The 103,743-nt window shown below is 32.8% G+C and overlaps 18 protein-coding genes and 1 non-coding gene across 22 annotated transcripts; 11 read left to right on the top strand and 8 right to left on the bottom strand.

Moving 5' to 3' along the window:
• Positions 1 to 3,209: 3,209 nt before the first annotated feature.
• Positions 3,210 to 8,626, bottom strand: LOC123195524 (thioredoxin M-type, chloroplastic-like). Of its 2 annotated transcripts, XM_044609286.1 has the most exons (3): positions 8,306 to 8,447; positions 8,149 to 8,197; positions 3,210 to 3,704 (listed from the first exon to the last, which is right to left on the bottom strand). In XM_044609286.1, exon 3 carries the CDS (start codon positions 3,604 to 3,606, stop codon positions 3,391 to 3,393), a length of 216 nt encoding a protein of 71 aa, XP_044465221.1. In that variant the 5' UTR covers positions 3,607 to 3,704; positions 8,149 to 8,197; positions 8,306 to 8,447; the 3' UTR covers positions 3,210 to 3,390. The 2 variants fall into 2 exon arrangements, with proteins under 2 accessions (XP_044465221.1, XP_044465220.1); XM_044609285.1 differs by lacking the exon at positions 8,149 to 8,197 and having other exon boundaries at positions 8,306 to 8,626.
• Positions 8,627 to 9,875: 1,249 nt separating this feature from the next.
• On the top strand, positions 9,876 to 12,360 carry LOC123196479. The gene is made up of 7 exons (XM_044610531.1): positions 9,876 to 10,315; positions 10,620 to 10,760; positions 10,932 to 11,024; positions 11,101 to 11,227; positions 11,494 to 11,600; positions 12,061 to 12,141; positions 12,274 to 12,360. The coding sequence occupies exons 1-7, from the start codon at positions 9,983 to 9,985 to the stop codon at positions 12,358 to 12,360; spliced, it is 969 nt and encodes a 322-aa protein (XP_044466466.1). The 5' UTR covers positions 9,876 to 9,982.
• Positions 12,361 to 13,366: 1,006 nt separating this feature from the next.
• Positions 13,367 to 14,967, top strand: LOC123196480 (GPI-anchored protein LLG1-like). Its single transcript, XM_044610532.1, has 3 exons — positions 13,367 to 13,509; positions 13,599 to 13,655; positions 14,438 to 14,967. Exons 1-3 carry the CDS (start codon positions 13,428 to 13,430, stop codon positions 14,791 to 14,793), a joined length of 495 nt encoding a protein of 164 aa, XP_044466467.1. The 5' UTR covers positions 13,367 to 13,427; the 3' UTR covers positions 14,794 to 14,967.
• A 1,481-nt stretch (positions 14,968 to 16,448) lies between these two features.
• Positions 16,449 to 17,662, bottom strand: LOC123196481. Its single transcript, XM_044610533.1, has 2 exons — positions 17,464 to 17,662; positions 16,449 to 16,861 (listed from the first exon to the last, which is right to left on the bottom strand). The coding sequence occupies exons 1-2, from the start codon at positions 17,578 to 17,580 to the stop codon at positions 16,739 to 16,741; spliced, it is 240 nt and encodes a 79-aa protein (XP_044466468.1). The 5' UTR covers positions 17,581 to 17,662; the 3' UTR covers positions 16,449 to 16,738.
• Positions 17,663 to 24,657: 6,995 nt separating this feature from the next.
• LOC123196478 (riboflavin synthase-like) lies at positions 24,658 to 25,720 on the bottom strand. The gene has a single exon (XM_044610530.1). It carries the CDS (start codon positions 25,623 to 25,625, stop codon positions 24,789 to 24,791), a length of 837 nt encoding a protein of 278 aa, XP_044466465.1. The 5' UTR covers positions 25,626 to 25,720; the 3' UTR covers positions 24,658 to 24,788.
• A 2,794-nt stretch (positions 25,721 to 28,514) lies between these two features.
• Positions 28,515 to 29,925, top strand: LOC123196477 (CASP-like protein 1C1). The gene is made up of 3 exons (XM_044610529.1): positions 28,515 to 28,847; positions 28,932 to 29,034; positions 29,563 to 29,925. The coding sequence occupies exons 1-3, from the start codon at positions 28,693 to 28,695 to the stop codon at positions 29,794 to 29,796; spliced, it is 492 nt and encodes a 163-aa protein (XP_044466464.1). The 5' UTR covers positions 28,515 to 28,692; the 3' UTR covers positions 29,797 to 29,925.
• A 2,153-nt stretch (positions 29,926 to 32,078) lies between these two features.
• On the top strand, positions 32,079 to 35,455 carry LOC123196476 (putative uncharacterized protein DDB_G0294196). Its single transcript, XM_044610528.1, has 3 exons — positions 32,079 to 32,405; positions 33,002 to 33,289; positions 34,211 to 35,455. Exons 1-3 carry the CDS (start codon positions 32,253 to 32,255, stop codon positions 35,390 to 35,392), a joined length of 1,623 nt encoding a protein of 540 aa, XP_044466463.1. The 5' UTR covers positions 32,079 to 32,252; the 3' UTR covers positions 35,393 to 35,455.
• A 7,252-nt stretch (positions 35,456 to 42,707) lies between these two features.
• On the top strand, positions 42,708 to 49,860 carry LOC123195620 (callose synthase 12). Its single transcript, XM_044609433.1, has 2 exons — positions 42,708 to 48,362; positions 49,571 to 49,860. The coding sequence occupies exon 1, from the start codon at positions 43,056 to 43,058 to the stop codon at positions 48,354 to 48,356; it is 5,301 nt and encodes a 1,766-aa protein (XP_044465368.1). The 5' UTR covers positions 42,708 to 43,055; the 3' UTR covers positions 48,357 to 48,362; positions 49,571 to 49,860.
• LOC123197096 lies at positions 45,997 to 46,077 on the top strand. Its single transcript, XR_006497797.1, has one exon. It is a non-coding gene; the product is annotated as a small nucleolar RNA J33 (small nucleolar RNA).
• A 552-nt stretch (positions 49,861 to 50,412) lies between the features above and the next one.
• LOC123196390 (two pore calcium channel protein 1) lies at positions 50,413 to 66,708 on the top strand. Of its 3 annotated transcripts, none has more exons than XM_044610402.1 (24): positions 50,413 to 50,663; positions 50,810 to 50,959; positions 51,082 to 51,192; positions 52,234 to 52,329; positions 52,663 to 52,793; positions 53,169 to 53,229; positions 53,372 to 53,538; positions 54,096 to 54,201; positions 54,905 to 54,982; positions 55,997 to 56,058; positions 57,053 to 57,125; positions 57,396 to 57,461; positions 57,543 to 57,686; positions 58,954 to 59,011; positions 59,384 to 59,491; positions 60,995 to 61,058; positions 61,395 to 61,563; positions 62,333 to 62,397; positions 62,647 to 62,737; positions 63,401 to 63,487; positions 63,732 to 63,809; positions 64,029 to 64,066; positions 64,322 to 64,425; positions 66,690 to 66,708. In XM_044610402.1, the coding sequence occupies exons 1-23, from the start codon at positions 50,514 to 50,516 to the stop codon at positions 64,401 to 64,403; spliced, it is 2,235 nt and encodes a 744-aa protein (XP_044466337.1). In that variant the 5' UTR covers positions 50,413 to 50,513; the 3' UTR covers positions 64,404 to 64,425; positions 66,690 to 66,708. The 3 variants fall into 3 exon arrangements, with proteins under 3 accessions (XP_044466337.1, XP_044466338.1, XP_044466336.1); XM_044610403.1 differs by lacking the exon at positions 66,690 to 66,708 and adding an exon at positions 64,556 to 64,690; XM_044610401.1 differs by lacking the exon at positions 66,690 to 66,708 and having other exon boundaries at positions 64,322 to 64,532.
• A 34-nt stretch (positions 66,709 to 66,742) lies between these two features.
• LOC123196391 lies at positions 66,743 to 67,629 on the top strand. Its single transcript, XM_044610404.1, has 2 exons — positions 66,743 to 67,054; positions 67,139 to 67,629. Exons 1-2 carry the CDS (start codon positions 66,883 to 66,885, stop codon positions 67,426 to 67,428), a joined length of 462 nt encoding a protein of 153 aa, XP_044466339.1. The 5' UTR covers positions 66,743 to 66,882; the 3' UTR covers positions 67,429 to 67,629.
• Positions 67,630 to 68,534: 905 nt separating this feature from the next.
• LOC123196372 (putative ubiquitin-conjugating enzyme E2 38) lies at positions 68,535 to 72,503 on the bottom strand. The gene is made up of 8 exons (XM_044610373.1): positions 72,251 to 72,503; positions 72,057 to 72,116; positions 71,203 to 71,337; positions 70,568 to 71,134; positions 70,409 to 70,472; positions 70,004 to 70,143; positions 69,615 to 69,926; positions 68,535 to 69,125 (listed from the first exon to the last, which is right to left on the bottom strand). The coding sequence occupies exons 2-8, from the start codon at positions 72,108 to 72,110 to the stop codon at positions 68,865 to 68,867; spliced, it is 1,533 nt and encodes a 510-aa protein (XP_044466308.1). The 5' UTR covers positions 72,111 to 72,116; positions 72,251 to 72,503; the 3' UTR covers positions 68,535 to 68,864.
• Positions 72,504 to 74,507: 2,004 nt separating this feature from the next.
• Positions 74,508 to 75,364, top strand: LOC123196370. Its single transcript, XM_044610371.1, has one exon. The coding sequence runs from the start codon at positions 74,632 to 74,634 to the stop codon at positions 75,178 to 75,180; it is 549 nt and encodes a 182-aa protein (XP_044466306.1). The 5' UTR covers positions 74,508 to 74,631; the 3' UTR covers positions 75,181 to 75,364.
• Positions 75,365 to 79,952: 4,588 nt separating this feature from the next.
• LOC123196371 lies at positions 79,953 to 80,733 on the top strand. Its single transcript, XM_044610372.1, has 2 exons — positions 79,953 to 80,154; positions 80,239 to 80,733. Exons 1-2 carry the CDS (start codon positions 79,983 to 79,985, stop codon positions 80,520 to 80,522), a joined length of 456 nt encoding a protein of 151 aa, XP_044466307.1. The 5' UTR covers positions 79,953 to 79,982; the 3' UTR covers positions 80,523 to 80,733.
• An 887-nt stretch (positions 80,734 to 81,620) lies between these two features.
• LOC123196367 (putative ubiquitin-conjugating enzyme E2 38) lies at positions 81,621 to 85,570 on the bottom strand. The gene is made up of 8 exons (XM_044610368.1): positions 85,333 to 85,570; positions 85,141 to 85,200; positions 84,290 to 84,424; positions 83,655 to 84,221; positions 83,496 to 83,559; positions 83,089 to 83,228; positions 82,700 to 83,011; positions 81,621 to 82,211 (listed from the first exon to the last, which is right to left on the bottom strand). The coding sequence occupies exons 2-8, from the start codon at positions 85,192 to 85,194 to the stop codon at positions 81,948 to 81,950; spliced, it is 1,536 nt and encodes a 511-aa protein (XP_044466303.1). The 5' UTR covers positions 85,195 to 85,200; positions 85,333 to 85,570; the 3' UTR covers positions 81,621 to 81,947.
• A 990-nt stretch (positions 85,571 to 86,560) lies between these two features.
• Positions 86,561 to 87,619, top strand: LOC123196369. The gene has a single exon (XM_044610370.1). The coding sequence runs from the start codon at positions 86,892 to 86,894 to the stop codon at positions 87,438 to 87,440; it is 549 nt and encodes a 182-aa protein (XP_044466305.1). The 5' UTR covers positions 86,561 to 86,891; the 3' UTR covers positions 87,441 to 87,619.
• Positions 87,583 to 93,480, bottom strand: LOC123196368 (mannan endo-1,4-beta-mannosidase 2-like). The gene is given in 6 exon segments (XM_044610369.1): positions 87,583 to 87,921; positions 87,924 to 88,168; positions 88,416 to 88,627; positions 89,106 to 89,228; positions 91,355 to 91,552; positions 92,487 to 93,480. Coding segments are annotated over 6 exon segments (1,293 nt in total). The 5' UTR covers positions 92,841 to 93,480; the 3' UTR covers positions 87,583 to 87,760.
• A 3,401-nt stretch (positions 93,481 to 96,881) lies between these two features.
• Positions 96,882 to 97,876, bottom strand: LOC123195917. Its single transcript, XM_044609779.1, has one exon. The coding sequence runs from the start codon at positions 97,625 to 97,627 to the stop codon at positions 97,052 to 97,054; it is 576 nt and encodes a 191-aa protein (XP_044465714.1). The 5' UTR covers positions 97,628 to 97,876; the 3' UTR covers positions 96,882 to 97,051.
• A 736-nt stretch (positions 97,877 to 98,612) lies between these two features.
• LOC123196861 lies at positions 98,613 to 99,746 on the bottom strand. The gene has a single exon (XM_044611003.1). It carries the CDS (start codon positions 99,371 to 99,373, stop codon positions 98,939 to 98,941), a length of 435 nt encoding a protein of 144 aa, XP_044466938.1. The 5' UTR covers positions 99,374 to 99,746; the 3' UTR covers positions 98,613 to 98,938.
• Positions 99,747 to 103,743: the final 3,997 nt, after the last annotated feature.

Below are 103,743 nucleotides of genomic sequence, written 5' to 3'. Positions count from 1 at the left end.
CTTGGGTGAAAATTAGTCGTCTGGCCTTCTCATAATTATCATTGCCACCCACACCTTGGCCACATCACTTTCCTAATTCGTTGACGAAGATGAAAAAAATAATAATATTGATTTTGATGGGCAATTCACAATAATGTCATCGCAAAGACAGCCCCACCACCATGCATACAGCCAGCCACATCTTATTCGTAATTTCATTCTCTTTTTTCTCACTTGAAAAAGGGAAATTTGTGGAGATAAGTGAGGATGGAATCTTATCTCTAAATTGAATAATAATGGACATCTAAAATCAGATTAGAAAATTGTAGCTAGCTAGCTATGTTCTTTGTATTTTATATCATCCATAATTGCATTCGATTACAAAGCATTATAATAGTTTTTATAAGGCCAAAAGACTTAGTCCCACCCAAGGTTTGTTGAATTCCCCAATGGGTGTCTACTAAGTATTGAAAATTCAGACTTTCTCCCCTTTCTTTGGAGTTGTCGTCTTTAACAAAGATGATCCATCTTCGTCAAAGAAGAAGACATCATCGACAAAACATCTTCATCAGAGATGATGATTTCAGATATGGGAGAGAAGGTTGCTAAAGGGAGAGAGGGCTAGAGGAAATTCATCGGAAAATAGAATCCTAATGGAGGGGAATGTGAATTTTCAAAGTTTAATCATAAACTATGAGACAAATTGATAAAGTTGTATTATTTTTAATATATTACTAATTAAATGACGATTTTACTAACTTATTCTATTAATTTTAACCACTCACAGGTGAATGTACGAGTTTTCAATGAATTTAGGGATTTAACAAACCTTGGGTGAGAATAAGTCTTTTGGACTTTTTATAATAAGTAATACAATTTACTTAAATAATATAAATTTGTGTATAAATAATTATATTTCACTCCTAAGAAATAATTTAAATGATTAAAAAAAAAGTTTCATTTATGAGAAATACTGTTTTAAATTTTCTCTCTTGATATATCAAAATCAAAATCACTTGATACACGTAATTTTATTATTTTATAATAGATGAACATCATAATCCATATAATACAATATTTCTAAGACTCCAATTCCAAATTAAATATAAATATTTTCTTTTTTTTAATATATAATCTTTAGGATTATTATAAAATACTTAAATTAACGGATTAAATTCACGCGATTTTAATTAAAATGATCATTTTTTAAAGATTTATACAAAAATAATAAAAATTGTCAACACTAGATCAATCTAACCAACTAACTTAATAAATACAAATTTGCCTTCAATCCCTAGCCCCCCACATGAACCCTAACTAAACTTTTAATCATGTTAATTTTTACTTCTCGTTATTTTAAAATATCACATTTTCTTTTTAGACATCTCGTTATTCAGTCTCAAATTAATCAATTTAAGTATTTTCATATGAGAGAGAAATTATATTAATCGAACCTTAAATTTTCACGAAAGGTCTTTTCACTTAACCACTCAAACTGACTATTAGTATCATCACATTTTTTGTTCTTACTCTACACATTATCAATATCTTCCATCCTACTTTTTTTTTATCATCATGATACAAACTTTAGAAAAATTACACCTTAAAAATTAGTTATTAAAATTGAAGAGTTTAAGACCATATAAACTCTCCAATAGAAGCTCATACTTTTCAATATGAGATCTAAGTCACATACCTTACACTTAGGATTCTAATATATCACCACTCTTTGCAACTTCGACGTTCATGTGGATTAGTTGTATACTAGTTCCTTATTAGCTCACAGTAAACACTATAATATTGGCGGTACCATCTGTACCACACGATTACAATTAGGAGACGTGGTAATGGTTTTGACACACACCATCACATTTTCTAACACAAAATCCTTTTTTTTTTTTTTATTGAGTTTGTAACAATCTTCAATATTTGACAGGCATACCAAAACAATTTTACTTAGAAATTAATTAATTTTATGTGCAACCAGTACGGTTCAGATAAACCAAAAAAAAAACTGAATAAAATAAGCTAAATAGAATTGTGTATAAAATTGTATATATTATTTATATACAAATTGGAATCATAAACCGTTAGACAATTTAAACATTTTTCCGCGTTTGAATAAAAAATAAGTTAATCTCATGTCAAAATATTTTAATTTCTTTAATCTCAACAACAATTACAATTTAATCACCACAAAAACAATCAATTCCATCCAATTCAGTTTGGTAAGCTTTCCAATAAACTTAATTTATTGTATTAATACAATATTTATTATAAACAATAAAATTATATGTATTTATTTTAAATATATAAATATATATATATATTTAATATATATTATTATATAATTAAATAATATTAAATTAAAAATAAAATAATTATCAATTATATAATAATAAATATAATTATATATTTATTTATATATTTAAAATAAATACTTGCATACATAACAGTTGAAGGACAAGGCAAGAGGGGCAGTGGAAATCGACAAGTTCTTGTGAATTAAACGTGGCAGCAAAGCAAACGTTTGGATCTCAACATGAAATTGCCACCTCATCATCGCATTGAACCTTGGATCCAATAAGAGTTAATTGCATGTCAGAGCCTAATAGAACAGAGTTGTGGGTGAAGTGCCACCTCTAAATAAATTATCTGCACTAAAATGGACCACCAGTGTTGATCTATGGTAGAAAAGAAGACGAATTTGCCCACATTAAGAAATAAATATGGCCTCCAAGTGCCATGCTGCTGCCTGCCACTTTTTGTGTCAACTGTCAAATGCGTAATGGAAGGGTTACTGTTATTTGTGTCCATTAATTTTTTTAACAAGCGTTTCCACCACTTAAATGTGCAACTAGGGTTTACCAGCTCTAAAAAAAATATTTTGATTTTTCAAAGTTTAGATAAAAATAAAATATGATATTTTTAAATAAAAAAAATAAAAGTAATAAAATTTTAATTTTTTTATTAAATAATAATTTTATTCTTAATCCTAATTAAGATTTTTAATAGATGAGTAAAATTTTTGATTTTTCAGACCTTACGCATATGAGTTTGACCACGCGTAGACTTGAATGGGAAACAGTCCTTTGGCCAATCAGATAGGGAGAAAATAAAAAATAAAAACAGCCCAGAACAGAAGTCTGGTCCTTGCTAAAATTCTAGTGCTTAACCCAATTTTCAATCCACGCTTTGACAAAACTTCAGCCTAGCTGTATGGCATGTTATTAAAGATGTTAAAATCTGTGATGTATTAATTAATAAATGAAGAGCATACGTCATCAAAACAAGACTTTGGACAAATCAAGAGTCTGATGTTATACAGAAAGGCCAACTTTTCTTCCTGTTGACAGTTGTGAGGATACAAAAGAGCAAAAACATATGGCGATGACGTTATACTTTTCTTACCTACAAGAATTTCTCAATGCCTGCAGTTAAGGTGGATTTGGGCACGGCACCAATAACAGCGTCTTTCCTTTCACCATTAATGAAGGTTATGATGGTTGGGATGCTCCGGATTCCATATTGGGTAGCAACGGAAGGACTTTCATCAGTGTTCAACTTAAAGCACTTGAGCTTTCCAGCATACTGTTGTGCTAGTTCGCCAATAACTGGATGGATCATACGGCACGGTCCACACCATGGGGCCCAAAATTCAACTAGCACTGGTCCATCGGCCTTCAAAACTAGCGACTCCCATGTTGTATCATTCACTGTTGGAACTGCAATTTTGAAAGCCAATGAAAGAGGTTAATTGAACTGTCAAATAAAGAATGACAGGGGTTGTATCTGAAGTATTACCAGCTGGTGCAAACATTAACTCTTTCAAACAACACAAATTCTCAACCAGAAGTTGTCAGCATTCGGTAAGCGGGAATATTGAAATTTACTGATAGCACAAATCAAATTTTCAATTCATTGACAAGCTACAAGGCCTTAATGTATGTTTTCAGAGAGAGACAAATGAGCACAAGCCCAGAAAAAGAGAAATAACAAATTTGAGAGAAACTGTGATGTCCAGCTGATTATTTCTCCCGGCGAGACCTTGAGAGTTGCCAATGCTGTTAAACTTACACAAGAAATAGGAAAAAGTACTCAACCCACATAATTGCTAGAAAGTATTTCAAAAACCAACATACTCGTATTGCAAGTTTGCAAATGGCAGCTGCAACTAGGCTTTTTAAACTGATTGTTAAGCTGCTCTATGGTGGCCCAGGCTCTATAAAAGCATTTTCATGCTTGTTCATCAAGACAGCAAGCCAAGCTTTTAAACTCATTTGCTAGAAAGAACAATTTAGGCAAACAAACCGGATTTGATTTCTCTTGAGGATAATTGGTGCGCACTCTCTAAAAATCATCAACAAGTAACACCAATATGAATTAACCAAAGAGAAAGCTACATACACACACATAAGGCTAATAAGGAGGGATAAAACTTGAAATGACACTGCAGTTTTTTCATTTCATTTCTTCTCTTTTATAAAACATATACCCTAATATATACTTATACACCCTCAATTACAAATATAGCCTTACACATAATCTCTAACATCCCCGTTCAAACTAGAGCATACACACACACACACATCATGCTCAACTTGTTACAAATATAAAGTTACCTTTTTACCCACCAGGGGTTTATTAAAAATATCAGCTAATTGCTCTCTTGTTCTAACATGATTAGTAGTAATTGGTTTTTGTTCAAGTTACTCTCACACAAGATGAAATCCACTTTTATATGTTTTGTCCGCTCCTGAAATATTGGATTTTTAGCTATATGTATGGCTGCTTGGTTGTCACACCACATTTCCATAGTCCCTGGATCACCAACTCCAATTTCTTTAAGAAGATGTCTTGTCCATATAAGTTCACAAGTTGCTTGTGTCATAACTCAATACTTAGATTCTACACTTAATCTAGCTACAACGTTTTGTTTCTCACTCTTCTATGAAATAACGTTTCCTCCAACAAAAATATAAAATCTAGTCACAAAACGTGTAGACACAAATGATCCTACCCAAGCAACATCTAAGAATCCTTTTAGGCTTCTACTTTATTGTGACCATAATTACTGTAAAGAATCCCACGTCTAGGGCTCCTTTCAAGATATAAAAGGTAGAATCCCAATGAGATATCCAATGAGATGACATAAATTGACTCACTACACTCACCAAAAAAGTAATATCTAGGCAGGTTATTGCAAAAACTTCCCAACTCAACTATCCATCTATATTGCTTTATGTCAGCAAACATCTTTCCATCTTCAACATTCAATTTCACATTGGGAACCATAAGGGTGTCACAAGACTTGCCTCCAACTAAGTATGTTTCCGTGAACAAGTCTAACAAATATTTGTGTTGAGACAAGAAGATACCTTTCCTACTTTGAGAAATTGCAACTCTCAAAAAATACTTCAAATTGCCAAAATCTTTTGTGATGGAAGTCAAAAAGGTTTTCAAACTTTGAATGCCAACACTATCACTATCAGTGATTATAATATCATCAACATAGACAACTAGAAGGATGATGCTAAAACCAAATTGCTTATAAAAGACGAAATAATAATAAGCATTTCTATGTAAATCCAATTCAGTCACCACTTTACTAAACCTCTTAAACAAAGCACGAGGAGATTGTTTTAAAGCAGATAAAGATTTCCTAAACTTGCATACCTTTCCTGATCCCCTGAACAACAAACCTAGGAAGTTGCTCTATGTAAACTTTCTCAAGGGGTTTATCATATATAAAGACATTATTGACATCAAATTGGTGAAGAAGCCAACCTAATGTAGGTAGTGAGAGAAATAAACAATTGAACAAATATCACTTTAGCAACTAGAGAAAATGTCTCAGAGTAATCAACACCATAAGTTTGGGCATAACCCTTTGCAACTAAATAGACTTTCAAACAAGCCACAAACCCATCAAGATTCACTTTCACTACGAAAACACATTTTGCAACAAATGGCCTTTTTGTCACCAAGTAAATCAACTAGATCTAATGTATTGTTATGCTCGAAAGCTAACATCTTTTCTTCCATAGCCTTTTGCCACCCATCATGCATTAATGCTTTAGACAGAGAGTTGGGACTAGACATAGATTCTAGATTGGCAATCAAACACTTTGAAGCTGAAGACAAACAAAAATAAGAAACAAATGAGAAAATAGCATAAGACAAGAAATCTTACCTTTCCAAAGAGCAATTAAACGATATAGGTCAGAGATGAGGAAGCATGAGGATTTGGGTCCAAGGATAGGGTAGCTAGAAGAGGGAATGGATTAGGTACCACAGGCTATTGTTGAATCTGACAAGAGTATACTTGAGTAATAGGGAGGCAGAATGATGGAGAATAAGAAAATCATTTGTATATGTTTTAATAGAAGAAGATGGGATGAAAGAATTAACATGAAGTGGTTTCAAAGAATGACAAGTCAATAGAGACAAGATATTTACCCAGGTCAGAAGAAAAACAACAATAACCCTTTTGATATTGTGTATAACCCGAAAATATACATTTGAGGGATCTAAGGTCTAATTTATAAATATGATGCCTAACATCTTGAACAAAACAAGTACACCCATACACTTTTAGAGGAAAAGGAAATAGAGGTTGAGAAAGAAAAAGAATAGAATAAGGAATTTGACCACACAAAACAGAAGAAGGCATACGATTAATTAAATGACATGCAATAGAATTAGCATTTACCCAAAAATCTTTAGACACTTTCATCTGGAAGAAGGGTGTATCAATGATTTCTAACAAATGAAGATTTTTTCATTCAGCAACCCTATCTTGTTGAGTTGTATATCCTCATGATAACTGATAAATAATACACTAGATGGACAGAAAAAAGAATAAATGCACAGAAAAGTATTCTTTAACATTATCATTCCATACAATTTTAATAGAAAAAAGGTAAATTGATGATGTATTTCAACATAAAAAGTAAAAAACTTAAAGACTAACTCAAAACAATTTTTCATAAAATATAGCCAAGTTACACATGAAAAGTCATCAACAAAAGTACAAAATATCGATAACTAGATTAGATACAATAGGGCAAGGACATTAAACATCAGAATGTACTAAATCAACAGGAGCAGTAGCTTTTTTATTTATCCTAGGAAATAAGGCCCTTGATGGCGTTTTCCAAACTAACATCCCTCACATTTTAAGTGTGACTTAGACCCTAGACTAGGCCACAATTTCTTCAAAACAGGAAGAGGAGGATGCCCAAAGCAGCAATGCAACAAAGGAAAGGGGGTCAAGGCTGAATAAAAATAAAATATTATGGGGTCAATGAGAAAGTAATAAAAATCTAAGAGAGTTCAATATAAAATGTTAAAGGTTATATTAACATTTTACATATATTAATCTAAAAATTTTTCAAAGTCAAGGGGGGTCAACTGATCCACCCTTACCCTTCCTTGGTCCGCCACTACACACCCATAATTACATATATACCCTTACAGACACTCTCTAGCAAAACTTGAAATTACTTTTCATAAGTTGTTTACATTGATAAAGATAATTATTATTGCTATTATATTCACATAATTTGTGAATAACATATGTATTTTGGGTGACATGATAGACATTTTTGACAAAACAGACCATAAATGTTGAACCTAAACAAACTCAGCTGACAAGTTGACCTTTGCAAGCCCAAGTCCAGCTTGAGCACAGAAAATCGCTGGCCAAGATGTGGCTAGACTTAACTATGCTTAGATGCACCACCATTGTTACAACCTACTGATTACCCATATAAACAAGAAGAGTTATGAAGCAAGATGCTCAATTAATGAATCAACTCGACTAATTATGATTAGGGGAACAAGAAATTGTATAAACTTTCGGGTGAAAAAAATGAACTGCATTTTCAACAACCACGTGAAATTTCACAGTTAAATTTGTATCTTCTATATAACCCTCTTAACTTAAATTTCAAGTTTACTGAAAGCAGGAAGTATGCCATCGAAACAGGGCCAAAACAGAAATGACTGTCATAAGAAAACATGGTTACGAATAGTTGCAAATATGCAATTTGAAACATATGCATTTGAGATACTAGTTTGGTGTTTGAATTCAGGGAATATACACGCGACAAACCAATGACACCATAAAACAACATTTGAGTAAAAAGAAACAAATGCTTAAGCTACCTTATAATTGACCATGGGATGTCCACCTCTATCAATCTTTTCCAAGTGTCTGATAAATAACCACAGTTGTAAAGTAAACTAAATCCGGGAACTAAATGAAGCATGAAAGGTTAAACATTAAGAAAAGGACAATTTTTGAGAGAGACAAAGAACTAACTTTCAAGTGCACTATCTTGAGCTTCACAAACTATGCTTGTCTTATGTGGAGAAACCCTAGGAACCTTCGAACACAACGAAGCTGGCGGTGATTTCAAAGGCGCCTGCATCTTCAACCCTGTGAAACCCGGCAAAGATTTCAAGCGCTGGCCACTGGACAACGAAATTCCGGGCAGTGAATCAGTCATAGAAGGAGGGAACAAACTGGAGGGGGGAGAAGAAGCAGAGAGAACCATAGATTCAAGAAGAGCAGCCATTGTTGGAGTAAATGTGAGAAAATGGGGCTGTCTTAAACTTGTTAAAAGGCAAAGGTCAGATAAATGTTAAATTAAATTTTTAACTAAAATTATATAATAAAAAAATAATAATTATAAATTAAAAAAAAACAGTTAAAACAATTAACTTCTTGTTTAATAAAAAAAAAAGGTTAATTTTTTAACTCCAAATATGAAAACTCGTTTTGATATTGTTTGTGAGAGATGGCCGTTCTTGTTGATATTTATTCTCCTGATAGGCAAGCATGCACTAGTAACATACTTTAAAACAAATAGTATTCATCAAAGAATGATGGTCAAAATGTTTATTTCCACCCAAAGGTTGGGCTATTATGAAACTTTTATCTGTTAAGATTTAAAAATTTAAATATTTATCTGTTACGTGTTAAAATTAACAAAATTTATTAATTTTAAAGGTATAATTGTTATTTAATTAATAATATTTAAAAATAAAATAATATTTTATTTTATTTCCTTATCTAGAATTTTAATTTTTTTTTCTTTTAGAGTTTTCTTTTTTCCCTTCATTTATACTAATGATCAAAATCTAGTTGATAACTTAAATTTTTTATCTCTATCGATGATATCTCTCTTTGTCGTTTGAATTAAAATGAATAATCAAAGATTTGTTGTTTTTGTAAAATGAAAAAATCAAAGATTTTTTGTTTTTGATTTGATCTATAGTCTCTCTTTGTTGAACAAACCCGTCTTTATTTCATTTCGATTTGTTTGAAGACAAAAAGCTTCTCTAATGCTTGTTTAATTTCAGGAGAGAAAACATTGTTTCATATTGGATGACAAAGCTGATCTTCACTCAAGGGAGACACCAATCTGAAGGAAGATAGAGAGCTGGAGAGGGAGAAAGAGTGTTAGGAAGGAGAGAGAGCATCAGAGAAAATGAACGATGAAGATGTCAATAGAGAAAGTCACTAACAAAGAAGAAGGAAAAATAAAAGTCTAGGGGGAAAAGATAAGTTTACAAAACTTTGGATAGAAAAAATTATTAATTTTTTAAAATAAGATAGAAAAAAAGAGATAAAATTGTAGTTTTTTTAAATATTATCAATTAATTAATAATTACATTATTAAAACAACAAATTTGTTAACTCTAACAGTTGAAGATGAGTATTTAAATTTTTAAAATTTAATATGTGAGAATTTAATAATAGATCCAATTTTGAGAAGGGTATTTAAATTTTTAAAACTTAACAGACGAGAGGAACGATTAACTAAATTTGGGGGCCAGGAATGATTTAGGTGGCATCTGGTTTTAAGTGCCAAGTAAAAAGACGCAAAGGAACCCACAGCCAACTGCTTTGGTTTGGTTGGACCTCAGGACACCAGTTCATAGAATTGCAGACCAAATTAAAACACAGGCTGCAAACAAAAACCGATCAAAAACCATGCACCCATCTTCAACTATTACCATTAGTAGGGCTGTCAGTTTCATCTTCAAGTTCTCCCTCTCAATTCCATCTCTTTTACACTTTTCTACCAGAAACCTCATGAACTCTCCACCCAGAAGCCTTGTGGTGAGTGCTGCTTCTCGTTCTCCGCTACGAGAAACGTTTGTCCAGGACACTGGTGATAGCTTCATCACATTGCAGGAATGGCAGGGCTGGGGGACTGTGTCTCCAATTCCAGCTATGGTAAGCCAAATTATTGATGATTTGAAGTCTTTGGAGAAAAATATCAATGCCCAGATGAGCTTTGGTGGCAATGGTGGCAAACTCCAGGTATTTCATCCCTTTAAACTATCTTCTTCTTATTTGTTCATCAATTTAGTTGCTGAAGTGAATAACTGGAAGAAAGCAATTTGCATCTGTTTATTTTTCCGCTTATTTGGAGCTGAAACGATATAAATGATCGAGCAGTTTTTGTTCCATGTCACCACTTTTCTTGTCAGTCAATTGGTACATAAAGGGAATGACGGTGATATAACTGGAAAATTTCTCGTTACTTTCTTTTCTATTGACCTGAATTTTATCTCTACTTATACATGTTTACATTTTTATACTTATATTCTTTTGTAAATGTCAGGGAGAATTTAAGGTTCAAGAGGATAAGAAACACAGAGCAACATATCAGGCTTTAGGTGATTCTGAAAAGAAGCTTCAGTTTTTTGCATCTCGACTAATAGCATGCCGTCTACTTGGAAGTAGGGGTTACCTTTGCCAGAAGGTATATGTCTGTTTTTCTGAGAATTTTCAGTCTCACAGGTTATCATGTGCAGTTCCTGTTTCATTGAATGCTGGGCACTTTTGTCACAGTAACGGTCGCTACAATGAGCATGCCTTTATTATATTTACAATCTTTATTTTCCTGCTTATTATTCACTTTTTCAACTGGCAGTGCTGTCTTGCTATGGAAGATTGCATGTGTTCAAAAGTGAAGCCTTGCAATCTAAGGGATGGTATGCGATTTTGGGTGTATATGCATCCAAAGGTTGGTATTTTTTTTTTTTTGTCTGCCATTTTGCTTTTATGTTCACCTGGGTAATGAAACAATCAGTGTATGACAGGACTTTCTACGGCAGAACAATACCGGAAAGCTATTGTGGCAAGTATTTGGAGTTCAAGCAGCAACTTTGTGCCTCTTTGGCATTGCTGAAGACGAGGAAATCATGTGGAATGCATTTGAGTGTGCAGGTTTATCGATGTCTTTCTTTTAACAGTTGAAAGTTTCCAAAGACTGGTGGCACAAAAAATGTGTAATTAGGAACCATTTATGTAGATTCAATTCTCATTTGAGAGCATGTGAAACTACTTGCTTATATTCAGTTCTCCTAAGGGTCCTATTATGCTTATATTCAATCTTGGTATTCATAATTGAAACTTTTTCTGTAATTCTTAATGCTTCGGTAAGTGTACTTGCAAAACCACTACCCTTTGATTTTGTATTTCATCAATTTCAGGAAAAGACAAGGTTTGGTGTCTTTATCCTAACAAAAATGCAGTGACAGAGTCAGTGCAGGAGGCCTTTGGTCATAGATCTCCATTGAATATAGATTGCACACCCATGGTATCAGTCTTTACAAAGAAATACATTCTAATATCTCTTCTGTAAGTTATTATTAAAATTGTTAAATCACATGCGCATATTAGCCAAAACACCTTCCTCGTTTTCTTTTTCTTACACATAATAATTCGGTTCTTATGCATATCCCATCAAATAGATACATAACACGATGTTTATCGACTCTTTTTATTATCAACTGTTGTATAACGTTTAACTGCATACATGCTGTATATGACAATATAGATTTGGTTTGATAAACATCAGTTTGATGTTTTCCTGTGAGGTTATGTACCATTTTCTCACAAACACTGTTGCTCGAACCATGTCTATACTACCTCCATTATGGATCTTACATCTTTCCACTTCGGTTTGAACTTAATTTACATTGTTCTTGGTGCCTAATTAATGTCTTATTCTGTTTCCTTAATTAGGTTGTAATTCTCATTTTGGTTTGACCGTACAGACTGCTAGAGATAGAACTTTGAATTTTGCTTTGATTGATGGTACATGGAGCAACTCTGCTGCAATGTTCAGTCGTTTAAAGGTCATCCATAGTAACTATACACTCAAATTCTTGTGGATATCTGCTCATCAGTTTCTAAAAGAAAATGATATCATGTCAAAATTGTGGGTAGTTGTTTCATAAATTGATTGCAATAAGCATGTTTATATGCAGGAGCAAGCCAAGTCAGTGTGGGGGGAGGAAAGTTTTCCATGCATAACTCTAACCATGGGCGCATTTGCAATGCACAAACTTCGGTAAGATGTGAAGCATGTTTGTCAAGTCTTATGCTGTGACTCATATTGATAGCTTTGTTTTGTTTGCAATCGGACTCAGTTCCCCATTCTGTTAAGTACTAACAATTATCTATAACATTATGAGTGGAGGCCTCAACCTTCCCGGGATCGTACCTGTACTGCAGCAGCAGCCATAGGCCTTCTTTCTGAGCTGAAACTCCTCCCTGAGTTCAGTTCACATGGGTTGGATGAACAGGCCGATGCACTGGAGGATGCATTGGTGGTTTTGTTAGAGGCGCTGACAACTCGAAGGCTTCAAATGGGCAGGTTGATCACTCGTAAACTAAGACATAACAGGAACATCTTCTAGCCAGCAAACCGGTGATACTAAATTCCCCAAGTGACAATAAAAAAAGCACAAACCAAACCCCACGCACAGCCATTAATCTCATGTGTAACGCATGTTAGACTAACAATGTTTTCAAAGTTTTAATCTAATCAGTTGATGACTCAAGAAAGAGATGTCATCTCTTTTGTTGTATCAAATATTTTATTGATGAAAGGTTAATGGTTGAGTTGCTGGTGGGTTGCATTCAGAAATCCATTTGTCATCCCAATAAATCTTTTTTCTCTACATATTCTAACATATGTATTAAAAAATGAAAAAAGAAGATTTTAGGTAAACAAGTAGTGTGAATAGCACTTCCCATTAAATCCTATTTAATTATTGCGGTCGAAATGGCAGTCATGAAACAGTTGACAAGAATCCAATATCACCAAAGTTGACCAAATAAAATTAAAAAAAGAAAGATGATTAGAATAATATACTGAATGCAAAATCAAATTAATTTGTTATATTTTCAGGTATAACAAAGTTGATGAAATGGACGGTAGCGCCTTGTCTGTTGCCTACATTCCTGCAATATTTTCCTCGCCGCGACACAATCACTTCTAAAGTAAGTAAATGAGGCTACAATAGAGGAAAATCCCATAGCAAGCTCGTAATATTTTGATATAATTAAAAAAACAAAGAGGGAGGGTGAAACTGGGGATCATTATATTCACTATTGATCTCCCAAAAAGATAAACAAAATGAGGTTTAATCTTTGCGCACATTTCCTTCTCTTCTTTCTTTTTGCTCAATCTTATGCTTCTTCTTCTTCTTTCATTGCAGGTAACTATTTTTTTTTTCCTTTTTTTGGAATTGAAACCCATTTTTCTACAATTAGTTGATGAGTTATTTGGTAATAATGGTTGATGCAGACAATGTCTTTCTATCTCAGAGAAATACTGGCCGTGCCCTTCTTCAAGCTAAAGCAAGTATGCTATTTTATTCAACTTTTATTAATAGAATGTAAAAGGGTCATGCTATGTATACAAACTATTCATATCTTACAACTTGACATAACAACATTGTATGTTTCACAAGTCCATTTTAATTTAATTATCTTTAATTCAAACTCAAATAATCATCTTAAATAAAGTTTGTGTTACAAGTATGTACATGAAATATTACTCAATGTAAAATTTGCTCCAAAATGCATTATTAATTTAAAAATTGTCGAGTAGAAATATTGGAACATAACTGTGATCTTACCCAAATGTTACTTTCTTGTTACAAAATCTTTTTTTTTTTTTCTCACAATTGAATGTTTTTGTTGTTTGCCAAGGATAGTTGAGTCTGCTTTGTGTTCTTTTGGATCATAAAGAAGAGGGTAGAGTCTTTGTAGAATATGCAGAGAAAGTGCTGTCTAACCTTTATCATGGCTTTGAAATTGAGCAATACTATGCGTACATATTTTTTATTTTACAAATGGGTATATAAATGATATGTAATCATGTGATTGTAAATTACTTTACCCTTAATTTAAAATCATTTAATTGTATAATAACATATTATCTGTTTATTTATTTGTGTGCTTAAAAGCGTATATATCTAGTTTTATTATTTGAAATTATCTGGAGTGATGATGGGTTTGGTGGAATTCATAGGTATAGGTTTGAAATTATATTGAACACAAATTTCTGAAAATCTTGTTAAATGATTGATTTTGTTGTGATAGAATGGTATGATGATGTGTTGTTCTGTTGATGATCCGTAGCATGTCCTGTAAATTTTGAGGAAAAGAACTACACCATCCTTACAAGCAAGTGCAAAGGACCAGACTACCCAGCTGAGACATGTTGCGATGCTCTTAAGGAGTTTTGTTGCCCTTTTGCTGATAAAATTAATGACATGAAAACTGATTGCGCTGCAACCATGTTCAGCTACATAAATCTCAAGGGAAAATTCCCACCGGGTCTTTTCTCCAGCAAATGTCGTGAAGGGAAATACGGTCTCACCTGCACAACTCCGCCACCTCCTCCGAAAACATCAGCAAGTCATGCAGCAGCTACTCACTCCAAATTTTTCATGGTCACATCTGCCTTCCTGGGGTTGTTTCTCTTGATGCACTGAATGATGAAAGGTGAAAAACCACTACACAAACAAATTCCTTTTCATTTATTGATTTTTCTCTGCTCCTCAAATATGACTTCCTCAGGAACACATTTTCAAATCATGTGTTCACCAAATTGTACCAATTGGATAATTCATGCTACTGAATAATACCATATGACAAATGTATTTATCTATTTTTTTGTGCTTAGTTACATCCATTCCTGTAGCAGCTATAGAAATTATAAAAAAAATTTCCCCACAGCTCCCTTGTATAAATTTTGTCAACTTTGGCATGCCTTTTGGTTCATGTGATTGTCCATATGTGAGATCATATCCTTGAATAATTCTTGGATGTGTATGGCAAATTGAGTAAATATCTCTGAAGATATTCTAGTGGATAATATTTTTCTGCATTGTCAAACTGCATGAAAACATGGGAATCCAATTCCTATTCTTTGCAAACTTCTCGATGGCTGCGAGCCAGAGGATAGGTGACAAGACGCTTTATTTTATAAATTTATAGACTGCTTTTCCAGGCTTAAAGCTTGAAAAAGGAATAGAAAAAAGAAAAGCATTACTGGTTTTTTCTGTAATGAGCCGTCTGCTTATCTATCAATGTCTTTCTTAAATACATTTCATCAGTTGGCCTGTCATGTTATATATTAAGCTTTGAAACCATATGCTCCAACATCATCTCTCAGAAATAACAGGGCACCTAATTGTTGATCAATTATATCGTTTGTTAAAGATTTGTACACTAAATTATTTCTCTACATTACCATAGGAAGGACCACTGACGACACTGACAAATTTCAAAGAAATAGACCTTCTGGGCACATAAAATAAGTAGAAAAAAATACTTAAAAAATTTCCATAAAAGTGCTTCCACTATGATTCACTGTCACCAAATAATCATCCATGATTAGAATTAATCAAGTAGACTATGGTGCATATGAGCAAGACCGGGGCCAGCATTTTCCTCTGAGTACTCTGTTTTCTTATCGTGCAAAAAAGGCATGCTTTGTATAAAAGTGACTAAGAAATGTTAGCAAGAGAACTAGGAAGTTCCATTACTGATGTGATAATATCAACATCACAATCAACTATAAAGACAACAACGATAAAGGCTCAGTCAAGTCAGACTGTCAACAATTATAGAAACAATAATAAATTCTTACATCCTTTTCTTTTCTCGTAGCATCACAAGTTGAGGTAAGTTGGGAATCTTTAACTGCAAATGGGAAGAAAGAATGCTCACTGAATCAGCTGCTGATGCATACCTACATGCACATCCACTGACCGGTCAGCAAAGTGATTATGCTGAAAGGCTTATTCTTCACCATCCAGACCCTGATTTGTTTAAAGTTAGTTCAGCAGCAATGTAAATTTGCAGCTATACTGTTGATAAACAATCTAAAGCCAGTCAATATTTCTGAGGCAGTGGCAATTCCAGGGTATGTACCACTACATATTGTCGGATTTGATTTGAAATCCACTGTGTTTTTCTAGTTCAAGAACAGAATATCTATGAAGCAGGAGTCGTCTTTGACTCAACTGGGCGATATAATATAAACATTTCATTAATAGGCAAACATGATTTGCACCCCAAATTTGACATCCCATTTACAAGAAATCAAAATTTGTGAAGTGGACTAGTTCCAACTACAAACTCATTGATTCAACTTGGATACTATTAAATAAGATTATGATGTTCTCATTGAGATCAAAATTATAAATCAGTTATACACATCATAACTCTAAAAAGCCAAAAAAAAAATTATACACAAGTAGAAGATAGACCTGAACAAGTAAAAGGGAACTGCCCAAGAGGGCAATATGGGGTAAAACTACTATTACAGAACCTGCAGAGTTACAGTTCTTTTTTTTCTCATTAGGAATCCTTGGGGTAAAAGGAATCCTTTGTTCTCATTAAAAACTAGAAGAACAAATCAGGAATCCTTGTTTATCTGTGAGCGGTGACCAGAGTTTCAATGAACCTCAAGCCATCAAATCTTGGAGCAAATTTTTCAGTTGATGGTGACCTTTTCATCGATGAATTCTCATGATCTTTCTTTGATGAAACATCCTGTCAATAGAATTAATCAAGATTAAAACACACATCAAACCAAGTCTAACACAAATTAAGAAGTTCAGATAAATTAGTAATACCCAAAGGATTAATTTGAAATTTCAAGAACTAGCACGCAAGAAGACACTTGGCGCAAGATTTGACAACCCATTTAATTTTTCAGGAGACAAACCAGGGTAAAAAATCATGTGGCTGCGAAGAGAAGAAAGGAAAAGAAAGCAAAGGGGTATTATAACATTAACAACGACCGCTTTTCCCAGAAAAACAACAACTTTCAAGCAAAACCTCAATTTTATGGAAACAACTTTCAAGGCAATCAATTAGTGAAAATGAAATAATACACTTGGCAGAAAATTAAAACGTGATAGATTTTCCGATTGGATGCAAGCAATTATAAGACGAAAAGAAACAACACCGTGATTCTAGACTATTATAACAACCAAACAGTCAATTCTCAAATAGTCTCTAACGATTTTTCTAGGTAACCAAACAGTTTTTTCTTTTTTTCGGCGAAAGAAGAAGAAAACAGAGAAAAGAATAAAGGGGGGAAAATTCAGACACAAAGAATAGAGGAAGCAAAGAGAGGATTGCAGATTCACCTCATAAGAAGCTTGAAAATTGGAATTGCAAACGAAGTTTGTGGAAGAAGCAGAGATAGCTGAAGCAGAAGCAGAAGCTGCGGCGACTGAGGCAGCGAAGAGACCAGATTTCTTCATGGTGGGGATGAGAAGTTAATTTCAGAAAATCTGGGGTGGGCGTTTTTCTTGGAAAAGATAGACAAAGTATGGGAAAATGAGATGTTTGACGGCAAATTTATAGGGCTGGCTTGCGTTAGTTAGAGGTAATTTCGAACACTTAACGCGGCAACCACCACGCCTTTGTTCCACTATTGAATTTACATTTTTACCATGATAATTTTATTTTCCAAATTTCCTTTTCCTTTTTTAAGGGTAATTTCGTAATATGATAATTAGAAAGTCAGTTTTCTGGGCACATTGATGTTGATATATTCGAGATGAGTTGCTGAGAAGGGCTCGTTGATAGGCTGATTTTTTCTATTGGTAGTCAATTATTGGTGTACACGTGTATGGTTGAGATGAATCCACGCATGCGTAACATAATTCACAAGTTCTTAGATATTCAGAATGGGGCGAACGGAGTGGGTAATCCAAAAAACAATTCATCAATTATCCTGCACATTCTCAATTAGCCCCTATTTGTCTAAGAATTACAAGACAGTCCTTCCCATTCAGATTAGGCCCATATTATAAAAAAATCCGTAATTAAAGTTTAATTAAATCGATATTAAAACCTTTTTATCAATCGTCAGCAATGAAGTGGATGATTTTGATTGATGGAAAACGAAACAAATGGGGACAACGATTGTTTCAAGTAAGATATAAAAATGAAGAAGACGGCAACAGAAGACACCGTTTTGACTGAAACATGGTGTCCTTAATGAAATTACCAATAAAAGAGGGGGCACAATCGTCTATTTATTCTTGTGTTTTGTGATTGCGACTATCATTAACCGACACAAACTGAAAATGCACTATACGGATCGCGACACGTGTGATACCAAGCGTTCTTGCCCACACATATTTTTGGTTAGGTGGTTGGTCACGGCTCAACTCAAAAACGCATGGAGCTGGGTAATTACATAGAGAAGACGCCAATTTTTTTAAAGGTGAAAGACGTGAAGAATTTGTCATTGCTGTTACTTATAATTTTCTTTCTTTTAATGGGCATTATGGGCAATATTTTATTATAAAAATTAAAAAATTATTTTAAAGATAAATTATTTAAAATATTATTAAATATAAATAATTATAATATTTAATAAAATTTTATAAATATAAATAATTATTATGTTTGATTAAAAATAACTAAAAAATATTAATAAATTATTTTTTAAAAATATATTAAGTATAATTAATTTAAAATATTTTTATATTACTTATTGTATTAATAAAAAATTAGGTTATTTGTATTTGAAAAAATTAATAAATAAAAATATAATTCTTTAATAATATTTTAATATTTAAAATGAAGATGACAATCGAATTATCATTTATATTATCTATTACATCACCATTAATAATAGAATATTATCATAATTTTTAATTATTGATAGACCAAAGAAATTAATATAAGTAATAAAATATATATTATTAAAAGAATTTTTATTGACTAGCAACCAAACGGCTCCTACGGTAATTTAATTATCACATCCACCTTAAGTATTAAAAAATTATCAAAGTAATCTTGATTTCAGTATAATTATATATTTATTTATTATTTTTTTGTGACAAAAATAACCTTATTTTTAATTAATATAAAAAATAAAAATATTTTAGAATAATTATATACAAAGGTATTTAAATAAAATAATATACTAGTGTCGAATTGTATTCGTGTCTCATTAATTTAGGTTTTAGATCAGAAATTTTCAACTCTAATTCGATTTGAATTAAAATTATATCAATTTTTTTAACTTTAATCAAACTCTTTAATGTTTGAGTTGCTCCAACACAACCTAAATTGATAAAAAATTGTTATTGTTTTTATTTTTTTAAGTATTTTAATTTCTTTACAAAATTATCCTACTAAAAATATATATTTAAATATTTAGATTAATTTAAATTACTTTTATGTTGATATTAATATTATCTAATTTAATTTTAAATTTTATCAAAATAAAGCAAAATAAATTTCCCATAGAAAACTTAACCTCAACTTTTTCTTTTTTAATTTAATTTTTAAGTGTCCACATTAGTCGAAAGAAAAAAAAAAGGATGTTGTAATACCGTGCACGGTCTGACTTTGTCAATCAGCAAACGTGCGGCAATTTCAAGTCCATATAAATCATCAGATTACAAATTAATATTTTTTTATGATAGACATAAAAAACATTTTAAATTGCTTACGAATGCAATAAGGAAAAGCATCGACGGCCGACAAACGCACATGATAATGTGAAATTTGGCGGTGGGCATATGACGTTGGCTGAAAGAGATCTCCTAGGACTAAACTGACATATTATCAAGGCCAAACAAAAACACATATTCCCACCAAAGGTTTACGGTAAGCATCAATTTATATCAATTAATTTTTAAAAATTTAAATATTTATTTATCGAATAAATTTTATTATTATTATTATTGATAAAATTATTATTTTAAAATTTTTCTTTATTATTTAGCCATTTACAGTTCATCCCCATAAATTTTTTTCTCACAATTGTCACCCCATATTTTTGTAACTTCCACATTTGCCTCTTCTCCATGCCTACTCTCTTTGGCGGTGGTCACACACATTCTCTTCTCTAGGTATTTTCAGTCGACTTCAGTCCAATTCTCATCTCTAGCAGTCTAGTTCATGTCTAGCAAAATCGTATGTGTCTTCACCTCTAGTTCTCCTCATCATTATGCATCTCTTCTCCTTTGGTTATTCTCGTCATTGCGTGTGTCTTCCTGTCTTACCCTCTAGTTCTCCCTGTCGTCTTCAGTCATTGTGTCTCTCGGTTGCTTGCAAAGGAGAACTCTTCATCTTCTTTTTCTTCGTTCTTTGTCTGAAAATCATTAGACAAAGAATGAAGAAGAAGAAGTTGAAGAGTTCTTAGATAGAGAAGAAGAAGAAGAAGAAGGCTAAGACCAAGACCGATCTGCTAGTGTGTGTCATCGGGAATGAAGAGAGTGTCAAAGAAAGAAGGTCGTCTGTGGAGGTAGAGAAAGGACGTCGACTGTTGGCTAGAAAGAGTACCAGAGAAAAGGAAAAAAAAAATATAAACCTTATAATTTTCAAAACTTTGGATAGAGAAAAATTATTAGTTTTTAAATTAAAAGAAGAAAATGAGATAAAATTTTAATTTTTTATATTTTTTTAAATAATAATTTTACTTTTAATTTTAACTAAAATTTTTAATAAAAATATAAATATTTGAATTTTAAAAAATTAATGGGTGAAACAGAGTTTAGACCAAACCTTGGGTGGGACTAAATCTTTTGGCCCTGTAATCAACCAATTCAGCAGACAAGGTTAATGGTACGTGGCTAATTTAGCGGGTTGCAACTGGCGTTACACATGTGATGTCAGCTGTACTTGGTGCCTTCGACAATTTTACGTGGAGGAGAAGAGTAAGTTTGACTGGCGTGTGCTGCGCCAATAAATTCTTGGGAGTGTAAGGTGAGGGTGCGTTTTCTTAAAGCAAAATAAAGTGATTTTGTTACAACTACTCTTCTGTAAGATTTGGGTACGATTCCTACAAATCGAACTGTCTGTTGTCAAAAGAATCTCTAGTTTGTTACAGTAAGAGTTCTTTGTAGTTCTGTGCCATAAATCCAGAATCCATAGTTGACGAGTAAGTTTAGCTTTTGGTCTCACCTATTGATGTGAGACACCAATCAGGCTCCTCAATTCAAGAACAAAACCAGGTTCATCTTGCCTACCTTTGTTTTTTTTTAAACCAAAAGGAATCTACCCATATCGGATAAACCTGAAATATAATAATCGAACCTACAACTAAATCATTTTGCCTATGTTCCTAGTAGAGTTAGATTATTAATCGTGATGTGAATTATTTAGATTCCCACATCTACCTTATTTATTATTAAGATAATTTTGATTTTATTTTTTAATAATAAATATATATTTATTTTCAATTGATATAACCAATAACATAAAGAATATTTTAAAATAATTATACAACAAACATTTGAGTATTCAACTAAATAAAATAATTATTTATACTTTTTTTTATTAAATATATCCAATAATCTTTTAAATGTTGTATCTTTTATCCAAATCAAATACACCGTTTAAGGCTTATCTAGAACAATCAAGGATCCAATAAAATGAAATGATTTTCTAACAAATATCATAAAAGAACACAAGGATCAAGCAATATATATATACATATATATGCACTTGTAATGGTGAAAGGGCTCAAATAAAAGAAGGATATATTTATAAAAAATGCGTATATCGGTATGTGGGATAATGGGCTAAGTGCTGTTTGAGTTGGAACATTAAGGAGAATTTTGACATATTATATGCCTAGAGCCTGGCCAAGCAAACGTTGTATCAGACATTTGTGATCAAAGTGTGACTGGCAAGTCACTCACATTTACTGAGAAAGTTTAGTAAATGGTAAACCTTATCGTCTCAAAAAGAAAAGGAAATGTACATATCTTGTTCAGAAAAGTGTTTGAGTCAGCTCCAAATGAAAAAGGGTTTAAATGTTGAATCTGATGTAAATGAAAACACTACATCAAATGGGCACCACAAGATAGCTAGCATCCACATCAAAGAGAAAGAGTTAATCAAGTTTGTAATAACAATTAAAAAAATTATCAATCTCCAAACCAGATACTACACATAAAACAACTCCAAACTCAGTATCTATATGTGTAACTACATGTAACCAGTTTCCATGCAGTACCTTTCAGTCTCAATGCTTTGGAACATGACATGTTAGGAGTATGTTTGTTCTTATGGCTGTGACCTATAACTCTTGTGGAACAACGGGAAGCTATGGTGGAAAAAAGTAGAGTAGTTGCAGTTTTGTAAAATGCAAATAGCAATTTATTGAAATAAGCTTTTGGATGTCTTTATTCGGATAACCAGAGCCTAAATATATAAGCATACAACCATGAAAAGGTTAGCAACTATCTTCTATTAACTGGGTTCTAACGGGAATATTATTACCAAAGAAATAGATAATTCTATGACCAGTTTCCTCAGCAAATCTGTTGGCCTTGACATGGACTCCATATTGTAACTTGACAATTAAACTGTTGTTAAAAAATTGTAAGAAGAATACAATAAGAGAAAAATTCCAACAAAATTTCTGAATCATTACTCAGTATGATTTCTTTTTGAAAAAGAAAACTGAAACTTCATGCACTCAATAGATTCACTCCAAAACCACAGCATCAAATTTTACACAAGCACATTTTCTGTCAGAATTCAGATGTTGCAGCAATTGGTCAAAATCCTAATCATTCTAAATCTAGTCCAGTTTTCACCAAAAAGACATCTACCAAACACGGTCCTCATGCTGATACAAGAAAATTGCAACCACAATCTCTTATGTGTTTTATTATATTCACAGGGCACATTTTTCTAAATCAGATATCCAACAACCAATCTCCAAACTTAAGGTTACTCAGAATTTCCAGTACATTCATGTTCTGCCCCGCTGCTATAAAGAATGATCTTTACCAAAGTGACTTTAGGACTCAATTTGGTTTTTCCCACATCATGTTAAGAGCCATGTTTGTTAGAATCAGAAATTATAATACAACATTCGATCCTTAATGAACAGGATAAAGATACTGGTAAAAGAAGGGCAACCATGATTGCTTGCCTTCATAATGATTATAGCTATCACACAAAATATAACAATGAAAAGAAATTGATGATTAATATGTGAAACAAGGAGTAATGACATAAGCCAAACTGCTTTTGAAGAGAACAGTTCTAACGAGAACAGTTTACTACTCACTGATATAAACTGAACTTTTACAGTTTCTCCTGCTAGACATGTAACACACATTTCTAGTTTTAAAAAAGGAATTAAAATTTAGGCGTTCTTCTCATGCATCTCATTTAATAAGAGACAAAAATGTAATCTTCATAGCCTCATCCTAAAGCTATTCTACTTGCTAAGAGAAAAAGCAGAGAACCAAAGTACCGCAAAGCTTGAGAAAGTTGGAACTTATCTTTGAAGAGCACAATTTATCAGGTTCAATGAACACAACAAGGAAAAGAGATCTTGAGAAAACATAAGCAATCATGCAATTAATTGACAGTAACAAGCATTTTCATCATAGTTCTGTTTTCCTATTAGATCATTTCCCCTAGTTATGTGTTAAAGCATGCTAAAGTATGCTCCTACTGAACCTGTCAAAGTCTTGCCCAAAAGCCGACTCAACAAAGGTTTGATACTTTTAAGTTATGACTCAGGATCTAGTACACAAATCTTGTTTCAACATATATTATGACCCGCAATCAAATTCATGAATGTTGTCTCATCATATATTATGACTCAGGATCAAGCACTTGAAATCTTGTTTCATCATATATCACGTATTAGGATCAAGTACTTGTTATCTTGTTTCATCATTTATTACAAAAACATATACTTCATAATGTACACACATACCCAGACATAACATACGCAGAAGATCTTTATGTATAAAATTTAGCAACCATCAAATAAGTGGCTTTATTGAATCACTAAATCTTCCAAATGCCACCCGATTTCAACTAGGAACTTAAACACAATTATGTTTCTCGTTTAAAAAAAAAAACAAAAAACAAGACCAGCCTAGTTAATGACCAGTGAGCATGATACGAACCTTAGGAGAACCACACCTCAAAAGCTAACTATTGAGATGGGAGAGCCCAAAGCCATATAAACCCCACACTAGTTACCTATACTTTCCAATGTGGGATCCAAGTCTCATACCTTACACTTGGGATCTTAACATACCACCACGCTCTGCAGCCCTAACGCCCACGCGGGCTGGCTATGCACTAGCTCCTTGCTAGCCCCGGGCGAACACTGCAATACCGGCGTAACCACCCGCGCCGCACGATTGCAACTGAGAGACATGGTGATGGCTCTGATGCCAAATGATACAAACCTTAGGAGAACCACACCTCAAAAGCTAGCTATTGAGATGGGAGAGCCTAAGACCATATAAACCCCACACTAGTTGCCCATACTTTCCAATGTGGGATCCAAGTCTCATACCTTGCACTTGGGATCTTAACAGAGCACTAGCAAATTGGAATAACAACATTCAATGACCATTTTCTTATTCAAAGTTCGCAATCACCAAAATTAAACATATAACTATTTTTGAAAAGGCAAACAACAATGGAGAAACATAAACCACAATTAAGAACCTTTTAATTATCATGAACCCTTGACAGAGTCCACAAACCCACTACTGAGCAGCCTCTCAACATACTTACCCAATATATCCACCTCCAAGTTCACTTTTTGCCCAACTTTCTTCAAAGAAATAACCACTTTCTGCTGAGTATATTCCACAAGCATAAAATTAAAACAATCTTCATCATCAAACACGTCCACAACGGTCAAACTAGTACCATCCACAGCTATAAATCCTTTGGGCACAACATACCTTAACAAACTTTTAGCTGTCTTCACCTTAATCCACAAAGAGTCTCCCTCTGGCTTCATTTCCACGATCTCCCCGGTACCATCCACGTGTCCCTGCACGAAATGACCGCCCATTCTGGTAGTGGGCTGTAGAGCCCGCTCCAAATTCACCAACGAGCCGGGTTGTAATTCAATCAAAGAAGTCTTTCTCAAAGTCTCCGGGGACAATCCAACAGTGAAGTCTTCCAATTGGGTATCGAATTCTGTCACCGTTAGACAGGTGCCGTTAACGGCAATGCTGTCACCGAGATGAACGTCTTGTAGAACGGTTTTCGCGTGTATTTTCATATCGAAGCCGCCGTCATCGGAAACGCCCAGGTGCTTGACCTCGCCCATTTCTTCAACGATGCCGGTGAAAAGGAAGCGAATAGTTGAGGTTCTGGGCTTGGCATTGGGATGGGACTTAGGAAACGAGGTGGAGAAAGAAAGAGAATTGGGTTTCAAAATTGGTGTGAATTTGAGGAAAGCTTTTGATGGGGTCGTTAAGAGGTTGAAGATTTTTATGGTAGGAGTAGCGGAGGGTTTTGGGATTTTGGAGACTGAATTGAGAGAGAAGGTGATTGCCATTTTTTTTTTCTTGGTTTCAAATTTCGGACAAAAACCCAAATCTCCCGAAGGCAATTTGAAGAACAGGCTTAAATACTAGAGCGGAACAACGTTGTACAGTACTCCAAGCATCATTGACTTGCGCTGGTTATTGTGAAAAAATAAAATATAAAAAATATTTTTTTTAATAAAAGATAAATTCAGAGAAAAGATAAATTATATAAAAAAATATATAATAATCTTGTTTATAAAAATAATTGATATGTTATTATATAATTAAATATTATTTTATTTTTAATTTAAAATTATTTAATAACATAATAATTTATTATCTATATATCTAAATTATATATAAAAATATATATAAACAATGTATTTGTAATACGTAAATTGAAGTAAATTAGGTGGATGGTTAGATTTTATCTTCTTAAATCTTAAATAAGATTTTTGAAATTAGGTTTTACAAAAGTCCAAAATATATGTTTCAACAACCATAAAATTATATATATAAAAATAATATATTATCTCTAATTTATCATGTGATAAATGTTATCTTATCTCTAATTTAAAACTATTTAATCATATAATAATATATTATTTTTTGTATATAAAATTATATATTATTTATATATATGATATTATTTTTTTACATTTTTTATAAATTTTAAAAGTAATTGTTTGTAATTAAAAAAAAAATTTAATGTTTGAACTCGACTACCATAGCACAAGCTCAAGTTAACCGAGGGAGAAAGTGATTGCCAATTTTTTAAATTTTTGAAAGGCCGAAATGACTATTTTCCATCCAAGATTTGGTGCAAATCTAACTTCCAACTTATTAATTATTAAAAATTTAAATATTCAATCATATATTAAATTTTACTATTATTGTCAGAGGTAAAATTATTATTTAACAAAAATATTTAAAAAATAAAAATTGATCCATTTCCACCCTCAAGTTTAAAAATTAAAAAATTTCCCCACCAAAAGTTTGGAAAACTTCATTCCCCCTTAGGCTTTTTTTAGCACACTGTTAGCAACTGGAGAAGGCGGTGACAACGGTGTTCTCCTTCTCTTCTAGCTTCTCTCTTAGTCACGCTCCATTTTCGACCTTTGTCGATCGATAAAAACAAATCGTTCATCTCGCAACGAAGACATTATTCGTTTTTTTCAAAGATAAAGTCGATGCATAGTCGTCATCTCTCAAATGATGACAACACATCATTTTCATCTTCGATGAAGAGGTTTAATCTTCATCGACTGCTTTTCTAAGTCGGTGATGGTCGAGAATAAAACGGGAGAGAGAGAGAGAATGAGGTCATTGTAGCCATCGAACATTGGCAATGGTGGCTAGAAAAACCTTAGGGAGAATATTCATTTTTCAAATTTTGGATAGAGTTATTATTAGATTTTTAAACCTAGAGAGGAAATATGATAAATTTTTTATTTTTAAATATTTTTGTTAAATAATAATTTTATCTTTGAGTGTAACAGTGAAATTTAATAGAGAAATAAATATTTAAATTTTTGATAATTAAAAATAAAAAGTTAAATTTACACCCGACCTTAGCTCGGAAATAATCCTTTTGCCTTTCTAAAAACTCATGTCATTCCTTGTAAATAAGCAGTCAACCTAATACAAAATTCAGCCATTTACCTTACTACTATAAGTATTATCTTTTTCTTTCATATTATGTTTCAATTTCATTCTACATTTTATTTTATTAAAAAATAGAAATTTTAAAAATATAATTTTTTGTAATTAAAAAATATTTTTTTTAATTTAGTTATGAGTTCAAAAAAATTTTAAAACCACGACTACTCATTTTGAAATCGATCGAACCAAACTCATAATTAAACCCGGCTTATCCAACTTGAGTGCAGTCTTATCTAATTTCACTCTTTGATAGGTTGCAGTGAAACTTATAATTTGTTCGGTTTTTAAAGAGTACGTTAGGTTTGATTTTGGTCACCCGCCAAATGTTTGAGAAAATACCCCCGTGTGGATGTTGTCACTGTTTTTTGTGGAATTTGGAGTTGCATTTGTTTGAAGAAAAAGGTTGGGCTGTCCGTCTGTGAAACCATTCAAGAGACGGTGGCGATGGAGGTAAAGATAGATGCAATGTCAAGCACAACAACTTTAGTCAGTATATTGAATTACAAATGCACCAAATCAACCATTAGGAAAATTTACAGTACTAGGATCATCACAGCAACTTTCAGGCGTAGAATAAATGGTTTTTGTAGTGACAAAATGGTTGTGGACGCCTGAAGATTGGTAAGAGAAGAAGATGGTGGAAAGACTAATGAGTAGTCAAAACGAAGATGGTTACCCAAGAAAGAGAAAAAAAAATCTTAAAAAGAAAATGATAACTTCTCAAACTTTTGATTGAAAAAAATTATTAATTTTTTAAATTAAGGAGAAAATGTAAAAAAATTTTAATTTTCTTTTAATATTTATTATTAAATAATATTTTATTTCTTATAATTAGTAACAAATTATAACAGAAGTCATATTACATATTGATATTTAGGCTTTAGTTGCTTGGCCTTAAATTAATTATGCTCTGACAGTTTGTTAATGTTTTGGTAGCTAACAATAAGTATTCTAATGCCATTAGCGCAAAATTTTCTGAATTTTTTAAAAATCTCCTATGCCTTTTTCGCCACCCTCAAAAAGCACATTCTATTAGGCACTCAAAATTGCTTACCCTCTATCTTCACAAGTGCTTCACAGCTCACACTTGCCATTTCCAATGTCTTAGTCTTTATATATATGCTTTGCTCAATGTGCTTAAGATTAAAACCTCTAACTGGAAAACCCACCAAGGCTGTTTAAAATTTTCTGTCTTGTGTAAGAGAACCAATGAAAGTGGGTAGCTTAGCACAAGTCTCTACAGCTGCCAAAATTGAAAACTTGTGCAGGACGGTTGCGAGACAGCTGAGAAATTCAACTACCTTTGCCACTATCAAGAACAAATACCAGTGACCTTCCTTCATCTGTCTTCCTAATTTCTAAGCAACGTTTGCTGCAACAATCCCATGTTCCAAAATCACACAACTTTGACTCAATTTTTTGCTTCATCAAAACATGGCAAAAACTAGGAGGATTTTCACTCTTCTGCTCAGGTTGATAGCCTTTGCAGCAACACTTTCTGCTACAATTGTAATGGCTTCAAGCCATGATACAACTACCTTCTTGGCAGTCAAATTTGAAGTCAAGTACAGTGACACACCGGCCTTCAAGTGAGTTTTTCAGCTATTATTTCTCTTGCTGTTAATTCTGTGATTGCCCTTGAATTCATTTTCATTACTTAATATCCTTTGTAGGTACTTCGTGATTGCAAATTCAATTGTCAGCGTCTATAGCTTTTTGGTTCTCTTTCTTCCTTCGGAGAGCTTACTCTGGCATTTAGTTTTTGCCTTGGATATGGTATGGATTTGTGGCCTTTAAGCTTAAGATGTCTTAAGTTTAGAAAGCTAAGATTTATTTTACATGAACTAAATAAAATTGATACAATCTTAATAGCACATAATCTAGGCCTAAGATTTAACATACTGAATCTTTAGGTTATAGGAATAATTGAAAGACCATTATGTAATCTAAATTCGTGAAACTCTCTAAATTACTTGTATTGAAGACGTTGATCTTTCGCTCTTGAAAACCAATGGGTAAAACTACACTACATGGATTTTTGAGGAATCTAACTAACATATAGTATATAATAAACTCCATCAAATGTCCAATAATTTTCAAAAGTCACATTAATACTATCTATTCAAATCATAAACTTTTAAGTATATTGAATTTATTTTTATCGATTATTTAAATTTATCTAGAAATTATTATTTAGCTATTCAATTATTTGGTTTTATTTAAACCGAAATCATAATTAATGTTAACTAATATTACGAAGTTTTCTAACATAGAGTTTATGCCATATATTTTCTTCATTGTTAGGTTTTCACATTGTTACTGAGTTCAAGCATTTCGGCTGCATTGGCAATTGCTCAAGTAGGGAAGAAGGGGAACTTCTCCGCAGGTTGGCTACCAGTTTGCGGCCAAGTTCCCAAGTACTGTCATCAAGTAACAGGAGCTTTAGTTGCTGGCTTCATTGGACTCATTTTCTATCTGCTGCTGCTTCTCTGCTCCATCCATTCCCTGTTGAATCCTCTTCTTCTTCAAAAGACTTAGATTTCTTTGTCTTTTTTTACTGATCTTGGAGTTCATTCTTGTATTTTCTCTTTCAATTATTGTGTCTCATTTGTAGCCTTTGCAGAATCCTTATTAGAGCTTCTCTATTTTAGAAGACTGTTTCGACTCTATTGTCTTCGTTGAAGCCTGCCTCAAAATTAAAACTGAAGTAGTGGGTATAAAAGACAACTCCTTGCCTATCATAACAACATTTGATAGTAAAATTTGAAAAGGGTCCAAGAGGTTTACACCCATAGATATTACTATCTTACAATATACGATACATATCTTAGGATACAATACAATAAATGTGTAAAATAATATATATTATGATTTATATCGAATTAATACGATATAATAAACGTATTATATAATACGATACATATTACTGATACGGATAAATATATTTTTTAGAGAAACTAATGGTGTAATAGAGATATATATAAAAAAAATTTAATTTTTAAAAATATTTGTGATATTTTCTAAATGGCCAAAGAACTTCTTCCCACCTAAGTTTTAATCCATTTCCAAACTCACATAATTCATCTTGACAACTCAAGATGAAACAATTCGTCTGTTGGATTCCAGATGCACTTTTGTCATCCCAGCATGGGTGCTTCCATTGTCAAGTAGTCGTCCTGCCTGCTTTCATCGCCCCCATAGATTTCAAATTTTGAAACCCTAGGGTTTGGGTTCAGGGGAAAAAGTGAATATTTCAAAGTTTAACCTTAGAAAAAAATTGTTAGTTTTTCAAATTAAGAAGAGAATTATATAAATTTTTAGAGTTTAGTAATAAAATAATGATTTTACTCTTACCTTTAACAAAAAAATTTAACAAAAGTTAGACTATAGACAAGTTTTTAAAACTTCATGAATATATATTTGTATTTATATTAAAATTTGGATAAAAAATAATCTTTTAATCTTTTTAAATCAGTGGTATATTAATTATATTATTTTATTTTTAAAAAACTATATTATATAATATAATATAAAAAATTAATTTTTTAACGTGATATAAAGTCAACCACCACGTTCACACTTAAAGTACCAATGACAGTTGGGTGGAAATAAAATATTGCTGAGACATGTAGGCCTTAGCCCAATTTGAAAGTGTATAGATCTCCATGTGATGGAAATCTAATAATTTGGCTTTCCCTCATCACGCGGGCCTCGCCACACCTTTTTATGACTTCTGAGGCTACGTAGAAAACCGACCACGCCTCATGTAGACTTGGGGAAATCGAACTCTCCCCTTTGAATATTATTTTATTAACCATGCCCATTATTGATTAGGTAATTAATTAAAATAATTATTTTTAAGAGGTTATAAAAATAATTCTCGATTTTTATAACACCCAAGAAAAATGGTTATTTTATTTAGTTATCTTTATTCGTATATGATATGATAAATTATTTATACAATAAAGTTATTAACAATTATAATGGTAAATTAGATACTAATAATATTAGTTAATTTTAAATTAAAGATAAAATAATATTTAATTATATAAAAGATTTTATATATTGTTAGGTTAAAATCAAGAGTGAAAACTATTTAAAATAGTTTTACTCTACAGTGTTAGAAAGAGTATCTATTATTAATTTCGTGACATTATCGTATTACTTTTTATCGTTGTCATTGACAATCTATCTAGATCTGATGATTGAAATTGATTTGATATATCATACCTAAGGTTATATTCAAACAAAATCAAATTTAAACTTGACTTGATTTGTATAAAACTCAAATTTAAGTTTAAGTTTGTTTCAAATGGGCTCAAATTTGACTCATTTCAAAAGAGTCAACCTCAAGTTTGAACTTTTCATGTGCTTTGAGTTATGCTCATTATTAAAATAATGTCATTCATATTAATTAAAACGATGTTATTTTAATACGTATTAATCAAAATAACATCATTTTATATTGAATTTTTTAAGTTTATAAATTTGACGAACCAAATATTCTTAAAATTTGAATTTAAAAATATTTAATTTTTAAAGTTAAATTTATTCAAATTGAATTTAAACTTGAATTTAAGTAAACCTAGGTCAAATTAAACCCTAATCATATTAATCAAAATGTAATCTAGTCAAGCTCAATCCGACCAAGGTGGGATCCATTTTTAAGTGGGAATGGTTTTATCAAACCTGGGGGTAAAAAGTAGTAATTTAATAATTTGATCCTTATCTATATTCCAAATCCCAAAGACAAAACATCATTTTTAAAACGTTTTTCTTTCTTTTAAGTTTTGGAACACGGCACCGTATATATTTCACGAAATTTCTTTCGAATCCTTTGCAGACAAGCCAAGCAATTCCAACTTTAGCTGTTACTCTCTCTGTCTACTGTCTAGATTTTTTTATTATAAACTTCTGTCTCTCTGAAAAACAAAAAAAAAGTAAACCCTAATTTTCTCTTCTAATTAATTTCCTCATCCGCGATCTCTCTATTGATGGCTTCTGGATCGTCAGGCGGGGCCAATTCTGGCTTCAAGGGCTTTGATTTTGCTTCCGATGACATTCTCTGCTCGTATGAAGACTACGCCAACCAGGATTCTACTAATGGAGATCACTCGGATCCAGTGATTAGTTCCAGTTCCAACAAGGTAATCTAATTGCTCGTCCAGGCATGAAATTCTAATTAGCGGTTTCTGTGTGAGTGGTTTTGGAATTTGTTTCGGAGATGTCGTTAGGGTTTTCGAATTTGGGATTTTTTAAAATCAAATTGGTTTTTCTCTCGGTTTTTTTGTATCAATCAAGAGATCTGGTTGGTTGATTGAAGTTTGTTGAGCATGAAATTGATTTTCTGACTTTATATTAGGCTTTTTGCAGGTAGACAACTAGAGTTTGATTTAATTTAATGGTTAACGTTCGCTTATGGAATTTGTTTGTGCGGGCATGAATATTGAACAGTTGCCTTTAGTGGTTTTATTCTTTGATTAAGAAATATTATTGATGGTTTGACATGGTTGAATGACTTGTGTGTTCAGAAATTAGTAATTTTAGACATTGGTTTTGTTTATGATAAAAAGAAATAATGGTGGCTAGCAACTAATAACCTACAGAAAGGTGTTAAAATCATGCATTTCTAAAATTGATCATGTTTTTGACATAGCGTTACTTATTGATACATTTTCCCCTTAATTTCTGTTAATGATGCTGCTATTGAATCCACTAAATTTTCAACAATTTATTTTTGCAGGATTTTCAAAGGAACAGAAGGTCAAGACCATCAGTGTATTCTGGGAATGCCTATGGCCAGCCGGAAGATTCTCTCAACCAAGATGTAACTTCTATGGTTGAACTAACCATGAAAAAACATACTGATAACCTCATACGTTTTCTTGAGGGAATTAGTTCACGTTTATCACAGTTGGAATTGTATTGTTATAATCTTGATAAATCAATGGGTGAAATGAGGTCTGAATTAGTGCGTGACCATTCAGAAGCAGATACAAAGCTTAAATCACTTGAGAAACATATTCAGGAGGTGAGTTACAATTACAGAATTATCTGTATTAGAAGTATGAAGGTTTAGGTTTTACTACTAAGAGGTATGAAAATGCCATGCCTTTTTATGCTCTTTCTTCAAGCATGTGTGAAGAAAACTTGAATTTCTTTGAAGTGGAGAAATGGATAATATTTCTTTATTGCACCCTTTATGGAAGTTCTTTTTTTTATATTGCAACTGCAATTGTAATAACAAATGGTTCATTAACCATAGTTCAGATGATTGGAAATATGTGTTGTATTATGTACCCAATGATAAGTGTCTATGATACCAGGTGGTATATACCTTGGTTAATGGTTTATTCAATGCTATTATTTTTCTGTGAGCATTCATGTTTTGTGCAGAAATGAATGTTTTCCTGCTTATTAGTCAGCTGTAATGTTATGATTACTATTCTTATTGTAGAGGTATTAAATAAATCAGTGAATACTTTTATGTTGTCATTATTTATCTTTAAACTGCAAGTGATATTGAGTCTCTTGATTGTCTGACTCTAGAGTTAGATGGGCTTCATATCATCCCATATTGAGCTTTTGACTTGGTCATCATTTTAAAAATTTACTTTGTTTAAATTATATTTGAATGTAACAATTTTGTTTCTTAATCATTAAATGAGCTTGGATTTATATATTTGTTTCTATTAATTGAATATGATAACATCTCTCCCTGATTGGCATAGATTTCAAAATTATACATAGTTTTTAACTGCTTAGATTTTCTTCCCCTTGAAGTTTGCACTGATCTTCCCACTGAATGAACTATGGTGTTTATTGTGTTTGCAGTTGTTTTCTGCTTTGTTTTTGACAATTCAGTCTGGCTGTCTTTTTTTCCCTCCTCTGACCTCTTAAGTAGTTTAACTTGTTTGTATTTGCTGAATAACATTTTTATGACCCACTTCAGGTCCACAGATCTGTGCAGATCCTAAGAGACAAGCAAGAACTTGTTGAGACACAAAAAGAGTTAGCAAAGCTTCAACTTGTGCAGAAAGAGGCATCCTCTTCAAGCCATTCACAATCCACTGAGGAGAGAGCCTCACCAGCTGCCTCTGAAGCTAAAAAGAACGAAAATGCTTCTGATATGAACAATCAGCAATTAGCTCTGGTCCTCCCCCATCAAGTAGCTCCACAGCAACAGCCTGTGGCACCCCCTTCTCAGCCACCTGTGCAGAATGTGACACATCAGCAATCCTATTATATGCCTGCAAGCCAATCACCAAACCCCCCAGCCCCAGTTCCAGTCCCAGTCCCTGTCCCAAGTCAACAGCCTCAAGGTCAATATTTGTCTTCTGATCCTCAATACCGAACTTCCCAAATGCCAGATCCTTCTAGGTTGGCCCCACAGGTTACGCAATCTCAGGTTAATCCAATGCCTCCTGGCCACCAGTTTCCCCCTCAGTATCACCAGCAATGGCCACAGCAGTTACCTCAGTCAGTACAACAAACACAACAGCCCTCAATGCAGCCCCAGATCAGGCCCCCATCAACCGCAGTTTTCCCAACTTATGCTCCCACCCAACCAACAAGTCCACCTCCAGAGATGCTGCCAAGTAGTGGATCTATGCATGTGTCATATTCAGGAGTTCCTCAGCCAGTATCTAGCCGTGCTGATGTGATGCCTTATGGATATGGAGCACCTGCTAGAACAGTTCCGCAGCAAGCACCACCACCTCAGCAAATTAAGAGCAGTTATGGGCCACAACCTGGTGACGGTTATGCAGCTGCTGGGCCACTTCCCACTCTTCCTCCAGGTAGTGCATATATGATGTATGAAGGTGAAGGGGGCAGAATGCATCATCCATCCCAACAATCTCACTATGTACAGGGTGGATATCCTCCACCAAATTCTCAACCTACTGCAGGTACTAAACTTATGACCCGGACTCCAAACCATTCACAATTCTTGGGCAACCATCTGCACAATGAGTTAATTGAGAAATTGGTGAGCATGGGTTTTAGGGGTGATGTTGTGGTGAGTGTGATTCAGAGAATGGAAGAGAGTGGTCAGCCTGTGGATTTTAATGCAGTGCTTGACAGGTTGAATTTGCATTCTTCTGGGGGTTCTCAGAGAGGATGGTCAGGATAGTCTTGCTTTATTAGAGTGACAACTAAATCTTTGCATCGCAGTGAATAAAGGTTTCTTAACTTAGATACGTGTGTAACCTTTTTTCTTTGTAATCTTTTTCTACCTCTGTGCATGGTCCAACTTTTATCTGGTCCAATTTCTCAACATTTCGGCAAATCATTTGTCAAAATAAAGTGTGATATCCGTGTTTGCCAAATGCGTTAATAAGCTCAGAGGAAGCAAAGTATTTATAATATGCTTAGTTCTTGAATATTTTAATTGATCGGGCTAGATCCCTAATTTATCTACTCTAAATTCTGTGGAGACTATATTATGCATGCAAGTTTAGGCATTAGCTTTTAACATTTATTCAAGGGATTTTTCTCCTGCTGGATTTTGTTTGAGTGAGAGGCTGATTACTGAATGAATGGTTCGTCAAATCTTAGGTTTCTGGGAGTAATTCCAAATCGATATGGCTCCTACTCAAGGGTAATAATCGTGTATCATTAGCCGGGCAAAGGATTATTTTTCTCTAAGTTTTAGTTTAATTTTAATAATATATTCATGATAAATGAAAATTTTAAACATTTATTTATATCTAATTTACCGTTAAATTTTTTGTGTTAAATTTTTTGTGTTAAATGTAAAGGTAAAATTATTATTTAATAATATTATTAAAAATTATATAATTTTGTTTTATTTTTTTCTTAAGTTTTAAAAATTAAAATTTAACCAAAAAGTGATTTTTTTTTTCTTTTTTCCTAAATCTCTAAATTTCTTTTTTACCTCTTTCTAGTCATAGGTCATCGATAAGAACATTGATAGATGACGAGTATTAGATGACATTCATCGTCCTTCATTGGACAATGTTTGTTGTCCAAAGATTTGGACGACAAAGTGTTATACAGATTTGGACAACTGTCGTCATCCTTTGATGATGTTCATCGTCTACAGCTCATTCTCTAAATGACTTCATTTTGTACCTTTGTCATTGATCCATCGTTCGCTAGAGAAAATGGTCGGATTTCAAGTTTGATATTCTAAGAGAGAAAAATGAATTTTTTAAAACTCAATTATGGTAAGAAATGTCAGTTTTTTAAACTAAAGAAGAGAAATGAGATATAATTTTAATTATTTTAATATTATTAATAAAATGACGATTTTAACTATTAACCACAACAAAAAATTTATATGTATGTCTTAACAAATTAAAATTTGAATAAATATTTAAATTTTTTACTATCACAAATATATATTTATCATTTCATGGAAGCCTTTTCCCTAATTAGTCTTATCAATTGATCTGGTTAAGTCCAAGAGCTCAACCCAAAAATAATTGTTTTAGATTGAATTAAATTTAGGCTTAAACTAGACCTCAGGATTAACAAAACTTGTGATGCAATAGAATGTTAAGGAGAACTGTGTCACGTTTAGTGACTGTGGCCGGTGGGTCTAGTTTCTTTGTCTTGGGATTTATCTGTTTAATCAACCTGGAGGACAGGGTTCTCTGGTTAAACAGAAAAAAAAAATTGGGCTTAAACTTTTAATTTTCAAAGCTTGAGTCGACTCGCCCATGAATCCTCTCCGGTTATACACTTTGGAGGTAAATACTTTCTCATGTCGTGTTGGTCTAGTTTAAGAACAAGCGTTGGAGTTTTTTAGAATGGTAGGTTTGTCAGTTTGTGCCCAATAGCCAATACATTACCTGCAAACAGGGGAACACAATTAAAAGTTGGCCACCAGCTAGAAGAAAAAAAGCGATAGAGGGAAATAAAACATTTATACCTTCTTCCTGCTTATCTTCTAGCCATGTTACCATCGTTGGTAACAAATACATCATTTTCAATCACTGGATAATAAAATCAAGTGGAGCCATTTAAGATGAGATTTGAGAAAATGACGTCAACTTCTCTTTTGTTTAGGATTGAATTCACACCAAGTTAGTTTAGTTTCAATTTAATATTCAATTTAAATAAGTTGAATTAAAGTTTTAGTAATCATTGTTTAAGTTAGAGTTGATCCAACTCAAATCTTACAAGTCGTTGATGAAATCATCTTCTCTGATGATTTTTCATTTTTTATGATGATTTTTTTTTCAATGATTTCTCAAATAATTTTTTTATCTTTTACGACTTATTTATTTTTAATTTTTTGTGTTTTTCAATTGTTTTTTCACCAACTTCATTATTAACTCAACCTACCATAAATTTGACTTTTTTAACTGCACTTGAGTTTAAGCAAACTCCTATTTAGGCTCAGTTTTACACCTACTTTTTTTTTTTTTTTTCTTGAATAGTCTCTTTCCACTGGAGCCTGAAAAAGTTCCTTAAAAGACGCCAATGCTTCAACCCGTGCATATGCATCCTTTCGTGGTAGGATTCTTGATGTGCAATCAATTGAATTTTGGGTCTGATTTTGGCCGAATGTCGATTCAAAAGTCTAGAACTTCTCAATAAACCAACTTGAATTTCAAAAAAAAAAACCAAAATGGGTAAAGCCAAGCCTCGAAAAATTTTCAGACCTAAGCCTCATCAGTTAAACAATTGACAAACCCCCTTTATTTACAAAAAAAAAATATATATATATATATATATATATATATAAATTTAAGTGTATAAATAATATATTATCATATGACAAAATGATTTTAAATTAAAAATAAAATAATAATTAATTATATAAAATAATATTATCCTTAAAAAAAAGTACAATATTATGATTGCAGAGGTGAAGATTTAGCCAAATATCGCCGTTCCCACAAAATGAATGCATTTGTGGTTGAAGTACCAAAGCACAAAAAGTTTTCAGTCAAAATAAAAGTAAAAACATAAGGAGCTCTAATCATTCAGATATTTCAAAGGACACTAGTCGTGAGAATATCCTCCGATATTTAACATAAAAATAGAAATAAAAAATTAATAAAATTATCTACTTAAATAATAAATATAAATTTATATATAAATATTAATATATCATTATATAATTAAATGACTTTAAATTTAGTATTAGATTTAAACTAAATTGGGTTGGATTCAAAAGCTAGTTTGATTTGATTCGAATTTATTTATTTTAAAAATGAACCTAGTTTGAGTTAAGAGATTCGACTCTTTTTAAAATCGAATCGAACTCGAATTAGAGAGAGTTTAAATCAGTTTAGCTTGCAAACTAAATAAATGACTCAATTCGATTCGAATTTGACTCGTGGTTTAATTTAAATTATATTAAATAATTGTTAAATTATGTCATTTTATTAATAAGTCAATAATTCAAACCACGAATCTAAGTCATATATCCGAGCTATAAATTTGAATCAAACTCGGATCGAATTATTTTTACTTGAATCAAACTTGAACTATCTTTAAGTCGGCTCGGTGAATTTAAATTAAATTATTTTTTATTCAAACATAATTTAACTTAATAAGTGTTTGAACTTAACTTAGTTAAGTTTGTATTCACTTCTATTTAAATTATAAATAAAATAATATTTAATTATATGATAATATATCATTATTTATATATAAATTTATATTTATTATTTATATATATAATATTATTTATACAAAATAAGAATGGATCCATCCCAAGCGATGAAACGAGGATGGGTGGTCCACTTTCTTTTCTCACACAACCAAACAATCATCCCTTTAATAATTTTTTTTTCTCTTCTGTACATGTTTACTATTTATTTAAAATAAATTAAAAATATAAATATAAATAAATATTATTAAATTAATTATAAAAATTGATGTGATAATATATGTTTTGTTGACAAAATTATTATATGTTCTTTTCAGTTAACTGTTGTGATAGATTAGTTCATTTTTATAAATTTTAAAAGGATATGTATTTTAAATTTTAATATTTTTAATCAAGGTTTAATTAAAAAAATTAAAAAATATTTTGATAATTTATTTTTTATTTTTTATTTTGTAGTTAATAAATAATTTATTATTATTATTATTATTAATAAAATAAAAATGTAAGGGATAGTTTGATTACAGTGGTCCTATGTTTTACGCCTAACATCAACGAGGCCTAATCATGAGTCCCACCGGCAAAAGTTGTTTTCCTTTTTTTAGGTGTCCAAACGCAATCACCGAAGACGCCAACAAACGGCACTAAAGCTTCCTTTTCCAATTTTACCCTTTCTTGTGCCAATGGTATGATGAGGTATGATTAATCACCCATCACTATCAAGCTATTAGAAATAGAATCGTGGCCAAAGTATAAAACTCACTATCACCTGCCAATTGTCGATGAATTCTAGTAGAAGTATTATTATTTAAATTTGGATTATATCACCCCCAATGGGTCGTATGAACGATAAAAAATAAAACTCTATATATATAAAAAAAGTATAGATTCAAATATCTTATAATAATATATCAAAATTAAACTTTTAACTTATCTGATTTAATAATTGTTGGATTAGCCACTAAACTTAGGATTTATCCTACAATGAAGCCACAAAGAGACTCAGATCTTGGTTTTGTCGTGTGTTGACTGATAAGGAAAGATGACAACTAATGATGGTAAAAAATGCACCATGACTGAGAGAGAAGTTAGGAGGGAGGGAGAATATCATTGTTGCCATAATCTTTAACCATTGGCAATTGTTTCAAAAACTCTAGGGGAGATTGTAAGTTTTTCAAAATTTAGGTGGGAGAAGATAGGATAAATTATTAGTTTTCAAACCTGAATAGTGTGATGAATTTATAGTTTTTTAAAATATTTTTATTAAATAATAATTTAATCTCTGATAGTAATAGTGAAATTTAACATATTGATGAGTATTTAAATTTTCAATAGTTAATAGGTGGGAAGTTAAGTTTACACCAAACTTTGGATGGGACATAGTTATTTGACCTTATAAAAAAAAAGGTAATTATCTTATATCAACTTTGGATCATATGACTTCCAAGGGGTTGTTTGAGTAATAAAAAATGAGACTTAATATATAAAAACAATATGGATTCAAATCTTTTATGGTAAAATATCAAGACTAAATTCTTAACTTACATGGTTTAATGGTTGTTAGGTCTGTCACTGAACTTGAGGTTTGTCCAGTCCGATTCAAGTGAAGTTTCTCATTACAAAAAAAAAAAAATCACTTGAGTGTATTATTTTAAAATCCTTAAGTTAATATGACAGTGTTAGAGATAGAGTGACAAATATACTTAGCAAAAAAATTCTAACTGACATATGATCATTTTGAAAAATATTATAAAAACTTTTGAAAATATTAATTTTCTTATATATACCCCTACTATATCATTATTTTTCATTAAAAAAGTGTATCAATTTGTATTAGTAGCATGTATTATATCACAGATTACGTATCATATTATACGATTGGTCTACTATATTATATTATTTGATATATTTTAAAATATATATCATTTTTTATTTATATCATATCATTTCGTAAGATAGAAATCATGTATCATATTATACTAATAACTATGCTCCATACAACATCATATCTTCTTAGCATCTACAAGTTTCTTTTCTTATTTCGTCATTTATTTATATAAAAAACAATCGTTTTCTACCAAATCAATATCATGTCGTCATTGTAATTTTCCTATTATTATATAATTAGATTATAAATAAATCATTTAATTCATATTTGAATTATGGACTTTTAGATACAATATAAGCATATAAAACCAGCACTCCAACTTACAATTATGAAGGACAACCTTAATGATTGGGACATCCAAAAAAGGCCATCTAAGAATATAGAGCACTCCAAGTTAGGAGTTAGACATTTCAAGTCTCTACTATTAGTCTTACAAATTTCTCTTCTAATAATTAACATAATGGTAGTTGTAGGCATAGTTATTAAATATAGGAAAAAAAAAATATGAAAATTATATAAATATAATATGATAAATAGTAAAAAATATGTTTATAAAAATATTAATAAAATTCGGATATAGAAAAAACACAGAATATATTTATACGGGTTTAATACAATATATTGTCAATACTATAATTCTAAAAATACGACAATACTTTTCATAAATCTTCTAATTAATAATTCAAATGTAAAATATATAATTGACTATTAAACTTAATATAATATAATATATAATCAAAATTAAATCATCATAAAAATAATTAGAAAAGATTAGAGAATTTAGATGAGAAAAAATTAGGTTTTTTATTTTATATAGTTATGACATTATGACAATTAATTGAATATATAAGAGATATTTTTGTGTTTAAAAAAATTCATAAAAAATAAAAAATGTAAAAATAAAACAAAAATATGTGTTTAATATAAGAAACATATGAAATATATGTATAATATGTTTAGGGTTTAAAAATTCAGAATAACATGTTTAAAATGTGAATAATTTATATTTTTATTAACTACGGTCATAGATTTTCGAGTAACAGACTAGATCATATTAAAATTATCTTTATTTTGGTTACTTTCTTTTATACTTTATATGGATGATGAAAATTTTTACTTAATCTTAATCACTATTTTTGCAATCTATCTTATAGTATACTCAAAATTTTATGCTTCGATTAGTAATTAAAAATCTCATCAACCCTAATTAACTTGGTTTTAAACTATATTATTGTTCTTGGTGTGGGAATATAACCGTACCACATATAATTGATTTTATTCTCATCAAATTTGTAAAAAAAAAAAAAAAAAGATGAGATTCTAAATTCTTGCAATCACCTCCACTAACTTTTCATTGAAGAGATGCTGATATATATATATAAATTAATTAATTATTAATGATGAGATTCTTGATTATGCAAGTGCTTGATCAACTTTGATTGAGTTTTGATATATCTTTATCATCAATTAATGTTTAGTGAATAATTACTAATTAATTATCTTTAATTATTTTACCATATAAATAGAGGTCACATCTTAGGATGCCCTTCTTACTAATAAAAAAATAACATTTAATCCACACCCTCCATGTAACCATGATCCAACCCCGCGCTGCCGTTCAACTTCTCAACGCCCACACTTGGAAGGAACCCTCAGTTGAATAATTTATTTGTTTAAATTCAGAGGCACCACATGTTTTAATTTTTTTGTTAACTTACCCCAGTACTGGACTGCCAGTTAGATTTAGTTTTCAAATGTTAGAGGGTGTGTCTGACAAAAATTTAAATTATTTTACGTTTGTGTCATTTAAGTAAAGTTTGGGGTGTGTTAAGGTTTTTGAATAAATCCAAAGCGCGTTTGACCAAAGCCAAAATCTAGATCTGTGAGATTCAAAAATGGAAGCAAAAGTTGTCAAGATAGTGTGAAGGCTCTCTAAAGAAGAAAAAGACTTGATTTGTTTATTTAAAACTTGTGGTAAAAGCCTGGTCCAAACCCAGAAAGCAAAGCGGCGAGAATTTCCAAAATCTTTCCTTTTTATTTCTATATACCCTTTAACTTTTAAAATTTGCGTAGTTTTGACATTCTTAACAAAAGCTTTTCAATCTTAACTTTGGAGAAGAGGGTGTAACTGATAAGAAATTAAACTACACTATCTGCCACGACAATTTCCTAAAAATCCTTTCTTCTTCATCTCTTCTCATTGCTCTTCTTGGTTCTACATTAACATATCACCATTTGTTTCTCTCTCTTTTTAATCTCTGGCTTCGTAGCCTCCTCTTCTGCATTTTTAAACGCTGTAAGCCCTAAAACCCACATGCTATCATGAGTAATCTGCGCCACCGTGCTGGCTCAGCCAGGCCCAGACACGACCACCAACCCGAAGAAGAGGAGCCTTACAACATAATACCTGTCCACAACCTTCTTGCTGACCACCCTTCGCTCCGGTACCCCGAGGTCCGCGCCGCTGCCGCCGCTCTCCGCACCGTCGGAAGCCTCCGCACGCCGCCCTACGTTCAATGGCTTCCCCACATGGACCTGCTTGATTGGCTCGCACTGTTCTTCGGATTTCAAAAGGACAATGTCCGAAACCAGCGTGAACACTTGGTTCTTCATTTGGCCAACGCTCAGATGCGTTTGACGCCACCTCCGGATAACATCGACACGCTGGACGGCGGCGTTTTGAGGAAATTCCGGCGCAAATTGTTAAAGAATTACACTAACTGGTGCTCGTATTTGGGGAAGAAATCTAATATCTGGATCTCGGATCGGAACTCCGACCAACGTCGTGAACTCTTGTATGTCTCGTTGTATCTATTGATTTGGGGTGAAGCAGCGAATCTGAGGTTCATGCCAGAGTGTATTTGTTATATTTTTCACAACATGGCCATGGAATTAAACAAGATTTTAGAAGATTATATTGACGAGAACACGGGTCAGCCCGTGATGCCTTCCATATCGGGTGAGAACGCTTTTTTGAACTTTGTGGTGAAGCCCATTTACGAGACGATAAAGGCTGAAGTGGACAGTAGTGGGAACGGAACAACGCCACATAGTGCGTGGAGGAATTACGATGATCTTAATGAGTATTTTTGGAGTAAGAGGTGTTTTCAGAAGTTGAAATGGCCAATTGATATTGGGAGTAATTTTTTTGTGTTGTCGAGTCGGACTAAACACGTCGGGAAAACTGGCTTTGTGGAGAAGCGATCGTTTTGGAACTTGTTTAGGAGCTTTGACAGGTTGTGGGTGATGTTGATATTGTTTCTTCAAGCAGCGATTATTGTGGCTTGGAAGGGGAAGAATTATCCGTGGCAAGCGTTGGAGGAAAGAGAAGTGCAGGTTAGTGTTTTAACTGTGTTTATTACATGGAGTGGATTGAGATTTTTGCAGTCTTTCTTAGATATTGGAACGCAGTATAAACTTGTTTCGAGGGAGACGATGGGACTTGGTGTAAGGATGTTGTTAAAGAGTGTTGTTGCAGCTGTGTGGATTTTGGTTTTTGGAGTGTTTTATGGGCAGATTTGGGCACAGAAGAATCGGGATAATAATTGGTCTTCTCAGGCAAATAGGCGTATTTTGAATTTTCTTCAGGCGGCAGCTGTGTTTGTTTTGCCTGAGTTGCTGGCAATAGCTTTGTTTATTCTTCCTTGGGTGAGGAACTTTCTGGAAAGAACGAATTGGAAGGTCTTTTATTTGTTAACATGGTGGTTTCAAAGTAAAAGTTTTGTTGGTCGTGGATTGAGAGAAGGGCTTGTGGATAATCTCAAGTATAGTTTATTCTGGATAGTAGTGTTAGCTACTAAGTTTTCATTTAGTTACTTCCTGCAGATCAAACCCTTGATTGAGCCAACAAAATTATTATTACAACTTAAGGATGTCAAGTATGAGTGGTATCGAGCCTTCCCTGACAGCAACAGGTTGGCTGTTGGGTTATTGTGGTTGCCTGTAATTTTGATATATTTGATGGATATTCAGCTTTGGTACTCAATTTATTCGTCACTTGTGGGGGCAACAGTGGGGTTGTTTCAGCATTTGGGTGAGATTCGAAATATACAGCAGCTGAGGCTTAGATTTCAGTTCTTTGCAAGTGCTATGCAGTTTAATCTAATGCCTGAAGAGCAGCTATTGAATGTGAGGGGAACGCTGAGGAGTAAATTTAATGATGCCATTCATCGGTTGAAATTGAGATACGGCCTTGGGAGACCCTATAAGAAGCTTGAATCAAACCAGGTTGAGGCATACAAATTTGCCTTGATATGGAATGAGATAATTTCCATTTTCAGGGAAGAGGATATCATTTCTGATAGGGAGGTTGAACTGTTGGAGCTGCCACAAAATTCTTGGAATGTAAGGGTTATTCGTTGGCCTTGTTTCTTGCTGTGCAATGAGCTGCTTCTAGCTCTTAGCCAGGCTAAGGAGCTGGTGGATGCTCCTGACAAGTGGCTTTGGCATAAGATTTCTAAGAATGAATATAGGCGTTGTGTTGTGATAGAAACTTATGATAGCCTGAAGCACTTGATTCTTAATATCATTAAAGTTAACACTCAAGAGCATTCCATTATGACGGTCATGTTTCAAGAAATTGATCACTCCATTGAGATTGAGAGGTTCACTAAAACATTCAAGATGTCTATTTTGCCCAAAATTCATGCCCAGTTGATCACACTTGTTGAGCTGTTGAACAAGCCCAATAAAGACCTTAACAAGGTGGTGAATTCGCTACAGGCCCTTTATGAGATTTTTATTCGAGATTTTTTTTTGGAGAAGAGGGGCACTGACCAGCTTGTTGAGGATGGTTTGGCTCCTAGTAATCCAGCCTTGCTGTTTGAGAATGCTGTTCAGTTGCCCGACCCTGATTACGAGAGCTTCTATCGTCAGGTTAGGCGCTTATACACAATTTTAACATCTAGGGATTCAATGAATAATATTCCTGTTAATCTTGAAGCAAGGCGCAGAATAGCCTTTTTTAGCAATTCACTCTTTATGAATATGCCCCATGCTCCTCAAGTTGAGAAGATGATGTCCTTCAGTGTTCTCACCCCTTACTACAATGAAGAAGTTCTCTACAGTAAAGAGCAACTACGAACTGAGAATGAGGATGGCATATCCATCCTGTACTATCTGCAGACAATTTATCATGATGACTGGAAGAATTTCATGGAGAGGATGCGCCGAGAAGGAATGGTGAAGGATAATGAAATCTGGACAGAGAAGTTGAAAGATCTGAGGCTTTGGGCATCGTACAGAGGCCAGACACTTGCTCGCACTGTGAGGGGAATGATGTATTATTACCGGGCTCTTAAGTTGCTGGCTTTTCTTGATTCTGCATCTGAGATGGACATTAGAGAAGGGACCCGGGAACTTGGTTCAATGAGGCGAGATGCCAGTTTGGATAGTTTCGGCTCAGCAAGGTCATCTTCAGTGAAAAGTTTAAGTAGAAATGGTAGTTCAGTTAGCATGCTATTCAAGGGCCATGAGTATGGAACCGCCTTGATGAAATACACATATGTTGTTGCCTGCCAGATATATGGGCAACAAAAGGAGAAGAAAGACCCCCATGCTGAAGAAATTTTGCATCTAATGCAGAACAATGAAGCCCTTCGAGTTGCATATGTTGATGAGGTTTCCCCAGGGAGGGGTGATGAGGAGTATTATTCTGTTCTGATAAAATATGATCAGCAATTACAGAAGGAAGTTGAAATCTACAGGGTCAAATTGCCTGGTCCCTTGAAGCTTGGTGAGGGAAAACCAGAGAACCAAAACCATGCCCTTATCTTCACCAGAGGAGATGCAGTTCAGACTATTGATATGAATCAGGACAATTACTTTGAGGAGGCACTTAAAATGCGGAATTTGTTGGAAGAATACAGGCACTACCATGGTAACAGGAAACCTACCATCTTGGGCGTTAGGGAGCACATTTTTACTGGCTCAGTGTCGTCACTTGCTTGGTTTATGTCAGCTCAGGACACCAGTTTTGTCACCTTGGGTCAGCGTGTCTTGGCAAACCCTTTGAAAATCCGAATGCATTATGGCCATCCTGATGTCTTTGACAGGTTTTGGTTCTTGACACGAGGAGGCCTCAGCAAAGCTTCTAAAGTGATTAACATCAGTGAGGACATTTTTGCTGGCTTTAACTGCACATTACGAGGTGGCAGTGTTACACACCATGAATACATCCAAGTTGGCAAGGGAAGGGATGTTGGATTGAATCAGATATCCATGTTTGAAGCCAAGATTGCTAGTGGAAATGGCGAGCAAGTTCTCAGCAGAGATGTGTATAGGTTGGGTCATAGATTGGACTTTTTCCGTATGCTATCATTTTTTTACACTACTGTTGGATTCTTTTTCAACACAATGTTGGTTGTGGGGACTGTGTATGCATTTTTATGGGGCCGACTTTATCTGGCTCTTAGTGGTGTTGAAAGTTCTGCTGCAAATGACAGTGAAACCAATAAAGCACTTGGTGCCATCTTGAACCAACAGTTCATCATCCAACTTGGTTTGTTTACGGCCCTTCCGATGATTGTGGAGAACTCTCTTGAGCATGGATTTCTTCAAGCTATTTGGGATTTCCTGACTATGTTGCTTCAGCTTTCATCTGTTTTTTACGCATTCTCCATGGGAACTCGCACTCACTTTTTTGGCCGGACTGTCCTTCATGGTGGTGCAAAGTATCGAGCCACTGGACGTGGTTTTGTTGTGCAGCATAAGGGCTTTGCAGAAAATTATCGGCTTTATGCACGTAGCCACTTTATAAAGGCTATTGAGCTTGGATTGATTCTTACAGTTTATGCAGCATACAGCCCTATAGCTAAGGACACATTTATTTACATAGCCATGAGCATCTCAAGTTGGTTCATGGTTGTTTCGTGGATAATGGCCCCGTTTGTCTTCAATCCTTCTGGTTTTGATTGGTTGAAGACTGTATATGACTTTGATGAATTCATGAACTGGATTTGGTTTCATGGTGGTGTGTTTGCAAAAGCAGAAGAGAGCTGGGAACAATGGTGGTATGAGGAACAAGATCATCTGAGGACAACTGGTCTCTGGGGAAAGATACTGGAGATAATTTTAGACCTCCGCTTCTTCTTTTTTCAGTACACGCTGGTATACCAGCTAAATATTGCTGCTGGAAGTACCAGTATTTCTGTTTACTTGCTTTCTTGGATCTATGTTGTTGTGGCGTTTGGGATTTATGCAGTAATATCCTATGCCCGTGACAAATATGCCGCAGAAGAACACATCTACTACCGACTGGTTCAGTTCCTTCTTGTCATAATTGCTATACTTGTGATAATTGCCCTGATGGAATTTACAAAGTTCAAGTTTATAGATCTTTTCACAAGTCTGTTGGCTTTTATCCCTACTGGATGGGGCCTCATATTAATTGCCCAAGTATTCCGACCCTTTTTACGTTCCACAAGGGCCTGGCAGGCTGTGGTTTCTGTTGCTAGATTGTATGATATTATGTTTGGAGTGATTGTCATGACCCCTGTGGCATTTCTATCGTGGATGCCTGGATTCCAGTCTATGCAGACAAGGATACTATTCAATGAAGCATTCAGCAGAGGCCTTAGGATATTTCAGATTGTTACTGGAAAAAAAGCTAAGGGTGACAACTAAGTTGAGGTAACTTTTGAATTTCTTTTCCTTGATTTTTTCCCCTGACCTCTGGTGTCTACTTGTCTGCTTTTTCACACGATTGAGCTAACAAAATATAGCCAGTCAGTGAAATTTTGCTATTGCATTATGAAGTTGAAAGAATTCTTGTTTCCCTTTGTATTGAACGATGGATAATGAATGAATTCTGTGGTCACATGGTTTTGAGATGGAGTATATATTTATATATGTTTAAGATTTACCTTTTTGACCATGATTTCTTGATGTTAGTTGGGTATGCTTAAGCAGTTGGTTCATATTACGTATTGTGGTTCTATCTGCCACTGCTAGCAGTCTATTCTTTTAATATAGTTTTTTTTTCCCCTTACATACATGCTTGGAACTATTATTGCCGTGTGGAATTATTTTGATTTGATTGAAGATATCATTCCTTATTAACCACAAGGTCATCATTTGCACAATTACAGTTGTAGCCTATTTTTGTTGAATTGAATGTGAATTCACACAACCCAGAACTCCGAGTGCAATATCATTGGTTTCAATACTGAAGAGAAGACACATTTGATTTAGCAGATTTGTATCTTGGTAGTTGATTAATGTGCTTTCGAGAAGTTACAGAAGGTCAAAGCACCCACAAAAATTGGATGTGTCTTATTGGTTGAAGGATCTTTGATGTGCTTTGCATTTTTCTTTTTTTTGGATTTAAGAATGATCTTTGATTTATTAGAGGCAGCAGTGAGGACTGTGAGTTATACATTTCTGGAGTAGACATTTAAGAGGCAAATATTGAGATTTTTTATTTGTGGTGATTTTTATATTCGGCCTACTGAAGCTTCACACTTAGCTAAGGGTTGATGTAACTTTATGGGCTTGTTAGGTGGGAACAAAATTGGGGTTTCTGGTTTGAGAAAACTCTGACAAGTCCGAAATTTTCGATTGTGGTTATCAATCAAATAGTTTGGTAACTTGGAAAGAAAAGGAGGAGAATATGTGGACTGCCATATCTAGATTTTCTTGGCATTAGCAGGTTGCCTCACACAACTCAGTTGATCTTGCATCATTAGTATTAACTGCAGAGAGGTCATGGTTTTATCTGTCTTTCTTGGAAGTTCCTCATGTCATAATTGAAAAAAGCTTCTGTTGATTGCATAGTTGGATATTACAATAGACCTTGTATAATTCAACTTGTCACTGAAAAAATTGGATCATGTTTGCAGGTCTGAAAACCGCGTGAGGCAGCATACTATAATACGACTTGAGAGTGATAGTATCTCATTCATTGATTTGTGGAGGTTCTTGTGTTGTTTGTAAGGCGAAATTATATCTGGTTCTTTATTTCTGGTATCAACTTCCCTTGAGTTTTGTAATTAGCTGTATTTCTCATATTCTTACTGTTGTTGATTTGGGAAGCTTTGATCTTATTATGTACTCAACTTCCCCAGATTTTTCAGGGTACAGTTAATTGGTTGTGCTTATACTAATGATACCTCAGTGTTCAGTTTGTGGAGATTGCTAGAATATTTTATTATTCTTTGATTGGAAATGCAGCTATTTGTTTTTATAATCATTAAAACCATATTTATACAGTTGTGAATATATAAATAATTATTTAAATAATATATTATTATATAATTTAATAATTTTAAATTAAAGATTAGGTGGAGGCTAATCGAAGCGGAATGTATATCCATTTATCTTGTTAAAATAGGGAAAGTGTATAGAAATTATTGCACATTCACAGTACAAGAAGGTGGGTCATTTTTATCCATTAGACTTCAAGTGACTGGTAGGCCAATTGGGTATTCACACTGCGTCATTCGATTACTTATTATGCCTTGTCTCTACTACGCAAAAGCTTTTTCTTTTCCCATTGCCGACAACACAATACGTAACGTAATTATGATAGCTAATTTGACAAAAATAAATATTTGAAAAAAACTGATAATTCATAAATGAACCCACTGTAACGTAAATCTTTAAATAAACACGACGTCGTTTACGAAATATTAATTTTTATGGTATGAACTCTTTTTTTTTTTTAAATTTTTATATAAGCATTTCAACGTCCATTTTTCAGTTCAAGCTTTCAACAAAAGACTCGCCGTACAAGTAGTTGGGTAGTTAGTCGTTACCGGTGGATTCAGTTTCCGAGAGTTGCAGATGGAGAAGGCTCCACTGATAAGCGGAGAAAGTAGTGGCACTAACACTAACGGCATTCGGCGGAGAGATCACCCTTCAATCTTCACACGTCGCTCCGATGCCATCACAAGCGGTTCTAGCTACCAGAAGGCCGCGGCTCTTGTGGATCTGGTAATCTCTTCCCTTCTCATATTAAATTGCACAAGAGACTTATCATCTCATTAAATCACTGTGGCAATTCTTGTATATCAGGTTTTTTTTTTTACTGGAGAATGCTTGTTCTGATTGGTTGACGATTTTTTGTTTTTGTTTTGTAGGCTGAAGATGGCGTTGGTTTACCAGAACAACTTCTTGATCAGTCACAGTCGAGCTTCGACAAATCTGCCAAGTTCTACTTCATGTTTATTAAGTTTGATTTCATTTGGTCCCTTAATTATTTTGCTTTGATAATCTTGAATTTCTTCGAGGTTGGTTAGTTCGTTTCTTTTCTTTTTTTTTTTTTTTAATTTTAATTTTTTTAATGTAGTTCTGTTTCTCTCGGCTCCATCTTACTCGTTTTGTGATTCTTGACTTAATTGAGTTCATGCAGAAACCTTTGTGGTGCTCAAAGAGTTCTCTCACACAGTCTTGCACTGATAGAGATTACTATTATCTTGGGCAGTTGCCATATTTAACTGGTACAGAGTCACTTATTTACGAGGTAAGGTTTATGATATTCTTAGAATGGTATTTTGTCCAGTTGAATTGGAATTAAATATATGGTAAAGAAGATGTTAGGTTTTGTTTGACAATTTTGATGAAGTCAGCAGTGTGATGAAAACCAAATGGTTACACTGTTATGTTAAGGAATCTGTGAAAGTTTAAGCATAATTTATAAATCTTATTGAAAAAGAAAAAGAATCAGTAATTTAGGGCACTAAAGTGTAATATTTCACAAGCAACTAAATAATTTATCTTGATTTTTCCTTCTTGGGAAAAAAAAGGACATTGTAAATCAAGTGAAATAAATTCAAAACTTGTTGGCAAATTATAAACTCATATCGGCTTGATCAAATAGAATTAATGTTTGATCTGGAAGTCCTTTTCTTGGTGATTGATACAGCTGGTTTGTTAGGTGATACGTACTTGTTGTTAGTCACTCCGAGTTTGACTCATACTTTTTATTGTTTCTGGGGTGTGACTGATAGCTGTTATCATATTTTCAAAGTATGAACTTCACATGGGCAGAATAAAGTTTTCCGTTTTTATCATCCACCTTCAGTACTAGCTTTTATTGCATGTCCTCCTTATGGAAGTGCAAGCAATTTAGTTTTATTTTAATGAGATGGACTTGATTGAATCTATAGATACATGGATTAATGGGTATTGTGATAGTAGGTGTCCTTTTTTGGAGACGATGAAGATTTCATTTTCCAAGTGTTAAATAATGTTGCACATCATGCCAACCTTTGCATCCTAATTGATATGACATTGATTTAGAGCTATCACACCTTTTACCATATTATCACATAATATACATAACAATAATAAACTAAAATAAAACCCCTTGGGATTCAAAAGGTGGGACACAAACTTGGAATATTTAGTATTATTCTTTACAGTGTATTTGTAGTTGTAAAAAATTTTTGTTTGAAAATCTAAACTTAGTTTATAAGATTAGAAGATCTTAAATGTTCCGTACTCAAATTTCTTTGAGTGATTGTGGTTGCAAGTTGCATGATAACATTTTGATTCTGCACAGGGTGTAACTGTCATTGTGCTTGTGATTCATACTTTCTTTCCAATTTCATTCGAAGGGTCACAAATCTACTGCAAAAATCCTCTTATTCGGTTGAAGGTAAAACATCATCGATCTGTGCTTTATCTTTAATTTAATTTTTTTTTAGCTTCATAATTTAATTCTTTGAAATAGTTTATTTTTTGTAATTTTTTACATAGAAGAATAAAAATTGTTATGTAATTTAATAATTTGAAATTGTTCAACCATTTCTGCAATTTTCTTCTTAATTTGGTTTACCTAGCCTCTTATTTGGAAATGTGCATTGATCACTCAAATGTTAAATTGTCCTTAATAGGTCCTTGATATGTTGGACTTCTTCTTTTCTTTTTCTATTTCCCTCATTCTGCAGTCTAATAATACTTTATTTGACTATATGGTTTAATTTTTCAGGTCATTTGCCTGTTAATTTTGGTTGCTGATTTTCTGGTATATGTTCTCTACTTGTCTCCACTAGCATTTGACTTTCTTCCGCTTAGGATTGCACCATATATCAGAGTTGTCTTTTTCATCCTAAACATTAGGTATGGTGCAGAAGGACTCATATATACTCTTTTTATTGTGAATTCATTTATGTTCCTACAGTGTATGTGTGCATTTGTGCATGTTTGTGGGTTGATCGTGTATTTTAATAGTGATACAGAGTTGTGCATACTACGGATAGGCACCTTTTGATAGTTTTGCTAAAAACTAGGACTTGTGCAAGAAGAGGTTCTTGTGCCTTGTCATTGCCAATGAGCATGCTCAGAATTAAAACTTGAGATTGGGAATCACATCGTCGTGTCATAGTTAACACTAATTGTGGTGAACTTGCGTGTCTTAGTTTTGCTTTTGCTATCAAGTAATTTTAGAGCGTGTGATTTGCCCATTTTATAATCTCACCTTCATTTTGACTTCAGAGAATTACGAGATAGCATCTTCATTCTGGCTGGAATGCTTGGCACGTACTTGAATGTCTTGGTTTGTTTACCATCCTAACATTCTTCTTCAATCTATATAGTGGCTGCACTTGCAATTGTCTCCCAAGTTTTAAAATGTTGCTACTTTTTTAGTGTTTATGGTTAATGGAATAATATACCTCCATTATATTCTAAAACTACAGGCACTTTGGCTTTTGTTTCTGCTGTTCGCCAGTTGGGTAGCATATGTAATGTTTGAAGACACACAAGAGGGTAAAATAATATTTACTTCATATGGTTCAACATTGTACCAGATGTTTCTTTTGTTCACCACTTCCAACAACCCAGATGTTTGGATACCTGCGTACAAGTAAGTAGAAATTGGAAAGGAATTTAGTTTTATTAGAGCTAAATTTAAGTTTCTAAATTAATTAGTATATTTAGATACCTTTCATGTTGATCAATTTTACACCTGTTTAGTGTATATGCTTATTCTTTGATTCATGAGCTATTTGCATACATTGTCATCACAATTTTTTTACATGACAAATTTTTGTATCTTTTAGCTTGTTTTGATTACTCTTAACATTTTAATGTTATTTCAATACAGTTTTGTTTGGTGAAGATCACAATATAGCTGATGGTGTCATATATTAGAGTCTTAACTTTTCATCAATGGCTTTAAGAAGTTTAACATTGTTATTTACAAATTTTGGTCTCTGGTTTTCAGTTCTTTAAAGACCTCTGAGTTCTAATGGTGCATTAACAAATCTTTTATCATGTCTTGAATGCTTATATATATCAGTATTCTTTCTTTACGCTTATGTTTAGTGATGATCTCATTGTCTTATGTTAACAGTCTTGAAATTTCATCAATGTCTCTGGAAACTCTTACTTTCAATTTATCCACTATATTTTCTTTTTAAGGGCTTCGCGATGGTATTGCATATATTTTGTTCTCTACATTCTAGTGGGGGTTTACTTTGTCACCAACTTGATCCTTGCTGTTGTATATGATAGCTTCAGAGGTCAGGTACTGGTTTCTTTTATTTCTTTAACATTTAAGAGTATGGCTGAAAAATACTATAATTGCCATGTGGAATAGCATTGGTGATACTTTTCTACATGGTGCAGTATATACATGCCTCCATGTGGAATAATTTAAAATTTTTATTTTATTTTGTTCCAATATGATTGTCCACCATTAAAAGCAAACTACTCTTTTTTAGAATTTCAAAATTTTTGTTATTGTTTTTCTTTGTAAAATTTCTACAAGTTTTCTGCAAAGAGTGGTTTAAAATGCATAATATTCCAAGGCTTGTGTTAATGTTGTCCTAAAAATTTAATTTGATAGGAGTAGTCCCAATGACAAAATTAACTCTAGCTTGTCCTTAAAAGTATATGGTGAAATTTAGTAAATAATTTGCCAGATACATACAAATACTTACCAATTTTGGTTCTTGTTATAAATAGAATGCTTGGTCTCAAGCACAAGACATTTTAGTCAACTTGATTCTATTCACACGTGGAACACTATGAATTCCAAATAAGTTAATAGAAAGGACCCAACAAGTGTATTAGATTCTAGAAAATTTAGAATTGCTAGGATGGACTAATAATTTGGGATATATGGAGTATCCTCCTAAAATTTTAATAAAATTTTTCTTGGATTTTAGAAACCGTGCAGATGGATATGCTAACTATCTTTCACTCCTCATTTAAAATTTTTGTTGTAGCTTGCGAAACAAGTTTCTGAGATGGATCACATGAGGAAAAGAATATTGGCAAAGGCATTTTATCTCATTGATAAGGATGTAAGTATTAACCATCTATCTCTTTAATTCTCGTAGCACACTTTGAAACTACTTTATTCCCAACCTTTTTTATCATACACAACAAATGGAAGCTACTTATCCGTTCATTTTTGTCCTGCAAATTTTCTTCACTCTAGATGAAGTTATAGAGAAATCATTATTACTTAGAATTTAATGGTGGAGATGTTACTAGTTTTAGCTGATTAGTTGTAGTAACGTACCAATATTTGGATTGTTCTAGAAAAATAAAAAAAGTAAAGCAGGAATGATGTTGCTCATGGAGTGCTTTGATTCTCTATTGATTTGAGGTAAACACTAATCAGAAGATCATTAATACTGATAGAAAGCTAAATTATTACTGACAAAGTAGCCTCTTGCCTGTTTATTATAGCAGTTTTTTTTTTTTTTTTATTGGGGGTGGGAAGAACCAATTGTCAATTTTCGAACTTCTGAGTTAGTTATGGTAGATTGTGAGAGTTTGATTTTGAAAAGCCTATGAGTTGAAAAGAAAGCAGCTCTTCATGTCAGTCTTTGACATGAATTGTAACGTGACTGATCAAATTATCCAGGTTGAAAAAGAAAGACCCATCTGGTCAAAATTATCCTATGTTTCTGTTGTGTATTATTTAATATATTGATGGGATCAAGATATGAATTTGGGATATATAGTAACGGCTATCTAATTCCAACCAGAGTTTATTTAACTTAGCCTTGTCATTGAGCATTTTCTTCTGTTTTTGTTTTGTAATTGCAGCTGACTTTGTAGTTTAACATATTCAAGAGGATTTTTGAAGCTCATCTGATTACTTAACTTTACCTATGATCTGTGTTATGTAGAGAGAATTTGTCTTTTTCAGTTTTATAGATAAGATTACCACCATAACCGTTGTTACATGTAGTGATATTGTGTATTTTCCCTATATCTAAATGTAGTAGCAATGGTTTTGTTGATGCCTCGCTCTATTATCTATTTTGTTGCCTGTTATGTAAGGGCCTTTTTCCTATGTTGAACAGAGTGTTGGATCTCTCAACAAAGATCAATGTATACAACTGTTTGAAGAGCTTAATAAATACAGGTATTACTTGTACCACTTTTTCAAATGTGTTTTGCAGTGAATATGCCTATACATCTAGCATTGCAGTTTCTTCTAATCCAGAAGATGCTTTTCTTTTTCTATTTGAAAATACCAATGAATTAAATTTCATTGTTTGTTGAATATCATATTGCATTTGGGAGGGGAAAAGTTGTGTTCTTTTGAGATGCTCTATTTTGGTGGTTTTTGGGTCTTATAAATAGAACTGAATAAAAAGAATATACAAGGAAGGTAAGGATGAAAGCTTGGAGTTTCTTTGGAAAAGAGTTTGTGATCTTGCTTCTTTGAGTGGGCATTAGTTACTATGGAAAAGAGAAAATTCTGAATTGGGTTTCCTGATTCTCCCAATCTCAATATCCTAATTTTTCAGAGATATAGTTTCCTGTTCTTGGCTAAAATATTTTGTAGATAAAGTAAATAACAATTGTGTCAATATTCTAGGAGATATTGTAGTTCCCTAAATTAGAGCTTTTCTTCCTATAAGAATAAGTTGATTCTCATGTAATTGTGTGTGATAAAATTTGATTTCTTCCCTATTATCTTTGTCTATCAGGTTATATTTACAACACAATTTGAAGGTTTTTTCTTATATATTCAAAGGGAGTGGGTGGCAGTTGTCTTAATTTTCAAAATCTTTTGTGCTCTTTAAATTTACTAAGCAATATGAAGGGATTTCATTTTTCTTTAGTCAAAAGGATTGGATAGTAGTCGTGTCTTAATTTTCAAAGTTTTTCTGCTTTTTGAGGGAATTTTTATTGTGAAGTTCTTGAGCTCATTTTAATTTTTTCTTTTACAGTGAACTTCCGGTTCACCCCTTTTATGTGGTATTCTTATTTTTATAAAAATTTTGGGTCTTACTACAAAAAGGAAAGTGGGCTTCCATTATCTCAGATCTTGTAATTAACTTGTTCTATTAACTGTGCCATCAACTTGGCTCTTGTGAATATTATATCTTGCCTTTGTTCATCTTTTGTAGGACTTTGCCAAAAATATCACAAGAAGAATTTCAGTTCATATTTCAGGAGCTGGATGACACCCATGATTTCAGGGTATATTGTCCTCTACACTCAGTCTAATTTATTGTTATATGAAATCCTTTTAGACCTGCATACACAATATAACTTTTTCCACCCAAATCATAATTTAGAAATTCCTAGCCTTTTGTTTGGTGGTTCTTTGAATGTGTACACTGTTGTTTCATGTTCTGATCACATATATTAATAACGGCATCTATGTATAGCAATTGTAGTTATATTATTGTTTATTGATTTTGAGTCCTATTTAGTCCATTTGATGAACTTGATCATTTTTGTTTGTAGATCAACTTGGATGAATTCTATGACCTTTGCAAGGCCATTGCTCTAAGATTCCAAAAGGAGGATGTTGTGAGTCCAAACTCAAATCTTTTTTGTTTTGAATGATAGAATTTTTAGAATTGATGTATGATAATTTACATCTGGTTGCAGCCATCCTGTTTTGAAAGATTTCCATTAGTTTACCGTTCACCATTCTCTGAAAACTTGAAAGCTTTCATACGGAGTCCCAAATTTGGGTACATAGTATCCTTCATTCTCATAGTGAATCTCGTTGCCGTTATTGTTGAAACAACGGTATGCCCTGAACTTACAGAACGTATTGAACATTTTTATTTTACAATTTAAGTTCTGTGCCTGTACTGATACTTCTAGTAGTGTATGTTGTTTAATGCAAGCATTTGCTAATCAATGTTGTGAGTTGTGCGGTTGATATTCGTAGTGAAGTTCACAAATCGTGGTATAAATTTAGCTGCTGTATTTTTTTCGAATAAACAAAGTGAAAAAGTGATAATTGTTTGCTAATGATGAGTGGTTTCTAGTTACTAATCAGCATACCATTTTCTACAAAATACACAACTGGGAAAGGTTAGCTGACCTCTTTGGAGAGTAGAAAACAAATTAAGATACAGGGTATGCATTGAGTATCTATCAAGTAGGAAAGTCTAATAAGTAAAATATTGTTTTTTGGAGGAGTATTATTTTTTTTCAAAAGGGGCTAAATCAATTTGCTGATGGAGTCACCTCCATTATTAATCCTGCAGTCTTCTGGACATCTTTCCTACTTTCTCAGCTTTTGAATGTTTTGTTGTGGCATTCTGTTGATGTCCTCCAAGAATTAAGTCTGTAAATAAGGTCACAGTTATATACTTATATGTTTAAACATTATTATTTGATATTTTTGTTAGTTGATCTAGGAAAAGATACTAGTTGCAACTCCTTGTCCAGAATTATGTTAAAGAGCTGTAATCTGATAAGAATTGCTATAGGTGCTTTTTTAATTATTGTTGTTATTGAGTTTACAACTGATGCCTCAGTCGCTTGACCTCGTACCTTAGATCCAATTTCTGCTTTTTCTGATGTCTTGAAGAACATGGTCCAATTTAAGTGGGCTACATCTAAGAGCTGGAACAACAATTAAAATACATAAATGAAAGCCTTGGAACACGCGAGAGACTTTTTGAGCCATACTCTGGGCTCTAACATACTTATAAAAGGAAAGGCAATTCATTCAGCTGATTTGTGGAGAAAAACCCTAAACTTAGGTAGAAGTAGCTCATGCGCTTATTTAAGATTTGGAAATTCAAATAACAAAATATTGCATATTTGGTGCTACTTTTGTTGAAACACATTTATGTGCTAGATTGTTCTCTCATTCACTTTCTTGATCTGATCCTTGAATACTCTATTGCATAATCTGCTTTAAACCATATTATGTGTTTTATAAACTGCTTTGCCAGTTCATGATTTCGTCAGTTTAGTTGGGATAAATTGGTTCCTGGTGGCTCTATTGAAAGTCTATATTTATTCTTGCTTATGTAATTTGATGTGTAATGTTTTGCAGCTTGATATAGAAAACAGTTCTGGACAGAAAGTGTGGCAAGAGGTGGAATTTGTCTTTGGTAAGTTGATTGCCAAGGCATTATTTTTAACAATTCATATCTTCTGTCATGTATACATGTGAATGGGTCCTGACTAGTAACTTGAGGATATATAAAGATGCCTTTTGTTGAGCAGATAAGTCCATGCAATTTTAGAATTGCTAAGCATCTAAGGAAACCTATTATTTAGCTATACAAACGTTTTTCCATGAAAGTGTTTACAGTGCCAGATTCTGGCAGCAACTGAATGGGTGGAGGAAATGTGACATCACTTTGGATGACCATGTGCATTTATATTCCTGTATTACACTTGAGATGCTCATTAAGTGGTGTTGTCACACTTTAAGCTTCACCACTGTCTTTGGAGCTCATGGATTACTTATTGTTCAACAGGGTGGATATATGTACTGGAAATGGCTCTGAAAGTTTATTCATTTGGATTTGAGAATTACTGGAGTGATGGTCAAAATCGCTTTGATTTTCTGATAACATGGATAATAGGTAACTACATTGGACAATCTCTTCCTCACTATCTATGATATATTTACCTTAAATGTAGTTGAATTACTGAACATGGTTTCTTTGTTGTATTACCGATGATATATGTTGATGATTGTAGTTCTACCATTCCAATAATTCTTTGTCATATATTGTCTTTTTAAATTTTTATGTTGAAAACAGTAATCTGTCAAATTTTTTAACTTTTCTATATCGTTGAATCATCGTTATTTATTATTTTAAGAAAAGGGGTGTCTGAAAGAGGTCATAATTGCAAGTGCAAGCCTTCAATTTCTTCCATCAACTCTTGTAGATATTAACTCTTTGCAAATTGTTGTCAATAACCTAAAGATTTTAAATACTCTAAAACAAATCATCAAGATAAATATTCTAACACATTGATGTTACCTTTTTAAGTTAGAGTCTGACACATATATTACAATAACATGAAAGGAGTAATCTATGCATTAGAAATGGAGAAAGTTCATGCTGTTAAGGTGTTTAAGGTTCTGAGAATGTAGAATATCACATAATTATTGTGTGATGTCCTTACTTTTGTTATAAATGTTGCATTGCTTATAATCTTTTGATATATTGGAGAAAATTCTTTATTCCTGAAACTACTAAAATTTTGTGTGTTGTTTAGCTGAGATTATAGTTATTAGTATTGTACAATGCATAATATGTATCGTACTGTGTATTGTATAATACAATATGATATAGGTGAAAAACAATATAAATTTTAAGATAGATAAAAAATTGATACGATATGATATATATTATCAATACGAATTTATACATCTTTTTGGAGAAGTGATAAAGTGTTATCTAAGAATTTTTAGGGTGTTTATGATATTTTTCAAGATGATAATGTGATAATTGATTTTTTTATTATTTTTTATTATCTTAAAAAAGACATATCTTACAATACAATCTATGATACGAAAAATTAGGTTTTTGATACACGATACGATACTTAATTCGGCTACTATAACTGAGACGCATTATAACAATATACTCAATAAAGAATCGTATCATGTTAATATTGAAGAAATGGGAAATGAGGAACTCACATGATGGATGTTCTTGCGCTATTTGGGAAGGAGGATTATATATGTGATTCTCATCTAACCTTATTTTGTTTTTAAAAGTGCCTATATTTTCTGACAAACCGTCATTTTGTATTTCTGACATTCTTTAGGAGAACGTGGAATTGAAGTTGTGTCAACCAATGCAAATTTCAGTTAAAAACCACTACCCTTGTAGTTTCATGATTATACTTAAATGTAAATGCGTTAAACATACTTCATTGAAAAATCAGGATTTTTATAGAAAACTGAAAATACAACAGTATTTTATGCATGTAATATGTTCTTTTCAAATATTCATTTACTGTAACTTGTTGGTTGTTGCTACAGAAGTTATAAAAAGAATAAACCATGGACATTCTAGTTTGTGTTTGAAATCTCATTATATTGCTTTAACATATAATTATTGTGTTTGCAGTTATTGGGGAAACTGTAACTTTTGTGTCCCCTAATGGTCTCACCTTTCTTTCGAACGGAGAATGGTAAGAGCAGAATCATTTCAAATGCGATTCATAGTGTAAATTGTATTTATATTTTGGCATTATAATGGTCCTTCTAAGCATTAGGGTGCTTCAAGAAACCTCTTTCCTTTATTTAACCATTCAAGGATTCCAAATATGAAATAGTTTGTAATTTGAAATAACTGCAGTATTCTTATTGTGACTTACTTAAATATATTAATTAACTAATATTGATAATTTTCTAACGAAGTGTATTTTATCAGGGTAAAATGCTTATAGGTGATTAAATTATGTTTCTTCTCATTTCTTTGCAGTTCAATACTTATCTCCATTTGTTTCTCCAACTTTTTCTAACAGGATCCGCTACCTGCTTCTTGCAAGAATGCTAAGACTGATTAGGATCCTATTGCATGTCCAACGTTACCGAGCTTTTGTTGCCACATTCTTAACCCTCATACCAAGTTTAATGCCTTATCTTGGGATCATATTTTGTGTCTTATGTATCTATTGCTCTCTTGGTGTACAGGTATACTTTGCTTTTGACATAGAGGATGCTTTTGTTACTTGTATTACTTGTTTTTCAAAATGCTTTTCAGTATAAAGGAAGATTTAAATACATGAGATAATCTTGGCATATTTCTACCTCTTTTTTCTTCACTTTGGTTAATAAAATAAAAAAGGAAAAAATGAAACTCTAATAATGTGGCTAAAGTTTTCTTCCACCACCATCTTGTGTTTTTCCTTCCATTATAATTTTTTGAGTGGAAACCTTAAAATACTTTGAAATATAGATATCTTCCACCTTAAAATGCTTAAAAATATAGATGTTGAGTTATGTTGCATGCTTGATACACATACTGGCAAAGATCAGTGCATTGTATCTCTTTTTACTTGAATTTTAAGACCTTTGGGTTAATATATTTTGGATAATAGGGAATATATTTAGCATATTTTACTTCCAAAAGTACAATAATGATATATTTTGAATTTTCTAGATTTATTTAGTATAATGATTTAAAATAAGTAAGTTCATTTAAGGGAAAGAAGAGGTCATATATTGTTTTTTTTTGGTAAGTATATTGTGTTTTACTACAATATTATATGGTTGGTATGATGTTCTGAAATAGTTAATTATTTTTCTATCCTCTCTAGTTTTTGTTGGTGGTTTTTTAATGTTTTTTGTATTAGATATATGAAATATCTTTGAGATTTGACACCTCAAGTATTATTTTTGTCAATTTTTTGGACTTCTGTTCATATATAACTGTTAAAATTTTTATACATTGATTTTATAGATCTTTGGCGGGATTGTTAATGTGGGGAACGCAAAGTTAGAAGAGACCGATCTTGCTAGCGATGAGTATCCTTATTAGATGATAGATAATCTTATATTTATTATATATATCTACTTCTTACATTACATCGTCAGGTGGTTTTTTCTTCTTACACATCACTAAAGTACATGTGCAAAATCCTGATACGTTGTTAAGCAGCTAAAAATTATTAAAATCTTGCCTTCCTTTTGTTAAGTTATTGCCCTTTTGTTCTGTTATTTTTCTCAAAAGGCTGTGATGTGAGTTCCTTAAATCACTTTTCTTGAAAATTTCAGCTATTTCCTTTTTAATTTTAATGACTATCCTAATGGAATGGTGACTCTTTTCAATTTGCTGGTTATGGGTAACTGGCAAGCTTGGATGCAGGTAAAACTTCTTTTTCAATTTTTATTGAAATGATAGATTTCTAGATTAAGAAATAAAGTCACTGTTTATTATACATTTTCATTCTCTTCTGCCGCACTCATAGCAACTGAACATTTCTATGTATTCAGTAAATAGGGCAAGTATTGAGCCATGTTGGGAACTCTTAAAACCAAAACTAAAACCTTTTATTTAATAGGGAACTACAAAGATTATATTGAAAATTTGAAAGAATAAAGGGGTTCTTACAACCAAACCCAATCTATTGGATGGCAATTTGGGGAACTAATCCTTCTATGCTGCCACTCTGACTTGCTCTCAATTAGAGAATCGTTTACATAGGATGCCTGCTTATTTAGGCTTAGATGCATTTTCAGGCTGGTAACTTCCAGCCACTGTTTGGATATTATTTGACTGCAAAATTTGTCTCTTGGGCTCCCACACAAGTTATAGATACAGTAATTGACAGCCAGATGATATTGATAAAATACTGAGAGACATCATGAGATCTGATTTGAGAACCCATTCAAAAGATTGTACCCACAAGGTACATTCAAAAGATTTCAGACAGAACATTGAAGTCATTTTCACCTATTTTTCCTTTATTCGGTGCTCAAAGTTATGCTTATGATTGAAGGCACTAATTATACTGGTTTACCATTTCAGAGCTACGCAGAATTGACAGGAACTTCTTGGACCCTTGTTTATTTTATCAGCTTCTACCTAATAACTGTTTTATTGCTCTTGAATTTGGTAAGCTCTGTTTAATGCTTCTCTACTATTTATTGTGTTTTTTCTGTTGCAAAAAAACGATTGCTTCAGAAATGCAAATTCTTTCTTCAAAGAGTTTAAAGATTAAATTTTGTTTTTGATATTTGGGTTACTTTAATTTCGAAGTTGCTATAAAATATAAAGCAAGAGAGAAGGAAGCAAGAGAGAAGGAATCAAGCTATTATAAAAGAACTATTCTCACTTTTGCTTCCTATTTTAATCTCAGGTTGTAGCTTTTATCTTGGAGGCATTCTTTGCTGAAATGGATCTTGAGACTTCTAAAACATGTGAAGGAGATGACAAGGTTGGTAGCTGGTGAAATCATTTTCTGAAATAAAAGTGAAATGGTTGAATGCAATGCCTATTTATGAAAGAGCTATATGATGTTAGTGTGTTTGTTATTTACATCTCTCACTTATTGAACATCATGCTTGCTATATCATCAAATGTTTTACATGTCTCACCTCTTGATATTCAATGCTCTAAACTAATGATGATGGTCATCTTCTACATTTTGATCTAGGATGAAAGAATCAAGGACCAACGTGGATATGTTGTAGGGTATGTATGCTACCTATTGGCTAATTGACACTTATTTCCATCAATAAAAATACTTGTATACACTTTTGAGTATATAATTGGGTTCATAGATGATGTGTCATTATGTGATTTGATGATTTTGAAACAAAGATAAAATAATATCGAATCATATAATGACATATCATTTTTGTGCCCAATTGTGTACTAAAAAATGTGTACATATAAGATTGCTCTATTTCCATATGCTAAGGCTACGTATTGTTTGGTTTGGTACAGTGCCAAAACTCGAAGTCAGAGAGTTGATAGGCTTCTCCATCACATGCTGAGTGCAGAGCTACATGATTCTGGCGATGCCTAGTTTGACTTCAGTTCACATTCTGGTGTGTGAAAATTGAAATAAATCTTGCTGTTTCTTTTCCAAGTTCAATTTTCATTGCCAACAATTTTGTGTTATTTACATTTTATTTATTTATATTTCTTTTGCCTACCATTATTGCACTCCTTAATCAGTCTTCAGTCCAAGTTCATGGTATAACTTCATAGATAAAAGAAGATACTAGTTCAAATTCAGTGGTAAAGATTGTCAGGTATTGCTAATTTGCCCATTGCTTATCTGGTAAAATGAAACCAAATCCATTAATCATATGTGAATTTGCTTGGTTTAAAGTTCAAATGTTATTTTTTAGATTTGTATTATTGGACTGAAACATGTGCTGTTTGTTCAGAACAAGCATCTCTTTTGATTCTGCATTCTCATTTGTTGCATATTAAGCTATTTATTTTAAATAACTTTTGACACATAATTTATATACATAGATACTATGTCATGATATGAATAAATGATTATAAATTAAAAATAAAACAACACTCAATCATAAGATGATATATTATTTATATATTTAAATTATATATAAAAAATATGTATACATATTATTATTTATTTTAAAATATATTAAATATACTATGTTGTGTGGTATTCGTACAAAAAGTGAAGTTTGTCTTAGAAAGCTTGGAAATCGAACGAATGATGGATAGTGGGATCTACCTTTTTTAAGAAAATTGGCGCACTACTTTGTGAAGTAGAATGGTGTTCACCCAAGGTGGTAATAAATTTATGTTTTTGGAGGTGGTATCCAATGACCCACATTTTAGCTCCTTTTGATTTTTTTTTTTAATTTTTATTTTAAATGTCACTCACTTAATTTCCACGTGACAACATTTGATATCGAGGCTCTTTAATAACCTATTTTTCAATGTAGGAAACCAAATCATAAGTAAAACAAAATTTCATTTGTTATTGGAGGTAGAATTTGTGTACATGTTTTCGAATATATAATTGGAAATATAAACTATGTGGTATTATATAATTAAATGTTATTTTATTTTTAATTTAAAATTATTCAATTATATAATAATATATCATTTATGTATTCAAATCTCTTGTTTGAATAAATCTTTGCATTTGGGTGATTATTTATGATGTAAACTATTATCAGATGGGCCTTTCCTACATAAATATATCAAGATATGAAGAGATTGGAATCTACTTTGAAGTAGGAGTTGAATTCTTCCTTGAAATTTGGTTGTTTATAGATAATGGGAGTAGAACAATTTATAGGCACTAACCTCTATCCATTTATGACTTTATTTTTATACTAAACACCAAGAAAGAACCAGTGCCACCCATTCTAGAACCAGAGAGGGACTTACATGGGCTTTAATTACACCTCCTCTTATTAACTATATAGCAGCACTAGTAGTTTGCCATCACCTTTCATCAGATTTTGTGGAAGCTTAAATATTTAGGAAATATACAAAAACATCCACAAGAATTTGTTCTGTGCATTGATACCACCAAGTGTTGAAAATTAGTACTATTGATTGGATAAATGACCTATTGAAATATAGGATTGGGCATGTAAATAAGTTGATAACTGATGAATATAATGGTCCTCGTCAACCTGTCTTCAATTAATGTTGAATTTGTTAATAATACCATACATTTATGTTGAGAGCAATGATATATGTACATATTTTGAATATATAAATAGGTACATATTTATATATATTATTATGTAATTAAATGTTATTTTATCTTTAATTCAAAATCATTTAATTATATAATAATACATATAAATGTGTACCCATTTATGTACTTAAAGTGGATACGCATAATTTTATTGTTATGTTGATGACTAATAAATGTGCATATTAGTGTGAAATAATACTATGTGTACACATTTTTATGTATAATTTAGGTACATAAATGATATATCATAATATAATTAGATTTTCTTTTATTTTTAATTCAAAATCATCTAAGCAGATGATAAGACATCATCTACATACTTAAATTATATATTAAAAGAATGTATGTATAATTTTATTGATTAATGTTACCCCAACATTGATAATCAAGGTGATTGAGACCAGTTTAATGCATGTCACAATTTTGAAATTAACAAAGTGCGATGCAAGTTGTATCTAAGATCGAATATTTAATTAGGTATTTAGATGATATATTATACTGATATTAAGTATTATTCTAAACTCAAAATTACTCATAATTTAAGTACTTAATTAGATACATATAATACTATAGTTAACGAATATATTCGATATCCCTAACTCTCGCATGATTTAGTTATAGATTTTCAGGGATGATTCTGTATGTGTTCCAAATCTCAGGATGCGGTTGTAATCTTCTGAAACCTCAGGAGAGATGTCTGTTATATTAATATTAACCGTGTCAACCCCTAATTGGCCCTACCACATCCTCTCTTCGTCCTTATTTAAAGCCTCACCGTCGTCAAAGAAGAAGACATAGATTGAGAGAGATGAAGAACATGAAAGGAGATGTAGTGCTGAATCTACCCGCTGAAACAGCGTGGGAGATGTTTAGAGATAATCAAATCATAAGCAAAATCAACCCTGACATGCTTGCTCATGCTGAATATATACAAGGAGATGGCAGCCCCGGAAGCCTCAGGCTTTTCAAGCTTGGCCCTGGTATTTCTGCCCCCCTCTCTTTCTCTCTCGATGTATTAATTTTTCATTTAAACATGGCATGCAAACTTGTGATAATATTTGCAGCTGTGCAGAGCTACGTGAAAGAATCAACCCAGAAAATAGAGAAGGTGGAGATTGGAAGATCAGTGACATATCGTGTAGTAGAAGGGGAGTTGAAGAGTATGTACGACCCATACAGGGTAACTTTCTCCTTCACTCCAGTGGCAGGAAAGGAAAAGGAGATGTGTAAAGCTGAATGGAAAGTTGAATTTGAGCCAGTGGCACCAGCAACACCTCCACCAGACAAAGCTAGGGAAGCCGCCCTTGGATTTCTCAAGTCCTTCGACAAGTTTCAGCTAAGCCTAAGCTACTAATTAATTAACCTATGCTTCCTGCAGTAATGGTGTGTAAAATATTAAGTTAAGCAGTAAGTGTGTGCATGTTTGTATCAACGTGTCGCCATAAAAACTCTACTAGCTCTCCCTCGGTATGAATACGCAGCTACGTGTTGTATTCCCGTATGTATTGATGTATGTTACGGTGTGTTTGCTCGCTATAATAACTAGAATTCCTCTTGGTGGTGTCGATTATTATTATACAATAACAATAATGTGTTAGTATATTGGATTATACAACTAGATACATAGATAATCTATTATTATATAATTAAATATTAATTTATTTTTAATTTAAAATTATTCAATCATATAATAACACATTAATTATATACTTAAAAATATATATACATTTCATTACTCAATAAAACTATACGTAATCATTTTAAGTACACAAAATGAATACACATACGATATTTATCATCATGCGATTAAATAATTTTAAATTAAAAATGAAATAACATCTTTCAAATATGTGATAACACAAAAATATGTATCTATTTGAATACTTAAAATAAGTACACATAATATTACTCATTATTGATTATACAATGACACTTTATTATTGTTTCTACTTGTATAACAGACAATTCTCTCACCAATTTTCCTTGTGAACTTTTATAAAACAATAAAATTATATATATACAATTTTAAATATACGGATAGTATATCATCATATGATTATCTGATTTTAAATTAATGATAAAATAATATATACTCATATAATGACATATTATCCAAGTATCCAAGTATACATATAAAATTATGTACATAATATTAACCTATAGTTTCAAAGAAAAATAAATACAGTGAGACCCTCACAGGCCATGAAATTCGTCAGTTAGATCAATGCCCTGTATTATAAATCATTCTCTTCAATACAGTGACAGTTCCAGCTGCACAAAATGTATATCGACTACATGGTACAGTACAACTACATGAACAAATATCATCCTATAGTATTTACAGATCGAAACCATCTTAAAATGGTTCTATTGAGGGACCAAAATCCCCCATATCCCCAGCTTCAGAAATACACATGTATATCAACAGAAACAGCCATACATCAAGTTGAAAGCACTAAATTACGAAGACAAATAAGATTTCATAATGTTTGCAAGAAACCCATATGAATATTCATATTACTAAACTTGTCAAAAAGCAACTAGTCCAGTAGAAGACTCATCCATCCTGAGTCATTCTACCATACAATATCGACATCATCTAAATAAAAAGCTGCGCAAGATAATGTAATATATACTAGGGTGAAAGTTCCACATCTTCAACCAATTTTGCCAAAATTGCATCAACTTAAATGTACCTGAAAGGCATAGGCTTAATGTCAACTAAATCGCATCCCCTTGCAACCCAATATATCTTTAGATCAACTGTCCAGTACGCTGTCAGCTTATCTATTATGGTCTATTGACTGAAGTCCGAAACTGTTCACAATTTGTGCATCCGATTTTGGTGAAGTTAGTAATAAGAATATTCATCATCTGACCTACTTTGGTTTTAAAGTGGCTTGAGCTACCCTTCTCAATTTTACCACCTTCTATGACTCCGTCTTTGACCACCACAGTTCCTACAATAGCTCCTTCCATATAAGCTTTACAAGCTACCAGAATATCATGAGCATGATTGCGAAAATGATGAGTGACCAAATCCTCAAAGTGCTGCCAAAAAACCCAATAGGTTAGATCACAGTATTCAAACTCCAGATAAATCAAATCAGACAGGTCTCATTCAATAACTGCAAACTCATACATACAAATACACCACCACATTTCAGCACAATGAATAATCAAATATCATTCCATTGGTTTAAACAATTCAAGAACGAATAATTATGAAATTCATCTATGCCACCTAAAAAAAATCTGTATGTGTATGGCACAAACAATTAATGGGAATAGATAATGTCCAAAACCATGCAAATGCAGGTGCACAGTCTTTCTGCGATACTTGAATCATTTATATTTTATATTACAGCTGACAAACAATAAATGTGAAGCCTAGTAAAAATAATGCCACCACAATTAAATCTCCCCGAACAGAGCCTAATCTAAACCATAAAGAATGTACTGAAAGGAACTTGACAGATAAATCCTCCAAGAAAGGTAAACAGAGTAAATTTAAGACACAAATCCCAGCTGACATCCTACCTGCGGTGGTCTTCTTAGCGTGTACAACATTGTCTTCAAGGATAAAATAAATGTTTCCTCATTGTAAGCTCTGGACTTCCTTTCGCCCTCTACTCCAACATATGATTTTTCATACCCAGGTTCATTAAAAAATGGCTGTGCATTCAGAATCAGAGCTTGTATGGAGACCAGAACCTGTAGCATGGTTGAGTTTTCTTTACTCCACATCTCGGTTGATTTACCAGTCCAGGTACCCAAAAGACTAAGGCATACTTTTCCACATTCATATAGATTAGGATTCAATCGAAGGCCACCTGAATAGTAATAAACCATCTGGAAAAATAGAACTCACATTTACTTTGTACACTAAGGAATGTCTGTTGAAAATGACAATAACAGAAGATACATACCGGTGGTTCATTTGGATAACTAGGGGGGAAAAGACAATCAAAGACAAAAAGGCCATCATGATATGGTGTGCCAGAAGGTCCTACCATGAGAGCCCTTAAAAGTTCCATCCTTGATTCATAAACTCTAACGAAAATTGTATCTGTCAAAGCAAAACAAAGAGAAAAATAAATCAACCAAGCTACTGTATGGAGAAAAGCTCCCTTTTTTAACTCTAAAAGAAGAAGCTAGTCAATACAATACTATTTGTGCATTAACATGCATAACATCAATAAGAAAGATTATTTGGCGAAAAATGATTATGTTTCATTATGCCCTCAACTACAATAAGCCAATTCAGATAACCTTGACCAACAAGAGATGGTTAGACATCAGAATATTGCATAAACAAGCATATATAAACTCACCAGGTAAGTTCTTCTCCAGAATTTTCCATTCATCCTGGATTTTCTTTGCCCAATTTTTTGGTGGCTATCAAGAGAGAGAGAGCAGATGCCATTTAATACATATATTAGACAAACAAAGAGAAAGAAAGAGATGCCAATTTATCTTTAAATTTAGCTCACCTGCTGATCCCCCAAAAAGCCCATGCGGCTGTAGTGATGGTCGGAAAAATCAACCACTGTGTCAAATTGCTTAAAATGTAATTTTGGCATATGTCCACTTTCTTCCTTCTCATTAGAACTTACCTCTTCTGGGTCTGTTGAACTGCTAGAAGAAGCCAGCTTACTCTTGTTTTCATCAAGGTCAGAAATAGTTGTCTTCATTTTGCTTTCAGTCGAGTCAAGAATAGTTGAATTCCTCTTGCTCTCAGAAAGGTCTGGAACAGATGAAAGAGTAGTGGCAGATGGTTTTATACGTTCAGATGGAGCAAGGTCTTTCAACCAAGGAAGTGCGGCCTCTACCCCAGGAGGAAGATCGACATTATCAAATTGGGATAGCATGGTTATATAATCATCTTCATCTTCATATAAGAAATCATCATTGTCATCATAATCGGAAATGTCATCACCATATACATCGAAGTCATCATCATTATCATTACATGACTGCTCATAATTAAAACTATTTAGATTGTTTGAATTGATTGGTCCAGAAGTGGAAGTCTTCCCAGGATCACTGGTTGATGCATCCTGGAGAAACAACAAAGTACCAAATCAAACAATGGTTGACATTGAGCAAAAGAAATATAGCCACATACCTTATCTTGGTATTGCCATTTCTCATCAGAACATATTTTTGTTTTTCCCTTGCTATCGATCTCAACTTTCCCATTACCTATCAAAACTTCAAGTAAATCTTCATCTCTTCCGAATTCCACATCACACATATCAACCTAACAAATAGATTGCTTTCTCATCAATCAGAAACACGGACAAACATTAAAATGAAAGCACAATCCCAGTGAAATATTCTAAACAGTGAGACTAACACTAAGCTAGAAGCCTACACGACCATATTTGTAAAAGTTATAATCATTTGATAATAAAATACAAATGGTTACATAAACCAAAGGTAACAACAAATAATCAAAGCTGACCAGTTTTATATTATAACCTTATAATAAGTACCGATTACCAAATTAATTTTTGCCTCAACAAACAGGTAAATGACGGAATTGAAAAATTTATTATGCATTCACGTCTTTATCCAATAAAGAGTTCCAATAACGAACATCAAAACAATGGAACACGCTTTTTGAGAAAACTTTATTACCACACTATTGTTCAGTACTATTTTCATACTTTCTCTTAAAGAACAATCTTCGTCTCCGCAACCAATCAAAACACAGAAAACAGACAACTGTCAATTCGTGTGCATAACTAGTACAGGGCATAAAAAACAAACTAACAAAGCTTGATCAAACTCATAAGAAAAAAAAAATAACAATCGGTTGACTTGCACGATCATCAAAATCGACCACATTAGTTTAAACTTCATCGATCACTTCATAATTCAAATTACTCTCAACTCGACCCAACAAAATTAAACACAAGAACTAAAAATTAATATTTTTGAAAGTAAAAATAAGAAAATAAAAATGATCAAAGTTACCTCGTTTTGGTTTAGTTCCTTGGAGATCGAAGTTTGCTCTAGTTCAAGATCCATGAAATTCTAACGAGACGAATTCAAACATACACACAAACAGACAAACAAAAATTAAGATAGAGCATGAAAACTAAAAGGTTAAGATTGATAAAAAAGAAATCGGAAATATTGATCGACACCCGAAATATCCCGAATTATACCTCCGATTCTTCGTGATAGTGAGACTGTGTGCGCGAAAGGCTGGAAACTGAATTCGCGCCTTGTTATGTAAGCCTCTCTCTCTCTCTCTCTCTCTCTCTCTCTCTCTCGTACGCAATAAGGCAAGGACTGATAATGATCTTCTGCAATCAGTTTCAGTCGTGTCTGCTTATATAGGAAAGGAATACTTGTTAGGATGACGTGGAAGAGTATTAGGTTAAGCGTGTAGGAGTTTAGAGTGAGGTGAAATGTGGAGTAGTGCCAAGCGGATTTGCTAGTTTCGGTTCCAGTGCATAGGATGGGCAGACCGAAGGCCTTTTAAAAGTCTTTGTCAAAGCTTTGGCTTTTTGGGGTTTTTCTTATAATTAAAATCGAGAGGGTGAAGTGGATGACACATCTATGGCCGTTCATCTTGGACTCTTTTGTTGGTCAATTTGAATAGAAGGAGGGGTGTGTACGAGCCCAATTGCTCGTGGTTAGGCTGCAACTAACAAGTTACAGGTGTTTATGGGTTGGGTCGGTCTGGTTCTAGTGTAGTTCATCAAACTTATAGATTGGGTCAAACCAAAGATTTATTATAATAATAAGTTTTTAGATTACATCGACTCATAGGCTATATACAGCTCATAATCTGATTTAATATACATAAAGCTATACTATAAACAGGTTGATCTATTATTGTTTATATTAATTTTAACAAAAATTAATTTTTTATATTATAATTATTAATTAATTATTTTTTTTAAAAATTATATAAATGAGTAGACCAATCTATTGGTTTTTTTGTCTCAACCCACACCCTAATCCAAAAGGCTCATGGGTTAGGGTGACAAGTTACAATATTAGGCGAGCCATTTTTCCAAGCTATGGGCCAACCTCGCCCGATTGACACTTTTATAACAAGCTGAATTAAATTTGTTTAATTTTAAATAAGTTAAATTTGAATCAATTTCAAGTTTTAATATAAGCAAATTAACCGAACTTGCAAGTTTAGTTGGGTTAGCAAATTTAGTTGTGTTTTTGTACCAACCCCTCAGCTTACGAGTTTAGATTAGCACGAAATATGTAATGAATTAGTATCAAAATTTCTAACACTAATTCATTTACATTTTCATGGCACAAAACTATGAACAAAACACATACACAATCTTTTAACCGAAATCATAGTTGTTATATATATCATATAATATGATATAATATAAATGAAAAACGATATATATTATAAAATATATTGAATTAATATAATATAATAGATGTATCATATAATATGATACATATTACCAATATAAATTTTTTAAAAAATAATGATGTCGTAAAATCATATATGAAAATTTTTAAATTCTCAGTGATATTTTATAAGATGATTATGTGACAATTAGAATTTTTATTTTATTAATATTGTATCATTTTATTTATAAAAATATATATCCTACAATATAATACAATATTCAAAATTGAAAGTTAAGTTTTCGATATATGATTTGACTATCATGACCTAAATCTAAACAAGGCAGATTAGCATTGATTTGCTTCAAAATTTGAAACCCTAGCCAATTTCATCAAACATCAATTTGTTGGTCCAATAATAGCTCAAAGTGGTTGAAAGGCTAAAAAGTTTTTTAATCCTCTTCCATTTACCAAGTTGTTCAAGTCCCAATTGAAACATGTCTAATTGATTAGTTTGATTCGATTTCTTGAAACGATGTGTACAAGTATAAAATAATAGGAAAAATTGTCCAAAACATACCAAGTATTGCAAAACAACAGAAAATTTGTTATGACTATGGATATTACAACCCAGTCATAATTTTAGCATAGTATTAAACATGAACCCCCTGTTTTTGGTATGGTTTATGAGGGCATGATTCATACAATTGAGGATCGTATCAGACTCAATTTGTCATAACCCATTAAAAAAAAAAATTTGAAAAATATATAAAATTTTAGATTGGTTCATAAAAACATACAAAGTAGTTTGTTGAAGCTATGAGAAAACAAAAACAAAAAAGAGTCGGGTCGTATTATGAGTCTAAACATGTTAGTGGGCCGGCTAAGCCCACCAATTAACACCTAGGTATAACCAGGCCCCTACACAACCCACTGCAATGTCTGTGTAAGATTGAATTGGACATTTTGAGTAAACCTATCATAATCCATGCATAATTTGGTCATTCTATATCCAACTGAAAACCAGACCTTCTAAAATCAATGGCGCCAATTTTACCGCCAAATATTCCCGCCACTCTTTCCTTCTATATAAGACCGCCAAATAACCACTCCAAAATCACCTCCAGTTCGATTTTCCATATCACTTATCTCTTTTATCTGCTTGTTAAAATTACTAATTGAAGCCAAAACAATTGAAAATCTATCCAAATCAGCCATGGTAGTAACTTTGGGGCCTGGTAAGTTCTATGGCAGTAGCCTCCCACGGCCTCGCATCTACGCCAACACTAAGCTCAATCCGGAACGGGTAGACCCACCGGTTCCTGTCATGGACCCGCTTCTCTCCTGGGCCAACGATGCCCATTGGTCCATGGGTGGTCTCAGCTTCAAACGCCTCCGCCTTCAAGGTCGGATCGAGGGCTCCGTCACTAAACTCCGCAAAGAGCGCGAAAAGATGGCAAAATCACAAACCAAATATTGTTTAAACAACTCAGGTACTAATAACAAGAAACGGAGCGCCTCAGTTTCACCTCCTCCAGATCCTGTGGCTCTAAAAAAGAGGAGATTCTTGGCTTTGAGTGATGAAGAGGAAGGAGAAGAAGTGCATAAAGTTGTAGAGAAAGAGAAGGGAAGTTACAGGAGGAAGCTGATAAAAGATTTTGATAGAGTGGCGGGGATTACGGATTCGGCCGGAACGAAGACGAGCAGTAAAGTAAAGAGCGAGATTAGAACTTCCCCAAGATTGATTAAGGGTGGATTGAAATAGATAATGCATCAGTAATTTAATTTATTTAGCGTTGTAAATGCTGTGTTTCATTTCAGTTTCAGGTTGAGTCTCTTTAAATCACTCGCATTATTTATGTATGGATGTTTATTTGGGGCTTCAGCCCGTACTTGTATCTCCTCAGTCCTCACAATTTTATAATTTATATCATTCTTCTTCAGCATAACCCAAATCTAAATCACTCATCTGAACTGAACAATGTGTATGTAATTGAAGAGTATAGTACATAGACTCCCAGCCTTCAACCCTCTCTTCAAAAGATGATGTTTTCTCATGCAGGGTATTTAACACTCACCGTTTTTGTGAACACAGCGCTCTTAAGTTTGCAGCATTGAGTTGTGTTGGTCCATGGACTCTCGCCAATTTGCAAGACTGTTGTGTTACTAGTTTGTAAAGGGATGGTTTTTCCCATGGAACAAATCCAAAATCATCATTATACTCTTCCATTCCTTCAAACAAAAATTGCCAGATAAAAGTGCCCGCTCCAGGCTTGTTTCTCTTTGCAGATTTGTAGATGACATCAAAAATCATTTGTTAAAGAATGTCTCTCTGTGATGGTTCATAGTCCTTGTTCAGGTTGGACAACCCAAATTCGGTGAACAAGACAGGCTGATTCAGTACTTTGTCACCATCTTCAATGTGAGACATCATCCACTTGTAGACAAATTTCATATTGTCTTCAAATTTATGATCATGAAACCTGTCAAAAAATGGATGAACTTAATGATTAAGGGTTTCTACAGCTGCCTTGAAGCTAATCTAAAAGACCCCAATGGATTTGAACCATTTTTTTCCAGCATTGTCAAATAGAAAATATACAATGCCAAAATGCTTATAGTATTACAAGAATAATTAGTCGTTTGACCATCAGGTTCTAATGTCTGGTTTCCGCTTTTAATAGCTCAAGCAATTTTATACAAAATCATAACCAATGATCGGCGTATATGTGAACAGAGGCAAGTTGTGGATAAAATCATATCCAAGCTCTTGAGATGGGAGAGTCCAAGACCATATAAACTCCACACTAGTTGTTCATACTTTTCAATGTGGGATCCAAGTCTCATACCTTGCACTTGAGATCCTAATACCTTTTAATTAATTTTTCAGCTATTTTTATTTGATATTTTACTTTTTTAGATCAAATAAAAATATATTAAAAAAACCTAGAATCTAAGAAAATATATTTTAAGCAACTCATCATGTGCATGCCACATCTCGACTACGTTGGCCAACTCCTTTCGCTTCTTCATCTTCAACAAATCACAAACACATCACCGATGCTCTCTCTCTCTCCAAATGCCTTTCACCAAGCTCAAAACAAGCCTCACTCATTGAATCAGTCACTCACACTTTCTCTTCAAGACATCGAACAATAGGAGACAATAATTGCAAGTGCAAGCTTTCAATTTCTTCCACCAACTCTTGCAGATATTAACTCTTGGCAAATTATTGTCAATAACCTAAAGATCTTGAATACTCTGAAACAAATCATCAAGATACTTACTTGAGGAATATTCTAACACATTGATTTACCTTTTTAAGTTAGAGTCTAGTACATATATTACAATAACATGAAAGGAGTAATCTATACATTAGAAATGGAGAAAGTTCATGCCGTTAAGGTGCTTAAGAAGGTTCTCAGAATGTAGAATATCACATAATTATTGCGTGATATCCTTATTTTTGTTATAAATGTTGCATTGCTTATAATCTTTTGATATATTGGAGAAAATTCTTTGTTCTTGAAACTATTAAAATTTTGTGTGTTGTTTAATTGAGATTATAGTTATTAATATTGTACGATACATGATATGTATCGTAGTGTGTATTGTATAATACAATATAACATATGTGAAAAACAATATATATATTATCGATATAAATTGATATATCTTTTTGGAGAAGTGATACTTAATTCAACTATTATAACTGGGATGCATTACAATAGTATACTCAATAAAGAATTGTATCATGTTAATATCGAAGTAATGGGAAGTGAGGAACTCACATGATGAATGTTTCTGTTCTATTTGGGAAGGAAGATTATATATGTCATCCTCATCTGACCTCATTTTTTCTGTAAAAGTGCCTATATTTTCTGACAAACCATCACTTTGTATTTCTGTCTTATGTATCTATTGCTCTCTTGGTGTATAGGTATACTTTACTCTTGATATAGATGATGCTTTTGTTACTTGTATTACCTGTTTTTTCAAAATGCTTTTCGGCATAAAAGAAGATTTAATTAAATACATGAGATAATCATGACATATTTCCACCTCTTTTTTCTTCACTTTGGTTAATAAAATCAAAAAGAAAAAATGATACTCCAATAATGTGGCTAAAGTTTTCTTCAGCCACCATCTTCCATTTTTCCTTCCATCATAATTTTCTGAGTGGAAAACCTTAAATTTTCTAGATTTATTTAATATAATGATTTAAAATAAGTTAAGTTCATTTGGGGAAAAAAGAGGTAGCATTATATGGTTGGTGACTCTTTTCAATTTGCTGGTTTTGGGTATCTGGCAAGCTTGGATGCAGGTAAAACTTCTTTTTGGATTTCCATTGAAATGGTAGGTTTCTAGATTTTCATTCTCTTTTGCCACCCTCATAGCAACTGAACATTTCTATGTATTCAGTAAATAGAGCAAGCATTGAGCCATTTTGGGAACTCTTAAAACCAAAACTAAAACCTTTTCTTAATAGGGAACTACAAAGATTATAAAATACAAAGTAAGAGAGAAGGAATCAGGCTATTATAAAAGAACTATTCTCATTTTTGTCTCCTATTTTAATCTCAGGTTGTAGCTTTTATCTTGGAGGCATTCTTTGCTGAAATGGATCTTGAGACTTCTAAAACATGTGAAGGAGATGACAAGGTTGGTATCTGGTGAAATCATTTTAGGAAATAAAAGTGAAATGTTTGAATGCAATGCCTATTTTATGAAAGAGCTATATGATGTTAGTCTGTTTGTCATTTACATCTCTCACTTATTGAACATCATGCTTGCTATATCATCAAATGTTTTACATGTCTCACTCATTGATATTCAATGCTCTATTCTAATGACTATGGTCATCTTCTACATTTTGATCTAGGATGAAAGAATCAAGGACCGACACGGATATGTTGTTGGGTATGTAAGCTACCTATTGGCTAATTAGCACTTATTTTCATCAATAAAAATACTTATACACACTTTTGAGTACACAATTGGGTTCACAGATGATGTGTCATTATGTAATTTGGTGATTTTGAATTAAGAGTAAAATAACACTCAATCATATGATAATATATCATCTTTGTATTTAATTATATACGAAACGGATTGTTTGTTTGGTACAGTGCCAAACTCGAAGTCAGAGAGTTGATAGGCTGCTCCATCACAGGCTGAGTGCAGAGCTACATGATTCTGGCGATACCTAGTTTGACTTCAGTTCACATTCTGGTGTGTGATAATAGAAATAAATCCTGCTGTTTCTTTGCCAAGTTCAATTTTCATTGCCAACATTTTTGTGTTATTTATTTATATTTCTTTTGCCTACCATTATTGCACTCCTTAATCAGTCTCCGGTCCAAGTTCATGGTATAACTTCATAGATAAAAGAAGATACTAGTTCAAATTCAGTGGTAAAGATTGCCAGGTATTGCTTATCTGGTAAAATGAAACCAAATCCATTAATCACATGTGAATTTGCTTGGTTGAAAATTCAAATGTTATTTTGTAGATTTGTATTATTGGACTGAAACATGTGCTATTTGTCCAGAACAAGCTGTACTGTTGATTCTGCATTCCCATTTGTTGCATATTAAACTGTTTATATGAAATAACTTTTGATACGTAATTTGAATACACAGATGATGTGTCATGATGTGAATAAATGATTTTAAATTAAAAATAAAATAACAATCAATCATACAATGATACATTATCTATATATCTATATTATATATATAATATATATATTATTACTCATTCAAAATATATTAAATATATAATGTTGTGTGGTATTGGTACAAAAAGTGAAGTTTGTCTTAGAAAGCTTGGATAGTGGGATCTACCTTTTTTAAGAAAATTGGCGCACTACTTTGTGGAGGAAAATGGTGTTCACCCAAGGTGGTAATAAATTTATGCTTTTGGAGGTGGTATCCAATGATCGACACTGTAGTACCTTTGGATTTTTCCATTTTTGATTTTTTAATTATTAATTATAGCAACACTGCTGGTTCGCATCACCTCATCAGATTTTGTGCAATTCCGGTCATCTTGAATATTTAGGAAATCTACAAAAACATCCACAAGAATTTGTTCTGTCTGTGTATAAACATCACAGAGTGTTGAAAATTAATACTGTTGATTGGATATATAACTTGTTGAAAACTTGAAATGTAGGATTGGGCAAGTAAATAAGTTGATAACTGATGAATATAATGGTCCTCGTCAACCTGTTTTAAATTAAAATTGATAAACATTTTTGAGAATGAGTATTATTCTTAACTTAAAATTATCTGAAATATATTATGACACATCATCTGAATACTCATTTAGGTGCATATAATACTATTGTTATCAAACTCTCCCATATTTGAGTTATAGATTTTCAGGGATGACTCTGTATGTGTTCCAAACCTCAGGATGCCGGGGTGAGCCTCTGAAACCTCAGGAGCGATGTCGTCATATTAATATTAACCGTGGCAATCGCTACTTGGCCCTACCATATCCTCTCTTCGTCCTTATTTAAAGTCTCACCGTCGTCAAAGAACAAGGCATAGATTGAGAGCGATGAAGAACATGAAAGGAGATGTAGTGCTGAATCTACCCGCTGAAACAGCATGGGAGATGTTTAGAGATAATCAAATCATAAGCAAAATCAACCCTGACATGCTTGCTCATGCTGAATATATACAAGGAGATGGCAGCCCCGGAAGCCTCAGGCTTTTCAAGCTTGGCCCTGGTATTTCTGCCCCTCTCTCTTTCTCTCTCGATGTATTAATTTTTCATTTAAACATGGCATGCAAACTTGTGATAATATTTGCAGCTGTGCAGAGCTACGTGAAAGAATCAACCCAGAAAATAGAGAAGGTGGAGATTGGAAGATCAGTGACATATCGTGTAGTAGAAGGGGAGTTGAAGAGTATGTACGATCCATATAGGGTAACTTTCTCCTTCACTCCAGTGGAAGGAAAGGAAAAGGAGATGTGTAAAGCTGAATGGAGAGTTGAATTTGAGCCAGTGGCACCAGCAACACCTCCACCAGACAAAGCTAGGGAAGCCGCCCTTGGATTTCTCAAGTCCTTCGACAAGTTTCAGCTAAGCTACTAATTAATTAACCTATGCTTCCTGCAGTAACGGTGTGTAAAATATTAAGTTAAGCAGTAAGTGTGTGCATGTTTGTATCAACGTGTCGCCATAAAAACTCTACTGACTCTCCCTCGGTATGAATACGCAGCTACGTGTTATGTTCCCGTATGTATTGATGTATGTGACGGTGTGTTTGCTCGTCATAATAACTAGAATTCCTCTTGTTTGTGTCGATTATTATTATACAATAGCAATTATGTGTTAGTTTATATATCTGACATACACAAATAATTTATTATTATATGATTAAATATTAATTTATTTTTAATTTAAAATAACTCAATTTTATATATATATATATATATATATATATATATATACATTTTATTAATAAATAAAACTATACATACTTATTTAAGGTATATAAAATAAACACAACTAATAAATACCATCATATGATTATATGATTTCGAATTAAAGATAAAATGACATTTTATATTTATGTGATAACACACAAAAATATATATTTATTTGTGTACTTAAAATAAATACACATAATATTACTCTTTATTAATTATACAATGACACTTTATTATTGTTTCAACTTGTATAACAGACAATTCTTTCACCAATTTTCCTTGTGAACTTTCATAAAACAATAAAATTATATGCGACAATTTTGAATACACGGATAATGTATCCTTATATGATTCTTTGATTTTAAATTAATATTAAAATAACATATAATTATATAATGATATATTATTTAAATATTTAAATATATATACAAATTTATGTATACATAATATTGCTCTATAGTTTCAAAGAAAATAAATACGAGACAGTGAGCCCCTTATAGGCCATGAAATTCGTCAGTTAGATCAATCCACTGTAATATAAATCATTCTCTTCAACACAGTGACAGTTCCAGCAGTACAAAATGTACATCAACTACATGGTACACTACAACTACTTGAACTAATATCAACCGATAGTATTTACAGATCTAAATCATCTTAAAATGGTTCTACTGAGGGACCAAAATCCCCTCATCCCCTGCTTCAGAAACACGCATGTATATCAACAGAAACAGCCATACATCAAGTTGAAAGCACTAAATTACGAAGATAAATAACATTTCATAATTTCTGCAAGAAACCCATATGAATATTCATATTACTATACTTTTAAACAAGCAACTGGTCCAGTAGAAAACTCATCAATCCTGAGTCATTCTATCATACAATATCTTCATCATCGAAATAAAAAGCTGCGAAAGATAATGTAATATATACTAGGGTGAAAGTTCCACATCTTCAACCAATTTTGTCAAAATTGCATCAACTTAAATGTACCTGAAATGCATAGGCTTAATGTCAACTAAATCGCATCCCCTTGCGACCCAATATATCTTTAGATCAACTGCCCAGTATGCTGTCAGCTTATCTATTGTGGTCTATCGACTGAAGTCCGAAACTGTTCACAATTTGTGCATCTGATTTCGGTGAAGTTAGTAATAAGAGTATTCATCATATGACCTACTTTGGTTTTAAAGAGGCTTGAGCTACCCTTCTCAACTTTACCACCTTCTATGACTCCATCTTTGACCACCACAGTTCCTACGATAGCTCCTTCCATATATGCTTTACAAGCTACCAGAATATCATGCGCATGATTACGAAAATGATGAGTAACCAAATCCTCAAAGTGCTGCCCAAAAACCCAATAGGTTAGATCGCAGTATTCAAACTCCAGATAAATCAAATCAGACAGGTCTCATTCAATAACTGCAAATTCATACATACACATACACCACCACATTTCAGCACAATTGAATAATCAAATATCACTCCATTGGTTTAAACAATTCAACAACAAATAATTATGAAATTCATCTATGCCACCTAAAAAGATTTGTATGTGTATGGCACAAACAATTAATGGGAATAGATAATGTCCACAACCATGCAAATGCAGGTGCACAGTCTTTCTGCAATACTTGAATCATTTAAACTTTATATTACAGTTGACAAACAATAAATGCAAACCTAGTAAAAATAATGCCACCACAATTAAATCTACCTGAACAGATCCTAATCAAAACCATAAAGAATGTACTCAAAAGAACTTGACAGATAAATCCTCCAAGAAAGGTAAACAGAGTAAATTTATGACACAAATCCCAGCTGACATCCTACCTGCGGTGGCTTTCTTAGTGTGCACAACATTGTCTTCAAGGATAAAATAAATGCTTCCTCATTGTAAGTTCTGGACCTCCTTTCGCCCTCTGCTCCAACATATGATTTTTCATACCCGGGTTCATTAAAAAATGGCTGTGCATTCAGAATCAGAGCTTGTATGGAGACCAGAACCTGTAGCATGGTTGAGTATTCTTTACTCCACATCTCGGTTGATTTACCAGTCCAGGTACCCAAAAGACTAAGGCAAACATTTCCACATGCATATAGATTAGGATTCAATCGATGGCCACCTGAATGGTAATAAACCATCTGGAAAAAAAGAACTCACATTTACTTTGTACACTAAGAAATGTCTGTTGAAAATGACAATAACAGAAGATACATACTGGTGGTTCATTTGGATAACTAGGGGGGAAAAGACAATCAAAGACAAAAAGGCCATCATGATATGGTGTACCAGAAGGTCCTACCATGACAGCCCTCAAAAGTTCCATCCTTGATTCATAAACTCTAACGAAAATTGTATCTGTCAAAGCAAAACAAGGAGAAAAATGAATCAACCAAGCTATTGTATGAAGAAAAGTTCCCTTTTTCTTTACTCCAAAAGAAGAAGATAGTCAATACAATTCTACTTGCGCATTAACATGCATAACATCAATAAGAAAGATTATTTGGCGAAAAAGTATTATCTTTCATTATGCCCTCAACTAACATAAGCCAATTCAGATTACATTGACCAACAAAAGATGGCTAGACATCACAATATTGCATAAACAAGCATATATAAACTCACCAGGTAAGTTCTCCTCCAGAATTTTCCATTCATCCTGGATTTTCTTTGCCCAATTTTTTGGTGGCTATCAAGAGAGAGAGAGCAGATGCCATTCAATACATATATTAAACAAACAAAGAGAAAGAAAGAGATGCCAATTTATCTTTAAATTTAGCTCACCTGCTGAACCCCCAAAAAGCCCATGCGGCTGTAGTGATGGTCGGAAAAATCAACCACCGTGTCAAATTGCTTAAAATGTAATTTTGGCATATGTCCACTTTCTTCCTTCTCGTTAGAACTTACCACTTCTGGGTCTGTTGAACTGCTAGAAGAAGCCAGCTTGCTTTTGTTTTCATCAAGATCAGAAATAGTTGTCTTCATTTTGCTTTCAGTCGAGTCAAGAATAGTTGAATTCCTCTTGCTCTCCGAAAGGTCTGGAACAGATGAAAGAGTAGTGGCAGACGATTTTATACGTTCAGATGGAGCAAGGTTTTTCAACCAAGGAAGTGCAGCCTCTACTCCAGGAGGAAGATTGACATTATCAAGTTGGGATTGTAGGGTTGTATAATCATCTTCATCTTCATATAAGAAATCATCATTGTCATCATAATTGGAAATGTCATCACCATCTCCATCAAAGTCATTATCATTATCATTACATGACTGCTCAGAATTAAAACTATTTAGATTGTTTGAATTTATTGGTCCAGAAGTCGAAGTCTTCCCAGGATCACTGGTTGATGCATCCTGGAGAAAGAACAAAGTACCAAATCAAACAATGGTTGACATTGAGCAAAAAAAATATAGCCACATACCTTATCTTGGTATTGCCATTTCTCATCAGAACATATTTTTGTTTTTCCCTTGCTATCGATCTCAACCTTCCCATTACCTATCAAAACTTCAAGTAAATCTTCATCTCTTCCGAATTCCACATCACATATATCAACCTAACAAATAGATTGCTTTCTCATCAATCAGAAACACATACAAACATTAAAATGAAAGCACAATCCCAGTGTATTATGCTAAAAGTGAGACTAACACAAAGCTAGAAGCTTACACGACCATATTTGTAAAAGTTATAATCATTTGATAATAAAATACAAATGGTTATATAAAGCAAAGGTAACAACAAATAATCAAAGCTGGCCAGTTTTATATTATAACCTTATAATAAGTACCAATTACCGAATTAATTTTTGCCTCAACAAATAGGTAAATGACGGAATTGAAAAATGTATTATGCATTCACGTCTTTATCCAATAAAGAGTTCCAATAATGAACTTCAAAACAACGGAACAGACTTTTTGAGAAAACTTTATTACCACACTATTGTTCAGTACAATTTTCATACTTTTTCTTAAAGAACAATCTTCATCTCAGCAAGCAATCACAACACAGAAAACAAACAACTGTCAATTCGCGTGCATAACTAGTACAGTGCACAAAAAACAAACTAACAAAGCTTGATCAAACTCATAAGAAAAAAAATAACAATCGGTTGACTTGCACGATCATCAAAATCGACCACATTAGTTTAAACTTCATCGATCACTTCATAATTCAAATTACTCTCGACTCGACCCAACAAAATTAAACACAAGAACTAAATGGTAATATTATTGAAAGAAAAAATGAGAAAATAAAAATGATCAAAGTTACCTCGTTTTGGTTTAGTTCCTTGGAGATCAAAGTTTGCTCCAGTTCAAGATCCATGAAATTCTAGGGAGACGATTTCAAACATACACACAAACAGACAAACAAAAAATTAAGATAGAGCATGAAAACTAAAAGGTTAAGACTGATAAAAAAATAAATCGGAAATATTGATCGACAACCGAAATATCATTATACCTCCGATTCTTTGTGATAGGGAGACTGTGTGCGCGAAAGGCTGAAGGCTGAATTCGAATTTAATGGAAGTAAGAGGCGTATGCGAATTGCTCACTATCAGCCTGCAGCTCCACTTGCACAGATTGGGTTAGGCTTATTAACGTTACCCCAAGCTTTCGAGTTTAGATTAACACAAAATATGTAATGAATTAGCATCAAAATTTCTAACACTAATTCATTTACATTTTCTTGACATAAAACTATGAACAAAACACATTCACAATCTTTTAACCTAAATCATATTTGTTATAAAATTTTATAATATACGATACGTATCATATTATATAATACAATCCAGATAAAAAAATAATATCTATTATAAGATATATTAAATTAATATAATATGATAAATATATTACATAATATTATATATATTAACAATACAAATTAATAGAGAAATGATGATGTCATAAAAATGTATCTAAATTTTTTTTAATTTTTAGTGATATTTATGATATTTTATAAGATAATTATGTAACAATTAGAATTTTTATTTTATTAATATTGTATTATTTTATTTATAAAAATGATACAATATATTATTTGACCATCTTGACCTAAATCTAAACAAGGCAAATTAGCATTGATTTGCTCCAAAATTTGAAACCCTAACCAATTTTATCGAACATCAATTTGTATCTACTCTTCAACCCATGAACTAACACAAAATCATTGGTCCAATAATAGGTCAAAGTGGTTCGATTTACCAAGTTGTTCAAGTCCCAATTGAACAGGTTCGACTGATCAGTTTGATTCGATTTCTTAAAACCATGTGTACAAGTATAAAATAGTAGGAAAAATTGTCCAAAACATACCAATTATTGCAATAAATTAAAAAGAGAGGGACTGTGATATACAAACTCCAATTGAATGAATGTCTATTTACAAAATAATAGAAAATTTGTTATGACCGTAGATATTAAAGCCCAATCATAATGTTATCATAAGATTAAACATAAACCCCCTGTTTTTGGTACATTTTATGAGGGTATGATCCATAAAATTGAGCGTCGTATTGGAGCCAATTTGTCATGACCCGTTAAAAAAATAACATATTTAAAAAATATAAAAATATATAATATTTTAGACTAGTTCACAAAAACATATAAAATAGTTCGCTAAAAATCTGCGAAAGCATAATCCAAAAAGACTTAGATCGTATTAAGAGCCTAAACATGTTAGTGAGCCAGCTTATCCCACCAATTAGCACCTAGGTGTGACCCGACCCCTACACAACCCACAACAATGTCTAAGATTGAATTGGACATTTTGATCAAAGTCTATCATAATCCATACATAATTTAGTCATTCTATATCCAACTTAAAACCAGACCTTCTGAAATCAATGGCGCCAATTTTACCGCCAAATATTCCTGCAATTCTTTCCTTCTATATAAGACCGCCAAACAACCACTCCAGAATCACCTCCAGTTCTATTTTCCACAACACTTATCTCTTTTATCTGCTTGTTAAAATTATTAATTGAAGCCAAAACAATTGAAAATCTATCCAAATCAGCTATGGTAGTACCTTTGGGGCCTGGTAAGTTCTATGGCAGTAGCCTCCCACGGCCTCGCATCTACGCCAACACTAAGCTCAATCCGGAACAGGTAGATCCACCGGTTCCCGTCATGGACCCGCTTCTCTCATGGGCCAACGATGCCCATTGGTCCATGGGTGGTCTCAACTTCAAACGCCTCCGCCTTCAAGGTCGGATCGAGGGCTCCGTCACTAAACTCGGCAAGGAGCGCGAACAGATGGCAAAATCACAAACCAAATATAGCTCAAACGACTCAGGTACTAATAACAAGAAACGGGGCGCCTCAGTTTCACCTCCTCCAGCTCCCGTGGCTGTAAAAAAGAGGAGATTCTTGGATTTGAGTGATAAAGAGGAAGAAGAAGAAGTGCACAAAGTTGTAGAGAAAGAGAAGGGATGTTACAGGAGGAAGCTGATAAAAGATTTTGATAGAACGGCGGGGATTACGGATTCGACCGGAACGAAGACGAGATGTGAAGTGAAGAGCGAGATTAGAACTTCCCCAAGATTGATTAAGGGTGGATTGAAATAGATAATGAATCAGTAGTTTTAATTTATTTATTGTTGTAAATGCGGTGTTTCATTTCAGTTTCAAGCTGAGTCTCCTGAAATCATTCCATTGTTTTTCTATCGATCTTTATTTGGGGCTTCAGCCCGTACTTGTATCTCCTCAGTTCTCACAACCTCAAAATAATTTTATAATTTATATCATTCTTCTTCAGCATAACCCAAATCTTAATCACTCATCTGAACTGAACAATGTGTATGTAATTGAAGAGTATAGTACATAGACTCCTAGCCCTCAACCCTCTCTTCAAAGGACGATGTTTTCTCATACAGGGTATTTAACACTCACTGTTTTTGTGAACACAGCGCTCTTAAGTTTGCAGCATTGAGTTGTGTTGGTCCATGGACTCTGGCCAATCTGCACGACTGTTGTGTTACTAGTTTGTAAAGGGATGGTTTTTCCCATGGAACAAATCCAAAATCATCATTATACTCTTCCATTCCTCAACAAAAAATTGCCAGATAAAAGTGCCCGCTCCAGACTTGTTTCTCTTTGCAGATTTGTAGATGACATCAAAAATCATTTTGTAAAGAATGTCTCTCTGTGATGGTTCATAGTCCTTGTTCAGGTTGGACAATCCAAATTCGGTGAACAAGACAGGCTTATTCAGTACTTTGTCACCATCTTCAATGTGAGACTTCATCCACTTGTAGACAAATTTCATATTGTCTTCAAATTTATGATCATGAAACCTGTCAAAAAATGGATGAACTTAATGATAAAGGGTCTCTAAAGCTGCCTTGAAGCTAATCTAAAAGACCCCAATGCAACTGAACCATTTTTTCCCAGCAGTGTCAAACAGAAAATATACAATACCAAAATGCTTGTAGTATGACAAGAATAATTAGTTGTTTGACCATCAGATTCTAATGTCTGGTTTCCGAATTTAATAGTTCAAGCAATTTTATACAAAATCACCTAGAAGAGAAAAATACTAACCAATGATCGGCGTATATGTGAACAGAGGCAAAATCAATATTTTCCTTCTCAGAGTTGCGGATAAAATCAGATCCAAGCTCTGCTGCCCACACTTCTGGGTTTACAGCTAACCGCTTGGGGCTTTTCGGACCATAGAATCCTTCAAGGCCAACAGTAACTAGATGTCTTTTGTCAATTGATTTCACGTATGCTGACATTTCATCTATCCAGTCCTGCATTTCTATGCTACAATTAGTGCGTGCTCAGACATCAATGAATGTTTAAAGCACAGACTCATCACTCTCTCATGAAAACTTTGGCAGTGATACAAGAAATTAGAACACAAAGCTCAAGTGGGTATTAAAAGAGGCTTATTAAAGTTCAAACAAATAAAAGCTTCAAGTTCTTGAGAAATCAGAAGACTATACTAAGAGAAGTCACTCAGTAGAGCCAATGAAAGTTTGCTGCATAGATTCAATAAAAATATACAACCTAAGAAACACTAGTTGTTCCAGCATACATTGTCATTACACTGAAATTTACCAAGGCAAAAGATAGGTCTTGTTATATGATAACAGAAGTCAATACGTTGTCAGGCTTCGTACAAGTCATAGGAAAATTTCAGAATTATACAAATGTTTGATCAAATTAAGATGTCTTAAATCTTCTATGGTTGACTATACAAAGGAAAAAAAAACAGTTATAACTTACTTGAAGAGTGTCGCCAGAAGGATCAGACATGCATCGGGGTTCATTAATCAACTCCCATCCAAAGATGGTTGGATCATTCCGATATTCAATTCCTGTTATGCTGTTCTTCCTCGTCAGCACAGTCTGGACCAAAAAGAAAATAGATAGTGCCAAGTAAATCTTATGACATTATCAGATTACAAATACAATAATATTCTAATCATTCTGCAAGCAGAAATCACATACTTGGCTGGACAGAAAAATGCAGATATTGACTTGTATTCATAACTGAAACAGATAGAATCAGACTTCGTACACATTTACAAACAGATCCACCTTGTCCTCAAGGTGGGAAAATTGGAAGGTCCTTTTAAATTTTATTTTTTAGATCAAATAAAAATATATTAAAAAAACCTAGAATCTAGAAAATATATTTTAAGCAACTCATCATGTGCATGCCACATCTCGACTATGTTGGCCAACTCCTTTCGCTCCTTCATCTTCAACAAATCACAAACACATCACCGATGCTCTCTCTCTCTCTCTCCAAATGCCTTTCACCAAGCTCAAAACAAGCCTCACTCATTGAATCAGTCACTCGCACTTTCTCTTCAAGACATTGAACAGTAGGAGACAATGATTTGAAGCCTCTGAAACCAAACCCCTACATTTTTTTCCTTTATCTTTATATTTCTTCCTACCCAATTTGAAAAAATCACACCAATTTTGTCATAAGCCTAGTTGCCACTGGTGGCTGTAATCAACATTTGGTTCTCAAAATCTTCACCACCAAGATGAGTATCCCCAACAGTGGCCTTCACCTCAAATATGCCCCCTTCAATGGTTGAAAGAGAGACATCAAAAGTACAACCACCAAAATTGAAGACAAGGAAATTCTTCTTGTTGACACTTGTAATCTTCTTATCAAGACCATAGGCACTAGTTGCTGTCATGGGTTTATTGATGATACACATGACATTGAGACAAAGAATGTTACCATCATCCCTAGTGGTTTGACACTGCAAATCATTGTAGATTGGAACAATGCCCAAAACATTTTTTATTGTTAAACCCAAATAAGCCTTGATTTCATTCTCCCTCAAATTCCGTCACCACCCCAACAACTTTTGGATTAGATCCACTCACCTCCATCAGCAGAATTGCCTCTCCCAACCCAGTATCTCTAAGTCAATCACATCTGATTTTGATAGCTCCTTTGCATCTATTGTTGTGCAAGATTTAGCCAGTTTTGTCACCACAAATGCATTAAGAATTTAAAATTTGGCTTCAATCTTGCCAGAATCACAAGATTCCGCGCATCCACCGTGTGAATCGTTTCGGACAAAACTCAAATCAACTTCTCTATTTTTTAGCTTGTCATCACTCATGACCAATGCCACCATTTGATCTATCCTAACAATTATCAAAATTGCCAACGACTTGAATTTGTGGTGATGATTCGATTTGGACTGTTTCTTTGGACGATGGCAAATTCACTCCTCCCACTTAGCTTAAGCTTTTGCATCCGCGTATCACCAGACAAATATCGACTCTCCAATCTCATTTTTCAGTGAATTGATCCTTTCAGAAATTGTAATTGCTCTGATACTAATTTGTTATGAACTAATTCAAATTACCTCAAATCACTCTCAACTAACTCATACAACCAACACACACAAACGAAATTGATTTCCAAGAGGGAAAACAGAATAACACCCAAAATAGAGTAACCTTCCACTGCATTTCATATATCCTCATATGGATAATTCTAAAAATTTGGGGAGCTGAAGACTCCTCTTTCAACCAAAAGTTGTCCAAAAAACCCCAAAACAATATATATATCCTCCCTTGCATACAAATTCTCTTCCCTTTTATATACATCAATAAAATATCTCCCTACATTTTTTAGAATTATAACATGTGTTGCATCCCCTAGATACTAACAATTTGAACCCACAATCCAATGTTTATTGCCAACCAATACTTAGGAGCATGGTTTTAATTTCATGAAATAAATAAACTAATACAAACAGGCTCTCCATACAATTGCACCAAGTCTAAACCATGTACTAACAAACTCACAATTGATTAACATGTGTCCAACAACTATAGCTTTTTTTCATATCACGACAAGGACCAATTCTCATAATTGCTTTGGTGTATACTAAAAATTCTAGGTTTGCCTTGATATATAAGTGGCAAGATGCATTCATAAGGTTTCCATTATCTAGTCATGGAGAAGAGATAAATCAAGAAAACTAGATAGGTACCTTGATGTAATGCCTGAAATAGATGCGGATGGATGGGTCAAAGAAGAAGGAATCATTAGAGGAGCTCAAACCAATTCCTTCTTGCCATGCCCACTTGACATATTGAGTCTTTCCACCATAGGCTTGCAAGTTATTAACTAAGCTGAGAAGGAGCCTAACTCCACATTTTCTTGCTTCAGCAATGACATGATCCAGTGCCTGCACAACAAGAGTTGTTAAAACAAGGAACAATATGCCAAAAAAAAGCATGATCAAGATTGGAGAATTGGGTATTAAACTATCACATGTAGTGTGGACAACTTGAAGAATGAATGGCCTTCTAAACAATTGGCATGAGAAGAACAATCTAGAAAAAGCATTGAGATTCCAACAAAGTGAGTGAACTCTTAATTGATGTCTGCCAAATGGTTGTCCCCAATTAGGCATGTGGTCTTTATGGTAAACTCATTTTACAATACAAATTTTGAAAATTCTCAACTCACAAAAGGACTGACAATATAAGGAAAATGAAGTAAATTGAACCAAAACAGAAAAAAACACTTAACCCAATTTGTTGTATCAACAAAAAATTATTGCAAGCACAAAATGAAAGGCATAATATATCCTAAAGCTCTTCAATTAGACTGTACTAAGTTTCTGAAGGCTTTGAAACAATCAAAATTTTCTTTATCCTCTATATTCTATCTTTCACTTCAGACTCAACTTGAGCCAGAGACATCTTATAAACATGGACACACACCAAATGCAGTTTGGCACCAACACAAGATACAACCTGAATTTAAGTTTCCATGTTCAAAATGTCCTTTAAACATTTTTTGTCTACATCTTCTCTTACACAACCCAGGCATAAAGCTCTTAAGCTCCGTAGGTTTACTGTTTGTCCGAACTCCACCGACACATTTTTCTTTTAAACCAATCTACATAACCCTTAAATTTTAAGTCATTCCAGTTATTACCAAAAATCAGAATTTTAACAGGAGTAAGATCCCGTAATACAAGTTGATTTCATTTAAACAAACAAAATCCAAATCTATCCCGGATTAATAAATAATCTAATAATAATATAAAACATTAGATTACCTGAGACCAAAAGAGAAATGAAAACGCATAAACTATTAGGAAGTTGTGATACCTTGAAGACTTTTTCATCAAATCGACCAGGGGAAATCTGAAGGGCATTGTAGGATCCATCATTGAAGGCCCATGTTCTACAAACAGTTAAACCCATCTTTGCACTAGCTTCAAGCATGGCGCCGACCCTAGGTCTGCTATAATCATGTACAGCATGGTCCATTAACCAATAAGAGTTCCATCCATTAACGTATAACACTTTACCATCTACCATAAACTGACTACCATTTCTTGTCACAAAACCCAGCTCCGGTTCTTTCTCAAAACTAACGCCCAAGTCACCGAAAGACATGTAGATGAAAACCACACACGATGCAAATCCAAGAATTGGGATAAGCAACCCATTTCCTGTCATTATTCTTACTATCTATAGATAAATAAAACAGAAACAGAATTTCGCAAACAAAAAGAAGTCTTGAACACCCTTTTGGCTCTGTTTCAACAAACTCCAGAAACCATGGATGCCCAGAAAAGGCTATGGGCACCTTACACCCAGATGTGAGCAAAAACTTCTCCTTTTACCAAAATCAAAATTTTAGGATGGCCAGATCCCTCTCTTTAAGGGGTACCTCAATAAAACACTAAAGCCCAGAAATTTCCGCAATGGGCTGAAAATTATAAAGCCAGTGAAAGAAATGAGGAGACTTGAAATTGTTAAATTGAGTAATTTGGCATTGAAGGAGAGAGGGGAGGATGACCTTATAAGAGAAAGGAAATAAAGAAAGCAGTAAACAACACGCCTGACATGACTTCCTAGAAAACCGTCAAAAGCCCGGAGGTGAAGATTGAGAGTGTGGGGTGAAATGTTGTGTCACCCAGATGGCTAATTTAGATCTGTTCAAACTCATCTCTACAGTTTTTTTGACTTGTAAAATTGTGCTGAGCAAGTCTTGTCCAACAACTTGGCCCCAAGTGTACCTAAGAAATATGTTTGGTTTTGCTTCTTCTCCTATCACCTCTCGCTTTCTCTTCCTACCAAATCAACTATAAAAAAAAATAACGTTTCATCATGGAAAACTCTCTGACCACAGACAGAGTCATAATATGCATGCACTGTTTGGATTCTCAGTTAATGCAATTTTTTTTTAAAGCTCCGATGTTGAATCTATGGGCTAATGAATATTTATTATGAGAGAGGGCCAAAAGATTTCTAGGATTAGCTGAGGATTATAATATGAGCCAGAATTATTATGAGCCCGCCATATTCTTTGTATAATGTTTTGCTTTAAACTTTGTCACTTTTTGGGCAATCACTTTATTGCTTTCTGTTCATACCCATGTTATTGTTAGCATCTCTGTGATAATGAATTTTTTCATGGACTCATGTAACAATTATTCATCATGATTCTGAGACCATATTGGGTAGCATAATATCAAACGTCACACCCAATTAGGCTCATTGTGGGGGCACTTTTAACATTAATAATATATGTAATGTTTGTTTTAAGGCCAAAAGACCTACTTCCAACCAAGGTCTAGTGTATTTTTAATCTCTCATTGACGAAATTTTAAAAATTGAAATAATCACTTATAAATTATTAAAATTAATAAATTCTGTTAATTTTATAAATAAAATTGTTATTTAATTAATAATATTAAAAAAATAAAATTTTATTTTATTTTTTTTCTAAACCTTAAAAATTAATAATTTTCTTTATGTTTAAGTTTAGAAAAGTTATATTTTTTTTCTTAGGATTTCAGTTTTTCAGTCACAAATTTCTAGCGAATGTAGCTTTCTTCAAAAATTTGTCATTGAAAATTTGAAACTTTGGAAAGAAAAACATAACTTTTTAAAACTTAAATCTGAAAAAAAATCATTAGTTTTTAAGATTTAAGAGTAAAGTAAAATAAAATTTTATTTTTTAATATCACGGGTTAAATGATTTTACCCTTAGAACAAAAAGATTTTATTAATTTTAATAGTTTATAGATAGGTGTTTAAATTCTTAAATTTTAAGAATACATTAATACTTGAATGAGAATAAGTCTTTTGGCCTTGTTTTAATAACTAATTAATGTTTGTGTAGGGTAAAAAAGGGGGGAAATTTGAGGACTATAGAAATAATGGCATGCTTGGATTATCATAGAATGAAGATGATACATTATTTGAACATAATGTTGGACTAACGTATGGTATAATTATAAAATTGGGGAAATAAATGTAAGGGGTGTTGATTTCTTGATACAAAAACAATGAATTTTCCCAAGAAGCAGCAGAAAAGAAAGCAACAATAATTCATATTCCCTCAAGGAGCCCCACCCGAATTATGATTTGAGGGTTGCTACGTCACCATCTTACTTGAAAGAAATTGTCATATTTCATATCTTACCAACAAAGAGGCACTTATCATATAGTTATGATGATAAATTAATTAATAATGACCATTTGATGTCACGCTATAATTGTGACACGTGTAAATTACCCATTGAAAAATCTTTTATTATTTTAAATTAATACAAATACAGTACATAGATCCTGAAGAACACATCATACATGTTAAGAAATACGATTTTGATGGGCAGACTGTGAGTGAGAGAGGCTCTGTAGACTGCAACGAAGCACCTAACACAAATTATATTGAGGGTGAGTGTAAGCGCATTGATGATTTTGGTCGGCTCATTAGAGAGCCAACAAAAGTTAGAGTATGTCTTTCATCTTTTTCACCGGAATTGGGACACGTGGATTCATTTTTAAGTTTTGCAGTAGGGTAAGCAATAGCATGCTTAAATTTGGAATGCAGTTTTATAAAAATAACAAATTGAAATTGTCGGTATGTAACTTGCTGTCATTTTTCTAAATGTTGTGAATTTTATATAATTTCAATTCCAAGATAATACTCTTATGTTATTTAATTTAGTAGATATAGAATTGATCATCAGATATGAGATTTGATTTATTTAATGTGATTGATTTATAAAAAACGATTTTTTATTTTTATCTGAGACGGATAAAGATAACTAAAGAGAGAGAGAGAATGTGTCAAAGACAGTGAAGTTTGTCGAAGGGAAGGAGAAGAAACCTTAAAAGGAAAATGGGTATTTTTTAAACTTTAGGTGGAGATAAATTATTAAAATTTTAAATTAAGAGAAGAAATATGATAAATTTTTTGTTTTTTAAAAATATTTTTAACTAAAAATATTTTTACTCTTAATTGTAACAGTAAATTTTAATAGAATGGTAGATATTTAAGTTTTTTAAAGTCATCGTACGAGATTTTAAGTTTTCACCAAACCTTTGGTGAGATTAGTCTTTTTGCCTTTTTATTACCTTCATGTCATTCATAGTCTTCCTTTTAGGCTTGGATATGATTCAAGCTGGCTTGGTCTTAAAAATCAATTTGGCTCAATTTAGTTCGATTCAAATTCAAACTGAATTTGAGCTAGAAGATTTGGTTTGTTTTTTAATTTAAACTGAACTTGAGTCAAGAGTGTTTAGCTCAATTCAGCTTGAATTTGGGTTTCAAATAAGTAATTCAAATTTATAGTTCGATTTGATTTGAATTTATAACTTAAATCAGTTCGAATTCATGGCTCGATTCGGTTCGAATAAAAATTTTGAATATTATTTGGAAAAATGACATTATTTTATCAATAAACCACGAACTTGAATTACAATACATAAAATAATTAATAATAAAATAATATTTAATAATAGGTTAACATACATAAACATATATATATTTATGTATATATAATAAATATACATAATATTACTCTAAGAGGGTATTTGATTTGGATAATGTTTTATTGTTAAAATAGAAAGATTACCGTAAAAATAAATTATTTTGAAAATTACTGAGTATAAATAATTATTATGTTTGATAAAATTAAGTAAGTATAAATAATTATTGTATTTGGTTAAAGGTAATAAAAAAATACTAGTAAATTATTTTACTTAAATGTATTTGAATATAATTATTTTTAAATATTTTTTATATTATTTGTTATATTAATTAAAAATAAATTTATTTTTACATCAAAAAATTAATAAATAATAAGGTGGTAATCAGATTGCTACTTATATTACCTCCCATGCCAATATTAGTAATAAAAAATTATCATAATTTTTTATTACTATAAAAGATAAATTACCAAAATAATCTTTAAATCTTGTAACGAAATACCCTTAAAAGTAAAATATTGTTTATATGATAAATGAATTCAAAAGGGAACAACTGAATATGGGTTGGGCTTTGAGCCTAACATAGTTTTGTTTCAAGTGTCCAAAGAAAAGCCTATATTATTATTAAGCAAAACCCATGGGCCTTTTTACTATTCGGTGGAATCATCTACTTTACTTCAGAACATGACTAATCTATTAGCCTTCTCTCAAAGTCAAGGAGGAACTTGGCTTTGATCATGACAGAGTATCGGGAAAGGCAAAATGCTGCAAAAATTTAAAAATTAACATAATTATGTTTTATAACTCTAATCCATGATTAACAGCATTAATCTCTTAAAATGTAGAGTGGGGTTAACTTTACCAAAACTTAATCTAACAACAAAATTTCCAGAAACCCATTAACATAATCTCAAAATCAACAGACAAAAAATCCACAAATTCCTTCACTCAACCACACCATCACCACAATTCCTTCTAACAAGGACAAAATATCCCAAAACAGCACAAACAGCCGCCACGAGATTGCCTTCCTTCAATACAATTTTGAACACAAAACCCACAATTTCTCTTGTGATTTTCCTACCTTCAATCACTAAGCAGCTCTTGGATTTCCCAAAGAAAGCAAGAAGAACCACCACAGTGATCCATATGACCAGAGTGGCAGGCACAGCCACAGCCAGAGCTGCAGCCATTGAAATCAACCCAAAAACTGCCCCGAGAAGCACTGATGCATACAAGGCAGGCCACCCAGAAGAAGCAGAAGACGGTTCAACTTGAAGTTTGTACCAAGAGAGTATGGATTTAAGAAAATTCCATGAAGAAGATAAAAGGATTGCATAGACTAGAACAAAGAGACATACCCATGTTCTCCTTTTGCTCATAATTTTTATAAACAATCTGTATGATGCTGAAGAAGTGGGTGTGGTTGCTTCTTGTTCTTGCTGCTGTTCCATGTGGTCTGCCGTTGACAAAAACTTGCCTTTGATGTTGATCTCTCTTCGCCTTGTAAAAAGGTTCATGGGTTTTGGATTTTGGGTCTTTTTTTGTCTTTTTCTTTTTTAAATGAATTTTATGCGGTTATTATTTCCGATTTTATGAGATGAGGTGAGGTGAGGTGAGATGGAAGTTGATGTTATTTAGAGAAGAGTGATGGTTGAAGTTGTTAATAGATTGCCCTAGCAAATCCAGGTATTTGTACAGACAAGAGTGACAGATGGGTAATAATAATATATGTAGTGGGCTTTACACCTTTTGTAATGTAAATGCTGTAACAGGAACAGAAACAGGAAATTACTTGGGAGCCACTATTTTAAATATATAAATAGTATATAATTGATATATTTTATCTAATGACTAGGTAGTAATTTTTTTTAAAATATAAAATCATCATATTACATAATGATATATATTTTATATATATATATTTATTTATATACTTGAAATTGGATGAAATTGTTTGTAGAGTAAATGAACAGTTTACTTGTTGTGTTAGTAAAGCAAGCTCTTCACTTTACAACTTGCAGAATCATCTTTGTTTCAAGCGCAGCCAACCACCTTTTTCATTTTTCCCATTTCTCATTATTCTTCCATGTAGATTTGGCATCAACTCTATAGGTACTGTTAGGCTGGAGGCTGGTTGATTTTTAGTAATTGCAGCAACCATTTCAGCATTTAAATTTAAGACATAAGTTTCAGTTCAACCTGCATTCTTCTTCTTATTATTGGATCACTTATTCCACTACACTCATAAATCTATCTAAATCTCATCATTTTTTGTTAATAAAATGCAATCGCATGTTACATCAAGATCCCTTATCAAATAGATATATAATTGTATAAATCTAAATCTAAATGTTCATTTCTTTCCTTTCTATTACAATTTGCAAGCCTCTTTTGACGATGGATCCCATCTAGTTACTCAATTATCAACAATAGATCAACTCATCAATATTATTGGCTTGTACTCTCATCTTCCAAAATTCATCTTAAGAGTCATTTTAGAGATATTATGAACAGACACATTAAGGTTTTCCATATATATCTTCAATGGAGGTTTTCAATGCAACTACCCAACAATGGGGCATTTCAGTTCTTTACAACAGTATGCACTTTTACCAGGAAGCTTAGCTACCTGACTTCTTTCAACATTCAAAATCCTCTCAACTAAATGCAAGCAAGCAATAACACATTTCCCGAAGTGCAACAAAATACCAATCTCAGATGGTTTAGTAAAGCCTCAAAAGACCACAATTGATACATTAAAAATGAGACCAGAAAACTGGATTGGACGGAGCCATAACCAAAAACTCAGTACCTTGGATTAGTTGAAATCAATCATACTTGTCTCTCCAAGTTTTCACCAAAAAAAAGACCCAAGAAAGTGCCAGTAAAAAGTCCCCAATCACCTGCCTTGGCCAATCCCAAGCCAAATCTTCAAGCTTTCTCTCAAAAGCAATCCTCCAAACAGCCATTGATACATGTAATAACATACACCCTTTAGCGAAAAAGCACTGGAACTCCATGTCCTTCACAGACGCCACCATTAGAAGCAAAAATCCAACAAAGAATAGAAGCAATCCCGCAAAAGAATTGGAAATCTGGAGCAACAATTCATCATGAGGGGTTGATCCTGAAAGCCTTCTGGCCGTCTCAACACCCAAACCAAACACATACGTTTCTTTAAGATAGAACATTATTAAGGATCCGCATGTTATTGCAAACAATGAATGCAGAACGCAGATCACAGAGAAAATGTATGAACCCATCAAGTAAACTCAGTGAAACAAGTTCTAACTCAATTTTTATGATGATCTTCTTCTTCTAATCCTTTATCCAAAAGTTGAATAAAAAGAAGATGAACTCGCTGAGGAAGGAAGAAAATTTTCAAGAGTGCACGACGTGGGGCATAATGCAAGAACGAGAAGTCAATGGATGGCCTTGTCTAATCTAGCCACAAACCAACTGTAATCCTGATGATCTCGTTCGTGCTAAGAGAACATTTAAATTAAATAATTATACAATGCAATCTCTTGATTGAGAGTTTCAACGAGAGGGTACTTGAATTGAATAAGTCTGATCTGGAAACTGGGCTGAAGATGAAGAGAGCCAAGCATGAAAGGGTGTATCGGGATGAGTGTTCGTGGCAGTTTGGTTTGGCGGGTTTCGTGCTCTTTTATTCTATTATTGCTTAGAAATTATCGAAACTAGAGATGGGCTAAAAGCCCGTCTCTTGGGCCTAGGCTAAGCCAGGAATAGGCCCAGGGAGGGCGGCGCTGGCCGGCAGCCCGGCATGGGAACAGGGATTTGGCACGGCCCGATACTGTTTAGTTTATTTTTCTTATTTTATTATGTATAATGTATTAATTTAATACCATTTGACCATTATTTTAACGGTAAGTGAAATATTTTTTTAAAAACTTCTTTTCAAGCGAAAAATGCGAACGCAAGTCACGCAATAAACCTAGGATGAAACAATTAGGGGCCTCCTCTCCATAGATTATTCATGAATCTACAGTCTGCCATATCACAACATCTCTTTATATATAATATTCATAAAATACTTTAATTTAAGTGATAAAAAAAAATTTTACGTATAAAAGAATATAAATTTAAACGTCATTTAACGATATATCAAAATTAAACTTTTAACTTGTCTGATTTGGTAGTATGAGATTGATCACTAAATTTAAAATTTATCTTATTTAATATGATTAATTTAATTTAAAAAATAACTATATGATTTAAATAAAATTTCTTGTTATTTATTTAAAAAAATTCATAAAATAGAAGTAAAAGCAAAGCGAATGAGAAATTAATCATTTTATTTATGTTAAATGGTTGTTTGAATGTAGACACACGGCGGTGCATCCAAATATTTATATGGAATTTAGCTGTAAATTAAGCCATGCAATTAGCCATCCATGAACTTTGACAATATTGAGTTAATTGACCGCTTTGTAAGTTCCAACAAATTATTTTGTCATTGTCATTGGCAGGCTTAAACTAAAACGATCAACCATCATCAATAAATGGCCAAAAGACTTACTATTTGGGCTATTATCGAATTTTCACATTTAAAATTTTAAAATTTTAAATATCTATTATTTGTTAAAATTTTTATTTGAGTTAAAAATAAAAATATTATTTAATAAAAAATTTTTAAACTAAAATTTTATTTAATTTTTTCGACTAGACTATATACTAAATCAAGTTTCTTCTTCTCTTATAATGAAAGAATTATAATCCTAATTTAGTAGATAAAAGTGAACACACATACACACACACATACAAAGGTTTCGAAAGAAAGGACAAATCTTAAATTAACCACAATTTTAATTAAATACGGAATAGGTTTGAATTGGAATTGATTGGAATCCACCTTCGTTTTTGCCCATTTTCTTATAATTTATATTTCTTGGTGCTCGTTTGAACAGTACCTCCATTAAACCTTTAACAATTATTCCATGGCTTGAATTTTGCATTAGCAATATTAAAATCATCTTTCATCTTTCAATTGGGAGCATATTTGCTTATGTGTAGTTGGATTGGATACTAGAATTATGAACATATAAAGGGAGTTGGTTCATCCATCTATTTTATGTTAGTATTGGAGCACAGACAAACTTCACATAAAATAATTTTGATGCAATCTTTCATCATCAACTAATGTATACATAGTTTAAAGTTTTATACAAATTATACTACAATAACAATAATTAGAATACAGAAGGCTTAAGTAAGTTTGCTATAGGTGTGTATGGAAATAAATTAAGACAAGTTAAAAAAATTGATGAAACACTAGAGTTTTTACGTGGTTTGGTTTGATGGTCAAAATGCATATGCCCATAACTTTCTCTCTAGTTTAAGTATAGTACAAGAATGATACAAAATGATAACTATTGTATTTACTGTTTTGTCTATTTTTTGCTTCTCATTTTGCTTCTTTTTTTTTTTTTTTTTAAATTAGCCTCCTTATATACAAGTTTTTGAGAGAAAAGTACATTTGAAGCTTCTCTAATTTAAGGCGTTGTTGTAACGATATTGGGTCATGAAATCCGAATGAGTCTCTCTCTTGATAATTGCTAGAAAACCTTCTTTCTATAAATTATGTATTTGGTATCATCTAGTTGCTAGTAATTTATTGTGATATCTGAGTCTTGAGTCTAAGCTTTCGGTTGAAGAAATACTTAGTTGTTGTCCATTGGTCATTGCATTAGGCTATTCTTCAAGAGTTGACCTCAAAGTGATTAGTTTGATGACACAATATTTTTTCCCTAATTCTTGGAGTGTAAGAAAGATCTTAAGAAATTTGAAAATATTTTGCCATATAGAGATCTTGTCGTATCTTTCTAGATAACATAAGTTTAAAGAAGATAATAGTTTGAAGTTGAAACTTCTATAGAAAAAGAAAATGTAGGAAATGATTTTCATGATGATTTCTCTTATTTTTTGGTGAGTGGCCCATGTTTGTCTGTGTTTGTATTTGTTGCTAATATGCACCTCTTTTGGGTATGTCATCATTCCTCTATGAACCTTCATAGATTTAAGGTAGGTTCTTATATTGATTCCTACCTTAATTTTGGATTTAGCTTCTTCTTGATAAGGAGCGCAAGAAAGTTATTTACCTCATTAAGTGTCGAGCTAGACTAAGGGTGAATTAGTAACTTGACATAACTTTTTAATATCCTCCCAAAAGTTCAATATTTCCCTACACTTATTGCTTGGTTGACTTGTTGTGAATCCCTCTTTGTGTGCATAAGCTTCTAAGTCCTGTTTTTTTGTAAGATGAAATATTGATTTGACGTGAAAAAGGTTCTTAAACATGCTAGAAATATTCTTTTTGCAAGGTAGTGTTCAAATAATTCTGACTAAGGTTACTATAGATCATTTGTTATCTAAGTAATTTTATAAGGGTTTTCACAAGGGATTGTTTACATATCTTATGAGCTTGTTTATCTTGTTGGGAAAGTGGCTCCAAACAAGATGAGAATTTGGAGTCATCCCTATAATCTTGTAGGTTTTGACATTTTGTCTATCTCTAAAAAAATTAAGACCTTATAGAATAAGTGTGCCAATTGGACTATCAAACCGAGTTGTTTTAATCACTTCTGTATTTGTGGACTAAGGAAAGTCACATATATACTTGTAGAGTAAATAATCTTACATTTAAACTCGATTTAAATGAAAAAAAGACTGTTTTTTATCTTTATTTATTTTATATTTCCATACTTATAAGACTTTTTTTTTTTTAATATACTTTTTTTGTGATGAGCAAACAAACATATGAAAGACAAAATTTTTATTAAGAACAAACTGTTCAGGATAGTGAAAAATTAATAATATTTTGGGATGTCCCCCGTCTGGGAAATAAATAATAATAATGCATCGCATTTTTAAGATCATGATTAAGGATAATACATTTTGTCAATGTGCACGGATTCGATTTGACCCACTGCCCCCCAAGTGGCTCATCTTTGCACGACAAGGAGTTGCGTTTTTCTTGTTCACGTATTTATGAGCTAAATTCCACTCCATTGGTGAAATGAACGTACGCAAGAAGTTTCCAAAGTCAAAACGTTTCTTTCCAAAAGTGACTCTATATATAGGCCAAACGATTTATTCTTACCCAAAGTATATTAACGTTCTAATTTTTTCTTCACTAATTTTAAAAATTATATTTACTTATTTATAAATAATTAAATAATTAATTTTGTTAGTTTTAAGAATAAAATTGTTATTTTATATTTAATATTAAAAATAAACTTAAATTTAATTTAATTTTTTCTCTATAAATTTTAAAAATTAATAATTTTCTTTCAATTCAAGTTTTCAAAAACAGTATTTTTTTTTAGGGTTTTCAAACTTTTTAGATTGAATTTTCTGATAATAATCGACGATCTTTAGATAACGTCTCTTTCTCTTCGATGCATCTCCCTTCTGACCGTATTCCTTTCGACGTTATGTGGCATTGTTATGGTTGACGAATACTTTTTGTAAACGAAAAGTCTTTGTCGATGACAATGTCACACAACATCAGAAGGAGCACGGTCGAAAAGAGGATGTGTTATAAAGGAAGAGATATTGTCTGAAGATTGTTAATCTGAAAAGTTTGAAAACTTTTAAAAAATATATTATT

The sequence above is a fragment of the Mangifera indica genome, chromosome 14 (assembly GCF_011075055.1).
Source record: "Mangifera indica cultivar Alphonso chromosome 14, CATAS_Mindica_2.1, whole genome shotgun sequence".
NCBI lineage: Eukaryota > Viridiplantae > Streptophyta > Magnoliopsida > Sapindales > Anacardiaceae > Mangifera > Mangifera indica.
Note: the sequence above shows the minus strand (reverse complement) of the source record. Positions and strands in the feature narration are given on the sequence as shown.

Coding starts and splice junctions, on each gene's coding strand:
- LOC123196391 (XM_044610404.1), top strand. CDS start 66,883: ATGAAGAACATGAAAGGAGATGTAGTGCTGAATCTACCCGCTGAAACA. Junction 67,055..67,138: donor GCTTTTCAAGCTTGGCCCTG/GTATTTCTGCCC, acceptor TAATATTTGCAG/CTGTGCAGAGCTACGTGAAA.
- LOC123196480 (XM_044610532.1), top strand. CDS start 13,428: ATGAGGTTTAATCTTTGCGCACATTTCCTTCTCTTCTTTCTTTTTGCT. Junction 13,510..13,598: donor TTCTTCTTCTTTCATTGCAG/GTAACTATTTTT, acceptor TGGTTGATGCAG/ACAATGTCTTTCTATCTCAG. Junction 13,656..14,437: donor CCTTCTTCAAGCTAAAGCAA/GTATGCTATTTT, acceptor GATGATCCGTAG/CATGTCCTGTAAATTTTGAG.
- LOC123196479 (XM_044610531.1), top strand. CDS start 9,983: ATGCACCCATCTTCAACTATTACCATTAGTAGGGCTGTCAGTTTCATC. Junction 11,025..11,100: donor GGGTGTATATGCATCCAAAG/GTTGGTATTTTT, acceptor AGTGTATGACAG/GACTTTCTACGGCAGAACAA. Junction 12,142..12,273: donor CAATGTTCAGTCGTTTAAAG/GTCATCCATAGT, acceptor GTTTATATGCAG/GAGCAAGCCAAGTCAGTGTG.
- LOC123196481 (XM_044610533.1), bottom strand. CDS start 17,580: ATGAAGAAATCTGGTCTCTTCGCTGCCTCAGTCGCCGCAGCTTCTGCT. Junction 16,862..17,463: donor ATTTTCAAGCTTCTTATGAG/GTGAATCTGCAA, acceptor TTCTATTGACAG/GATGTTTCATCAAAGAAAGA.
- LOC123196372 (XM_044610373.1), bottom strand. CDS start 72,110: ATGGATCTTGAACTAGAGCAAACTTCGATCTCCAAGGAACTAAACCAA. Junction 71,338..72,056: donor AGGAACTAAACCAAAACGAG/GTAACTTTGATC, acceptor TCTATTTGTTAG/GTTGATATGTGTGATGTGGA. Junction 69,126..69,614: donor CGCTAAGAAGACCACCGCAG/GTAGGATGTCAG, acceptor GTTTTTTGGCAG/CACTTTGAGGATTTGGTCAC.
- LOC123196478 (XM_044610530.1), bottom strand. CDS start 25,625: ATGGCAATCACCTTCTCTCTCAATTCAGTCTCCAAAATCCCAAAACCC.
- LOC123196367 (XM_044610368.1), bottom strand. CDS start 85,194: ATGGATCTTGAACTGGAGCAAACTTTGATCTCCAAGGAACTAAACCAA. Junction 83,560..83,654: donor GCTTTTTGGGGGTTCAGCAG/GTGAGCTAAATT, acceptor CTCTCTTGATAG/CCACCAAAAAATTGGGCAAA. Junction 82,212..82,699: donor CACTAAGAAAGCCACCGCAG/GTAGGATGTCAG, acceptor GTTTTTGGGCAG/CACTTTGAGGATTTGGTTAC.
- LOC123195524 (XM_044609285.1), bottom strand. CDS start 8,561: ATGGCTGCTCTTCTTGAATCTATGGTTCTCTCTGCTTCTTCTCCCCCC. Junction 3,705..8,305: donor TCAAGATAGTGCACTTGAAA/GTTAGTTCTTTG, acceptor TCAAAATTGCAG/TTCCAACAGTGAATGATACA.
- LOC123195917 (XM_044609779.1), bottom strand. CDS start 97,627: ATGAACCTTTTTACAAGGCGAAGAGAGATCAACATCAAAGGCAAGTTT.
- LOC123196477 (XM_044610529.1), top strand. CDS start 28,693: ATGGCAAAAACTAGGAGGATTTTCACTCTTCTGCTCAGGTTGATAGCC. Junction 28,848..28,931: donor AGTGACACACCGGCCTTCAA/GTGAGTTTTTCA, acceptor TATCCTTTGTAG/GTACTTCGTGATTGCAAATT. Junction 29,035..29,562: donor TAGTTTTTGCCTTGGATATG/GTATGGATTTGT, acceptor CTTCATTGTTAG/GTTTTCACATTGTTACTGAG.
- LOC123196371 (XM_044610372.1), top strand. CDS start 79,983: ATGAAGAACATGAAAGGAGATGTAGTGCTGAATCTACCCGCTGAAACA. Junction 80,155..80,238: donor GCTTTTCAAGCTTGGCCCTG/GTATTTCTGCCC, acceptor TAATATTTGCAG/CTGTGCAGAGCTACGTGAAA.
- LOC123196369 (XM_044610370.1), top strand. CDS start 86,892: ATGGTAGTACCTTTGGGGCCTGGTAAGTTCTATGGCAGTAGCCTCCCA.
- LOC123196861 (XM_044611003.1), bottom strand. CDS start 99,373: ATGGGTTCATACATTTTCTCTGTGATCTGCGTTCTGCATTCATTGTTT.
- LOC123196476 (XM_044610528.1), top strand. CDS start 32,253: ATGGCTTCTGGATCGTCAGGCGGGGCCAATTCTGGCTTCAAGGGCTTT. Junction 32,406..33,001: donor TTAGTTCCAGTTCCAACAAG/GTAATCTAATTG, acceptor TTATTTTTGCAG/GATTTTCAAAGGAACAGAAG. Junction 33,290..34,210: donor TTGAGAAACATATTCAGGAG/GTGAGTTACAAT, acceptor GACCCACTTCAG/GTCCACAGATCTGTGCAGAT.
- LOC123196390 (XM_044610402.1), top strand. CDS start 50,514: ATGGAGAAGGCTCCACTGATAAGCGGAGAAAGTAGTGGCACTAACACT. Junction 59,492..60,994: donor TCTGATAACATGGATAATAG/GTAACTACATTG, acceptor TTGTGTTTGCAG/TTATTGGGGAAACTGTAACT. Junction 63,488..63,731: donor TTTTATTGCTCTTGAATTTG/GTAAGCTCTGTT, acceptor TTTTAATCTCAG/GTTGTAGCTTTTATCTTGGA.
- LOC123195620 (XM_044609433.1), top strand. CDS start 43,056: ATGAGTAATCTGCGCCACCGTGCTGGCTCAGCCAGGCCCAGACACGAC.
- LOC123196370 (XM_044610371.1), top strand. CDS start 74,632: ATGGTAGTAACTTTGGGGCCTGGTAAGTTCTATGGCAGTAGCCTCCCA.